The 144,179-nt window shown below is 39.2% G+C and overlaps 2 protein-coding genes and 1 pseudogene across 9 annotated transcripts; all 3 read left to right on the top strand.

Annotated features, from left to right (window-relative positions):
* Positions 1–3,527, top strand: part of LOC103813697 (hyaluronidase-4-like) — a 4,805-nt pseudogene extending 1,278 nt beyond the window's left edge.
* Positions 3,528–28,013: 24,486 nt separating this feature from the next.
* Positions 28,014–52,433, top strand: SPAM1 (sperm adhesion molecule 1). Of its 8 annotated transcripts, none has more exons than XR_007780838.1 (6): positions 28,014–28,321; positions 43,153–43,498; positions 44,060–45,244; positions 46,713–46,802; positions 48,598–49,377; positions 50,687–52,433. XR_007780838.1 is itself a non-coding variant. In XM_050988021.1 (6 exons), the coding sequence occupies exons 3-6, from the start codon at positions 44,282–44,284 to the stop codon at positions 50,717–50,719; spliced, it is 1,530 nt and encodes a 509-aa protein (XP_050843978.1). In that variant the 5' UTR covers positions 28,171–28,321; positions 43,153–43,498; positions 44,060–44,281; the 3' UTR covers positions 50,720–52,433. The 8 variants fall into 8 exon arrangements, 7 of the variants coding, with proteins under 7 accessions (XP_050843977.1, XP_050843975.1, XP_018765745.2 ...); XM_050988021.1 differs by having other exon boundaries at positions 28,171–28,321; positions 48,598–49,041; XM_050988022.1 differs by having other exon boundaries at positions 28,172–28,321; positions 48,598–49,036.
* Positions 52,434–57,722: 5,289 nt separating this feature from the next.
* On the top strand, positions 57,723–80,864 carry LOC103813481 (ADP-ribosylation factor-like protein 8B). Its single transcript, XM_030238115.2, has 7 exons — positions 57,723–57,962; positions 62,409–62,489; positions 71,038–71,111; positions 71,507–71,600; positions 74,046–74,113; positions 77,418–77,488; positions 80,210–80,864. Exons 1-7 carry the CDS (start codon positions 57,774–57,776, stop codon positions 80,257–80,259), a joined length of 627 nt encoding a protein of 208 aa, XP_030093975.1. The 5' UTR covers positions 57,723–57,773; the 3' UTR covers positions 80,260–80,864.
* Positions 80,865–144,179: the final 63,315 nt, after the last annotated feature.

Raw genomic sequence — 144,179 nt, 5'->3', positions numbered from 1 at the left:
AAGAGGAGCCTTTATTATTTCTCTCTATTGGAAGTTTTTGCTGGAACAATGTAGGCTGCATTTATCCTTTAACCATTCTTGCAGATGGTGCATCAGGATGGAAAACCTCCTACTTGGGCCAGCTCTGCTGGTTCATGCTAATTATCCACATGCTTAAAGAGCACAATGTTCTGAAGAAAAAACACAGCCTCGAATATTTTTTTTTTTTTAAATTTAATTCCTTGCTAGGCTGTACTCAAGCAAGGCTGTACTCAGTCATTTGAATGGATTAAAAGGAGCTCAGAAATTTGATGAAGTACATAGGAGGCTGTTAATACATTAATCCTCCCTCAGGTACTTCTGTTCAGGTATGCAATCACTAATCCCCAGATTCCTGCCCTTTTTTTAAGAAGGGAAACTGAAGCAGAAATGTTAGCAACTTGTTCTGTATACATAAGAATGGAAAATCGGAACCAACAGCCTTTCTGTGTGCCTCCACCTTAAAACCATACAATTTAGTCCTGTAATACCTATGTTGGTTCAGGCCCCAGAACAGAGGAGTACTGCTCACATCAGCTGAACACATACAAACACACACATAACAGTATTTTTGAGATAATTCCATTACCCTAGGCCTTTTTTAATGTGGTTCTGGACATCCTCCCAGAATCTGGATAAGGGCAGTAGAATTCCTGTGGAAAAGCAGCATGATTAGTCCATCACTGCCCTGGTTTTGTTCTCACCTGTAGACAGTGACTGCACTACCAACAGACCCTAGTTTCTCTGTTCCAGAGTTTAGCAAGTGAGCTGTATTTGCTTTTGAAGGCTATGTGTTTGAATTTTCATCCCAGGTACTGAATCTGAAGTTGGGACCCTGTCTGACAAGGAACATTAGCTCCCTCTTCCATTAGGTTTCACTACTCCCTTATCACTGCCATTACTCACTCACTACTCTGCCCAGCAAGGAGCCTCACTTCTCTTGGTCCTGAAGACATTAAAGGAGATGGAGACACCTGCCTTGGTGTTTTACCCAGCTTGCTCTTCCTCAGCTTTGCAAGGACAGGATAGACAGACATCAATAACTGCTGCACTCTCTTTGCCATTTTACGTCCAGTTTCTGCCTCTTTTCCCCTTCAGACAACATATCTCTGTGAAGTTTTTTCCCATCATTTCTTGATGTACTGTGGCCCTCAAACTCCCCATAATCACTGATGTTGTCTAGGGAGTCACTTGCTTATCAATGGCCTTCCAAATTCTGCGCTTATGGCATAATAATTTACTTGTTGCTGATCCTTGGTCATGGTTCAAATTAAGGATAAATATCCAAGGACCAAATACCTTCTCCTTACAGCCTGCTCTGTGAGCAGGACAGTGAAAGATATCTCCCGGGAACAAAATAAGAAACAATGTAAACTTGAAAGAATATTGTAACTGAAATTCTTAAAATTTGCAAAGTGTTGCATTTTCTTTTTCATTTAAGGTTGCACAGTGCTGGTATTTCCCTCCTATAGTGTGGGCCTATTTACAGTTGCTTTTCGAGGTTTTTAGAAGAATCTGAGTGAGCTCCTAGGGAAAGCAGCAAGAACAATGCCTGCCTTTGGAATCACAGCTCTCAAATTGGGGAAGGACTGGAAAACAACTGATTGACATAGCAAAATGGCTCTCTCCATCCCCTTATCAACAAAAAGAGAACTGAGGAAAAGTTTTGGGAAATTCTTTTGTAAAAAATCACACTTTAATGAAAGGATTTAAGTTGCTTCTAGTAATTGATGAATTATCAAATAACTGCGATTAAATTTTTGCATCAAAGTGGATTATAATGCCTTTTTTTCCTCCCAATTTATTCACTTCTTTATTACCAACATCTCAGGCAGTACCTAAGTTTGCAACTTCAGTTTAATACTCACTGTAGTCTCGACAGAAAACCTTTAGCCAGAATAAAATATAGTTCATAGGGACCAGAATGAAGCCCTAGTCTGGGAGACAGCCTTATAACTTACTACTGGATTACTTTAGAAAGGCTGTGAGATGCTAAAGTAACCTGACAGTGATATCTTTACTCTTTCACTGTAGAAAGTTCTTTTTAACACTATTGGAGAGAATGCTCTGGGACCTACAGGCGTTATTATTTGGTGAGATATGAATTTAACTTCTTTAGAGGTAAACCTTAGCCTGACTTAAATGCATTTTTGTGTAAGATCCTCATTTTACCCTGTTAATAGAGAGTATCTGACTGCACCAGACCTGGGTACTCAGCACCAGCAGAGCTGAGTGCTTAACCAGCCTTTGCTGTCCTCCAGCCACGACAACATGGAATGTGGTCAGCTCTTCCTGGCCTAACAAGCCTCCTGTGAGGCAACCAGTAGTAGGAAGCCAATGGCTAATACCAGGCATTTTGGAAGGATGTTCTTCAGTAGTTATCATCCTGGTCAAATTCTCTTCCAGCTGGGTAAAACACTAGGAAATTATCTAGAGCATGATTAGCACACCAGACACAGTCTAATGGTGGTGCTCGGCAATTTGTCAGGTTTTGAGAACTGTCCTTGTGTGTGGGCAAGAAAGTAAAAGCAGGCTGTTCAGATCAGATGGAGAGGTTTTGTACTACATATCAGACCTAGCCATGGTAAAATCAAAGATTGATTTTTGTGGCACTGCCATGTCCTGGAGTTTTCAGAAAGCCACATATCAAACTTTGTCATAAAAAAAGAGTTTTTCCTTAAAGCTATGTGAAATGGGTGTTATGGGCTGTTTTTCTCCTGGCAGATAGTATAGAAAACCCAGCCAGCATGAGAAGGAATGGCTGAAAATAAATGTTCAGTTGTCCTCAGCAAATTCAATTACTTCAGCCAATTTTTTAAACATTTGGATGTGGTCTCTGTCAGAATCAGTATGAATAGCAGGGTGAATTTCCTTCTGCCCCAGTCAAGTGACAAAGGCAGGCTTCTGGAGCTTCTCCATCAGCTCCAGACACCCAGTCTTGCCACATAGCCACACTGACATCACCTGCATTTCTAGCATATATCATGGCTTCTTGAAAGATCTACACACTGGTGTTTCCTCGGGAATACAAGTTGCTGAAGTAATTTGCCTCTCAATAAGATTGTATTTTCAGTATAAAAATTCATAATAATCCTTTAAATTAGTGAAGTTTATGTTATCCCGTATAAATTAATTAATTCAGGCTCCTTACATATTGCATACTGTTTAGAATGCAAAAAGAAAAAATAAAGTAGTCACTCTCATATTAGCTAAAATTTCTACCATTTACAGAGGAACTGCAGAGAAGTGCAAAAATTCATTGTTTCTGAATCTGAGCCCTACATTATCAATGTCACAGCAGCAGCTGGGGTGTGCAGGAGGTATCTTTGTCAGGACAATATATCGTGTGTGCAGAGAACCTGGAGAACCTCAACATATCTACACTTAAATTTTAAGACCCTCCAGACAGATGCCTTGGAGAACTAAGGATTTATTTGAGAGGAGAAACATCAAATGAAGATCTGGAAATAATGGCAGAGACATTGTCTGCCACTGTGTCAGGGCTATGAAGGAACTGACTGTGATGAAGTGAGAGTTGTTGAGGACCATCCAGGCAGCTCTGTAGACTCTGCGCTCCCCAGATTTGCAGTTACCTTCTCTAAGTACTGCTTAGGCTAAGGGCTGGCTTCAGTCAGTCAAGAGGAAAGGTAGAATGTATCCAAGGAGAAGTTTCACATGCTCTGCAGCTGGGGACTGAATGTGTCATTGTCCCAGACAAAATCCAAACCCTGCAGCTGTGCCCTGAGGTTCAGTGCCCATAAAGCACAGAGAGAGAGTGGAGCCCTGTCACCGACATGTTTTATGAAAAATCCTTTCCTTAGGATTTTTCCCCTCCTGAGAAGCTGAGAGGCCTCAGGAACAAATGGTAAACAATTCTTATCTGCTGCTGTGGAATGCAACAGGGGGAATCTGTGATTGGCCTCATCTGGCTGTTTCCAATTAAGGGCCAATCACAGATGACCTGTCTGGACGGTCTTGGTCAGAGACAAACCTTTGTTATTCATTCCTTTTCTATTCTTAGCTTAGCCTTCTAGTGAAATCCTTTCTTCTATTCTTTTAGTGTAGTTTTAATATATTATCTATCATAAAATAATAAATCAAGCTTCTGATACATGGAGTCAACTTTCTCGTCTCTTCCCTCATCCTGGGACCTTTCTGGACAATACCACAGAGCCCCTTGGAGGCTGAGTCAAAAATGTACAGATCTCAGGAACATGTCTGCCTCTCGATCCCATTTTCTGAGATTGGGCTGTATAGCAGTATAGAAACCTGGTTTCTCATCAGCTGACAGGTATCAACAGGACAGCAGAAAACTGCTGCTTCTGAATAAAACAGCACGAGGTCACTCCTTTTTCTCCTTTGTAAAGAAAGGAAGAGTCTACCCATATCATACTGGAGGTCATACTAGATAGACCATCCTCTCAGAAAATGAATGATGAAGGGAGATTCCTAGTTTCTTTTCCATTTGAGTGAATTCAAGTTCATGTTTTCCTCTTTCATGGTCAGTGTGATAAAGGTGTACATGCTTTGAGCCCTCCACAAGATAAAAAAGGAATGAAACAGTTAGGAGAAAGAGAGAGAAAGAAAAAGTATTCTATATACTAATACTATATATACTATATATATAGTATTAGTACACATATGGTATATAGTATTAGTGCATATATATATACATATATATATATATACTATTTATATGCTATTTATACTAATATACTAATATATTAGTATATATACTGAAAGAAGAATGCATATATTCTAGTCCAAACCAAATTGTCTCACTGTGTTTTGTTAAAGCCATGACTATTTAAAATAAAATTAATAAGTAATGCTAGAGGCAGGAGTATTACAGACAACTTTGTATTAGAATATGTGTAGCTGGATAAAATACACAAATAGATATGGGAAAAACAGGGATCAGTGAGACCTGTGCTGAGCTCCCTGATTTTTCTTCTATTTGATCCAGGCAAACATTTGCAACATAAAATCCAGCTCCCACCTGCTCCTACTCTTTCTTTTTGTTTCAGAACCTTAAAGATCCCATCAGGCTTTGACCTTTGTGAATTTGCACCTCCCAGCAGCTTTTCCTTCTTTAAACATAGGTTATTATCCTCATATATCCTCAGAGAGTTATTGCTGTAATAACTATGTTAGAAAAGCAATTGTGCATTGAACAAACATTATGTTAATAGAGCTCTTGGAGGCAAGTGAGAAGAACTTTCATTATTTTTTTAGGAGGATTCCATTGTAGAGACAAATATTTAAGATTCCATTTAGGTTAGGAGAGACTGATTAAACCACAGCCAATCAATAAGAAATTAATCAACTTTACAATCCTTCTTTAAAAGAAAAAAAATTAAACTTAATTCAGGCTATTTATTTTCAAAAAATAAATGAAGGATATCCACCAAAATTTTTCTGGAGCATATCTTCATAGTGAAGAAAACTAGAGACTTTTTAAAAATTTTTTTCATGGAATGGCTTTCTCAGAGAAATGCAGTTTTTAAGAAATCAGAGTATGATTGTGGTGGATTTTTTAAAGGAAGGGTGTAAAAATGATTCATTTGACATTTTGCTTGTGCTGTAGGGCTGAAGTACATGTTAGTAGGAAACAAAATGTTTCGAGATTTTCTGAGTGGTATTGAATTAGATGTTAGTTTGACTCTTCTTGCTGTCTCCATTAAGGTCACATCTTACAGAAAGATAGTCACACTTGCAGTAACTGAACAATAGGGGAGTGAAACAGTATTCTATAAAATCTTCTGTGAATATGTTAAATTTGCAACTGTCTCTAATACATTAGTGCATCTGTATAAATGTCTATCCAGGTATCCAGGTAGGCAGGCCCAGATTTTTCCCACTGAATATATCCACTGAAGTGGGGCAGCTAAACTAGAAGTGCGCCTTTTAGGTGGGAGGGCACCCCCAGTGGGCTTTAGCTGGTTTATATCTCAACAGTCTTAGCAGGCCAGGTGATTTTGTGAGGGTCAGAAAGCTGGGATCTGCAGTGTGAGAGGATGAGAAGGATGGCACAGTGAAGAGATGCTTCCCAAACCCCACAGACATGGTCTGTTCTCATCGGGAAAGCTGTCCCAGGTGTCCCTCTGACTCCTCTGCTAACATCCCTCTCCTTTTGAGGCTGGACACAGGCTATGGGGGATACGTTTGCACACATATTTATCAGCTGCACTTCTAAGATCAAATCCTCTCTCTTCTGTTCTCCTGTGAAGAGCACCTCTGAGTTCTAATTTTATAACTTTTTGGACTTCTATTTTCTTCTCTTTGTGTTTCCTGTTGGCTATATTTTGCTATCTTTAACCAATGTGCTGGCATTTTCCCATTTCTTTCCTGGGATCAAATCATCACAGAACATCCTGTGAAGAATCAGATGCCTTAAACTTCACATCATGAATTTCTTTTGGTGCCTATATCCTCAAGATTTAGACATACCAAACATTACCATTACAGTGACTAAATTATTTTATAGCACAAGGTAGATACCTAAGCAGGCCTGAAAATCTGCCCCTGCGCTCTCAGCAGCTGCAGGGTTAAAACTGTTGCAATGTGGGATTTGGAACATAATGCAATGTGTTGTAATGAAACTGACAGTAGAAAAAAATTATTCTAGCTGTACACTTCTTTTCCTGCAGTGGACTGAAGTTCAATTTGTGGTATTATACCTTCTGAGTGGTAGTGATAAAATTAAGTTATCTCTGTATATCCATGAGAATGGATGCTTTTAAATATAATGAGCATACTTTCTCCTATTATAGTATAAATTGTGATTCTTTCTTTAATGTTTGTGAGACTTAAAAATTCTGAGCAATATCAAGTGGAAATAATGCATGAAAATAAAAGCCAGGGGGCAGATGATAAGCACAGGGCTCTCTTAGTGCTTTTGATGGTCTGACCCAAAGCCATAGGAAGCCAATGGTAAGCTCCCCTTGGTTTCAGTAGGCCCAGCATCGAGCTGGGGTGCCTCCCAGGGAGTTACACCACAAGGGTCTTGTGATCTTGATAGATGTCTCTTCCATGTTAGAACATTCATAAAATAAATCAGAAGGCATGCATTGCAAGCAAAAACATGTTTTAAAGAAGTATGTGTAGATGCCTAAACACAGAAATGTCTAAAAGTGCTTGTTATCCAGATTGGTTAAGATTTTGATAAGATACTGAGCATTTAGATAACAAAAAAAATCTCTATGTGATTTGGATTTTAACAGTACTTTTTGGTATAAGGTATGAGAATAACCTTAAATGTTCCTTGACCTAATAAAAAAATTAACAAGCAGATCCAAATCTGCTAGTATCTCACTAATAATTGAAGCCATGTAAAGTTTTCAGCACATCGAATCTTTTAGCAGAGGCAACCAAGGTAATTGAAATGGTTTTGCAGATGGGAAAGAGAAAAGGGCAGAAGGAAAGCTTCTCTGACATAATTACCTGCTGATCACCCTCCCAGGCTTTTCTATGAGTCACTTTGAAATGGGAAATCTGAGACTAATTCTGAATTTCAGGTTATTTGGAACATTCACTTTTAGTAATTCTCTGGCACTGTGTACCACATTTCACACCAGCTTTTGGCAACAAAGATATCTTCTTGTTTATCTTCTGTTTCCTCTCATCCCAGAAAAAGACAGATGTTTGATGATGGCACCTGGTTGCTGTTATACCATGAAGTGGCTGTAAAATTCATGGCCTTGTTTCTTCATGTAGATCCAATCAGGCAAACTCCATCTGTATGTTCAGCCAGTTAGGAGGTACAGATCCATGTGACAGCAAGGTTCAGTTAGTGTTACAAATTAAATCAGCAATTCTGATGCAGTGTAGGCAGCCCTCATCCCAACCATCCTGCCTTATTCAGTATTAAATTATTTTTCTCCATTAGCCTCGAGGCAGCTGAAGGGTAATGCTGCACCTTCTTGCCCATTTCTGCTCTTTGATATTACAGTCAGGATTTTTCTTTATCATTCAACCAGTTCCAGATGTCTGGATGTTGATCTTAATCCCAGGCTGGGGCTTTGCTGCAAATCAGTTTGACAGTCAAGTGCAAAGTAGATTTGCCTTGGCATAATTCAGGTGCATAACTCTCTGAAATGATGCTTAAACTCAGCAATAACACTAATAAATACAGCACTTTAAACTCTGTACAGATTGCATCTCACATTCATTTTTAATTGTGTTCTACATTGAAATTGATGGGAATAGGGCTCCTAAGTACACCTAATGACTCAGATTAATAGTCAGGAGTTTGTTTCTATTATTGCCATTTTTATATAGAGTGGATTAAAAAGTAACTACCGATCTGAGTCCTCATACCCTAAACCATGACCGATTATTTTATGCATATATTGTATAATTTAATCACCAGTGTCATTGTACTGAGAATAGTGGAACAAATTATGTACCTCTTGTATCTTTTTACAGATACTTCCACCTTGTGCTCCACTGGTGTAAAATACTGAGGAATGCCACATTCTGAAAATTACAGAATTATATCTAAATCTTAATATATCTTGAACCCTAACCTGTTGAATTGATACCTGAATTTTCTATTAGGCTTCAAATTTAATGCAGGATTTTCTAACTTGGGCAATGAGGCTGCTTACTCAGATCAGTTTTCACATTGTCCCTGCAAAACTACAAACTCCCCACAGTAAAATGAAGTCTCAACTAAATGTGACTTTCTGGGTATTTAGAAGTGTGGAAAATGTGGCTCTTTTTAAAACCCTCACTGGATGTGGCTAGTGAAGGCTTGAGCATTTATTCCCCGTAGATTTGTTTAGAGCTGGAACAGCTCTGCAGTTTCTTGCTGCACATAGAATTTGCAAAGTTAAGTCCAGACTTTTTCTAAATTTTCAGGCACAGGTCATCAAAATGGCCTCAGTACTTAAGGTGAAGGCTTTCCTAGCTTTTCACTCTCTCTGTCAGAGTTACACAAACTATGTTAAACAATCAGAACAATGGCAAGTTTCTCCCAGAGAGTGGGAGGAAGGATGGCAGCTAAGCATTTTGGACAAAAGTCCTTAATTTAAATGACTGCATTTCTGAAATAAAGACTAATACATGCCTCTGCTACCAAGAAAATCACTCTTTATTTGAGCACAACACAGATTTTAATATCATTCACTTATGGCAACATAAGCACAAAAGGTTTACAAGTAACTCCTAAAAGGGAAGAAGAGGGTGTTCCTATAGGTGGTAAAACTCTTTTCTCCACTTCTTGAGTATAGTGTTTTTATTTTAATAATATACATTTTCTTATATTGCTTTATCTTCTGCATTGTGATTTATTGTATAGTAAATACAAAAATTCTATTAAAGTCGTAAATGGTTTTGATGATATTTTAAATAAATAGAGGATTGAAGAAAATATGTAATTTACAGTCTGGTCTTGCATTTATCTAAATGATTATCAGAGCTGCTGGCCTGTAAAATGAAATATCACCACTCAGTATCACATATATAATTGTCTTATCTTGATATGCTATAGACTTCACTAGCAGTGACATGCTTGCCCAACAATGTAAAGCAGACAGAAAACAGTATGGCCTAACTTATGTCCAGAAATAAGATGCATGCACTGAAGAGCAGCAGCCCCAAACCAGTTCTGTTTTGTGAGGCAGTTGAAGAAAATATAGGAAGTGCCCTCAGCATTACCAAGATGACAAAATTTTCTAACATATATGGATGTTAGAGACAGATCTGCTATTAGGCTTCCCAGAAGATATGAACCAAGTTCAGGCAATGTTTATTAATCTCCTAAGACAAAGCCATAGTCTGTTACAGGAGAAAAGGCAGATTCTGGAGCTTTCCCCATCTTCCTTTGCCCCTCTCATTCTCCCAAGGCTGTTCAGCTCCTGGGCCTTCAGTTTCATTAGAACGTTTGTCTGGAACAGTGTGAGTTGAATGTTTTGAGAAGCAGAACTGAAAAGAGAAAGGAAACAAAATACAACAACTGCTGCACACACAGGCAGTATCCACACCTGTTGGGGAATTGGGCTTCACAAGGGATGCAGTCCACCCCCACCAAAAGCTAGCAAAATCCTTCCCAGTCACTTTGACAGGAGTGTTAAACTTCCACCCCAGAGACAGAAGAACTGTTAAAACTTGGTTTTGATTCATTATGATAACAAACACACATCTGTAAAAATGTAAAATTTGATACTGCATTTTGACTTTTATTCTTAAAACTTACGTTAATCAGATCCATGCTTTCTTTGGTTCTGCTCTTTTTTAAACCCCTGAATTTTCACTTTAGCTCTTGTATTGATTATATCTGGCCCATAAGGAGTACTTAATGTCAAAAAGCATTACAGAAAATGTGCTATCTTTCTGAATTTTATCCAGCTGTTGGATGGATAACATTATCAGCTTAAAGCTCCTTCTGAACTTTTTACCATTTAGAAAATAAATCAGAGACTTCAGTGGGATTTCTCTGATTTATACCAGTTGTGAGTCTGACCCTGAATCTTTCAAAACTGGCTAATTGCTAATCAATTAGAAAACCTATCAGCTGGTATGTGAAAAATAGCATTGAGCTGCCAGCTCATTCCTTGGCTTTTCTGGTGGAATTTCGGCAAAGAAAATTGTCTCAATCTTCTTAGTGGCTGCCCAGGCAGCAATTACAGGTTCTCCTCAAAGCAGCTGTATGGCCTCTTGTGCTTTTAGGGCAGTTAAGGAAGGAGTCAGAAAATAGGTGAGAGGGTGAGAAAGGGGACTACAGCCATATGGGACTTGTGTGCTGGGATGATTTATGAGATAGGTAAGAAAAGGCAAAGGGTTGGCTAGCAAAGTGGATCCAAAGGAAGAGCCCAGGTGACTGTGTCAAAATGAGATCCCACAGATCCCACACAAATCATCCTGAGAGCTGCTGTGAGTCCAAAGAGGATCTGCTTAGCATAACTGTGCCTAAATTTAGCACCAGCTCTCTGATGCTAACCAGATTCCTAATTATCACAGGGATAAGGGTCATGCCAGTAAAAGATGATCCATGTCAAGGCATTAGTGCGAACCAAGTATACAAAAAATAGCAAAAGTCAAATACCCAACCTGAACAAGAGCTCAGCACAAGTCTGGCCAACATCTGCTCCCATTGAACCACTCAAGTTCTGACTCTTTCTGGAGGTGCTGACTATCATCTTTTGGGTAACAGCTTCAATACATTTATAGCTATTGCCATCATTTACAGCTATAGCATGGCCCAGGGGCTGGGCCAGATCCCAGCAGCAAGCTGGAAAATTTAGCTTCCTTCTTGCGTCTGCTGTCTATATGCCTCGTATTTTATCTTGCCAACTTCATACATTAATTAGGGCTGCAAGGTATTTTGAGTAAAGCAGAATATTCAAGGCCAAACAGAAGACCTAAAATAGTCTTAGGCTTGGTTTTCTTTTTTTCAGTGTCTGTATGTCTGAGGTTGCTGATCAAGCTGCTTTCATCAGACACCCCTGATATTGTAGTCCAGTAATAGGGTCTATTTCATCTATTCTTACTATTAATTTTTTTAGTCATGTGTAGGATGGATGGAAAAGACTGTTTGAAAGATGTCATACTGGCATCCCCCATCTTGGATTCCTACCTCTTGTCAGCTTGGCTTACACAGCAGGTCTGCGGCTCTTGGCTGAGTCTGGAGCAGCAGGCACACAAATGGCCCAGGTGGAATTATCTATTTTTAAACTGATTTCTGCATCAGCAGGAACTGGAAGCTATTCTATAAATCTAAAAAGAGCTTTAAATCTCTCTCATATCCACTCCCACACCAAGCTCACATCCTATTTCCCTGAAGTTAAAGCTCTACTCAGAGAAATCTGCTTCAGGTGGATCAATTTCCTAGAACACACTCATTAGTTACTGCTGGCATAGCACAGTGAAGGTGGAGTGTTACACAAACAAGTAATAATGCCACTAATATGTGCTATTATTAAGGCTATTAAAATACCAGCTGGCGCTGCAAAAAAAAAAAAATTGGTGTCATTAAACATATAATAGGGCTTTATAATGAACAATCAGCATGACTGGTCCTGTGCAATCTTGGCAAACAGAGTTGGAGAGGAACAATTTTACTTGGCAGCTTTGTAGTGGCAGGACCGAGCTCGGTGGTGGGAAGTGAAGGCAGACAGTGAGGGCAGTGGGAGGCTCTGTGGAGCCAGGCCTGGGGCAGCACTGCAGGCAGGGTGTGCTGGCAGTTCTCTCTGCACCCCAGCCTGCCCCACCGCCCCTGCCCTGCCAGGCAGCTCCAGCAGGGGAGGCATGGAATGTCATGCACCTGAACCGTGCCCAGGCACAGTGCCCAAGCAGTGCAAAGCCTGGGGCACTGGGGAGGGTGAGTGGGAGATGAGACCTCTGGGGGAATGGGACCTGCTGCTCTGCAGAATCACTGCAAGGTGAGTTGCTGGGCTACTTGCTGGTTGCCATCAGTAAGCTCCTTGCCTGGTGTATTGGCAACCAGCTTTGCCAAGTCCTGCAGACTTGCCATTGCTTTTCAATACTTGGAGGATTTCCTACAGTGCTGTCTGGCAAAATATAGAGTGGAAATAATAATTTTCATTTGTGAAGGAACATATTTGGCTGGGATTAGCTTGTAGATGGATTTCTCCAAGCATGCCCATTTTTTTCTCACTGAAGGTTTAGTCTGGCATTTCTTTTCATGTTCGTGGCTACAGATGAGATCAGATAAGGGACATCTGAGCATTGAATATGAGGTTTTAAAAAAATGGCATGTCTATTCCCATCATGCTGCAGATCCAGTGTATCTCAGGCACAGTAGATTTTCTCTGCAGATCAGCTCTAAAACTTCTGTCCCAGATGCCAGCACTTCCCAAAGGTGCTGGACCACTGATCAAGGCATACTGTTTGACCTATGTGGTTGTGAAGAAAGGACTGAAAACTCATAAAGCCAAACATCAAAAAGAGCTTAATGCCTACTGTTTGTAATAGTTGGTGGCTTTTAAGTCACTCACATAATGTTCCCAGTAAATACCTGCTCTTCTGTAGCATGTCCAGCCATGAATCTTGAAATGCTTTACAAAGCCCTAAACAACCATTTTACAGGTAGTCAAACTGTAGTCCAGAGACAGTTTTGCTGGTGGCTGAGCCATGAGCAGGGTGAGAGCCCTCAGACCCCAGGCGAACAGGCTCTACCCAAATCCAAAGGATGAGCAGGGTCTTGCCTTACCACAAACCACTGCAATCATTCTGTAAAAGCAGACACCACCAAGAAGAGCACAGGGAGGGTCCAAAGGACAAAGGGTCTGTTCTTCACCTCAGATGTCTGCTATGTTTCCCCTGGGGTCCTTCCCACTTGTTTCAGTGCCTGTGCACTGGCAGAACCTTGTAAGATCAGTTATGGCACTGTTGCACTCCTGATCTCATTTGTTCTCAGGAAAAGCAGCTAAATGGGAGGAGTGGTACCAGAAATGATGTATGGTCCATCTCTACTGTGCACTTTCATTAATTCATTCAAAATAAAGGAGTCACAGGCTTGCACAAAAAAAACAAAAACCATGAATTCCAATTAGCAGGGGGTGCCAGAGCTTGCCAAGTGAGGCTATAAGCAGTTTATCTGTCTTAGCTGGATTATTAAACTCCATAATATCCTTTCTTGAATGCTTTCTAGCTGTTAAAAGTAGGTTTGATACACCTTTCCTCCCTGTACTCTTACAATGACTTAAAGCAACTCAAGCAAAGGCCCCTTACTTTTGAAGGAAAATGCCACACAAGGGTTTAAAATACTCATTCCCACTCCAAGCTCACACCTAGTTTATCTAGTTCACAGCCTCATTCTCAGCTCCCCCATCAGCCTGCTCCCAGTTTCAGCTGTTGAATAAAAAATTCCTAAGTTACTAACTCCTGAGACTGCTGATGTAAGCCTCAAAAAATTGCCCTCAGGCTCAAGACCTAGAAAGCAGGGAGGAACTCAGGTCAACCGAAAATGTCTCTAAAATGTCTATGAACAGCTCTGGTAACCTGTGGCACTGTCACAGGCTGTTCCTGGAGCAGCAGGGCTCCTGTGCTGCCCACGCTGCAGGGGTGGGAACAAAGCCTCCCTGGGCACACACCTTTGGGAGCACAGCACTGCAGGAGAGATATGAGCCTCCCCTGACTGGTGGTGCCTGGTTAGTGTCTGTTTAGGTCACAGCCTTAATACCCAACCTAAAGACATATAAGCACTGTGAGAACTGTCTTGTCTGCTTGTTTGAAACATTATTGCCTACACCTAATTCAACATAATGGAACTACAGTGCATGAAAAGCTATGTCTTCATGTTGTCACAAAACCTGTGAAATAAAAATTTGCTTTAGTTTTAGCAGACTACCTTTACTTACATGGTTTGCCTCTTTATCAAATAGAATGCAGCACCTGAATTTTACATTAAAATCTTTTTTTTTTTTTTATGTTCTGTCATTTTTAGGAATAGGTTACTTACCCACACATTTATTGTGCTTTCTGGGGCACTCAATCTTTCTGACCAGATCAATCAAACTCTTTCAATCAGTATTCAAGGCAAATGTTAATGGAGAAAAATGTAAAATGTATTCTTTTAGAATTTTTTTCGCTTTTCAAATAAATTTTGCTGTTTCCTCAAGAGGCTTGCTGAAGAAAACGTGCTCATTAAAATATTAATTGGAAGCAGACAGAAAAGTGTAATGAATAGAGTCTCACATCTACTGAAATCTACCTAGAGGAATGTGATTACCTGGTTTCTCAAACAGACTTTGTAGCACTGATAAACTCATTGTTTGGAAAAACATGATAATCTTTTGAATCTTCTCATTCCTCAGTGGAAGATTTGATGGTGTAGAAATGAACAAATATGGCTTATCCATATTATCTCAAATTTCATGGGAATGGACTGCTTCCAAAATAAGGTGAATTTGTCTGCTGATTGAAATGTAAGAGTGACATTGCCTTTTCTTATTCTAACCTTCTTTATTGACTATTTTTACACACTGCAGTCCAAACCTTCTTTCAGGACAACTCAAAAAAACCGCAGACGTTTTGCAACTCAGTTTGCCTTGGTAACTCTGTGTCCCGCACTGGCTTCCAGGGCTCTGCTTTCTGAACAGCCCCGCGTCCCTTCCTGTGCCATGGTGCTGCAGACAGGAGCCCACGCAGCTGGTGAAGCAGCACAGCAACAGGGTCAACAAACCAATCTCCTCTGGGTCATTAGCTGGGCCACACAGGGAGAGGGAATCAGAAATGCAGCCTGTGTACCCTGGCAGAGGTGGGCACCCCCTTGCTTTGCTCCTCCTCATGAGAAGCAGAATTTGTACAGTTCCTTGGCAGCTCTGCCCTTCAGACTTCCTGGGTCTGTCTTATGGGCAGAGGCTTCATAAATGTGCTGGGGCTGCCCCAGCACCCCCCAGGCACTGCTGTGCAGCGCTGATTGTCAGTGGGTTATGTCCAGCTCCACTAAGAAGCATGAAGTCAAGAGGAGTCAGTCAAAAGCACAAACATGCTCACTTCAAGCCTCCACCTGTCTGACACATTTCTGACTCTTGCCATTTCAGGAGCTTGCAGGTTTTCCAATGGCTGGTTTTCATTCTCTTCCTATCTATGATCAGGGACTTCAGTTTTTACAAAGCACCAAATGCTTCCGTCTGCATTCCAAGGGCCCTTACCCCTCCTGATCTCAAATGCTGGGAGGAGGTTGGGATTGCTTTGTTTACTGTGCCAAAGAGTACATGCTGTAACAAGTGAATGTGGGCATAAGTGGTGTGCCACAAACTTCACTCGGTGCCACTTAGGGAAGGACTGGACGAACTGAATGTCTGCCAGCCAGTATAAAGGTAAGGTAGCCAGGGAACAGACAGTTCTGGTAGCTCCGTCCTGCAAAGACTTGTAAGCAGCAGACCTCATCAGAGCCAGGTAAAAAAACCTCTGTATGAATTTCCTTATTTTGGTTTAAGCCTGCTACTGTCTGAGATGGGTCATTCCTAAGTGAAGGGTGGGATTCAGGTATATCTCACTTGGCCTTCTGTGAGATGGCCAAGTGAGATATACCTGTCCCAAATGGACATGGAACTCCTGTGCACCCTGTGTCACACCTGCCAACCCTATGGAGATACCTGGGACAGAACACTATATTTATAATATATTGTATATAGACTAGTAGATCATCACCAAGTGTTTTTAAAACCGCTTGCACTGGGATTTTGTGGTTTTAGTCTGCAGAAATTCGTGTTTATAAAAGAAATGCCTGTGTCCCAGTTTATGGGAACATTCACAAAGATAGTTTGTTTCTCTGTGTTTGCTAATAAATGCAGAGTGGTGGCAACTACAATGGTAGAACCAAGATTCTTACACCTAGCCTGTAGGTGTTACCAAAGCCCTAAAATCTTCTGCTCAGGTACTTCCTAGCACTCGAAACTGTAACATTCCTTCAACACAGCCAGTTTTCCTAGCAATGTCTTGTCACCACTTGACCCTCTTGCCATCTGGCTACCTGGAGACCTATTTCACATTTATGAGTTGGTGCCATTCTCTGGAATTCTCAGCTATTTGACCAGCAGAGAGTAATTTGCTAAGTGTCCTTATTTCTGAATATCTGAGGAGGAACCAGATGATGCTGATAAACCCCAGTTCTATCCCATTTTATTCATCAGCCTAGTACTGTAGTTTCAGGTTTGGAAACCAGTAAATGGTCTAATAAAGTTGGAAAAGTATTTGGTCTGAATTCAGGACACTGACTGGAATAATATGCTGAATAGGAAGGAATGACTTGAGTTTTGTTATACCTTTGATTTCCTAGAGGCAGCCAGTGTTATACAGTAGAATTTTTACTGAATGTTGCTCTCCTGTGCTGCAGCCTGACCCCTGAAGCCTGGTTGAGGGAGATAAGTGTGCTGCTCTGGGACATGAGTATTTGTTCAGCTGACAACATGGGTCCAAGGCATCCACACAGAGACAGGGCTGGAGACTGGCATCTCTGCAACATCTCTGGGGCAGGGACCAACAGCCCCAGGCTGGATCAAACTGGGGCTCCTAGGATGGGCTGGAGGGAGGGACAGAAAGGCCATGAACGCCCTCAGGGCCACAGCAGGGAAGTGTTTGATCCTCTTCTGACAGTCACCAAGAACACATTGAAGATATGACCTCCAGGCATGAGAGGATCTACATCCAGGAGAAACTCTGGATGCTGTGACATAGGTACGTCTCCTAACACCTAGGTGGGCAGGAAGAAGCCTCAAGTTCCCTAAACCATCAGCAGGTGCCCTATCTGGGTGTTTATCCTGAGAAAGGTAGGGCAGAAGAGTCTTCTGAAGCCTACAAATGAAACATTTAGAACCAGATCCCTCCCTGTCAGGTGAGAACTTTGCAGGCTGTGGGCAAAGTGCTGAGTCAAGACCTGTCAGAACTGCTCTGCCTTCTGTCCTTGACATACTTTGCGACTGTATGTGTTTTTCACCTTCAAAAGCTTCTTAATTCATCATTTTAATGGGATCTGATGTGGAAATACCCAGCACTAATTACTCTTAATACAATTTTTTTTCCCCTGACTGGAATTTACATATTTTTTAAAGCATTGTCTGTCTCATTTAATCTTAGAATTGAATAGAGACAGGTTAGTAATGTGGAGAACTAGAAGTACAAGGAAAACTAAGACAGACATTAGGGAACCTCTTTTAGTAACAAGCTAAGAGTAACAAAAGAATAGCTCTACCACACAGATTCTCTGATTACAACTTTGGAAACTTCTCCAAATCACCGAACATCTTAAGTGCACAGTCCCCTCATTTTGAACACAAAGCTTCTAATATCCTAATGATCCAGAAAAAAAAAGAAATAAAAAAAAGAGCTTTACACACAGAATAACAAATGACTTAAAATATGCATTGCTTCCTTTGGGAAAAAACCAGCTGAACTCTGTGAGTAGTATCTGCTAAAAGCTGCTTTTTGAGGATACTGGGCATCATTTCATTAATATATTGCACAATCTGTCAAATTTATTTGCACGTACACAGACAGACCTGTTATAAACATTACAGCATTGGTTGTTGCTCTTAACAGTGTTAGTGTTGACAACAAGACTGTGCTTTTGATTTTCACTGTGTACATTAATTCCCACCAGTCTGGCAATGTAAAAAGTAAAATATCTCCTAACAGGCAGAAGCCAGGGCTACAATATTAAAAATAACTCACATACTCAAGATGTCTTCATAGTACTTTAATGGCAATAACAATGATAGTGAGATTTCAAAAATCACCTTCTCTTAGACAGACCCACTTAGTGAAAAAAAGTGATGCTGGCAGGTGGACAAACTTCATCAGTCCAAAATGGTTAATCTTTGCCAGCTCATTGTGTTTGCACATGGTAATGGCAATGAAAAAAGACCTGTTACTTGGAATTATTTCTATCAAGGTACTATAATTAGCTTTTAGGCAGATGAGCAATATACTAACTAGAATAATTTTTGGACTGTTATTCCACCACCCATTTTTTATGTAAGAGAACACCCTACAGTCTAGACAGGGCCTGCTGTATCCCTTTTTATCTCCACATTGAGAGGTCATACATTATGATAAATTTATTTTAACCATTGGTTCACCTACTAAGGAGCATAAAACAGCCTGTAAGCCTAATCAACAAAGGAAGATTTTAGAAGTGAGCATGCAAAGGATTTATTTTTGTTGAAGTTCCACCTGTTAAAATATACCTCTTCCTTTTCCTTCTCCTAAAGAGCAGCAAAAGGCCAAAAGTGAAACAGGTAAGACAGAAATTGGGCAATGGCTTAGGAACTTAGCTGCTTTTTCCCTGGATTAATGTTCTACAGGGAAGGGCTCCAGCCACAGCAGGACCCCAGCCCAGGGCACCCGCCAGTTGGAGGAGATGACCCTGCTCCTCCTGAAGGGGAGGTGTCGGTGCCCTGGGCCAGGTTTGACCTTCAGGGCAATGCCAGGGCTTTTGAAAGAAACCTGCAGGCAGAAGGCAAGGCTTGGGGGAAAAAAACCCAAAGAAATAACAACTTGGAACGACTGTCAGAGATCTTTATTTTCTACTGCATTTTCCAGCACTTATGTCCTCCTACTTCCAAGGGATACAGATAATGCAATCCAGATGCTTCTCTGGCTATCACTTTAAAGACTCCTTTTTTTTTCAGTCAGGAAATGACAAAATCCTTTTATAGCTGTTTCGTTGCAGCAAATGATTTTGCCTTCAGCTTTTTAACTTTTAACTAAATACAAAATGAAAATGAAACGTAAGTTCAACTAACAGACAAACTTTTATTCCCAGAACATTTTGATATTGTTGCAACTTTCTCTCCCCTTTTCATTGAGGTTTTTTGTTAGAGAAAAAAGAAACAATTTCATTTTTATCAGAAATAAGTTTACTGAAAAAGCTCCCCATTTTAATGTGATACAGCTTTGCTAGCAGCTTTACCTCCTGTGCTTAAAATACTAAAGTCAAAATACTCTTTGAAACATTTGTTTCTGCACCCCCCCAGAAAGTGTTTAACATTTTGAACCCTGAGATATTTACAATATAAATAAACAGGGATATATTTTTTCTAACATTACACTGCAGGCTTTATGTTCTGTGTTCAAGAATGTATTTTACCAACCAGCTCCAACTGATTTAAATAGAATTCAGGCTTTGAAAATCTTTAAACACTTAAGTGGCTCTATGGGCCTAAACCTTACTCCCTCTGGTCTAATGTATAGTGATAATGGTAATTCAGGGATTACAGCACTGAAAATAGGAACAAAAAATACCACTCAAATTTGAGTAAAAACTGAGGCTAGAGAAGAAGGTTCAGTAACAGTCACCTGCACCTTTCAGCATTCCTTGCCCAAAGCAAACTAAGGTTGAACTCTCAGGGGAAAAAGTGGACTGTTTTCTTCCAACCTGCAACAGTCTATGCTTCTTGCAAATTTTTTTTAAAATTAAAAATATAAATGGCACAAAAATGCCACTTATATTCTATTCTGATGGTCTTACAAATATTAAGAACAGAGAAATTACTGGAAATTGCATTCAAAAACCTCACCTAGGAAATGTGTCTGGTTCAGGAAACCTAGGTGAGTTTTCAGTTACAGCTGGACAGCTTTTTGCAAGCTGAATAAAGCTTCTGAATAGTCAGGTCTATGAATTTCCTCTTATTGATGAAAACTTGGGTTTCAATGTTTATACTTCTGCATATAAAATCAGACTTTTATACTTTAACCAGCACTTTAGGCCAAACAGAAAGTTTAGCATGTTAAAAGGTCACAAAACAAGACACTGAATTTACTGGCTTTGGGCAGAATTGAAGGTTCTTCCCTTTGGGGCTTGAATGCTAGTTTTCCACACTGCAAAGAACAAATACCTCAAAAAACTTCTCTAAGGGTCACAAAGCTGCTCCTTTCTACCCCAAATAAACTGCAAAACTCACCAGCATATTGTTTTTCCCCACTATTATTACACTTTCTACTGCTTCCACAAAAGTATACTTCCCTCTCAATCTTCTGCTTTCTTTCTGCCAGAATTCTCTATATCCCCTATTAAAAGCCAAGTTCAGTGATAGACATTCACCCACTGGCAAACAAAGCTGCTCTGAAATTCTTCTTGGCTGAAATATATCCCTGTGAGGTGGGTGAGATAATAAGGTTTTGGTTGCTGTAGTGAACCCTTTGTGTGGGGCTGCTGCTCACTGTTCTGCAGAATTAAACCAGTCAAGAATACCAGTGACAGCCACAATAGCTAATGGGCTTGTAAGGAGATTTGCATAATGAAAAATCTGTATTAATGCTAACTAATTAACTTGGAAAAATGACTTTTGAAAGAAAATAAATTCTTCCCTTTGAAAAATAGTAAAATATGTAGAGACTTCATATGATTGCTTTATTGCCAAAAAGACTGAGTATCAGGCTGGGGTGGGGGAAAAATTACTGTGTTAGAAAATATGGTGATCTAAAAGAAAAATATAGGTCAAATTGGAAAATTTTACATAGGATCTAACAGGATTGTGAATTATTTCCCAGAAATGTTTGAACTGTTATTTCCCATTCAGACACATCAGAGACTTCGTTATCAGCTCTGCAGGGAATTCAGTTTACCCAAGCTCCCAGGCTGGTACAGGCAGATTTCCAAAGATGGGGATGGCAGAGAGTGAGCGCTGGGGACAGCCCAGCTGGATGAACCCCTCACACCAGGACACACACCAGCCACTCAGTACCAGTATCCAGGGGATTCTATACCCCAGTGCCCCATCCCTCCCCTCCATAAATGTAAATCACACACTGGATTATTAACCCATACCTCTGGTTGAACAGTTGCTATGATTCTTGCAATTGTCTGCAAGGAACCAGAGAGAAGGAGTTCAAACAGGTTTGGGATGATTCCCCTCAAAATGTCTTTTTGGACTGTTGATGAGTAGGAAAACAGAGATTTTTGTCTCTAGCCATTTTGTATGTGAACATGAGAAGAGGTGAGGGTTTACCCCCTCTGCCTGCCAGTTCCTCTGGAGGGGTGTGAAGGAGTGAAATTGCAGGCTGGGTCACACTACATACCCTGGTTATCTGACCTGAGCATCTGGGTCTTTAAAATCTGGCCCCTCAAAAGAGGGGCTCTTTGCCTTCTGCCTACACTAGTTGTCTCAGAAATTGAGATTTTTGAGTCCTGGGTAGCCTCCTCATTGTAGTAAGGGAACTTCAGAAATCATCCTGTCTGCCCACCCAGGGTCAGCTTACCAGGGCTCTGAAAAATGCCTGAGTGTTTGTGGCTTTAGGCATTTTGCTGCCTGACACATCTCATCTTTTACTGCCCTAAACTCACTTTTGTTGCTATCACTTCAGGTCATTCACAGAAGGCCAACTGCACTCTGAAGATGGAAATGTTGTAAATGCCAAACAATCTTGTGGTTATTTACATGCAAATTTACATTGTATCAGTCATTTACATTATAGCAATCTAAATGATTAGGTCAGAATTAAGCAAAAGGTCAGGAGTCAACATTTTCTGCCTGAAACTAATGTGCCATTGAAAAATATTCAACTAAGCTGAGTTCAGGTAGCAAAATTATTATTTATCATACTTTCCTTAGATATTGGGCATGTAGCCTTCAAAACTACAATGAAGTTGCTACACACTGCCTTCCTGTGGCTCCTGGAAACATTTTCAGTCAGAGTTTCAACATAAAAATCCACTACAGCAGAGAAATAATTCCTGTGTTCAATTTACAAAATAATCCTCTCTCACAGCTCTTCAGAGCATTCCACTGATTTCTTCACATTCTAAATCTTTGGGTGTCTCTAGAGGCTGGTGCTACTCATACCACAATCAATAAAAACAAAGTGCTTTGATTTTGATGACACAGGGTCAGATCCTAAGGCAAGACATTTTATAAGCAATTTTCAAAAACTGGTGATGAAAGCAATAAATAAATAAATAAATAAATTTACTTGTATTTCTCCTCCCTCTGCTTCCTGACAATATACATTTATTCTCTTTTCTTTGTTTCTTTGTATTAGCAACCTGTAATATTTTTTAATCTGGTTACCTTTTTTATCCTCCTGTCCTATTTCTGAATTGTTCCTAAGCACCCCTATGCAAGGCCAAGTTCTTCTTCCTCCCAGTTATCAAAAAAAACTGTTAAAAGAGGGTCCTGATTATTTTCAACCTGTATTTCCATTCTGCAGTATTTTAGTTTTACCTTGCATGAACAAATTCAGATTTATTCACAAGTAAAAGCAAGATCTGTGTTTGCTTGATTTTCCCTCAGAGACAAGAAGAGCCAGTGAATAAGTAAATTGTATTCACTGGGAATCAGAGTACATTTTCTGAGTTAGTGGCAGTTCTCAGGGAATTAGTTGTAGTAAGTTCTTCAAGTTTCACAGGCCACTGGACATGGGGAAAATTAAGTAGCAACAGTTAATGAATGCAAGATTTTTCTCCCTCAAGGAAAGGGAGACAAATAACAAAAGGGAAAAAGATTTTTCTCCCTCAAGGAAAGGGAGAAAAATAACAAAACACATTTGCCCAGAGAAAGAATTGTATCTAGGAAAAGAAATGCTGAAAGAGCATAACAAATATCAGTGGCTAACGAACAAGTAGCTTCATCTAACTGCAAAAAAGCCCCAAACAATTGAATTTGGTGCAGCAGTGGGACATCAGAAGGCAGAGTCCCTACACTTGCAATATTGCACACTGATCTGAATAGAACTCTTCCTCAAAAACGTGTTCAACTTTATAAGCAATTTAGGGGAAAAGAACATGAACAGAAATGAAAGAGACCACTACATAGATTATATATATATTTAGATATGTGTATATATATATATATATATATATATATATATATATATATATATATAAGTAAAATGACTGATTATACTATGATTCCTGGTAAAAGGACAAAATCATAGGCTACAATAAAAATTGCTGTAGGCCCCAGAAAAAGGATGATCTATCTTATATAATGTCAAAGGTTGTGAATGGTCTGGTGACTATTAGAGTAAAATAAAAGTTGTACGTTTATTTTACTCTGTGGGAAGTATTCGAAAAGAATAAGTGAATTTTGGGGATATACATACATTTTCAAATAAGGGACCAAATGACTTATTAATATTTATCTCACTTGGAAGATTCTGACAAATATATCCAGGGAATTAAATGTCATTAACTTCAATATCAATGATACTTTTCAATAGAAGAAGTTAATCTGGCACCTTGTTCCTGTACTTGAAAAATTGAATACTTAATAGGTATATTTTCATTGCCTGAATTATTTTGGATTAAAACAATTGCTTATATAATGGGCATCTTTTGGAGCTAACTTGGTACAGGCAATGCTTTGACTTAACTGTCTAACACAGTACATTCTTTGGAAAAGTTATCAATATATATGTTTTTGTTTTACTTTTTTTCCTTTATTTTCCTTTTAAGTAGGTCATTATTAGAATCTATAGAAGTTTATTGACTATTAGGCTAACCATCAAGTATTCAGTTATGCAGTCTCTTGGAGAAGAAATAGATGAGCACTACATCAGAGAGTCACTGCCCCAGTGGGGCCCCAGCATATCTTCAGACTGTGCACTGACTCTCAAATTGAGCAATTTTGTGTGATGGTATTCACATTGTCCCTTATCACATCTTGAGTAGAGCAATACAGTGCAGAAAGCACTTCTACCTCCTTGGGAGAGAAATTACTTTTCATTTTCTGTGTGAATAACTGACTATTTAGGCCTTGAATACACCTACCTTACTTTTCATTGCTAGAGGCCTGCTGTCCTTAGGTACCATCTGCAGGCAACTTAGAGAGTCAGGCACTTCTGCAGGGTGATTGCTCCCCTCTCACACACTGCTGAGGATTGAGAAGGACCTGAGAGGTTCCTGCAGAGATAGTCTTTGAGGACTGCATTCCTAAGACAAGCATCTCAGCTAAATGCCTGAAATTACCTGGAAGGGGCTCTATGGCATCCAGTTTGTACAACTTCAACCATTTATGTCTGTGGACCCAGTTATGTGTCCATGTCATTATTAGGAGGAGAAAGTATCTCCTGGCAAGGCTAAATCTACTAGAGAGGTGCTGTACAAAGATGGGATGGGTCATGCTTTAGGGGTTTCTGTCTTTTTGTGTCAGTGATAGAGTGTCTGGAATAACTACCTCAGAGCAGGGACATAACTTTTAGATGGGTGAGAGAAATCCAATCCTAAATGATAAAGGAAAGTATCAATTTGGCAGCTTAACAGTCATCTTTTTGCCCAGAAGGATAAAATAGGCAGCAGGATGAAAACTTCACTGTAATGTTATATGAGTGTCATTTGAAGTTATTAGGCTCCAATTTGCCTGAAGAGTGGGAAAATAGCTCAGTCTTCATTGCCATTAACTCAATTACTTCCAGCTGCACCACAGATTTTATGCCAGAGCACTGAACATTCACTATACAAATTTTATGTGATGAAACAGGTAGATTAGATACTAACTGGATAGATTGGAGCTAAAATTTCAACTTAATTGTGATGCCATGATAAACAAAAAAAATATATTTAACTGTGGATACTTTGAGCCCATTAAAAGAAGAGATGGGAAAAGGACCAGTATTGTTTAACTCTGGGATAAAGATGACAGGTTAAGGAAGATTTTAATGTCCTCAAGTCTTGATCATCTGAAAGGGTCTGCAGATCATCTGATTATCCCTTGCTTTCTTAGTCCTTGTCTAAACTCTAGTGGACAAGGAGAATGTAAATGTTCCTTCATCCCTTTTAATATTTTTTCCATTTCATCACAAAAAAAATTATTACCATATTCTCCTAATAATCTCCTTCAAAGTATCCTTCCTTCCTTCCTATCCTTTTTCTCCTAGATTTCCATTGATTTCCATCTGTGTCTTTGTTGAGCTGCTTAGCTGATTACTTCTACCTCAATATAAATTTTTGCATATGTCTCTAGTCAGCAGAATCCAACTTTTTTCTGGTCATTTCTTACATGTGAGAATTAATTTTTTTTGCACCCTAGGCCAGAGCCCTGGGAAGGAAAGGGAAGGAAGGCTATAGAAGATGGTTTACTAAATATGGTTGCAAAATGGTTGTGTATCCTGTGGTAATCAGAAGTGATTTACTTATTTGAAAGTTAATTATTACTTCCATAAGCTTTTCTTAAAAATTTAGTATGCAAAAATTCCTCTTTATGAAATAGGAAACTCTAACTATTGTCTAATCCATTATTAAATTCTTCTCTTATCTGGGAGCATGTGGGTTCAGAAGTAATATAACAGCAGAGAAAAACTTGCTTCTTGACATTTTTTCTTGGCTGATGATGTTTAGAATGGGGTTCCTACATTTGCATGTTTCACCAGTTGCAAGATCTTTCATTTTGCCTCAGTAAAGTGATAATTTCCTTTATGTTCAGAGAAACACCTGTCCCAGATGGTTTGTTCAACAAAGAAGCAAGAATTAGCAAAAACCCACTACCTAAAACAATCCTACATAAAGCTTTTGAATTTTTTAATCTCTGTCTCACACTCATGTTCTCTTTGTTTCATAATGATCTGATTATAGGTGTTTTTGTTACTAGTTCAAATATCTGTATGGTTTGAAAAGTGAAATTGGAAATAAGTAATTCCCTCTGTTTTATAGAGGCATTCCAGAAGATGGCATATCATTTTTATATAGACAGTTTGCAAGTAAAGTCAAGCTTAGAAGAAACTGTAATGGCTCTCAAATGACTAGTTGAAGAGTATAAAAAATACCCTCCAGAAATTCTGCTTCTATACTGCAAAAAATTAAGCTATTTGAAATCAAATGTAGTCTAGACATGAAATTCTCATGGAAATTGCCATTTCCTAAAGCTCTTCCTTTAGGGTCTAAAATTATTGGATACTGCTGTCTTGCAGTGTAGTGCAATTTCTACAGCATACAACAACATTTTAAGACAGTGCAAGATAAATAACCCATGAACGCTGTCACTGCTGCCTAGAATCACCATTTCACTTACCATGGGTCTTCCTGAATGTATTTTGGCACTAGTCTTTATGACTCCAAGTAGCTCTTTTCATGTCTTTAACATGTAGATTGCTAGCCTGGGAAAACACTTACCTTTTCTACACTGCTTTGCAATCCAAATGAACTGCTGCTTCTGTAGCTTTCAGAAGTCATTTAAATTAGTTCCCCAAGCAGGTGAAGCAGTTCCAAGGCAGTTTATAATGCAGATTTTCTTTAAGGCTGCATTCCAGCTGTGTCAGATGTGGAAACTTGCTGGTATGGGAGCTAGCAGGTAAGCAACCTCCTAACCCAGTCCCTCTGAAAAGTCTTGTTTTTTTCATATTTAATTCAAATTCAGGTAGACATTTTCACACAGAACAATTATGGCTTACTTTAATGGGCACTTTTCTCAGCAGGCTTAGTAAATTGGACACTTAGTTTTTAAAGGAAACAGACAGTAGTGTCTGTTGCTTCGAGCATTCATTTAAACTGAGATTCTTATTTATTTAAATAATGCATAAAGTGCATAAAGGCTTCGTCAGACTGGACTTAAAATGACTTGTATTATTGTTCTCAATATGGAAATCACAAGCAACTCTGGGTCTGATGTCTCACTCCAGCAAAAAGAAGTAAAAAGAATCTTCTAGTAGTTTTTGCATCAGGGACAAACCACTTCTAAATAGATCTAAGCAGAAATGGGTACTGATCTATTCCTGATTTCTTCAGAAGTGATATGTAAGCCAGTAACAGGGAAAGAAAATAAACAAAAAAGGCTTCTGGAACCCTTGAATTTTTTGCAATACAGGGCAAATATTGGTCATAACCTTTTAGTATCTACATCCTAAAACTTTCTTCCAGTGTACTAATAGTTATAGCAAAGCTGTAAGGAGTTTTAACTCTCCTTGGCTTTACAAGCAGGCTGTGGGGGGAAAGAAGACTCACCAGACAAGTTTTGAATGCTCATGAGAAAGAACAGATTTTACTCCAAGAAGGTCTTGGAGGAAAATCCTTGAAATCAATCTGAATCAATTGGTACATGCAAAGGTGAGGAGGACAAAAAACCTGTCAATCAACTGCACTGTGGAGGACTACTGGATGGGAACAGTTGGATCAAACTATTTTTTAAGAGAAAACGCCAATCTGTTTAAAAAAGTAAAAATACCAATTAGAAACTAGTAGGGAATAGCAGTCCTTAAGAAATTAATCTTGTGCACATTGATGAATCAAATACTGTTTCTCAGAGTTGGAAATAGAAGAGGCACTGATTTCCCTGCTCCTGCTTGCTGTGCTCCAGTAAAAGACAGCTGAAGGTGATTGTGGCTGCCCGCATCTGTGCTACCTGTCTCACTTGTAGAGATCTTCCAGGTGAGAGGTGTGAGGGGGCTGTAACTCCTCCAGTCACCCCAGACACAGAGGGCAGAGTTTATTCCCTGGTACTCTCCTTCCTCCTTCCTCCTTTTGCACAACATGTTGTGAAGGAATAACCAGGAAACGAAGTCTCCTCCCCTGTGAGCCTTGTGTGTATCTTTGCCTGGGGCAGTGGCATGTTTCCATGTTTGGGGTGAAGGCCAAGACTCTGAACCAAAGATAGCTTTTGCTAGTCAGTATCATCTGTCATATTCTCTACCCTGTATTATTCCCTGTAATGGCTAATTAAAACATCAGTATTTTAGAAAAAAAGTGGGTGGAGAACATTAGCATGGATTTTGCATGTCTATCACATGAGTAACACCCAGGTGGATTATATTTCCTTAAGAGAAAATAAATGTTCTGGCCTGTAAGACACGTTCTGGTACAAAAAAAGTAAAGTCTGTCATCTGAGAACAAGAAGCCAGATTTTCTGAGATCCAGTGCTCCTGGTATCCTAAATGAAAAAAGAATTAAGGAGTCCATGGAATGCTGGTAAGTGCCTCTTATACTCTCCAGTATTTATAGTGGCAAAGTTGGTTAAGTTCCTGTTCTCTGCTGTTGTGGTGAGGATGTGTGCTTCTCTCTCTTCTTCCCAAGTGTGCTTTGAACCTGTCCACATGGAAAGGATCCTTTCCCAGATGACCACATCAGTGCACATGACTAGGACAGTTTACTTACCCTTGCTAAAGGCATGATTCCAAATATCCACTGTATAAAGGAATGTGGGTTCATTGGAATAAATCTGCAGGCATTCCCCAGTTAATAACCTGTATTGTTTGGGTTTTCACCAGTGACACTTCGGGATGAGATAAGCTTCAAAAGCATCCTGTGCTACTGCTGTTGGTTTAAACTGGTGTTTGTGTTCCCAAATCTTTTTCACTTGGGCTCTGTGAGGAAGGATGTCTTTCTCTCTGCTCATTTGTTGAAGCTGCTGTTTTCATTATGTACATGTGATAAACAGGAATATATCTTTCTTAACATAAACCTATTTCACTCAGATTGATTTTAGCTTTCACATTGGAAGATAAAATTTTAAAGTGCATTGGCATAGAATGACACAAAAGACAACGAAACATGAATGGCAATCAGGTAATTAGGAAAATTGTTATTTACTGATTTTTTTCAATGCCTATTGTCATGGTAGCTTGGCAAGGGATTAGAAAGATTTAAATATAAATTAGATCTGTCAGTCTCGAAATGAAAACAAGTTAGTTATTTAAAATTGTAGAGAAAAAAAAAAAAAGAAAAGGCATAAGAGCCTTCTGTGTTGCCTTCAAAAGATTAGATGTGAGCCCTGGAAAGCACTCAGTGCAAGCCACATTGTAGGAGGCCTCCCAGGGGAGAGTTATGCTGCTCCTCTTAGTATTTTCTTTGCTTGCACAGAGAAGCACAAGTCAAAAGTAGTCTTGCATATGCAAAAATGCCAGAAGAGGGAAAAACTGTAACTGCAGGAATGTGATGCTGTGTCCAAACTAAAAGCTTTGAAGAGACAGCAACAGCAGAGCTGCTCTGCAAATGAGTTGTGGGACTGAGACCTGCCAGTCTGGTCAAAGGCAGCTTTAGAGCTTAGAAGGTACAATGCAGAACTATTCCGCACTAAGACCATCTTAGGTCCCAAAAGTAGGCCAGGCAAACTATAAACGTCCTATACTGAACAAATATACTGCAATTTTTCATGCTTTACCACTTAAAAATCCAGGGTGGTATCTCTGTATTTCATTGTACTCTGCAGGCAAAGTGCTTTATTTGGAAAGAAGGTAAACACTTATTTGGTCTCCACTGCATAATATAGACTTGCCCACAGAGCATCAGATGTCCCAGTGGACAGTGGGAGCTGTCAGTGGCTTGAACTGCTGTAATACAGAAGAGGACTCCAGTGCATTCAGCACATACTTCCACCTGGAAAGTTTATGCACACATAGGAAGGAAAATACTCTCTCAGGTTAAACAACAGAATGCTCCCAAGCTCCCTGGTTTTCTTGTATGCTTAATGTACATCCTCAGGAGGAGCTCTCTGCCTTCCATGCCTCTTCCCCAGGGCCCTGGTTTCCATAGAACAGAAACCTGGTGACCAAGGCCAGAATGAGACAAAGGCCAGAATGAGAACACCTGTATTCACGTCAGTTACCAGACACAGATGCTCAGACAATAAGATTTGAGGATGTCTATGGTATGTGCTTGTTGGTCTGATCTCATGCAGACTCCAGTCCTAGAAAAAGATTTACAACCTCACTAGCACCTAAAGTGACTCTCTCAAACAAAAGTGGACAGAAGTGAGAGTTGCTTATGATGTGCCACCTCTATAGGTAGCTGAACCCCAGAGTTTAGTCATAGTTCTCCAAAAGCAGTTTGAATTCTTTAGGCTGAAGCTGGCAAAGAACTATGGAAAATATTATAAAAAAACTTGACTAAAGAGAATTAAGTGGCAAATCAAGACAAAGGCAACTGACAAAGTAATTCCTAAATGAGGAAAGAAAACCTTAGATGTGCACAGGGCATGCCAAATGCAAGTGGTGCTAACCAGAACTACCAGTGCAACCTGAGCTCCCATAATTTACCTGCAAGAGACACAACACTGCCCAGGTCTGACTGTGTGGGAGGGCAATGCTCACCAGTGGCAAGAATCCTGGGAGCAAGTTAGGGAAATCAGCCCCATCTTCTGAAGGGCTGAAGGAAAAGAGTGCCCAGAGTGATGTAAATTGGAGGATGGGTTCTGTCCCATGGCCATGGTGGGTGAGCATGACACAGAGAAAATCCTTCTGCCTGGGGTTTGTGGAGATTAGGGTGGTACTTTGGAGAAATGAGGGTTGGAGGTGGTGATGTGCTGGAAGAGAGAAAGAGAAGAGGACCTGAGTGAAGGGTGGGCTTAGGAAAAGGGGATAGATATGGTGTGTGCAGGGGAGGATCTGACACGTGTGACTGAGGCTCAGGGGACAGCTGCTGAGAAACAGGTTACAGGTGCCTTAATGACCTGCTCTGCTGAGAGATGAAGTGGCTGGTGCCAAGGAGGTGGGATTCATCTCAGTGGAATCAGACTGGCAGAAGAGCAGGTAATGTGTGGTGAGAAGGGAAGTGAGATGCCTCATCCTCAGATAAGTCCCCTGCCTCCCATCACTCCACTCTATGTACCCTCAGACTTGCAATCCATTCTGCCAAAATCACAATGTTGATTTTTGCCACTCATTAATAATGGGATTAGGTCCTCTATGTTTCATTCTTGGATCAGCTGAGTTCAACCTTTGCTTACACTGCTTGGAAGCTTTCCACCAGCTCTGCCTTTGCACATTATGCATCCTACTTTTTATTTATAGTCTATTGTGGTATTTGAAGATCTTTACCAGCTTCTCTTAACTGCCAGCTGTGGCTGTTTTATTATTTCATCTTTCCTGCTGCCTCACAGCCAGCAGGAACACTTAATTTGTGTTATATCAACACAACAGCCACCCAACAGCCATACTCTTATGATTTGAAGGAGCACAAAAACGTTTAACACCAGGTTATTGGGTTGAATCCAGCTCATTCAGCAGCAACTGGAAATTGTTAATGCCTGCTGACAGGCTGGCAGCTGTGGGGCGTGATACTGGTGGCTCTTCTCCAGTTGCTCATGGACAGATGTCCACCTCATAAAACCCCAACCAAAAACTAACACTGGCAGCCTCAGCAGGGACACATTGAGTGGGCAGTGAGGTTGTTCTTACACTGAGCAGTATCCACAAAGAAAAGCCCAAGAGTACTGGAGTGAACAATTTGCAGGCCACCCTTCTATGAGGCTTATTGTGGGGATGGAAACCTTCTCTACCAGTAACTCTAAGTCTTGTTTTGAAAGAAGTATATTTAATGTATTGAATATTTTGATGATAGAAGCCAGGGGGATGTTGGTAGACACTGGAGAAAAACTGGTAGGTTTTAACAAGGTGTTAAGAGTGGATTGACTGTTGTTCTCTGCAGACCCATTTTTGGAGCTCCTTGGGCTCCTTGGCTTTATTTTATTCTGCACCATCACTTCCACCAAGTACAGATTCAATGGTTCATTCAAAAGTTGAGAATTATTTCCCTTTATTATTTCATACTGCACCAGGCAAGAGATAGCTTATTCTGTGAGGAAATTCCTATTTGACTAGGGAAGTGAATGCTAGAACAGCAGAGGAGTGGTGAAGATGCTGGATGGGATTGCTGACTGTAAGAATTCTGTACAGTGGATGCTGCATCACAAAGATGCAACATTACAGGAGACAAAACCACTGCTACCTGAAAAGTGGTAAAGCCTCGTAGTCCACAGCTTGGGCTGAAACAGCAACTGCTACCATGAGTGTCTCTGCAGTACTTTGACCTACATAGTTTAATTATTGTTTATCTTATTTCCTTGTTTTTCTGACACATTAAGATGGCTGCCTATATTGCATGAAAAAATAGCAGGTGGAAGAATTCAATACAGACTAAAACATATTTTAGCACTGAATTTGAAAATTCCTAAACTTCATTTTCATTGCTTTCCTTAACTTTAACCAAACAATATTGATTTAAAGTTCTTATGCAAAATAAGAGTAATGGATATACTAGCATGTCACTGAAGAATGATAATGTGAAAATGTATAAGTTTACATGTTCCACTCTTTTTTCTTCATCACAGCAAAGTGCTTTAGAATATATTTTCTCATAATTTTAGAATAGTTTTATAAATTAATGTTTTAAACATTTTTTTTACAAAATAATTATTTAAAATTGTTGTTCTAGAGTTGACCTTTAAAAAAAGTAGATAGCTGAATATTTTGATTATTTTCTGATTTGGATGATTTATCATTATATACACTTATATAGTAAAAATATTACACAAAGAAAACAATGTATGACCATCTAAAATGACAAAAACCTTTCAATATAGAAATGACTGTCTTGAAACTGAAATTGATTCCAAGGAAAAAATTGGTTTTATGCCAGGGAAGATGAAAAACAGTTTTTAAATTGTAATATTGAAAGTATAGCAGAGGGTTCACAGCTCAAAACAACTCTAACGCGTGGCACTGCCGGCCATCCCTTTGGTGTGGGAATCCCTCAACCAACCCAAAGTGCTGTGTGAGCACAATCAGAGCTGGGAGTTTAAGGACAGTGGGGGGTTTGCTGTTTAATTATACAGCTCCAAGGGTTCTGCCTGAATCCCTGTGAGAGCAATCAGAGGGTCCAACTCTGCAGTCAGTTCAGTGATCTCCAAGCATGGCAATCTTGGTATCTGTTCTCCAGCACAGGATCTCTTCTTGACCTTGTTTCACACTCTGTGTGAATGCATCACCTGGGGGTACTCTAGATTATGGCAAAGCAGAACATAGTTTTGCTCTCCCCACCCCATTTTTTTAAACCTCCATTGGACAAATCCCTGCCACATTAAAAAGCAAAATTAAGTCAAACTGTATTTCTTTATTTTGGAATAAAGGAACTATATAAAAGAATTTGTGCAGTAAACTACAGAACATGGTGCAAGTCCTCTGACAAGTAATGTGTTTTTGTACTACTCAACTGCAATCAGCTGTGTCAGGAGACACCTTTCATCAACTACCCTATAATTATGCTAAGGCTTTCACCAAATGCAAATCCCAATTGGCTGGGCCAGAGCCCTGCCTTTCTAGAGAAGGGTAATAATTTTGTCCACTCACTGCTTCATTCATTTCAGCAAGTCCTGACCTGTGGACTCATTGAGGTGAGTATTTACTGCTTTTTTTAATGCTGTTTAAATTGTAACTATTTTTAAATTAATATCTCACAGATGGAAGGTAAAATTTGATAGAACTGTCTAGAAAGATTGTCAGGAGTTGTAAGGTGGAACAACGACTTACCTGTGTTACACACACTGAAGTGTATCTATCAGCTGTTTTTCTCTCAGTGTATTTTAACTTCCTTTTTTCAATGCCAGTGATTCATTGAACTATTACACACACACAAAATTAATTATTAACTGCCCATACATATAGCTGTCAGAAGTATTGAGTAAAATCTATGTCTCCAGACAAACAAAATCGCTAAAATAACTTTATTTTAAGTAAGTCTTGTTTCAAACTTTTTAGACTAAGTCCTTAGTTTAGGCAATTTTTCTCAGGAGGTGGGAATATGTTTCCTTTACAGGTGTGAGTATGCCAAGAGAGATTTCTGCTTCTTTAGGAATCTAAAGTTTATTTGTATAAACTTACACCTGGGAAAATTCAATACGAAGTTACTTCTCCCTAGTGAATGCTTCTAATTAGGGGTGAAAGAAAAGACACCTGCAAGTTTTCAGCCTTTTAACTCAGGTAAATGATATGGTGCAGAGTAATAGTTATTTTTTACAAGAAGCCACAGGCAGGCAAGACAATCCACAAAATATCTGTGGCAAGAGCTTTGAGTCAGAGTTGCATGTAAGCAATGGAGCACGTGCTGGGTAATCTCACACAGATGAGGGCTGGCATGGGTATCCATTAAAGCCTCCCAGGAGGGAAAGCCTGAGAGGGAGTGAGGATGTGGGCAGTGAGAGCCAGGCCTCACTGCTACACGCTGTCCAAGTCCCAGTTCCCATGGCAAGTGGTCCAAACTGACTCTCTCAACATGGTAGATGTTAAGGTCTCTTAAAACCAGCAGACACCATTGCATTTCTCAGCTTTGCTGTTTAGTCAGAGTTTGTGAGGGTTTGCAGGCTGTCTCAGAAGAAGATGAGATCATGGGGTCAGTGTCCCAGCTGTATGTCGGTAGAGACAGCACCAACTTTGCCACCCTAACCAGTGGCAGGCCCAAACAAAAAGAACTCATTTCCTCAGCTCAGAGCCACTAAAAATCCTTTTCCTTAGGCTTTCTCCAAGGGTTATGCTAATGTTCTTGCTCAGGCAGGCCCAACTGCGCTCCTTTCTTCTCTTCAGTTGTACTGTTAATTCTCTGCATACCCGTTTCCCAAAACAATGCTCGATAAATGCTAATGCCTCCTTAATAAATCACCAGTTTTCTGCATAGCTTTGTACTCACTTTTGTTTTGAGACTTTGACATCTGTTTACCCATCTCTCCCACTTCTCTCCAGGGACGGGTGGCAATTAGACAGGCTTCTCGGTATTAGGAGGTTTATCAAAATAACAAAAGGCTATGTGAGGTCTGTGAAGGAACAGCAGGTGAAAGAGAACACAGTAGGAAAGAGAAATTACTCTTGAGGCGAGGTTTATTTCTTTGCTGCAGTTTCATATTTTTGTCAGATTGTATTTATTTATATACAATCGTGGAAGAAAGGAATACGGAATGAATTACAGTCCCAGGAGAGGAAGATTAAAAAGAGAGAGCATTCAGGTATTGCAGAAGAGAACTTGAAATGTCACACTGTGAAGACATATGTTAATGTACAAACTGGTTAATAAGGTTAATAATACATATTTATTTCCATGAATAATTTGCTTTGAGGACCCCTCTCCCTGCTACCCCCACCTCCTGTTGCTCTAGCAACACACTCTATAGAATGTGGCTACTGAATATCCAAGAACAATTTCATCCATGCAGGTTTCATTTCCCCCAGGTGTGTTTCTGCTCCCTTATGTTTGAAAGGGAACACCATTATCATCTTTCTCGAAGATTCTATTTTTTCTAAAAAGGACAGCACAATTTTGTGACTCAGATACAGGATTGACTGCTGTGTTGATTTTAATACTGCAATACTTCCCAGGATTACGCAAAAGTCTGTTCTGGTCTCTTCTTCAGAGCAATCTCACCTTTTCCAAAGGCAAAGTTACTTTTGTACAGTGTAGATTTTTTTTCCTTTCATAAATCCTAGATTAGGGTAATAGTTTCTCAAAGGGGAAATATACTTTTAACACAGATGTGAAATGATATCAGCTTTGTAAAGAAATGTACTGCAGTTATATCTGTGTTGCATGTTGGCTTAGGAGGCAAGAATATATATTTTTATGTTCACTTCAGGCTTCTGATTTTCAAAATAGTACTCATAAGGGAGATGATGATCATTAAGTGCTTACTAATAGTGGATTATAATCTCCATATTATGGGCCACCTTTGATACTGTCTATACACTGTCTATAACATTGTCTTGTTTGGAAGAGCTCCCTGAGAAGATCTAGGGAAGGGCTTAGGAAGCCTGTTCTTGTACTGCAGCGTGCACAGAGATCTACACTAGAGCCCTTTGTAAATACTGCTGTCCAAAAGAATTTAAAATAATGCTGGAACACATGATGCTGCAGAAAATATGACACTGGGCATCTTAATTAATATCCCTAGTGGGTGTTGGACCAGGTGACCTCGAGAGGTCCCTTCTAACTCAAACTCTTCTATGACTATGAAAATTTGACTTCCTTCTTTGAGAAGTAGTCAGAACAAAGAATAGGCTGAATATAAAAGCCCAAAGAAAATTGGGTTTGGGCCTTGTTTTTGTGTTTATTTTTTTGAAGGCTTCCAATTAAAATTATTCAAAATGTTTTAGTGTAATATAGTGAAAATAAATTTGACTAAAAAACCCAAAGACAACCACTAGATGCTTTTAAAAACTGGCCTGTGATTTGCCCAGTATTCTAAGTTAGGATAGCAGTGATGTAGTACAGTGATCCACATATGCTTCCAGGTTATTCTTGCCTTTAATTAGCTACATATTAATAATCTACATTAATAGTAAATATACAGTTATATTTTTAAATTCTGTATTGAAGGCTAATGAATTTTTCTTGCTATAGAGAATATGTTTGGGCTTGTTTTGCCACAAAATACTAGAGGTTCTGCAGACAATGATTGTTTTGCAGAGTAATCTTAGTGAGATAGAAAACTTCACAGTCACATGACTGACTCTTTGTTTTGTCCCTGATTCCTCTGCAATGGAAACTGTCATTATAAAATCTGAGTTCTGCCAAATCTATTTATACAGAATACAGCACAGGAAATTTTTCCAAGTACTTTTGGAAATGTGTTCAGATAGTTTATTTGGCTAACTTGCTAAAAAACAAATCAGAGAACATCAATTAACAGGCTCTTATGGTATTAAGAATTTTTATAAAATTAAGAATTAGAACTTGCAAAGGAAAAAAAAGAGAATGAAAGGTACAGAGATTTTACTGAATACACGAAAGTAATCCTGGAACACTGCAGCAGTCATTGTAAGAGTATGAAAATAATTGGGTAAGTTTAGTAAAAAATGTATATTTTAACTTATTTAAATAAAATTAGTAAAATCTTATAGTTATCTCATTTATATAATTAAAAAGTTTTTGACTACTTTTGCTTAGGTATTTTTAAGGAGGGTTGTCCACAATGTGGATGCTCAGTTCCTGACATTTACATCATGGGAATATTTTGATTTTTTTTTTCTACAGGCTGGATTGCTGGCAAAAAATTTGAGGAGGTTTTTTCAGGTCCTCGTTTACTCATTGCCCTGTACTCAGGAATGGGAGTAACCAATGATGAAAGAGATGATTTGGCAGTTCTTGATGATAAGGACAGCCACAGCACTGGGGTGTAGTTTGACAAGCATCTCTTAAATCAGCCATGCTGAGTAAACTAGCCAGTTTTGCTGGTTCATGTACCTAATTATAAAAACCCCTTCCTCTCCTCTATATCAGCTGAGGCATTTTCAACCTCAGCAATTCATTACGTGGCCTCATTAACAGTTGCCTTAGCCCAGCTGAGAAGAATCTACTGAACTGAGGGTGGAGTTTTAAAACCACTGTTACAGAGATGTCAAGCTTAATGAACTTGTAACAATGAGGTAACATCCTCTATGCAAATATTACCTTTCACAGGTTAAACCTGCCATCAGCTGTGTAGCAGAGATGGTTCACACTTCCAGAGGTGGACCTTCTTTCTGTGGAGCTTTCTATTCCTCAAAAATGTTCATGTTATCATCACAACACCCATGTGTGTTTATGTTAACTGAATGTCATGGCCTCTTCTTTAAAAAATGCCAAAATGACACAAATGGGCAATGCAATACAACTACAATGTTATACTTCCCTTTCTTCTGTGGCTGTTTCATGACCCTGATACCTGTTTTTAATGAACAAACAGCCTCTAGCCAGAGAAGTGCATCTCTAAAAAGAGCAGGAGGGTTTAATTTGAAGTTGCCACAGTGACACTGTCCCCTTCATCCAGAAGAAAGACCCCTCCAGAACAGAATGGAAGGAAACAGGGCCATTTCCCACAGTAGCACCACCGGGGCACCCAAGGACAGCAGGATGGATACCAGACACATTGACTGTTTCCCACTGATCTATAAAAATTACATGTGTTGACCTCAGAGAGCCCTTTCCCTTTCCTATTAGGAGAGACTGTGTATGGCTGTATCAGTATTGCTGGTAACTTTAAAAAAATGCTTTGGACTCTCCTTCAGGTTTCTTCCAAGTTTAAATACCTTAACATTTAATATATACTTAGTCTGCTCCTCAGAAGTGTATTCCATCTCTCCTTAGGACTTAATCAATGTTGACATCTTCACAGAAGCTAGAATTGAATCCTTAGACATCTGTACAACTTTGCATTTTTGTAACCCTCAGATAAAGGAAAATACAAAGCAACTTTTCCCAAGAACTTAAGTTACACTGTTTAACACCTTATTTTGTCTGTAACATTAAGAGTTATTTCTACACTGAAGTAACTAGTGTTTATATGAAAACAGAAGAATAAGGAATAAATCCTTAAATATTCTGGTCCTATCTGCATTCTTGACCATATACCTTACATCACAGCCTCAGGCATTTAAAAACTTAAATGCAAAGATTTAAAGAGCTAGATTCTTCTGTCCCATAAAAAACTGCAGTTCTACATGCCAACTTCTATATCCATATTTTCTTTGGCATAGGGAAAAGACCAGCCAATTTTCATATCTGTATTTTTTTTGTTACTATGCCATTAATTAATAGCCAATCTCATACTGTTGATGATGAAAGAAACAGTTAATAAACACACGAGAAGTGTGTAATCTGTAATCTAAAACAACTACACTGATGATCTTGGCACTACAAATGTTCTTACATGCTATTGTTTAATTAGATAGCACAGTTCAGTGACACACCTTCTGCCTTAGAAGTCATGAAGAGCACGCCTGCTTTTGTGTGCTCCAACTAAAACAGTGGAGGTGCAAGATTTTACAGACTTCTGCTTGACACTCAGTGAGTGTAATTAACACTATTAGCATAACAGATAACATCAGATACTCTTTTTGTTTATTGGCTTAAGTTTAATGTTAGCAGATCTGACTGGACTAAGCAATGTCTAATTACATCAAGGCTGAATATGGTCTCTCATGTCTAATTTTCATAAAAAGCCTCAAAGCTGAATTCCTCTAATGTTTAGTGGCAAGCTTTGAGCATAAACCAAATGGTATGACCAGTGTTTTTTGATGCAGTACCCCATCCCCTTGTGGGGCAACAAACATTGATTTGAGCGAAGTTCAAGGGTATGTATAATACTTTCCCTTTTTGTTTTCAGACTCTCTTTGGTCCTGTAGAACCTTTTTGGAGTCCACCTTTTCAGAGATATGGAGTATAGACCGAGTCTATGACTGTATAGTTACCAAAACACAGGAGCACACTTGCATTTTCAACCATGTGTGTTTCTGCAGTCCAGTTTATGCTTTGAAAAATGATGCAATAATTAAGCCAAGAAAATTAATATGATTTCCTGTTATACTTAACCTTTACAAATGCCAATTTTGGGAAAATCTAAAGTTGAAACTTTTTTCCCTAGACAAAAGGCACTTAGCTCCATCAATCTGTGCTTCCAGTCAGGTATCCCATGAACAATTAGTGTTAATGTATTGTAAAGTACTTGGCTTTTTGACAGGGAGAAGGGCAGCTTTCTGACTCAGCTCACTTAGACCACCATCAAGGAGACTGAAGAGAGTAACATTCATCAGAGCTGTCATTGCAAGGCTGGGATGAAGGCAATCCTTTTAACTGGAAACTATCACATAAAACAATCTTTAACTCATACCCAGTAGAGTACATCACAGCAAGATTTGGGGGGAAACCGTTTACTATAAATTTAACTTTGCAAGATTAGCCAATAATAAATGAGTTCTAGCAAAACCAGTAAATGTAACATTCCAAAAAGTGGAATGTTTGGAATGGAATTCCTCTTTTCCTTCACATCAAATCAGCCTATTACTGAAATCCACTCACTAAAAAAAACACCTTACAGGAACAAATAATAAAATTTGTGTTCTGTAGTGTTCTGACTTCAGTGGGGGCAAGAAATATCTTATAATCAAAGCCAGAGGAACAGTAAAAGCCAAACTACTCCTACAGCTTCTTTCTGAGGCCTTTCCACTTTCTTATGCTCAAACCAATCACATAAAAGATCACCATCCTGGCAAATGCTGGTGTTTATCAGCTGGTTATGTGTGAAAATTTATTTAATTTGAAAAACTGTATTTGCACAAGTGGAAAAAGTATTTCTGCAGAATTTCAGTACGGAATTCTTTAAGTTTGTCCTGGAAGTCTCCATCTGTATTCTCTCAGGAAGTGACACTTCGGATAATGCAGGGGCCAGGAAGAGAGATGCTCTGGTATACCTGATAGTTACAGGAAATGTGAAGGCTGGGTCTTGGCTGTAGTGATTATGAGATGATGGAGTTCAGGATCATGAAAAGAGGCAACAAAGGAAATGGCAAGATCATAACCACTGCCTTCAGGAAAGCACATTTTGGCATCTAGAGGCATCAGCTTGGAAGAATTCCTTGGGAGACAGCCCTGGAGAGAAGGGTCCAGGAGCTGACTGATTTTTAAGGATCACCTTTTCCAAGCTCAAAAATCTCCACATTCAGGAAATCAAGACATGGCAGGATGAGCTCCTGGCAAAGTTCAGACATAAAAAAGAAAGCACACATGAGGTACTAGCAGGGACAAGTGAACAAGAAACACTATCTGAGCTGTTGGGATGTGGTTAAAAAACCCAGAACCAACCTGGAGTTGAATCTGGGCAAGATGTGTGAAAGGCTTCTAGAGGTATAGCAGGATCAGAAGACAAGAAAAATATGGGCCTAGTGCTGGCCAGAGATCCAGTAGCAAATGACAAGCAAGGTCAGGAGCATTTATGCAGATTGGACACACGCAAGTTTATGGGACATAATGGCATGTGCCTGCAAGGAGGGTATGTGCTGAAGAAGCTGCTGATGTCCTTGTAAAGTCACTCTTGATAATCTTTGATTAGTCACAGTGACTGGGGGAGGTTCCAAGGACTAGAAGAAAACAAATGTAACTCCTTTCTTAAAAAGGTTAAAAAAAGAAGATCCAAAGAACTAGAAGCTCAGACCAACTTCACCCTAAACCCCGGATGCTGAGAGAGAAATAATCCTGGAATTTACATTAGGAACAAGAATGTGATTGCAAGTAGTCAGCATAGATTAACAAAGAGAAAATTAGGCCTGCCCAACCTGGCAGCCTTCTCTAAAGAGATGACTGACTTGGGGGATAAGGGGAGACATTGGATACTGTCATTCTTGATATTAACAAAGCTTTCAACAGAGTCTCCTGTAATGTTCTCACTGATTAAGTACAAGATAGATAAATGGGCAGTGAAACTGAAAACTGGCTGAACTGTCAGGCTCAAAGGATTGAGATCAGTCCAGAATGTACAGCTGGAGACCCATCAAAGTCCAGCTGGAAGCCTGTTTCTAGTAATGTACATGAAGGCTTCATACTAGGTCCAATACTATATAACATCCTGATTAATTATCTGAACAATGGGGAAGAGTGTTCCTGTGGCAAATTTACAGATAATCCACACTTGGGAGTGGTTGATATGCCACAGGATCATGCTGCTAGTTAGAGGGACCTCCACAGACTGGAGAAAGAGGCTGACAAGAGCCCCATGAAGTCCAGCGTATGAAAACATCAAGCCCTACACCTGGAGAGGTGTAAACCCATGCACCAGTACAGGCTTGTGAGCTGAATGGCTGGAATGAAGTTGTAGAGTAGGCTCTACAAAGTTGACTGGATTGAGTAATGAATCTTTGAGGCAATGAAAACCAACAGCCTTTTGGGTGGCATTAACAAGAGTATACACCACCAACAGGTCAAGCAATGTGTTTATTCCTTATATTTAGCACTGATGATGCCACTTCTGGAGTGTTGTGTCCACTTCTGAGCTTCCCAGTACAACAAAGCAATGGGAACACTGGAGCAAATCTAGCAAATTGCAACAAAGATGAATAAGGGATTATAGCATTTGTCATATGAGGAGACATGAGAGAGCCAAAACTGGTTAGCTCGGAGGACAGATGGCTTTTTCCCGCTGTCACCTCTGGGCAGCTGTGGGAAATGCATGCTGACAGCTTTTCTACAAGTTTCATCAAGCAGATGTCATGCAAATGAGGTACTGCTCTTGAAGCAATTTAAATGAATAGAGCCACACCTTCTTTCCTGGTAATTGGATCTATGATCTAAGTCTGATTGATAAAACTGATTATTGGCAGGGTTTCTTTAGTTTTCACATCAGCAGCTGTGGAATGATGAAATATCTGCATGAATGTTTAGATTTCAGTCCATCCACTGATTCTATACAAAAATTTGTAGATTCCACTCCTGGCTGAATTCAATAAATACAACCTAAAATATTATTTGCTTTTTTTCTTGAATCTATCCTTAGAGATTTTACATTGCCAGCCACTCCTTGGCTCACTTCATGGTGACCCCTATATTTTTGTGTATACACTCTTACATAATCCTTGCATACTCTATTTCCTCATCACAAGGCCTCTACAGAAAGTGACAGATTGAGGTTTGAACCATTTCAAAATCAGAAGGAATGTAGATTTAGGAGTTACTGCACAGAGAATGCTTTAGCTAGTGGGATTCAGTGTAAAAGCTGATGCCTGTACTGGGGCTATCACCACTAAATGTGACTGCTCACTGTGGGTGTATGGACAGCCTCAGCTTTCCTAATGAACTGCACCCCTGGGCAGACTTTGACTTGGGGCCACTTAATCTGTACATCTCAAATGGCCTGAAATAACATATAGCCAGCCATAAACCAAACTGATTCACAGGTGTTTGAAGCTGTTTAAAAGAGGCCTGAACAGAAGATAGAGTGCCTACAATATTTCAGATACCTCATTGAGTTAAATGAGCATCCATCTATTGGTTTTTTGCAAGTATAAAACAGCCCAGGTTTGTTTTATATTATCTGGTATCTTCCCTTAAAGGCTCTGTAAAGTTAACAAATGAAGGCTCAGAACTTTATTTTGATATAGGTGAGAAATATGATTGTTCCAGATTGCAAGGCAAGATGTATTCTATTACCATCTGTATGGCAGTTGTCTGGTGTCAAGTGGGCAATTCCCCTTATCTCTCTCCCTGAGTGGTCATAATCACTCCTCCCTCTGCAGGGGACATCTGCTGATAACAGGCTATTGAATGTCACTGCATGACTGATAAGAACTATAACATCCCATTGTGAGATGCTCTGCCCAGAGGGAGGAGCCAAGCACTGCTACCCAGATATAATCTGGAGGTTCTGAAACACCAGCACAACTTTCTCCACTGGATTCCCCAGAGGAGCAGCAGCTGCTTCTACTTACATGGATCTGCAGAGGAAGAATACACCCTTTTTCTACAGGACCCTCCTGCTCCAACAAAACCACACCTAATACTTCAGGAGGACTGCAGACATTTTTCCAACTGGACTGCTACCAACACCCTGACCAACAGGGTGGCAGGTTGAGTTCTGACTCTGTCAGTGTTCTAGTATATTGCATTGTTTTATTTTATCCTTTTATTTTTTTTCCCTTCCCTATTAAAGAACTGTTATTTCCTGCTCCCATATTTTTTGCCTGAGAGCCCCTTAATTTAAAATTCATAGCAATTCAGAGGGGTGGGGAGGGTTTGCATTCTCCATTTCAGGGGAGGCTCCTGCCTTCTTTCCAAACCAAGACAATTATATATACATTGTTGTTGATTAAGAGAAGTCATGTGAAACTGCTCATTTTTACAGACATCAGTAACTGACAGAGTCTGGAGTACTTCTGAGCACACTTACTCTGATCTATAAGCCACTGAATACTGTTCCACTGCCTGTTTTAAATATAGGTATTTTAAATCTAAGTTTTAGGCATAAAACTGACAGTGGAACAGTACAGTTTATTTCTCTATGGTTGTACATTGTTGTTTTCCTTCAAAGGGTAATTGAATTCAAGCATTACAATATGTTCAATATCAGAAATGGTACTTGTTTCAAGGTTAGAAATTAAACAGTTATAATTTCTTACTTCAGATTTGCTTCTTTTTCTGCATTAGGTCTGAGAAGTTGTTGGAAAGTTTTCTGCAGCCTGAATTGACAGAGAGCCTTGTAAAAAGGACACCCCTATTTTACACCCAAGGAATATTGCCTAATAGGTATTAATCTGAAGAAATATATTTTACGATAAAGTTTTTGACAGACTACCAACCTTCTGAACACCCAGAGAACATTTAATTTTTGTCTGATCAGAAGCACCTAATGACACTGCACATGCTACAATGGAAACTGCAAGGCAAAGTTTTGGCATCTGTGTTACCTGTATACATCCTGTAGCATCTGGTGTGGTGTTTGCCACTCTTCTAGTTTCTTGCTGCTCATCTCTGAACATAAGAGCTCGTCCACTTGTTTCTAATTCACCTTTCCTTTCTATCTGGAATGCTCCTACAGAACTTTGTACTGAAAGGACCGGAGTGCAGCTGGACATGAATATTTTTCCTCTAATTGGAAGTACACTAAAGACATCCATTGGGCAAAACATCACTCTCTTCTATCCAGACAGGCTTGGATACTACCCTTACAAAAATGAAGTCACAGGAGAGGCATTCAATGGAGGACTCCCTCAACTCTCGCTATTGGAGAATCATTTAAAAAAAGCCAAAGAGGACATCCAGTTCTACATTCCTTCAGATGAACAGCTTGGATTGGCTGTCATTGACTGGGAAAACTGGAGACCTGTGTGGATAAGGAACTGGGGATCAAAAGATATTTACAGACAGGAATCCATTGAGCTAGTTCAGCAGAGAGATCTCAGTCTATCCGAAGCCGAAGCCAGAACTATAGCTAAAATGGAATTTGAATTTGCAGCAAAATCCTTTATGTTGGAAACTTTGAAGCTGGGCATAGAAACGAAACCAAATCGTCTGTGGGGATATTACCTTTATCCAGACTGTTATAACTATGATTACAAACAAAACCCACAGAATTATACAGGATCCTGTTTAGATATTGAAATAGAAAGAAATAATGAGCTTAACTGGTTGTGGGAGAAAAGCACAGCACTTTATCCATCTATCTATCTAGAGACAGCCTTAAAATCTTCCAGAAATGCTCAGCTCTTTGTTCGCAACAGAGTTCAGGAAGCCATTAGAACTTCCTATGTCTCTAACTCTAGCCATCCCCTTCCAGTTTTTGTATATACACGTCCAGTATTCACAGATGCCTATGAGGAATATCTCTCTGAGGTGAGTGAAGCTAGACCTTATATAGTTCAAATTTATAAGGCAAGAAATTACCAGGTGACACTTATTTAGCAAATATACTAACTTGCATCAGAAAAAAGTGTGCAATTTTGTCGAAAAAATTAAATTAATCCATCAAAGAAATTTGACGAAATGAAACATTAAGAGGTCTATTTTCAAAACTTTCTCATTATATTTATCAAATAGTGTTTTATTCTCTGAGTTGTCCTCACATGTAACAAAATATTACAAAACTAGAAAACATATTTAGCCCACCTGGTCAGAGGAAAGAAATACGAGTAAAGTTTTGCAAAGAGAATTAGTAATACTGGGCTCACCTACTGCCTGCTTTTTAGGTTATAAGAAAAAAATACAAAACAATGGAGTCTTTCTTTCCTTAAAAAGTGTTAAAAAGCTAGTGAAAAAAAATCTATCCTTAGTTGTACTCAAGTACAAAACCAGTATTTCAGCATGTCATGGGTTAAGATTAGGCTCTGATTAAAATCCAGTCATCTTATTGCAGTTCTGGCTATGCTTTTCCCTTCACATTTTTATAGACACCCACCTTATCAGAGATGCTACCACTCAGGGGAACCTCTTGTTGTTGCTCCAGCCCATGAGCAAGGGGACGTCCTAATGATGGCATTCTATCTGGTGTCCTCCCACAGTCTGGACAGAGCAATAGCAAGTGTTGTCCCCAGCTCTGTGGATACTTTCAGGGAGCAAGGGGTGCTGTCAGGGGCCCTGCTGGGATCCTAATTAATAATTGAAATCCTATAATCTTTACATTAATTCTTTTTTTGTGTGTAGGGCCCTAGAGTAACTTGCTTTTTTATTGTTTTTTCATTATCATAGTCCTCTCCCACCCCATATAGGCCTTAACATTTTGCTAGGACTGATCTAATAGCTTACCCTAAAAGGAGAATTGAACAGAAACAAATTTCCCAAATCAATCTCTATAAAAGACCAGAGACATTCTATGGAAAAGGGAGAAACCTACTATTGAAAGCTCTTTCTCGTGCTACTTTTCTTCTGTTTTAGCACTTTCTGGTAACAGTTTAAAAAAAAAAAAAGCTGTGTTTTGTGCTTTTCAGTATTTTTATCCCACAGCATTACTGAAATCAGTAGCTACAAACTCTGAGCAGCCAGGAGGCAATGCAGCAAAATAAGCTGTAACATGGCTGGAGGAGTGTATGTCATATGCCTAAGCACTGGCTCAGTTTTACAGCCTTGTTTTTTTAAGCAGATGACATATATAAATTGGATATTGTTGGCAACATTTTCTGGTATCACCTGTGCAATCAAATTCCAGAATAAAATGGTGCAATTGAGAGCAGGTTATTGGCATTGTGTATCATTGCTTGCTGTCTTCAAAGTAGTTATTTTGGAAATGTAATTTACTATATGCATTTTTTCATTTGCCCTTATAAGTTACTGACATTTGTATGATTCTTTGCATATTTTCTTTCAGGATGACCTGGTAAATACCATCGGAGAATCTGCTGCGCTGGGTGCTTCCGGAATTGTGATCTGGGGTGATATGAATTTAACACAAAATAAGGTATGCTAGATCAATTATTATGATTTTTTTAAGGAGAAATACAGTGAAAAGGATGTGAAGCATTATGATCACTTACATCTTCTACTTTTAAAATTATGACTCCATATTGCCAGCAGTTTCTTGTAGTCAAAACCCAAGTACATCTGAGGCTTATTAAGGTGATTGGCTACGCAGCACAAGAGTTCAGTCTTTCAATGTCTCAGTTCTGTTGACTCTGGGCAACTGGACAAGTTACTATGATAACCATAGGCAAGTTAGCACTTGTTTAATTAGTATACCAAAGAATCCCTATATCTTCATTTCATTTTGGTCATGAGGTAAAGAAAAAATTACGTGGGCTTGCCCAGAACAATTTTTAGAAGACCCTCCTGCTTTTTGGGGTGGTGAACTTGGCAACAATAGAAGTCAGTCTGTAAAAGTTCAGCCTTAGCCTGTTCTGTGTGCTGCAAATACTAATTTGATTAATTTCATTGTATGAAACATCTGAATCAGAAGAAAAAAACTCTAGTTTGTGTTAGGAAGGGGAAATACATAGTTTGAGAACTGTTACAAGGATGTCCTCATAATTCTATCCGGTTAATTCATTCATAACCAGGCAAGTTAGATTTAACAAACTATTGTATGGGAAGACTCTTGTGAAGTCTTCTGAGTGCAATGAACCAAAATGTTTCATCTCTGCCAGACTTCCTGTCACAGAAAGCATGGCCAACTACACCTCCACAGCTCTGTAAGGTTGTTATTTCCCAAAGCATCCCACCCTGATTTTTTTGTATGTGCCTGCCTTTGAAAAAGGGTATCAGTTGCACTTGGAACTTTTATGCCCATTATCTCAATATCAGAATATAGATGAGCAGCAACTTTTATGGTCTTAATTTTGAGATTCCTGTGAGAAAAAAAGAACTCTCCACAGCGCAGTCAGTCTATGTATTTGTACACTAATTGCACCTCATTTTTAACAGCTTTAACAGTCACTAGAATTTCAGCAATTAAATATTTCTGAAAGACACACTTCTGCATCAATGCTAATTTTTTGGAAGTATTTTTATATATACCTAAAAGAAAACCAAAAAAACCTACATACATCTTAGATTCACCAAAGTGATCTCTATGGGTATAAATATTAAGGACATCTACATGCAGAATTGGGCAAATGCCCATAATGTCAGAAACAAAGAGAGAGCTCTCAAACCTTCTGGTTATTAAACTGTGCCAAGAATGCACAGAACACGTGCCAATTTCACGATCAGTTAAAATGATCAATTGTCTTTGCATACTTTCAACTTGACCATCCAACCACAATTCTTTTCATTTGAAAATGCCATGAAAGGTTTCTACCCTGTAGCCAAGATATTCAGGTCAGGAGAAAGTTGGAAAGTCTCAGAGACTACTTGACAGAAAAAGTATTTGTTTAGACTGAAGAAGTGTGAGTTTTTTTGCCAGACCTATTAAAACTATTTAAGACTTAAAAAGGAATTTCAAGTCTTCATGAAACTTCTTTAAATACATCTGATTCAAAAAGCTACATGAAATATAGAGATAAAATGAAAGATTAAAGACAATTGATTTCTGATCCAGTTGCTTTTTGTAACATCTCCAGCAACTACACAACATAAATTTGCTAACATTCTTTAATTTTATAACAGCTTCTCAGATAAATATGCTTCCAACCACTTATAACTATTATCAAATCCTCAGGGGAAACATTCATAGATATGTACTGTGATACTGTTATTAGAATGACAACTTTTTAATGGTTTCCATACTAAACTGTGGAGGTATAATGTTCTTTTCACAGAACACTTGTAGAACTCTGGACAACTACCTTAGGAGGACTTTGACCCCATACCTCATCAACGTCACAATGGCAGCCAGAATATGTAGCCAAGTGCTATGCCAAGACTCTGGTGCTTGTGCACGGAAAAAATGGAATTCCAGTGACTATCTTCACTTGAACCCTGAGAATATTGCAATTCAAATGACAAAGGATGGAAAATACACTTTGCAAGGGCAGCCATCATATCAGGATCTGCAAACATTCATAGAAAAATTTGAATGCCATTGTTATGCAGGGCACAGCTGTGAACCTCGAGCTGATATAAATGACATCCATTACCTCCATGCTTGCATTTCAGAAGATATTTGCATTCAGATATCCTCAAATTCACTTTCTAACATAGAAGCCTCTGAAGAAAAGATCCTGTCTAACAGAACTGCATTTTCATTTACCTCTGAGAGTAAGGTGACATTATCTACACATCCTGAAGTAGAAGATTTCCAATCTACCTTTGGAAATAATATACTTAATATAACAACTGCAGAATATAACATTGTTACAGCTGCCAGTAGCTATGATTTAAAAGAAAATGATACTCGTACTGTCAGTAGTTCTTCATCCTATAAGATTAGGATGTTTAGTCTGTTTCACTTAATTCTCCTTTTGAGAACCTTAATACAAATGATCGATGAAAGTGAGAATATCCTTTTCCTTGACTATATTTGAAATTCTCAAGGTTTTTTTTTACAAAATCAACAAACGAAATAATTCCTGAAAGGCTTATGGTCTTATCTGTGTCAGGTAACCTTTTCAAACCCACTTCAGCTTGAATGTATTTCCTCAGTTTAGTTCTATAAACTACTATCTATGCCAAAGAGATATTGGTCTATATATACTGACTAGGCTGAGAGGATAATCCAGAATAAGAAACATTTTTTTACAGTTTACATTTTTAACCATTATATTTGGAAAAAAGTAATGGTTGACAATGCACTTTTGTGTACTTCAAGTTGAGACAGTTATATATATAATACATAAAATAAGTCATCAGGCTTGATGGTCTATGCAAGAATTAATTTAATTCTATATGAATGGAATTATCTCTTAAAATATTTGGCTTAACTTTAAATCTGTGGATCTTTGCAGCATAAAATTTATCTGATTAATGTAAAGTTCCTCCACTTTTCACCAAACCTTTAGGGATATTGTAGCTTTTATTTTAGTTAAATATATTTGTAACTCTTCAAAAGGTTCTTATTTCAGTGTCAATGTTGACTTTGAATATTACAGCTTCGTTATTTAAAAATTTAGCTGCAGCAGTTTATCCTTTCTTCTCACAAACCCTCCCCCTTATTTCAGAAGTCCCCTTCTTGGTTTCCAGTTGTTTTGTCTTGCCAATACTCACAACTCATCTGCTCTGCCTGTGCATTCCCTGCAGGACAGGTCACCAGTCTTAGTTTCTCCATCCAGCCATTCCTAGGAACAGGATAGTGCTGTATGTGCCATTTGGACAAAAGTCTGTGCATAGGACTGTATGCCTTGTTATTCCTGAGGAGTCTCTTTGGTGAAAACCATTTTGCTCCTTAGGAAAACCCAGCAGTGGAGGCAGAAAGATAAGTGTCACTGGAGTCCTGAGACAATCTCAGGACCACCCTTCTGATTCAGTTTGCTGACAAAACTGAAAGTATTTTCTTAATACTATTCCATTGCCAAAAGCAGTGTGAAAGTAGCAGAGATACCTCAGAAGAAAACTACTTCCAGTATTGTATCAGGAGTCTAGTTATGATTAGCGTATAGTCAGTTTAAGCATTTAGAAGCAATTAGCTGAAGTTTATTTGATAAAATAACTTTTTCAAATTATTATGTCAGATGCTTAATAGACAGTTGGCCTTGCGATGAGTGAAGAGTGGCTGCTGGCATGGATAAATTAAAAATCTCCTAGAGCCAGGCATGATCTGCATAAATAATTCACCACCTCTCATAGATATATCCTGCCTCACTAATGAAAATAACCAGGACTTCAATACAGTGGCCATTTACTTATAAAAAGTTCATTCTTTTTTCTAGCAGAAAACACATATTATTATATCCATTTTCTTTGAATTTTCAGGTTGTTGGTCATAACAGAGATGCAGAAAAATAGATGAAGCCTTTAGAATTAACATGGAGGAATAATGTTTATGGCTTTTGAGCAGCAAGTTATCAAGAGGAAGTAGCAATTTTCTCATCCCAGTTACAGTGATAAGTCCACGAGTCAAAGCTGTTTCTGCCATTAATATTCCAAGTGGAATCATGAATAAAAATATATATTCAGAAGACTGTTCAGCACAAAAGAATCAATCTGGTTTTGATCACCTGTGCAAAAGCACGCTTTTTTCCACTGCAGCTTTGATATTGGTTATTTCATCCTGGGCAAAGAAAAGGCATGGTATCATAACTCCTGTGTCTGAACTCCCTTTACACTGCGCTTGTGGTAACTTTCAAACAGTTTCTAAAATTGGAAACATCACTGGTAATGCCTTAGCAAAACTTGTATGACTTATATGAAATTCTATTTTTTTCACAACACTTTGTGACATGGCCAAACTGAAAGATACTGGATCTGTAGCACTTTATGGTAAGACAGCTTGCAGGTTCAAAAAATCTGCAGGTCTTGCCATGAATACTTTTGACTATCAGCCAGGTAATAGCAAGCAGAATATTTGTGATGATTCAAGCAGGAAATCACCAAAAAAGGAGGAATGAGAAGACAAAATCACAGAAGAGTTGAAACAGAGCACCCAGGACCTCCCAATGGATGCAGAGGAAGTGAACTGCAGAAATGAAAGAGTGAAGCAGTAGGGAATGTGGACAGACCAGTCTCTTCCCATTCAGTATTTTTATCCACCTTACTAAATATTGACAACCTTTCCCCAAGGCTCACTGTAAAGATAAAGGAACACACTAACTGATATATTAGACCTATTCATCCAATCCCATACCTTTTTTTTCTTGAGAACAGCCAGGACCAGGAAAGTAAAAGGAAGATGAGAGGAAAGCACTCTATTGCAATGAACTGTGCCTTCCTAAGCTGCATGCGTAAGTAGCTATCTACCTTGTGCTGTGATGCACAATGCTTTGCCAACCACCTTTCAAATGTTCATTCAGGACGATTTATGTTACCTACATGTATCTGCAATTCATGCTTTAAATCATACAGACTTCAGGATTTAGGCCTGCTATGTGTTAAATGACAGTATTTTTTAAGTATATTATTTTTTTCTTACTGTATTTGTCTTACCTATATTCTGTGATAAAGAGCCATCATGGAGTCAGTAAATGGAGTAAAATGAAAAAAGAAGGAAAGGGGTGTTATCTATGGCTTGCATTGCTGGTGACTGTCATATGTTCAAAGCCAAATTTATTTTCTCCTAAAGTGGACCCTTTTCCAAAGAGATTTTTTTCTTTTCACTGTATTGCCTGTAATCATAAGTTAGCCTTATAGTTTTAATTTCTCGCATTCTTGTAATTTTGAAAAGATTAAACACAAGAGGAACAGTTCACTTTGATTGCCATTCATTATTTTGTATTTCTCCTTTCTAGAGAAACCTCAGGCTGGCAATGCTTAGGGACAGGGAAATACAAAGTGGGTTTGATGAAAGGGTCTGTTTAAGTGAAATCTGTTAATAATACCCTCCTTTGATGTTTTGACATTATGTTAGAATTTTAATTGAAATTCTGCTTCTCTATCTGAATAATCTGGATCTAGTTTCTTGTGTTGCTTATTCTGGGACATACCAAGATATTTGTACTTCAAAGGGAGATGGCAACTGGCACTTAAAGAATCTGAACAGAATAAAAACGTAGTCTAATCATTACATTACAGGGTTTTTTTTGGTTTTTTTTGGTAAAAATGACAACATGAAGAGATGTTTTGAGAGGCCAGTAAGATCACTTTGTAGACAGCCTAGGATGTGACTAGAATACTGAAGAGTTCAGCAAAATTTGCTTTATTCCCTGCATCACACTGGGATATCCTGCTGTAAATATATATATCAGCAAAGAATTGTACAAAAGATTTCAGACCTGTGCAATATGTTCTAAACAACTTCCAGACAGATTAGATTTCTACATGTACCTATCCATCACTTTTCAGTACAAACAACAAGACAGCAGAGACGGATACATAATTTTAAAACACATTCAGTTATGGAGCACTGATGACCTTTTTAAGATGAAAACTAAATTCCATCCTTTAAGCATATGCACCTAAAACTTACTTGAAAGATTTTTTCATACTGTGCTTGTGCCAGCTCTTTTGCACTGGCAGACAACCAGGAAAATAAGGGCCTGAGACTTCACACTGAAGTAATGAATTTCATTTAAAAAAAAACTATTCATACAAAACCTGTTTATTGTGTGTCTTAAAAAATACTGCTTTGTTTAATGATTTCATCTTTCCTAAAGACTTTTTTTGTTAGTTCTTGTAATTTTTTTCTCCTGTACTACTGAAAGCCATTGTATAGATGACTGGAAACAGATTCAAAAAGCTTACTAGTCTAACTTTAACTTTATCCCTTACCACTTCTAAATGATTCCCAAAGTGATGATATCCCAGACCTTCCTGTCTGTTTTTCTGGAAGTGCTTCATGGAATATTAATCCTGCTCCACAATATTTTTCATCATGATGATGATGATGATGTAAACATGCTGTATTCAAGATAAATTCTAAGCTTTTGTGTATACCAATCAAGGATCAGTGTCTCAGAACAGTTCTTTCATGTAGTTGTTTCAAAAGTCTTGCAGCTCTTCACTGTCATCCTCTCTTCACTGTCACTGACACTCAGAACTGCAAAAGCTTCCCACATTTGTTGTCCCCTTGTTATATATAAGAAAGTAAAGGGCAAGAATGTAAAGGGCACCTATCTATATTAACATCCTTAAGGGAATAAATCTGGATTTAATTATATTCACTAATGTGTTACCACCATCATGGTATATTGATTACAGCTCTCCTTGGTCCGTAGTAATTAGATGACACTTTTCAGTATATACTTGCATAAGCCTTAGTTTATAACTGATAAGGTATTTTACTGATTAGTAATTAGACACAAACAGACAGCATGAAAGTTAATGTGGATCATTACTTTATATATTCAACTGACATTTTGGCTTTGTGCACACAATTCCAGAGGGTGGTGTTCAGCACAATATTTATGTGGGCTCTAGACAATATGCAATCACCTGGTTCTGCCTTTGTTTTCATATCAGGAAATATATTTATTCAACAGAACTCTTCAGGATCTTGCAGAAGAAATATACCATATGTTAGTAGTCTCATGGACCACACTACTCCCTCAGGCTACTAGCAGGTAGAGACAAGAGACAGCTTGCCTGTGTCAAGTGATGATTTCCTGAGGCAGGGACAAAACAACCACCCATTTAAAGGGCGGCTAAGGGCACCTGCAGTCCCACAACAACAATATGGTTAATGTCACAACAGGGTACAAAGTACCTTGTTGCTGGGGCAGCCAGTAATTAAGGGCAATGGGCTCATAAGAGACTTAGGCTGCCTGTAAATCCTACGTACTATTTCAGCACGAACTGCATATACCAAGTTTAGGCATCCAAATCACAGCATTTTTGAGTTAAGCCTTAATCTGCCACTTTACAGTCCTGACAGAAATCCTTCTTCACCTTTTCCCTCACCAGAGCATGACAAGAATTTAGGGCACATACTAGAGTCTCAAGGGCTGCAGCCAGCAGAGGGCACAGATGACACATGCAGACACTGGTGGGTATCAAAGTTCAACACGGTTTTCTGTTCCCTTCAGCAATGCAGCTGCTTGACTCTGGCCTACAAACAGAAAAGATGACTAGTCATTCCCTAATGTACTGCCTCACTAGCAGAAATGACTGATTCTACAGGTTTTTTTCCCCAAACATCTGGTAAATCAGGACAAACCTGAATATATTAGTGAGATATTACTACTTCTCATGCTCATGCTCTCTTCTCTGGAGACTTCATTCAGCTGAAAGCTTCTTCTCCCTAAGATCTGCCCAGTGAGGCGGCTGAATCACCATCCCTGGAAGCATTCAAGAAACAACTAAATGTGGCACTTAGTGATCAGTCAAAGGTTGGACTTGATGATCTTGGATATCTTTTCCAATCATAATAATTCTAAGATCTTCAGCTGTTTAGTGAATTTTCATGCATTTTAGTGAATGCATGCTTAAAATACAGACAATGGGGTTCAATCTCTTTGGTAGTGCTCTGAACCACAAATCTGAGTCTCAAATACCTTGTTTCTCCCCAAATATGAAAGATCTGGTTATGCAGTGTTGGTTGAAGCAATTTTGCTGACCACGTGTTTATTGCATCCCCACCATTGTTACCTGAAATGTAGGATACACTTTTATAAAACTTTATAGCACAAATAAGTCTCTGCAAGAAGTAAGCTGCTTTGCTATCCCTTCAGAGCACTTGGAAGACTCAACAAGCTGGGTGCTGCATGGTCCCATAACACTGCTAAACTGGTCCTACAGTGTGTAAAACTCAGAAGAAAAGTGAAATACTTTATCAGTGGTTAAATGTTTCCCAGAAAGATTAAGTGGCATGTCCGTCGACAGCCACACAGGATAACAGGATGGCTTTTAGCTATGAAAACAAATGTCCTCTGAGTTGCTAATTGTAGCAAGGCAGCAATATGTTTACATACAATATTCTATTACCATAGAGTCTGTAAAATAAAGAATGACTTTTATAATCATGCAGCTTTGCAAAAGATAGAACAGATTTAAAGCAATATACCAGAACTTTAAACTTGGACAAACCCTTGAGACACTATAAAAGACTTCAGTCATTGTACAACTGAATCAATGTTGTAGAATTTATCTGTGCATCTTCTGCCAGCCTCTTACGAGGATATGCCTAAAATATATTTTTTCCAAATATTACTATATCTACAATCAATTGCTAAGTAAACTTCCAGCACTATGAGACTCAAGCACTACTTAAAATTTTAATATTTCTTGCAAAAATAGGGACTGCTCAATTTTATGTGAGTTGACCCCCATGCCATAATCAGAACTACTTAATTCCCAGAAATCACTCTCACAAATGGACTGTCTTTACTTTACACATCATCATGAGGGGAGATGGGGGAAACTCTTATATTTATCAGTTTTAAGGCAGCCAGAAACATTTCACCTATTCACCCAAAATTCAGTAACTGCTTTGGCCAAAACAAGTTTATAAAAATTGTAAGATACATAGCAGAAAAATGAAAGTTTAGTGATTTGCCTAAACGAGATTTAGTTATTTCCCAGTCCTTTTACACATCCAACGAGAATAAATCACTTCATCAACTTTTCCACTCATTTCCCCAGTGATTTCCCCACTTAGTTGTAGCATAAATAGTAAACTGGCTGAAGCATTTGTGACTGCTTGTGAGGATGCACCTACGTATTGAGCAGCCATCAGGCTGCTGCTCAGAGACAAGTAAACCAGCAGAGTTCTGCCACGCTCTCCCTCTGTGCAGGATCTGACCTGGTTCCTTTTTCTCTGCCACCAATTTTCAAGCAACTTCAAGAGCTATACCATGTTTTGAAACTGACAAAGACACGATCAGTGTCACAGTTTTAAGAGTGGCACTGAAAACACTGACTCCCACAAAAATACTAATGGTAGGGAACAGCATTAGGAGAAATGGACTACCTGTAGCCAGAACAAAACCTGATGCTACTGGGGAAGGAAAAAAAAAACACAACAAAAAAACAAGTGGCCTCTTTTGTTTGTTTGAGACTCGCTACTGAATATAAAATCTGGGCTAAAGCAATCAGATTTAAGAGAAGCAATGAAAAATTATTCCCCAACATTACCATTGGGTGGCAGGGCCAGCTCCAGTGCCCAATTTAATTTTGGAAATGTGCAATTACATTTACAAGAATAATAACTCAGTACTTTAGAATTACACGATGAGTAATTTTGACTGTATCTAAAACCAAGGCATGAAAAAACCATTAAGTTTTTCACCTCAACAGCTAGCCCACAACCAACTGCTCTTGAGAGCTTCATGATTTTGTGGTCCAACTGACATAACCAGTGAAGTTTTGTCACAAACTGCATCCTCTAGATTGCTGAATTATGTCTCTAAAAAAGACCAAGAAAACAAAATTTCAAAATGCTTTGATGATTGTGCCATGTTTCAATAGAAAAGGTATCCACAGTAAAGGTGTATGTGCCTTTATACTTGTATGAATGTCCTTCATCAACCAGTATCACCAGCACTGTAACCCTTCCAGAGCATCACATTTCAGTTGCAAGTTCTGAGACTGGCAGATGGATCCCTAAGTGATAGCCCTGTGTGTTTGGGAAAACAAGCACTTCTCTAACGCTCTATGGCAAGACTGTACTGAATGTCGCTTACTCAGTGCAGGCAGAAGATTCTTGGTGAAGTGGCATATCTCATAATTGCTCACAAAAAAACACCATCACAAGCATCTCTTGAGGCAAGGAGTCATACTGCAGGTGATTTTCCAAAAATTCTATCACAGGAGGAACCAAATAAAACCATGGTAGTAGGTCCTGGATCTGGAAGCCTGTCACTACACAATGAAGAATTCAAGCAGAGTTTCCTGGGAACACTGGAGGTCCTAACCTAGGGGTGTGAGAACTGCCACCACTAGATGTGAGGAACCTACAAAATCGATGCTGCCATGCAGCCCAAGCCCAGCAACTCTCGTAAGGCATCCCTGCCAGCGCGGGCTCGGCCCCGCTTCGCTGGGAGGGGATGCTGTAAAGCCCGCCCACGGCAGCAGGACTGTGCCGGGCCGCGCCATCCTCCCACACCCCGCGGACCAGCTGTTTCCGCACAGGATCCCCGCGGTGTCCGGAGCCGCCCTGCCCCTCCCGCTCCCGCCCAGCGGCTGCAGCTCCTCGCTGGGCACTCAGGGCCGCCCAGCCCAGGACAGCGCCAGCCGCTAGCAAGGGGCTGCCGCCGCTGCCCGGCCCGGCCCGGCCAAGCCCGGCCCAGCCCAACCCGGCCCGGCCCCTCCCCTGACTGCAGCGGGTGGCGGCGGAGAAGGGCGGCGGCGCCGTCACGTGAGGCCCTGCCTGGCGCTCGGCTCCCCGCGCGGCCCCCCTGCCGCCAGCCCGGCCCGAGCCCCGCCGCCGCCTCGCCTCGCCTCAGCTCGCCTCGGCTCATCCGGCGCTTCCATGCCCAGCAGCGAAGCGGTGCCGCTGGGGCTGGGCGCCTGCCGCAGGTCGGGGGCGCTGGGCGGGATGCTGTCGCTGGTGGCGCGGTTGCTGGAGTGGCTGCGCTCGCTGTTCTGGAAGGAGGAGATGGAGCTCACGCTGGTGGGGCTGCAGTACTCGGGCAAGACCACGCTGCTCACCGTGCTGGCGGTACGCGGCCCCCGGCCCGGGGCAGGGCGGTGCGGAGCCCACCGGCGGGGCAGGGCCGCGGGGGTGCGGCGGGCGCGGCCGCCCGGCGGGGCTGGAGGGGCCGCCCGCCCGCCCGGGGCCGCCGCCCCGCGGCCTTTCCCCGGCAACAAGTGCGGGCTTTGCTGCTGCGGTGATGGCACCGACTGCCATGAGGTTCCGCGGCGATGCGGTGGGGTGTGGGGAGATGCGGAGGGAGGGAGGAAGGGGGTCGGGGGGAAGAGAGCATGAGGCAGATTTTGCGTCGTTGCAACCTCGAGAATTTCACAGCAGGAGGCTAAAGGTGTGTGTGAAAGTGTTTTCAGAGGGAGGAGGAAGATGCCTCCTATGTCTGGCTGCAAATCTCTGCGCATCTTGGAGCAGATTCATGGGCACGGGCTCTTGCCGTGGTTCAGGTTGGCTTTCATGTCGAGTGTATCCCAGAATAATACACTGTGCATCCCTCAAGGCCGCGAATTGTCCATTACTGAATTCTCTCCTCCCAGCAGTTGCAGCAATACTAATGCCTCCCACAAATCCTCCATAGCACTTCCCCAGCATTCAAGTCTGATTCCAGCATTCTGTTCCCCCTCTGGTGATGGTCTTGCAGCCTCTCTAATGTTGACACCTACCATGACATTTTCTCTTCTGTCACTATGCTGAAATACATTTCTCATCTTTGTTTGCTGTGCCCTCCAAAATGCATTTAGGTCCATCCCAAAGATTTGCTTTGCATCAGAGTATGGAAATAAATATATATATGTATATATGTTATATTTGCTTACTACTAATCAGGAAGCATTTCTGCAAGTTGGCATCTCTTGTGAGTGTATTGCAGCTTCAGCTACTATGAGATGAAAATTTCTAGATGTTCTTCAGTCCTTGTTGTGAAAAGCTAAAAACTAGACGGGGAGGTGTATGGGTTAAAGTCAGAGATTGAGGCAATGAAAACCTGAGTATATGCTATTTGGTACTTGCTTTTGTATATGATTATGGAATAAGGGAAAAATAAGAGAGTATGCATTAATGTGAATGAAGAAGTGGAGAGAGAGCAGGAAAAAAAGGGATGGCAAGTGTCCAGTGAAAGTATGTTTTGGGTGACATCAGCAATCAATGGAATACACCTGTGGCTGGTATTTTAGTTGGTTTGTCAGGCACTCAGGTAATCTTGCTGAGATAGGCCTCGGTGCATTTTATGCCCATTGGAAGTGTTCATTTCCCAGGGGAGGGCCTTGCTGAGGAATGGGGAAAAGGCATGACAAATTACATTGCTTCTTGGGTTGCTCTCATAAACACAGCGAAGAAGAGCACAGCAGCTCAGAGACCTCAGTAGTGTGTGGTGCCAGACTTTGTGTGTGTGTTTGTCCACTCCCTTGTACTGTTCCACCAATGGAATGGCACTGTAGGTGTTTGTCCATGGGATGTTATCTTCAACACCAGAGCACTCCTGTTACTGCAGGTCTGATTTTCCCTGCAAATGTTATTTCTTAAGTGTTTTCCACAAGGCATTCATGTTTTGTGACTTAGGGAGGGTCACAAATTGCAGGTTTTATGGATTTTGGATCTTCCAGTCTGGAGATGACGTGCCATGATAATCACCTAAAAAAAGTAGTTGGAGATTTTTGAAAAAAAATTAGGATAAGTCTAACTAATATTATACACATTAACTATATATTTAATTACAATAAAATAATATTCATATTAGAATATTAATAATAGTTTTCTCTTGAATACCGTTGATATGTGAAGGGCAAACAGATTGGGAACTCCATGTATGTTTCTGAATACATATCTAGAGTGTGACGATGAAAACAGCTATTGCAAAATAGTGGCTCTTAAAATGCAAGCTGCAGTGGATCAAGAAAAAACATTGGAAATTACAATTTTTTTCACTTTGCAAGAGCACTCCTATCGTGCTAAGACTGAATATATACCCTTTGAGACAGTCTCTGCTCTTCAGAGTTTGAGCCATATTTAGTCCTTAGTTACCAATGGAAACCTTGGATAAAGTCACTGCCTTGTACTGTGGATATGCATTGATATAATAGAGTCTGGTCCATCATTGTTGATATGGTAGGTGGTAATGACACTGTTCATTATCAGTTCAATATCCAGAAACTTTTAAAGGACATTACAAACTTCATAAAATCAGTTATTTTTAATTTGTGTTGGGAAGTAATCTGTTTTTTTTTTGAAATATGACAATAAATTTTTTTGCGTTCCTTAAATATTCACAAAAAAAGCCAATTTTAGGTCATGTGACCTTCCTTAGCAAGCACAGTAGTACAGACTTTTTATGGTGGTCAGGTCATTACAATGCAATAAACAGCTCTTGGACTAACATGAGCAAACAATTGAACCTATTTCTTTCTTCACTGTGTGGGAAAATAAAAAACTGTAGACATAAGACTTTCTTTGTAGCTGATTCCATTCAACCAGAATGGGGAATTTTTAGAGGAAAGGACTGAAGACCAATGAAGAGGATGCTAACTCTTTATGTTCTATCCCCAATACTAGAGGAGTTATAGTGGTTTGGTTTTTTATTTATTTTTTGTCTTCCCATTTAGCATATTACATGTGATGCATAATTTGTTGACAAAAGTAGAATTTTGTCTTTCTACAACCTCTTGAGTCAACTGCCTGGTTTTCCAGGCATTCTTGTCCTTGAGTAATGGTGCTACATTTTCAATGTTTGTGTGTTCATATGTGTTTATACATCAGTCCTCCACAAATATAGGTACTACATATTTTTAAAAAGTCATATAAGTATAGAATCATTAAGACTGGAAAAGAACTCAAGCATCATCAAGTCCAACATTTGACCAAACACCACCCTGTCAACTAAGCCATAGCACAAAGTGCCACATCCAGTCCATTCTTGAACGCTTCCAGGGATGGTGACTCCACCATTTTCCTGGGCAGACCAGTACCTGATACACAAGAGGCTTTACTGGTTGGCTTTGTCATACCACATCCAGCTAAAAACTTCTGTCAGTGCTGGCTATGTGTATCTGTATGAAGCTGCAGGGGCTTTTGTTTTCACTTTTTTTTTTCCTACTGCTGTTGACAAGTTACTGAAGCAGGGAAGAAAAGACAAAAGATGGTGAAGATGTATAGTACAGAATTTAGCGGGAAGATTCCAATAAGTAAAGTTGAACAAACAACTGATGGAAGTTATTTCTTTCCTGAAGGATCTAATTCCAAAATCTTGTGAGTTAATCATGTAACTGTCAAATGTTATACAGCTTTTAAAGCCCCAGATTAAAAATTGTTAAACCTTTAATTGTAAATGCAAACTGGAGGCAGAGTGTATTCTCACTCCACCACAAAAACAGGAAAGAGAAAAGTTTCAGAAATTGTACAGATCCCAGGAATAGCCCTGGAGGGGTAGACTGAGAGACACATTGCTGTTCCAGTGCACCTTCAAGCTCTGATCCTTCATTTCTCAGATGAGAGGGAGCTGATGGAACATGACTGCATCCTGCCTTGTCCATATACCCATGTTTTCTTTCAAACCACCCAGAAGTTGCTGCTTTCCTTGCTGGATGATTGGAAAACCAGGATTGCTGTGTCTGTTGTATAGAGCACCTGGGGCTCTGTATGGACATAAGTAACAAACTGCCTATGTTACTGTGTCATGTCTAGGAGACACAATAGCTTGCTGAGGATTCATTTTGAAAAGGAAGAATGAGTGATGAGTTTCCTACTCAGATCTGAGTTCTGTCTTAATCCTCAAAAGGTATCTTCTGTTGTGTGTAGAAGTCTGTAAGATTCCCATTGGTTTGATGAGAAGTGTCTCTGTTGTGAAAATATTTCTCTGAACTGGGGAGGAGGCAGCATGTTTGTGCTGGGGGTTTGTGTTTGGGGTTTATGGTACACTGAGTTGGTGCCTTGTACTTTTCTGTATTAATGGCATTCTCTTAGCTCTTCAGCAGGATTCCTCTGCTGTCACCTATGTAGAAGGAACAAGTCTGCGCATAGCACTCACTGTTTTTATATTTGGAGTTAAACTACTGGTAACAGTAGTGAGAAACTACAGGAAAAATCATGGTGTAGCCAGTTTTGTAATATTTTATCATATTGGGGGTAGGACTAGGTGACCTTTGAAGGTTTCTTTCAACTCAAATCATCCTACAATTCTGTATTTTGGCTGTGCTGCTAAAGGATCAGATAAAGAATTATCTGAAGTCTCGTGGTTTCTGGGGTGATCTTTGCTGCTGAAGAGAATAAAAGATCATTTAAAGGGACTGAAATGAGCAGTCTTCCATGATGTGACAATGCAGTAATTGAAGTGCTGGCCACTGCTCCTGCTGAAAATGAATGTGATAATTTTCAGTATTGTAAAATTACATTTTTTAGATTGCAAATGAGAACCTTTCTAGTACGTATCAACTGTTTTATAATAAATATAATTTTGGTTTTATGTTCTAGTCGGGGCAGTTCACAGAAGATATGATTCCTACAGTGGGCTTCAATATGAGAAAAATAACAAAAGGCAATGTTACCATAAAGGTAGGTGTGCATGTTTGAATTGATACAGAGTGAATAAATAATAGAGTAATTTCAACTGGAAATACGAAAGACAGGAAATTTCTTTTAAGATTATAAGGTCCCTTATCTATTTTTCTAGCTCCAGACTAACTTTTTTTTAAAGCAATAGTAATATATTTCTCTGTTATATTAATCTGTTTGATTTCATTGTATTCCATGCCAGGCAGAAGCTTTGTTGCACTTTTTTGACTTAGGAAGGTCATAAAATGTGGAGATACTGAGGTAGCTGAGTTGGCTCCTGGGGGTGTATCTATCTTCTCTATTCCCCTTCCCCCCTCCTCCTAACTGTAAGTGAAATCTGGAGCGACTTGACTCCTAACTAGGGTATCTCAGTGGAGAGTGTGGTTTAGCTCACATGGTAGTTATGCTGAAATAGAACATCGAGCTTAAATCAGTTATCAGAGAACAATCTCTGACAGCTAGAGAGACACATAGGCATCAAAATAGAGATAAATCACTTTGGTAGCATTAAGGCACTGTCTGTTGTTTGTGTATGAAGGGAGCCTGGCTGATTAGTCTTGATGAAATTCACAACTTCTAGCTAAAATTAGATCAAGGGGATCTGGATTTTTGTCTTTACCTTGACTTTTCCCTCCTTTTCCATAATATGCAAGTTCTTTTCTCCCTCAGTTCTATCGTTACTCTTCCTCTGGTCTGCTGTGACTCCTAAACCACTGATCAAATTCCAGAGGTGCCACAGTCAATAAAAAAGTTACTGCATTCAGCCATAGCTGATAAATAATCCACAGGAATAGGAATTTCCTTTGCTTTTTTTTTTTCTTTTGCACAAAAGCAATGAGGCCAGGATTGATAGAAAACATAGGTGTAGTTGGAGGGGTGTACCAATGCTGCTGCAGAATTGTCAGATATAGAAGAAAACAGAAAAATTGTTGATGGTTCATTAAACTAGGCAAAAATCTTTTACAAGTAAGCGGTTGTCAAGATAAAGTATTTTTTGAGTCAGGATAGTTCAAGAAGGAACTGTCTAATAGTTTATACCAGGGTTATCTGAGCAAATGATGTTGCAAGATTAAGTTGTGCAGAGAGGGTGTGGGTGAGTTTCTGTGGAACTGTGCCTTGTTTTACTCTTTGATCTCAAAAGTAATTTTATATGTAGTTGCTATAATAGAATTTTTAAGAATAAGGAGATAATGCTTACATAATAAATATGTTTATTAGTTTCAAAAACCATACTTAATTTGGAAGCCAGTCTGCATAGGAAGATATCTTGACTCATTCTTACAGTCTCTCTGCTACAACAGCATTCAGTGCAAGGAAAAGGTGTAGGGGAATATGACTCTTAGGCATAGATGCTTTTTTCCTTAAGAGTCTGTCAGGATAAACTACTTGTATGTCACTATTCCTGTATCTAGGTTAAAATCTTACAGGTTATTGTTAGATAAGGTTTCCAAAGTTACTTTACTTAGAAAAAAAATGACATAATCTTTTGATGAGTTGATGACTCAAGAATGATGAAGCAGTGCCTCTTGCTAGAATCCTTTTATGAACTCTTTGCAGCCCAGTAACAAGAATTCACAGTAAAATTTTCTTTAGCCTTTTTATCCCAACAAAACAGATAATCCTTCTCATATAAATATTATGATATTCAACTGTCAGCTATTAAAATTAATGGATAAAGTGTTATTTTACTAAACCCATGGAGTTCTTTAAACATGACAGGAATGATGTTCATTCTAAGCAAAGATCTGAAATTGTGCCTGACCTTTTTTGAAGGTTTCAGGGGACACTGCAAAACAGAATCAATTAAACTTACTATAATGTTCAGGCTGAGAAGTCAGCTGGGTCAAAAAGTCATCAGGTGAAAAATTGACATTCTAGAAGTATTAAGATTGATCACTTTCGGAAAAGTAATTTGCAAACCCAGCAATTCGGTGATCCTAATCCTTTACCTGTTTTTTGCTCTATTTTGGGGTAGGCCACTAAGAAGGAAGTACTATGCTAGTTCAGTGTCACTGGATGGTTTCTTTACTTCAGTTCCATCTGCAAATTCCATACAATTCCAGAAGGCAGAAAGAACCGAAACCCATGGTCTTCTTTCCTTTCTTCTGATTTTGGCAGTCATTTCCAAAAGCCGGTTGATTTATTCTTTTTTTTAGTCTCTAATCTTAATATATACAAGTATGGTCCCTGGCATGCATGTGTGTATGAGTATTTATCTGAAACACATTAAAAGAAAAATGCTGATTATTTACTCAGGCCAAAGCATTTCATAGGAAGATGCCAGTTTCACATGTTCTCGAACTGAAGCTAAACCTGTTTAGAAATGTAAGGCTTTCAGCTTTAACAATGAATTGTCAAATTTTTACTAATCAACATGTTTAATAACCTGTCACCAGTTATTTCCAAGAAGAGATGGCAATAAAGGAAGGATTTTACCACACAGTGTTTGAAATTCAAGCAAGGAGCTTTATATTTTGAGGTTGTGGTTGAGGTATTGAAGTACAGGATGATTTCTAGCATCAAAGTATTTTATGTACTACAATGTAGGGATCTGCTAGAACTATTCTATTGCAGTTCATTACAAAACTGATGGCTATCTTTTTTTTTTCCCCCTGACAAAAATATCTGACTGAATTGCTTTGAGATTTTAATTCCAAACAAGTTTTGCTGTTTGGTGAGTGATTTGATTTTGATGGTTTTTCTGGATCTGCTTGGTATTAGCAGTCCTTTTGCTTAGGTGAGATTACCTGTTCAACAAGCTAGACAGAAATTAATAAAATTTACTTTCACAAGTAAAGAACCGAGTTTGAAGAACCTCAGAAGACTTGAATCGTGAACTGCTATTTAAAGAGATTGGGACCCTCCAGCTAAGGAACCTTTGGTCGTTGCAGAGATGGTCTTAGAACAGTCTCAGTTAAAAGGAAATAGAGCACCACAGACATGTATGCACAGATAATGCCCCAGATTCATTTCCCTCACTCTTGCATTTGTTTTTCTTGAAATAGCATGGCCAGACACTTCCTGGCCATTGTGGTCTGGAGGGAGTGGAGAGCAGGTGCTCAGGGGGCTGGAGCTGGCGCGGTGCGCTGTGGTCACCCCGGCTGTCACCACTAGATGCCGGTGTCCCTCCACCACACCCTGCGCAGCCTGGCTGCGGGAGAGCAAGGCTGAGCTCCGTGCTGCTTGCACTTTGCTCTGATGTGGCAGAGAGGCAGGAGAAGGATACCAGCTCTGTGCATTCCTCTGCCAGCTTCCTTTGTTGCAGCACTCCTGCTCTGGACAGCAGTGTTTTCAGGTCTCTATGCATCCTCATAAAAGCAGAATCCTCCTGCTTTGTAATGCTTCCTCCTACTCTTCATATTATCTTACCTGTCATATTGTCATTTCAAATGTCATGCAGTAATACAAGCTTATGTGTGTACTCTTGGTGTAGCTCCAGCAGTGTTTCAGCACATTCTGGCTATTCTGTGTGACTTGGGATCACTCTGAAGAACCTGTGCTGTGTCTGGCCCGATTTCAAGTCAAAGCTGTTATTTCTGCTAAAAAAGAATTTTTGCTGAATGTCCCAGTGTTTAATGTTAGTTGTAAGGAAGAGCTGTACTGGTGGTTTTGAAAGGGCTGTGATCCACAGCAGGAAGCCCAATTACTAGTGCTAAATCCCAGGGATTGTTTAGTGTGTTCATTAGTGACCTGGGTGGTGGGACAGGGTGCACCTTCAACAAGTTTGCTGGTAATACAAAACTGGGAAGAGTGGCTGGTGCAGCAGAGGGTTCCAGAAGTACCTGGAGAAATGGACTGGTTGGACCCTTAGGAAGTTAAGGAAGTATAAGGACTTTGCTTTTGTGTCCTGTTTAAAATCCACCTGTTGATCCTTCTAGCATTGTATTTTGTGTCTCTGATAAAATGGCAAATAGCCTCTGATCATTTAGAAATACTCCCATTAAAATGCCTCGGTGCTTGTTGTCAAGAGTTGAAGATACTTTGTGAACATTTTCTGTTGCAATTCTTATTTCCAGTTCTTCAGTGGAAATTTTATTATTAAGTTATTAACATTGAAATGTGCATATAGCTTTTTTCTTTTATTTGATGTGATTAAAATGCCTAAATGCTGTGTTTAAAAGTTAGACTTTATCACAGCTGAGGAAGGAGAACAGAGTTCTTTAAAGGGCCAAGACTGATTTCAAAGAACATACTGTTCTGAGAAATATTGCCTTCAGAAAATGTAACCACGTTGCACATTTTTTTTTTACTCTTAAGGGCGACTATGAAGGCATTTCCAATATATAGGATAATAATTATTAAGTATTCTAAAGTAGTAAGATATTCTAACTTCCATATTAAGTTACATGGCTGGTAGGTACTACAGGTCAGGCTGTGTAGATTTGTATATACAGGGCAATTTATTAAAAAATTTAAGGTTATCAGGTTTTTTATTATTCTGTTTATTAGGCAAAAAAATGGATATTTTTGGTTGAAGATTCCAGTCTAGAATAGGTGAGTGTGTAGGGTTTGTCCCTCATGAGCTTAGCCAGGTGGTAAGTAACCCAGCCTGAGCCAGTTGTCTGAACTTGCTGGTGGGGAGCAGTGGGTGCTTTGCAAGAATGCTTCACTAGGTAGCTAAGGTGAGTGAAACAAACAGGAAAATTTCCTGCAGTTGGTGCCCTCTGAGCACTTCAGTAGCCAAAGAGAAATTTTTGTTACCTGGATTAGGTGACTAAATTAAATTTTAGGTGATTGAGGATGTCCCATGCTTTCCAGTTGCTCCCCTTCACACACTGAGTTGGCTATGAGTGCAATGACTGCTGTGTACGTGTGAGCTCATAGGTCACATCTTAGGCTTCTCTGTGTACATTGTGGTGGTGGATGTTACTGGTGCTGCCTTATTCTGTCCAAATACCTTTCTCTGCTTTACAAATTCCTCACCCTGTTTAGGTTAGCTTTAATGGGTGATACTTTCTGCATACTTCCAAGAGGAAAGATACATTTCCAAGTTCAAATATTTGTAGTGTTGGATTCATCTTGCATGTAAACAGCTATATGTCTGCAGTGAGGCTTAAACTCTTTTAATAATAGTCAGAGGAGCTGTAGTCAGTGCTGTCAAGCCTACAGCATGATTCTGTCATCCTAAACAAGATGTTATGTCTGATCAGCTGAAAGGCTGTCTAGACTTTGCTGACTACTGTGAGATTGTAGGTACTGAACCCACACACTGACATCAAGATAGGAATTTGTCACTGTAATCTCTGTCCACAAGAAATCTCCTACGCAGCATATCTGAAAAAAGCCATGTAACATGACATCTAGAAAATGCTTTTCCTGCAACTTTCTCATGAACCATGTAGCCTTCCCACAATATGAGCTAAGTTGAAGAAGCACAGCTAGAGTGTTAATGAGCCTTTCTGTAACTGAAAACTTTCAAAAATCTTTGAACCTATTCATGTGCATTTTTGCCCAACTGTCATGGTAGAGCTCTGTGCAAAAGAAAAGGATCTGCTCCTTAAACACAGCTAATAGCTATGGTCTTAAGATGGAGCCTCAGATCCTCCTGAAAAATTGGAAAGACATAAATCTAAAGTTTCCTCTTTTAGAAGAATTCAGTATATCTCAGGTAAGTACATGGTAAGCAGTGGTTTCATCTTGGTGATCTAGTTTACAGATGAAAACATTGCACTAATTAACAACAGTGTAGACCTGCAAGCACAATAAGGATTACTACATTACAGAAGTAGATAGGAATGAATAAAACAGATCAAAATGCAGTACCAACAAGATATGTGCCTTTGAGATTGAGCCTGAGCATCAAATCCTTGAGATTTTAATCTGTGAGGCAATGGTACCGTGTATCAAAGAAACTTTCTCTCATTGGTCATTCTGTAATCGTTTGCTGATTTTTAAAATCACAATTTTATCAATCAAGGTAAAATTACTCTTTAAATATTATGAAGCTTTTGTTCCTGAGGGGCCAGTAAAAGCCATGGGAGGAATTTGAAGACCAGTCTCTTTTAAAAAACAGCCAGACAAAATAAACTTCTTTTTATAGCTAGCTGTATGTTCAGCTGTTAAGGTTTGGTCTCCTGCCTATCCCCATTCATACCCAGAGCATACTTTTTACCAGTGTATTAAATACTGAGATGCAAAAACAGTTGATATCCAAAACATGCAAGGCTCATGCAAGGCTCATGCGAGAAAACTTCCTTAAGACTAAGACCTCTCCCCTTTCCTTCCTGGGTACCTCTTGTATTCTCGCATTTCTGTTTGTTCAGTCGTGTACTATGAAAATGGTTTGGTGCAGCAATTTATGTTTTGAATTAAGTAGTTAACTCTTTCATTGGCTATTCAGTATAATAAAGAGTATTAGAAAGTTACTATTAAAACCATTTTGATTTCAAAGGGAAAGAGGTAAGAATTTTTTCTTAATTTAATTTTTTTTTTCATATATCACATAATTATTACTATATTGATGTAAATTTGGTTCTAAAGCTCTGTTAAAAATACCTAGTCTATATTGTGTCCTTCATGTTGTACTTTAATGAATAGCTGTAAGCCTGATTAGGGAAACTGACTGGAAATGACTTATCTTTCCATTGTTTCAAGGTGACTTTTTCTCCTAATGAGAGTAATCTTGTTCTGCAGAGCAATTTAATACTGTAAGATATAGTATATCATCAAGCAAGGACAAATGCGGGATCTTTTATCTTGTATTATTTATTTTGTGATTAGTTCATGCTACATCATCTTGTAGATTTTCATGGCTATCAGCATTCCAGAAATCTAATCTGACTACTAGCCTGCCCTATCATCTTTCCCTTTTTTTTTTCCTCTGGTCTACCAAGAAAATAATTTAGTTTCTTTTTCAAGACGCGCAGATGTGCACCAGATGGCTTTGGATAGTTTCAAGGTCTTGATGAGTTATTGGAGTAATTAGTGTTGGTGTAAGTTTTGTCACCTAACCATAATGCTGAATACGCATTACGTTCAAGCTTTTAAAGTATAAAGGTTTATTTTACTAAGACCTTTGACATAGTGCTTCAAATGTCAGTACAGATATTATTTGGTATCCACTTCATGGTCAGAAGCTCTTTCATGTGTAAAATTTTTTGATCTTATTCAGGGGATCAAAAAGCACTCTACATTTAGGTGATACAATAATTTTATGTTGGAAGGACTGTTAAGATAGCAATCAGGGAATGATTTTTAATGGTGAATTGGGAAATACGTCTTTCTTATATTCTTATATGAATATAAGATATTAAAAATGATACAGAAATTGATACATAAAAATTATTTGCAGGCTGGGAAATTAAAAAATAGTGGACATTAATTGAAAAAGGACTTTTCCCATGGGTCTGGGAACCATTGCTCTTTTGTAAAAAGCTTTGTTGCCACAGAAGGCTTAATTTGGATTTATAGTGTAAATGCGAGGACAACTCTTAAAAAAAATTGTTTCTGTATATATTACTTTCAAGTTTAGTTTCTTCTGTAATATATATGCCTCCTAGATCTGGTATACAGTATATATTGTTTGGATAGCTAAATCTGCTTAAAATAAAAAATAATTACTTCTCTTTGTCCTTGGCAGAGGAACAAATCCATTACTTTTATTTTTCAGTGTTCATCACTGTCTTAATCTGTGTGTCACTTGTAACACAGCTGTCTTTGGTTGTAGCTGTAACAGATACATTATCATGTAGCCCTGACCTGCATGATGTATATATGTTACCTGGTACTTTGATCTGAGAAACAGTTTTGAAACAACACACTGTCATCCACCAAAAATACCAATTTTTTTGCAAGTAAAGCAGATTACATAACTCCTGTACAGAAAAATAGTGTTAATGTATTAACAAATTAAGGAATTCCCTGGGGTTGCTGAGCACTAATAGCACGTGTCTTTATAGGATTTGAGCTTTTATAACATAAGCAGAATTTGAGCTTGCTTTCTTCAAGAAACGTTGATTAATCACTTCAGGCCTACCTATACTACTGTTTCCTTTCTGGTTCTTATTAATTAATCCATGTGTCTTTTAAAGCACATTTGTTCAACCAGTGGGAGAACTGTGGAGCTCCTTGGAGTGAGGAGTATCATCCCTTATGTGGATTCAGTTTGCTTTCTGACCAGCTCTTTGTTTATTTACTATCTGTCTTTATACTGTTGAAAATCTGATACCTTCTTAACTCAGGTCTCCCTAGCCACATTAAATATTAACCTGCAGAACTGTTTCATACAATGATGATACTCTTTTTTGTTTTGAGACTGTGCATTTGCAGTAATTCACTTCAGTCTCTGAATAAGACTTTTCTTTCAGAAATGGGAAAGGGTAACATTCTCCAAAAAAACCTTTGGAGCTTTTAGTGTCCTGGGCCTGACATACTCTGTGAATGTGCATGTCCCCCTCCATTAGCTAGAAGAGGCCAAGAAGACCTTTTAATAAAATTTTGGAATTGGCAATACAACCAGCATGCTGCATGTAAGAGTTAATTTATTCTGTTGGGTTAGGGCTATGTAGTTAAAAATTATTTTGAGGCTGGAGTGTTCATACCTTTTCAGGTGTGGGACATTGGAGGACAGCCAAGGTTTCGAAGCATGTGGGAGCGTTATTGCAGAGGAGTCAATGCAGTTGTGTAAGTTTTCTTTTGTATGTCCATAGAAAATGTACTTTGTAATATATATTGTTATATAATTAGGTACTACATTATATTATACATAAAGAAAATAGAATTTTTTTCTGCCCACCTCCATCACATAAAAAGACCCAATACAATAAAAGTAGTGTGTTTTTCACATGCAGCAACCCAGACATGTAAATAATTGCATATTCCAGGCCATTTTCCCCCCACAGGCTGTATTTAACAGCTTAAATCTATTATCTTCCTATATCAATATCTTCCTATGTCAATAAATGCAGGGCTTATTCAACTTCGGATTTTTCTAATGCTCATGTCAATATCAACACATTTGTCACATTTCAGATGTTTTAATGCAAATTTCTGCAGGTAATAACTATTCTTTGTTGCAGTTACATGGTGGATGCAGCAGACTTAGAAAAAGTAGAAGCTTCAAAGAATGAGCTTCATAGTTTGATAGATAAACCACAATTGCATGGAATTCCAGTAAGTATTTTCATTATTATTCTTAACCGAATGTTGACAGTGTGGCCTAAATCCTCCTGAGTTGGTTTGTCTGGTCTGTTAAAAATACTTGGTTATGTATGATGCAGCCTTGATACATTGAGCAGTCTTAGAAAAATGACTGTGGTTTTTTTTCATAGTACTCAACAACTTGGGAGCGCTGCTTTGTGTTTGTACATTTTCTTGTCTAAAGGTCAGAATAGATTTCAAAGAACTGTGTTTTCACATGTGGCATTATCAGACAGTAATTACTTCCAGTCAGTCCCTGGTTGGCTGGGTTTCAGCCAGTGACCCAGGTATGTTTCTGGCAGTTATCTTACGGCATGTGAGATCAGTATTTCTGCAGGTTGGCAGACAGTAACATCAACTAGTGTACTCTTCCTACGGAGATTGTGTAGGAGCTTTTTTATTTGTCCTGACTTTTTCTTGACTTAGTATTTCAAACTAAATGCAAATGCAGAAAAAATGCAAATATGCATCTGTTCTCCAGTTGGAAGTGTCAAAGAGTAGTGTATTTAGCTGAAATTCTAGTGAGGAATTACGAAGGTGGAGACTAATGTTGTTTATTTAAATGTGATCTGCCAATTTAGGAATCCATCAGGTTGTCATTGGTCTTTATGTTGACATCACCAAACAAGAGTTCATACCTCGATTAAAAGAAAGAAAACAGTACTACATACAAATGAGGAAGAAGTTACTCACAACTTAATGGCTCTTCCTTGGCTCCTTTTTTGTAAGCAGTAATTTGGACACTTGGCCACTACAAGTAATCAGAGTTACCTGAGGGTTAGTGGACAGTCTAAGGACTTAAAGAATGTACTTGAAGTGTGTCAAAACACTGTCAAAGCCACAGAAGGAACTTCCCATAAGATAAGCCACCACAGCAGGAAATTGAGATAGGCACATATGCCACAGCAGGCAGGAGCTAATTCCACTAATGGAGCTGAAGGTTTAGTTAGCATCTGAACATGCTACCTATCCTGATGTTGCCACCATGGCAGACTGTGGGAAAGGAAGTGTTTGTACCCATGCCATCAGTTATGGGAATGACATCTATACCCCATGGATACCTGGGACTTGGTCTGTGTAAAAATGGTGCCTCCAGCATGCAGTCAGTTTCCCTCTCTCTCTCCCTCCTTTCCTCCCACTGTTCTCAAAGGAGAGTTTTTCAAGTGATTCACCATCTTTTTTATAAGGCTTGCTCTTTTTGTTGTGATTTTCTATTTTAGTTATCTATTGAACAAATCGTACAGAAACTGGCAGTTATCCTGTTCATGGGAAATGAGATTGCCTGTCCTTTGCACTCTCTTTGCATGCTCTTTTGCTTCTCACTTTTCCTTTCTGAAATGATTGGTCCCTTATATCTTCAGTAGTATTTAATTAAGTTCCTTGCCCCTTCTGTGTTTTAATATCACATTCCAAATACCCAGGCTGACCCACACAGTAATTTCCAAGGTGCAGTGACGTATTTTTTACTTGAAATAAAAATACGTCACTGCACTACTTCATATGTAGTAATTAGTATTGAACTTCCTTCAATTTATTGTGCTCAGGATTTCACATTATAGATTTTAGAGCAACTTTATTATTCTGGACTCTAAATTACTGCAAGTAATGAATTCTATATGTTCCAGATTCATGGGATATAATGGGACAGTCTTAGAATTGTAGCACATCTGGAAAATAATATTGCAATCATAACTAGAAAAACTTTCCATTGCTTATTTTATCTTAGAATGTGCTCAGCCCCTTTATCTGACCTTAATTTATACTTGAAGCCTTAAATAGGAACCCTGAAGTTCCAGCATCTATTCAGTAAATTTTCTGCGTTTCTTAGACTTGGCTTCCTAATGGCTGACTTTTTAGATTTCTACCATGGATGCTCAAATTGGACAGAGGGGTGGCTGGTCTTAGGTGATACTTGGTTCAGAGGCTGAGCTGTTCAGTGCATCAGTGTTAAGAAACAAGGGAGCAAAAAAATGTAGAGAGAACTTTGTTTGGGTCTTTAGGGCCAGCCTCTGCTGCTGGGGCTCTACTTTTGATTAACATCAGTCTGGTCCTCTGAATTGAATATGCTTTGGTGGCTTGAGTGCACCTGATGCGTGCTCTCTTCCACATTTCTTTGCATTTAATTTGACTCTATCCTGTAATGCCACCCAGAATGGAGGGATTCACTTCCAGAGGAGACTTGATACTAACACACCCAGAAATAATTTGATCCAGTTTCAGAGGGTATACATCCAGCATCTGGTCCTGACTAGGAGCAGGATTTCCATGATGTTCCCACAGTCACTGGTAATTTTGAATATGTCCTCTGTTACATTCTAAATAGCTGCAAGATCCAAAATAATGTCAACAAAAAGTTACAGACAAAAATAAGCTTTCATTGCTCCTGGATTTAATATGCATATGAATTATTTTTTTCAGGTGTTAGTTCTTGGAAATAAACGAGACCTCCCAGGTGCACTGGATGAGAAGCAGTTAATTGAGAAATTGTAAGTAGTTGGCTTTTTAAAAAATTGAGACACTGTGAAGTTTGATGTGTAAATCAAAATTATTGACAGTCTATGACAATAACTGGCTATAAAAGATGCTATTTTGTATGCTCAGATATTCCACTTTGAGCTCTGCTGGCGCCTGATGTAGTGATCTAGGCTGATAACTGAGCGCAGTAGATTTGAATCTCTCTTGATTGTTGTTTGGTTGTGTGAAGTTATTTCAGATAATCCTGTTTTCCCATCACTGAGGGAAGAACTGCTATGGATAGTGAAAGGGTCGTTTTGACTTCTTGCAGTACAATGCAGTGTCAGTTTAATCCTTGAATGGTGTTAGAACAGAACCATATCAATCTAGTGTTGGTAAATTTGAGCAAGCCAGGCATTTTTGTCATATATCCAAAGCATAACTTAGGGATTACTGAAACTAACAAATTGATGGATAGTAAATGTAATTGTAAAGAAAATACACAATTTTGTAAAAATGACCAGTATAGCACTAATTTTGTAAAATAGGATTCCCAAGTCACATAATTAAAATTAGCAGAAATTGAAATGAAGTTTTGCTATAGTAAGGGTGGTCCAAAGACTGGGCTACTAAACTGGGGCTCATAGAATGGCTGAGGGAATGAACCTTGAGGTCGTCTACGTGCTTGAGCAGAGACTTTTTCCCCTTGGAGCTGATTGTTCTGGACTATATCCAGACAGCTTTTGAACATCTGGAAGGATTGAGTCTTTGCAGCCTCATTGGGCAGCCTTTGCTAGTGCTTGGTCACTCTTAGAGGTAAAAGGTGTTTCTGTGTGTTCACAGAGAGCTTCCTGTGTTTCAATTCATGGCCATTGCCTCTTGTCCCATCACTGGGCTCCATCTTCTTTACAGGCTCCCTTCAGATTTTTGTACACATTAATAAGAAGTTCCCTAAGCCTTTTCTTCTCTAGGCTAAACAGTCCCAGCTCTTCAGCCTTTCTTAGTATGTGAGTTGCTCATTATTTTAGTTGTCCTTTATTGGGCCCTATTCCATAGATTCATATCCCTCTTGTACTGATGGTCCACAGCTGGTCAGGTACAGCCTTACTGGTGCTGAGTAAAAGGGAAGGGTCACTTCCTTCAGCCTGCTGGCAGCACTCCTAATGCACTCCAGAATACCATTAGCATTTTTGCTACACTGCTTGATCGTATTCAACCTGGTGACCCACCAAGACTCCCAGGTCCTTTCCTGCAAAGCTGCTTTTCCAGACAGTTGGCATCTGACCTGTCCTGGTGCCTGGGGTTGTTTCTCCCCAGGTGCAGGACTTTGCGCTTTCCTTTGTTGAACTGCATGAGGTCCCCTGCCAGCTCTTTTCTCCAGCTTGTGGGGTCCCTCTGGGTGGCAGCACGACCCTCTGGTGTATCAGCCACTCCTCCCAGTTATCTGTCATCAGCAAATTTGTGCTTTGCCCCATCATTTGCAACAAATGAAGATGTAAAATAGGATTGGACCAGTATTGGTTCTGGTGTACATGGGTAGTCACTGGGTTCCAGCTTGCCTTCATGCCACTGATCACCCAGTGTTCAGCCAGTCTTCAGTCCACCTCACCATCTGTGCATCCAACCCATACTTCCTCACCTTGTCTGTGGGGATATTATGGAAGGCACTGTCAAAGCCTTAATCAAGTCAAGGTGCACAATATCTATTGCTCTCCTGTCATCTACCAAACTGTAGATTTCATTGTAGAAGGTGATTGAGTTGGTGAAACATTATTTCCCTTGTACAAATCCATGCTGACTACTCCTGGTCACTTTCTTGTCTGTTGCATGCCTGGGAATAGTTTCTAGGATTAGTTGTATCATCACCTTCCCAGAATCAAGGTGGGGCTGACTGTCATGTACATCCCTGGGTCCTCCTTTTTCTGAAGAGTGGCATTTGCCTTCCTGTGCTCTTAGGCACCTCTCCCATTTGACAAGGTTGTTCAAAGTGGCCTCACAATGAGATCAGCCAGTTCCTTTATCACTTGTAGGTGCTTTCCACCAGGGCTGATGGACTTTTCCATGTCAAGTCTGCTTATTTATTCCCTGGTCAGATCCTTTTCCATCAAGGGTACAACTTGTTTGCTCATGATCTTGTCTTACTCATGATCTCGGGGGCCTGGGGTTTCTGAAGGCTAATCTTGCTAGCAAAGGCAGCATTTTCATGTCCTGTGTAACCAGGTCCCCTGTCTCACTGAGCAATGGGTGCACATTCTCTTCTGTCTACCACTTTTTACTTTCTAGTTTTCTTTGACATCCCTCATGAGATCCAACTTCAGCTGGGCTTTGGCTGACCTGCTGGTGTCTCTGCATTCTTGGACAGTGTTTCTTTATTCCTCTCAGGTTACCTGTCTCTGCTCTCACCTTCTGTATGCTTCCTTTTAATTACTGGGTTTTGCCAAGAGCTTATTGTTCTTCCACTTAACGTATTTTAGCATTTTTTTCCAGGCTAGTTAGGATAGGTTATTCTTAAATTTGGAGATGAACTTTGAATATTAGCAGGCTTTCTTTAGCCTTTTAGCTACAGGGCCTAAGTACATGGGACTTTTCCAACCAGATCCCTGAAGAGGCTGGGTCTGCTCTCCTGAAGTCCAGGGAGGTCCCTGTGTAGTTCACTTCTTTACTACTCTTGTATGGTCTTCAGACTTCTCAGTGCTGTCACTTCCCACCTGCTTCAGGAAAATTTTTTGTGCATGTCTGTGTCACTTGTCTGAGGATAAATAAATGAAAAAAACCCACAGTGTTCAGAAGCTCTGAGGGGGGTTGGAAGGAAACTTCTTTCAACCAGAAAGAAGTTGATTAAGAATCAGTTTCTTCCTAAATGGAGAGGCATCCTTTCAGTAGGAGTCAGATGTGATATATTAAGTATGATATAGTAAACATCCTGAAGATAAATGGTGTGATCATTTCAACAATGATATTTTATTATGATTTCCTGGAGGAAAGAACTCAGAATTCTAAGTGAAAAGAGTAAAAGGTGAATGATAAGACATGAGTAATACTTGGTTGTGACCACAAAACATTGTTTTTAGCTTATGGATTTCTGTGGTTTATTTCTCGCTATTACACTGACCTAATTAGAAATTCAAATTTTTGTGAGATTACTTTATAACCTTTTAATCTTATTGTTTGAGAAATGTGTGGTTTTCTGTGTGCAGTGGCATATTTAAAGAATTTAACGTCTGAGAACAGAATTGAACCCACTGAGTAAAAAGCAGAAAATATATAATCAAATGGAAATTTCTGTTCTCAGTGTTTGTGGAGTTATAACAGTACTTATCATTTTTGTTTCTGTAGAAACCTTTCAGCTATTCAAGACAGAGAAATCTGTTGCTATTCTATTTCCTGTAAAGAGAAGGATAACATAGGTAAGCTTCTTCTAGTGTCATCAGTGAATGGTTTGTACTTTGGATCAGGTTTGAACATCTACCTCCACTATGTTATTGAAGATCTCAATAGATCTCAATTTACATTGAAAGATACTTTGAAAATATTGTATGCCACTCTATTTGTTTCAACATAGAATTATGTTTAATTAAGAAAAAAACTTGTAGAAATATTTAGTTCCATGAGAAGTTAATTTGACAGGGACCATGTAAAAGTGTATTTAAAGCCTGGAGTAATTGAATCCTTTACAAGAAACCTGTGTTACTTTTGAAGAAACAGTAGCTGCATATGAAGGCCTTCCAGTTATTAGGTGATCTTAAAAAAATGTTGGTGATTTACTCCACACATGGTTTTATTTGGTCAGCAGGTTTTATGAGCATGTGGCTGTTCCCCGAACCGAGGGATGGGTGCTTTTTCCAAGTGGAAATGCAATGACTGTGTCTTGTAGTCAGTGAAGATCTATCCCCATGAACTTGTCTTCCATCTCCTTTGCTTTTTGCCTTTTCCTGTCTCTCCTATCTTCCACTTTTTTCTCTCTTTCTTCTGTCATTTTCTCCCATTCCCTTCCCTCCACAGGGCAGGAGGAAGGGATGAAACTAGCAGCAGCAGCAATTGTCTGGGGGCATGCTACCTCTGTGCCACTCTTCTCTGCATGCTGGTGGAACAGGTGGTGCTGGATGGGATGGGATCTAGCCTGGCTAGATATTTATAGTTGCTACATGAGGAAACCAGACTTGATAGAAGAGCTGGGCTCAGCTCGGCTCAGCTGTAGGGCTCAGCTGAGTGAGGAACTGTGGGAGTGGGAATAGGGAGAAAGCCACTTTCTCTCAGCTGCAGGAGAAAATTCCATCCTACACAGAGAGAACCAGGTAGTGGAGATAGTGAGGAGATTGTACTGTGGCACCTGGACTTTAGTGAGCTGGGGGAGAATTCAGCTGGGTGCAGAGATGTGTTAGGCAGTGAGGGCTTCTCCTGCAAGTGGTGTAGATGACTTGGGTATGTTAGAAGGAGACCAGACACATATTTGCTGCAGCTTGGGGTCCAGCTGTTATCTCTGAATGAGGGAGATGCACAGAAGGTGCTGCTACACTGGGGAAGATTAGACTTCAGGAGATAAGGACTGTAGAAGACAACACAGGATAATTGAAGGGCAGTGAATGTGCTCGAGGTTTTTGAAATGCTGTGCTTGATCCTCATCAAATTGGCAAGGCTGCAGTGGAGATTCAGTGGAGATCCTTAAAAGTGGGATTGTGACTGGAAACTAGTAAAAACAGCTTAATTTCTGAAAGACTAATGGAGAAAATAGATTTTGATCCCAGTCTGTTTATCTGGATGCCCTGGAGGTGAAAAGCGTGCAACAAAAAGCATGCTAAAATTTGCATGAAAGAATGATCATTAATGCAGAACAGTATAGATCCCTTACTTGTGGAAGTTCTGGGAGTAGTGATGAAAAAGACTCAAATCCTAACTAAGACTTGGTCAGGTATCTTCCACTGTAATACTGTGCCCAGAAAAACTTGCCAGGTTCTTGAATATTTGCCAAAAACAAAATAAAGAATGGGAGCATACTCTGTATACCATTTTGGACTGTGGCATTGTTGGAGCACCATGTGCTCGTTATTTGAGAAAGACCTTGAGAAAAAAGGTTGGGTGAGAGGCTAAGGAGACCAAAGAGCTGGAAAGTACCATTTATAGAGAAAGCCTGTTACGCTAGCTTATTAAAGTGATGAAACTACTAGTCTGTTAAGGAGACACCTGGCAGCTGTCTTCTTCCTCTGTGTTTTTGGCTGATGTCAGTGTAGTTGAATGAGATGATAGTGGTTTTTCCGTGTGAACTGCAGCCTAGCTAACTGGTCTCATCAGGAGGTGTAGGTGTAAGGCTGCCAGTTACTGTGTCCTGAGAGACTGTGGAAGATAATTATATAGTTATTAGCTTTGATATAAATGCAGTGGGTTGCTTTTTTCTGCAGTCTCAGAGCCTGAGCTGGTCTGCAAGGATATTCATGGAGTGCTGTCTTGAACTTAAGACAAATATGGCAACAAATTTCAATTTGAGGGCTAGAGCTGCTGCTGCCCCCTGACATCCTTCCTGCCTTCCTGACAGATGTTACTGCCTTGAGGCAAAAAAATCTAATCTGCTCATAATTCAGTTTGTGAACTGCTGCAGTTTTCAGCTCAATGCCTCGGATTGCATCAGGAGGGGTGCCAATTTCAGCTATCAAATTTTAGTCCAATGTTGCATGTCTTTCAGAGACCTTGGACTCCTACAACCTACCTAAATAGCTTCTTAATATATTGTCAGATGTTTGCCCTTCTCATTCCTTCTGTTTGTATATTTGCCTTTGTTCTCACTCAGCATTTCATTCTAGTCTGGATTTTACAGTTTGTTTTATGGTCATCTTAAATCTTTGCTTTTTCAACAGTTCCTTATCTATCTATGGCTTAGAGAACTTGATGTAAGACATTGCATTTCAAAAATACAAAATGGACATGATTTAAAAACATACAAAAATGACTAGAAAAGGGCCACCTGGAGGTTGACGTTCTGAACTTCAGTTATGCGTGAATGAGAACCTGTGGGCTTCTGGGTTTTGTTTGGTTGGGGTTTTTGTATTTGTATTAACCTGCTGGTGTTCTGTTGTGCTCCTACAGTCTGCAAACAGGCTGTTGAGTTTTTAATTTTGTTTCATCTGTCCTGGCAGACATAACATTACAATGGCTTATTCAGCACTCCAAATCAAGAAACTGTTGAAGAAAATTTTGCTGAAGATAACTTTTCCCAATCACTTTGACTCCTATCAGCTATACACACTGAAAAGATAAGGAATGCAGCTGTCTACTACCAGGACTCACTGTGCTCATATTTGTTAATGGAAGTAAATCTGACTTGTAACTTGTCTGTCTGTTTTGATTTTTATTTTTTTTTTTTTGAATCCAGATATTTGTCTGCTTAGGTGAAATTCCTGAACGCCTTAATACAAGACTGGAAGAAATCAATAATTTTTTGAGCTGAAATGTTTTGAGTTTATGCATGCAAATTGTCAAATACATAGTACTTTTTTTTCTAATTTGAAACTGAATAAATTGTGCAGTGGAAACAAATGACTGGTTTTTTTGAATGTAGCATAGAATTATTCCCTCTGAATTATTATTATTATTATTATTATGACACAGAATTTCTTCCCTCTTTACACATGTAGTTAAGTACATTCAATCAATTAAATCAATTAGTCAATTAAAACTATAATTAAGAGCTTGTTATTTGAACAAAATGCTGATATTCAGAACACTTTCACTACTCTGGAGAAAAGTTATTTACAAAATTATATATCTGTAGTTACTTAGTTTTCCCAGTCACTGATGTGAATTATTCATACAAATATTCTTTTGGAATTGAAAAATAAAATATTCTAGATAATCTTGTCCTTCTTTATTGGGAAAGGAAATAGTCTGGAATTGTAGTGGGTATTTTTCTTTCTTAAACAGAGAGTGAAATAGAGAGCTGGTGAGATCATGTGCATCTTCTCTAACGTTATTAACAGCAAAATTCATGGATTACCTAAGCATCATTACTATAAATGAAATGGTTTTTGTGGACTACTCTGTCCATTCCTGAATCTTTAGAATCTTCAAGTATACAACATAAAATAGCTGGAATCTGAAGTAGGATTAGTCCTTTGGAAACAGATTAAAGAAGAAATTCTCTTTTTAATTTTAATGCTTTGATACCTTCTTCAAAGTACTTAACTTAAAATGCACTCTGATGGGAACTTTTCTGTGAGTATGGAAATTCTGTTACATATGGGTAGTTAATGTCAAGAAACAGTAGACACACTGAGTGGCCAAGTGTTTCAAGGACACTTGCAGATCTAAGAGGGAGAAGTACAGGCATGGTGTTCTAAAGATGCTGTAATTGATCAATTGCTATGGTATTGAAAGGGCTATAAGTCATGTATGCAGTGCTTGCATCTAAGAACATGAACTGTAGAAATAGCAACTTTTTTGTCACTTCTAGTTTAGAATGCTTTTAGGCTACTGTCTCTGATAAGCTGCTAAGAACGTGCGGCACAGACTTGATAAAATCTCCTTTGAGTGTTATAGGAATGCTACTACAGACATGGTAAAAGTTACAGCACTTGCTGATAATATCTGCAGTCTCACCTGCAGAAGTGTGGCTACAGGGGCTTATTGTTTTGTGGTAACATGAAAATAATTTGGCTAAGTGCTGAGTGCTCAGTACATAAGTGGTAGATCCTTTTGAAGGGGGATGGTGCATATGACCTTGCAAAACCTGACATGTAATCCATCTAGTGACAATTTGTATGATGAAAAAGCAGCACTCAGTGGCAAAGGTAGTGAATTTCAAATGCTCTTGTTGCTCGTAAGCTTTTGAAGGAGTAGAGTCATTGTGAAATACTCTGGAGTTGTACTCACTGTGCACACAACACATGAGAAGAGCTACTTCTGCCCCGGTGGTCTCAATATCCTCCCTGTTGTCATGCTTTTTGGCAGTAGTGCCTTATCCTTCAGAGCCATCATCCTGCCATGAAAAGTCATGCTTCTGACATACGAGCTCCTCCTCACCGAATCACTCTTTAATCTTAACCCCCTCTCTCACCGCTGCAGAAGGTTGTGGGAGTGGACATAACTTCTTTGCAGTTTTATTGCAGTTGGTATAAAAGCAGTGCTGGCTCCTATCCTTCCCTTGCTTTGCTCAGTGCAGAAATTCCTTGGGAGGTGAACAATGACGTACCTTCCTGTGTGTGTTATCAGAAAGTACCACTGCAACCTAAGAGAACAACCCCTGGAGGGAGAAGGTCAGGATCCAGATTGGCCAAATGAATCTTTGGGAATAAGAGGTGAAAATTAGCAATTTTGTTATTAAAATTATCACATTATGTACCATATGCTGATTTTTTTCCTAATTTGTCCTACTATGTGACCTTGTATCCATACCTTAGGCAAATCAGCTCAGGCACTGGTCTCCACTGTTCCCATTTGCAACAGCTTGTCTGTTTTTCAACAATTTGCCTTCAAGTAATTTTTCAGAATGGGCTTAGCTGAAGGTGAGTGTTCACTGTCACATCCAATAGCTTTGTGGGAAAGATGAACTGTCAATGACTGACAGCTGTGGCATCTTATTTCTGAGACTGTATTGCTAGGAAGGGTTACAGAGATAGACACCACTGGAGACATCCTTGCACCAAAATTGTTTGGAGAGGTCACAAACATGCCAGCCAGGGAGCCTCTGTGCAGGGAGTGCCCACTTGCTCTGGCAGCAATACATAATGCAGTGCCTTGCATGGATCCACACTCAGAGTTTCAGAAGCAGGGAGGGTGCAGAGACAAGGAGTGAGCACACTGCTTCCTGCTTCTCAGCACTCGGAGAAGGTGACTGCAAGACAGAGCTGCAGAGGCTGCTGTTGTGCTCTGGCTCTGCTTGGGAGGTGGTGTGCCCACCTACTGTGCCCACCCAGCATGTGTGGTGCTGGTAGTCTGATCTACATGCACAACGTCCTCCAGGCTCTGGGAAAAGAGCAGCGTTTGGCGATGTGGACAGCTGAGGAGCTAGGACTGACCTTCAGTTTAGGCCCAGCTAGAAATCCTACACCCTACAATGTCAAGAACCCTAAAGAAGCACAAGTGTAACAGCGATACAAGTTTCACTTCCTTTTTTTTTTCCTTCTCCAAGGGTAGGAACAGTTCTAACTGTCACCCAGGGTTATAAAGGACCACCAGGTGCCAACCATCTGTTCTACTTCCAGCACTTTTTATTTATGAATTTTTTTCCTGCTAGCAATATAATTCCCCCCATATTTCTTCTCCATTTGCATTGTGTATTGTAGGAGGCAATCATGAACATAAAATTTTAGTTAAATGATATTAAAAAAACCTCAAAGCCAAGTTTTTTTTAAAAAATGCCCTATAAAACCTCTACATTTATTGCAGAGAGCAGTGACACATTCATAATTTGTTCCTGAATAAGCTATTTTGCAATATGCTGTTTTCTCAGTCACCTGAGCAGCATGTTGAATGCCTCTGTTCTGTGCTTTAGAACAGGGTGTACGTAGCAGCTGTCACAAGACTTTCGAGCAGGTGATGGAACATATACAAGAATTGTGCACAGTGACCCCAAAATTTTCAAGTTTGTGAAAGAGAACAGACTGTACTTTTGGCTCATGTCTCCAGCAGGCCTCTTCTGCCTCTGGCTGTGCCCCAGCCTGGACAGTGTCACACACACTGTGATCCTGCAAGGGCCAGTATAGCAAACCCTGCCTGAGACCACAATATCATCACTTGGAAGCCTTTAAGGGAGTGAGGTTTGGGAGAAGGGCTGGCTTCTGGCTGTTTCCTGCCCTATGGTTTCCAGGACAGTTCATGCCTTGGAGTCAATAAGTATCCATCTATACAGTACACCTGTGGAGCATTTGTTCCTATGGATTTGTCTTACCCAAATGCCCTCAAAGAGCAGGACACATTTGTACATTTCCCTTCAAAGATCCCAGGGTACCCTGACCAGAGCCTTAGTATGTCTTCATTATATGTTTATGCTTGGGACCTAAGAAACAGACATACTGTTTTATGGGGAGTGCTTGTGAATCCAGTCTAGAGCCAGAGGTCTACAGCACAGAGCGGTTGGTGGAGGACAAGGTATTGAAATCAAGTAAGTGTGAGGTGTCCTTACATCCTCCTTACTTCTGGAGAAGGATGGTTTTGAGATCTGTGGGGCAATGAATAAGAACAAACATCACATGGCATCAAATGGGATATGATCAAATTTTATCCCTGGCAAGAGATGGTGTTGCGCTGTGCAAATCAAATTATTCATGTCAACATGGACTACCCATCACTAGTAAACTAAAAGAACACAGTATTCCAGGCTCCCAGAAGATACAGTCATCAAAAACCTCAGGGCATGGGACAGGGTAAACTACTTTTGGTTTCCTCCACTGCAGAAGAAATGGGAGATCTCTGAGGAGTCATACTCTGTTCCAGTCATATTCAGCAGATACAAGGACTCCACGACAGACTGCAGACTGGATGCTTTAAGCAGAAGCCTTTCCAGATTACTTGTAACACACTGGCAGTGGTGTTACTCTCAAAAGCATCGAGCTCTGCCTTTCTTGGTTGGCCCCCTGCCAAGACAGGCATTTTCTCCTGCAACTCAGATGAGTGACCTGACAGTTGTCCATCCTGGCTTTAACCCTTTTCAGGAGCTGCTGCTTATTTCCTTTCTCTCTACACTTTGCTTCCTGGTAAAATGGACTCCAAAGAGTTTTCCCAGTGCTAAAACCATCTTGAAAGAAAGCATCATATCCGGTTTCTTGAGGACACTGTCTTCATTGCAGCATCACATACAGGACCCCCAGAAGAAAAGAGAATCTGGAACTGGGCTAACAAGAAAGTCCAAGTTGAATGGGCAATGTGAGAAAACATGGGTTTGTGGTGTGCTGCCATCAGGGATAGTCCCTTCACCAGGCCCAGTTCTGCAAAGAGCTGCGGCAGAGCCAAGCGGCAGACAGTGGCAGCCTTTGAGTGCTGCATGCGGTGTCCAAGCCCCTCACTTACCCCAACCTTGTCTCCACCTGTGTGGTTGTAGTTTTCTGCCCCTGGCAATACTGCCTCTCTTGCCTTTTCAGGTGTGGCTGCTGATTAGGTCTTCACCAGCTCCTGGGGAAGGGCAGAAAGCTGATGCTGCCATAGTCCTATGGCAACTGAGGGGGTTGGCCAGTGTCCTCCTCAAGGCTTAGTGCTTCCTGAGCCTTGCAGGCCTGATGGCTTGGAAAGGAAAAAAGACAGGAGATGTGCAGCTCGTGGCAGCCCTCTGTGAGTCTCTGCTCTCCACTTGGAAAGGAGAGAGCAGGATAAGGAAGACAACTGCCATGCTGTACAGTTTCTCCATGATCAGTTGGGTGCCCGACTCTTTGTGACATGATTAGGTAATCCTCCTTGCAGGCACCTGTAAGTGCACTCATTCTAAAGAAGGATGGGATCATTTATTGTGTCTGAGAAATTTTGAGGAAGCACAGGTTTTAATAGAGTAGAGAGGCAGTCCTGTGACCTCCCAAGGAACAGACTGTCCAGCTGCTGCTGGGATGTGCTGGTGGCCGTGGTCCCTCTGGAGGTGGCTGTCAGCCAGCAGAAGTGTTACAATTTGCACTGAAATAAAATATTGAGAAAGGTTAGCCATCTCTTTATAGATTTTCCCAATATCTCTCCAAGGCCATGATGGTGTGGACAAGGTGTGCAGCCTTTTAATATTTTGGTTTGAGAGCTGCTGCACTGGGTGGGTCTATTTTTCATGGGCTTTTCATGTTTCCAGCACATCCTGTGATGGAGTCAAAGCTCTACTGAGTTGAAGAAATAGGCAAGTGATTTCTCTGTAATCTTTGAACACCTAATCCTTGCAAATAGAGGCAATTTGTTCCTGGGACTCAAAGGTAGTCATTTAGAAAATGCTTTTGTTTTTTGTCTGAGTTGGACCAGATTGCACCTAGTGCATATAATTTTGCAAAATGGTCCCCAAGGAGGGTAGCTTGTCTGCCTTTGAGTTTCAAAAACTGAAGCACTATGATGCATCTATGTAGGCTGTATACTTTCTCAGGGTAAGTTATTTACAGATAAGTGCACTTGAAGTAAGTAGATTTGTTAAGCAGCATTGCCTGACTCTTTGCTTATTGTTATCTATAGATTTCAGGGAAAGTATTTTTACTCTAGTGGAAAGCAAATCAATATATTTCCTTAATCCATCCCTCAGTGTAAAGCCAGGCATGTGCACTGCTGGTATTTAAAGTTATTTACCAGTTAAAGGACAAGAAATCCAAGTTTGCAGCATCTCACTGGATTTGGAGATAACATGGTATAGCCATATTGAACCAAGAGCTGTGTTGCAAAGATCCAAGAATAAAAGATCTCCCATGTTTTTGAGCAGCCTATTCCTTGTGATGTTGATAACATTACCTAAGCAAGGTTATTCTCCTTACATGCTATGGAGAAGTTATCCTTTAGTCTTTTGAAACAGAGATTGGAGTAGATCCTAAGGCAGTCAAGACCATTTATGCAGCATCTTGTACCTTCCCTCATCTTTTTTTTTTTCCTACCCAAAGTGTACAGCAGTAGGATTTGAATAGAATATTTTAAAGCAGATATCAGTCACAAGGAAGAAAGAGCCCTACATGGCCTCTCTTCTGTGGAAATTAATGTGGATTATCTGTAATCATTTTTGGTATAATTATGGTGCATGGAGGTCTTTAAGTGCTCCAGAAAGAATCTATCAAGATATTCCATGTTAATTTTGATATTTATTATACAGTGTGCCACTTAATTCAGCCTTCAGATCAGATGAATTAAGAGCCTGTAATACCACTCCACATCTGACAGCCTTCGGTACGTGCCATCTTGGAGCATTCCTCAGCACCCTGGAGTTCACCTCCCAAACTATCACTCTGCCCATTTTCTTGGTATGCAGCAGCTGGAAAATGCCCTGAGCACTCTGGCTCTGACTGTTAATCTGACGACTGCCGCATTAAGACAATTTTCATGTTTCTACAACCTCAGCTTCCATGCTGAGTGAAGGAAACCATTTTTATCATGCACCGATTTATCAGATGATTTATCCCCTTGTGCTATACAGAAAACTCCACTGGTTTTCTTGAGGACCTCCTGAAGAGTGGAGAAATGGGTTGGTCAAAAAGTAACTTTCGTTTGCCTTGAAAAATTGCATCATCTTTGAGAAAGATGAATTACTGCCACTGTAAAGCAAGTCTCCCATGAAATGAAATGGAAGAGAATATATGCTCCTCATATAAAATTCTCTGGAGGGCTGTCCTCTATTTCCAGGACTTGAGAGTTTGATTTTGTTAGTTTTGCTTGTGAGGAAGCCAGATATTCCAGGCAGTGAGCCTTTTAATGTTTTTGTCACCTCAGACCCTCTTTCTTTGGCTTTGCACAGTCTTCTCTGCACTCTGAGATTTTTTCATTGTTTATGACCCAACCTGTATTGAACTTCTGAAATGTTATTAGTTGTGAGTTTAACCCTTTTGGGTTAGCAGCTATGTCTTCTGTAAATGCACTGAGTGACAAAAAAAAAAAGTATAGAACATAAAATACTTCCGTACGAAGATACTATTTTAGTTAATGTAGTGACAATTTAAGTGCCTAACATCCAGAAGTGTTTTATGTTTTGCCCATGACCATCAGCAAATGCACATGACTTATTCTACATACTATTCATATTGCTGCTAATCTCCTTGATCTGTTTGCTGCATGATCTTGAAAGTAGGGGTATTTTATCTGTGAAAAGTTAAGTTAGCATATCCCACAGCATGGCTCAGGTTGGAAGGAACCTCAGTGGATCATCTGGTCCAGCAGGGTCCCTGCTCAAGCAGGGTCATTCCAGACCACATTGCATGAGATTGTGTTCGGACACTTCTTGAATATCTCCAGTGAAAGAGACTCCACAGCCCCTCTGGGCAACCTGTTCTGGTGTTTGGTCACCCACACAGTAAAGAAGTTCTTCTTCATATTCAAGTGGGGCTTCCTATGCATCAGTTTCTGCTGTTGCCTCTTGTCCTGTTGCTCAGCACTACTAAGAAGAGCCTGGCTCTGTTCTCTTGGCACCCTCCCTTCAGATATTTATAGGCATTTGATGAGGCCACCTCTCAGCTGTCTCTTCTAGAGGCTGAACAAGCCCAGCTCCCTCAGCCTTTCCTCTTAATAGACATGCTCCAGTCCCTTAATTATCTTTGTTTCTCTCTGCTGGACCCACTCCAGGGGCTCCATTTCTCTCGTCCTGGAAAGCCCAGGCTTGAGCACTGTGGCCTCCCCAGGGCAGAGTAAGGAGGCAGGATCACCTCCCTTGATGCCTGTCAATGCTCTTTCTAAGGCACCCTGGGATTCCATTGGCCACCTTGGCTACAAGGACACATTGCTGTGGCATTGACAGTTTGCTGTCCAGCAGAACCTCCCGATCCCTCTCTGCAGAGCTGCTTTCCAGCAGGTTGTTCCCCAGCCAGTACTGGTAACCTGGGTTTATTCTTTCCCAGGTCAGGACCCATTCAGGCTTGGAGGCAGAAGAGGAATTGGAAGGCATTTTGATCAGTGAAAGAATGAAATCATCTAATGTGTTCTTAACATTCTTTAAATTATCAAATTCTCTTCATTCTCGTTTCTCCATTAACTAGGAAGTCCTAAAGCTGTTTTTCATGCATTTGACAAAACACTGTTACATGCTTCATTTGCATCAATTACACAAAAATCAGAGCTGAATGGCCTGTAAGTGGGGGTAGAATGATACCTTTAGCTCTTCAAGAAAGCAATATTTAACAAAGACTACTCAGAAAGATCTATCATGCTAGCACCAACCATTGTCTCTGAAAATACTATGCTTTGGAAATGTAGGAATCCAGAAAGAGAAAGGAATACACTTATGACTTATATTTTAAAGATAATGCTAGAGAGATTAGCAATTAATCCCATACAAATTTGCAATTTCATTTGCAAATGAGTATTTCTTTGAAATCACATTATAGTAAGGTCATTGAAGCCCTTTTTTCCTTTATGTTTATATGATCATCTGGAAATATTTTATGAGTAGGTTTATAGACTTCTATAAACAAAACCCAACAAATTGAAAGAATTGAGAAACAAGGCAGGTTTTATTGAAGGGAGTGATTAACATTCACAAGAACTTTGTTTTTCTACTAATTTTCTGACTGGTGGGTATGAATTGATTTTCATTGAAAGGAATGTCAAGCTGCCACACTGCCTTACCAAAACAAAGTTCAAAGCTGTAGTTCAGTCTCTGTTGAACTAAGCATAAAAGAGGAAAACACAAACAAAATAATGCTGCAGTCGTCAAACTGTTTGGAAACTGATTGCTAATTAAATCTGGCATAACTGTCAAAATAACTGTGCAATATATTTGAGAAATGAGACTCCAAAGTCACATGTAAGAAGTCTGAGCATCAGAATTTCTCAATTTACTTGAGCTGTAAACTAATAAATCAATGTCTTTAAAATGAGATGAAATATAAGGGAACACTAAGAGAAATTTTCACACTGCACAGAACAAAAAGTATTAATAATTTTTGTGGATATTTTAAATGATATTTAATTGCAATTCAAGTCTTAAACAGAGGATTTTAATGGGCTCTGTAAAATTTTTGCCATTAGTTTTCAGTGCAATAAAATTTAATGCCTGATGCTGAGCTGGTATAAATCAGTGAAATCAGTGGAGTCACAGATACACTGCAGCTCAAGTCCCTTATTTTACATCAAGTGCAGCCAATCTGCACTATCAAACTTTGCAAAAAGGAAAACATGCTGTGTGAAACCTGGAGTGGGAATGGCATCTTCTGGAGAGGAGAGTTGGAGGTCATCATTGCTGACTGAGGCTTGCTGGTCCAGGGGCTAATGAAAACTGACAGATTATTCCTCAGGAAAAAAAAAATCTCCTCACAAAAATAACAACCATGCAAATTAATATGATACACAAAGGGGGCGAAGATTTATGTGGCTCTTTCCCACATCCTTTTCATCTGGCTTCCTTTTTTTGTGCTAATGATGCTCATTTGTCTGCTTCACTTAGTGCTGCCTCCCCTTCCTCCCGTGCCACTCTATTACTGCTGCAGTACATGGGGCTGCACCCTCCTGGCCTCTCAGCCACTGAGGTGGTTTTGATGGCAGGGGAGCTGTTGCAGCTGAGGAAGCTCCCTAGCTCATCTCTTCATGTCACTTCTCTGCTAGAGTTGATCTCCTCACAGCACAGGTGCTGGGATGGGCTGCAGCCCTGCACTGCAGCTGCAGCAGGTCACAGCCCTGGTGGTGTGTTAGTTAGCAATCCGTGAGTTGCTGAGCTAGGAGTGAGCTGGTTTATTGCCTCCTTGGTTAACCTCTGCCTGCCAGGCTTCACTGACAGAAGCAGTGAGACAGAGCTGTGGGCTGCTGAGGTGGCAGCCCAAGTCCATGCAGATCAGCAGGAAGATTCCTGCTACTTTCAATGAAAATAGTAGACTGGCTTTAGATTCAATTTTGCTGGGACTTTTACAAAAAGGTATGAGATCCACTCGAGCAAAACATGAGTAAAGCTCTCATTTCTGTCCTACCATACTGCACCTAAACTCAGCTGAGAAATAGTGCAGTTACCTTTCTTCCATCTTCCTCCTTACAGTCCCCTCCCCCGCCCCCCACTGTCTCTGCTCTGGTGCATCTGAAATTAAATTCTGGCTTCTTAGAACAAAGTTCCTAGCTTTCCATTTAAAGTGCAAGATATTAGACTTTTTGGAATGTTCTGATATGAAAAATGTGTAATGGAAAATGTGCTTTCTGCACTTAGCTAGAGAGTAATTAATCCTAGGCCTTTTTCCTTCCTTCTGGGAATGGAACTATCAGCTACCTCCTGAGAGGGAGGCAGTTGGCAAGAGGCAACTTTCCTGTTGAAGTGAGCTGCATGGTGGATTTCTCTGAAGATATTGAGCAGGGTCTGTATCTGAACACAATGAAGGGAAAAGGAGGAGAACTGAGGAAAACTACTTCATTGCCTCCTTGTCCCTCAAAGCCAGGAACAGCTCACATTGAAGGTTGTTGTAAAGTAGTAGTTGGTTCACTGTTGTATCTTCTCTCAATCGGAAATAGCAGAATATATGTACAAGATACATGTGTAAGTAACACACACACACACAGGTGCACACATGCTATATAGCATGATAGCTGATGCACTTTTTATTTAAATATATGATATAACGTGTTAATGAGCTTTGGTCTGAAGTTTAAGCTTTCCACAGCAAAATGTGAAGGGCCATTTTGGTAAAAACCCATCAGCATTGAGATAACTTGCTAAATTCCTTACCCAGGTATGGGAAACCTATTACAGATAAATGCTCATTTACTTGTATTTCTGCACATTCGTGGCTTTGTATTCTGCAAATGTGTATTCTGCCTTGTGTTCAGCAAATAAGCTTTTTTTTTTTTTGCTTTCACATTAAGAGATATGAGATCATAATATGAAAAAAACCCAATTTTTAAAGATTTCATCTTATGATATAAAGCTATTTTTAAAGTCACTTTCTGATGTCGAGGCATCCCTTTCCTGCCTACACTGTCATATTTTGAAACAAGACGTTGGGAAACCTAACAGCTTCTTGATTCCCTAGAGCATTGTTCTTGATTGGGAGGGCTTTAAGAGTGATGGACTGGTTTTTATATTAGCTGCACAGGTTGCTAATCTTGATTCAATCTCTTTTGCAACAAGTGATGATCCTTTGAACATACATATGACCTGGAGTTGGTTCAGCCAAGAACTCCTTTCTGTCTCTGGGAGAAATTTCTTTTCTTTGCCACCTGGAGACATTTGTGTCTTGCTGTGATTATTAAACTCCTGGCCTAGATATTGCTGAAATAGGTTGCTTTAGGGTGACAGGGGAATATGTACGTACCAAAAATAATTTTTTGCCACTAGTTTACTTTTGCTGAGGTTACATGAGAAACAGTGAATTAAAGAAAACTCAGTGTATATTCTTTTGCAGTTACAGAAAAATGAAGCACACTGCTAGTTTTATTGCTTGTTTTTCTTTTCTAATCTCTTTTACAAGCTGAATATTTAAGAATTACAATGTAAAATTTAATTTGAAAAAATTCTCCTCAGAAATGCACTATGCCAAAACCAGTAAGCAATGTGCTCCACATTCTCCTTTCTGGAGAAGAAAAATAAACTAAGGTATTTTGAGATATAGACATATTGGTGTCAGAATACAGTAGTTGCTCAAAGCAAACTTCATCCTGCTTTTGATAATCGAGCAAGCATTCAGGATGGATACTACAGCTATATACTTGCAGGCTAGGAGGGTGAAGTGGCAGAAAGATATATTGGTTATCCAGAATCATTCACATGTTCTGCTTGCCACCAGCTGATGTACCTTCATCATTCTCCCCTGAGAGTAATAGTGATATTTTCCATTGTCTTTGTGCTTGTGACAGACCCTGAGCTCAATTCAAGGGATTGCAACAAGATAAATCTATTTAAGCCAACATAAATCACTGGTAAGATTTGGGGCTGCTTTCTTTATTTCTTCTTTCTTTTCCTGTAGGCTTTCCTGGAACATGCTTGGACATGTGTTAGAGTGAATATTGGTCAGAGCAGTAAGTTTGCTGACATGCTGCCTCTTCACTGAAAAGAACAGCAACCATCACTCCATAGTTTGGGAGCTACTGAGAAATAGTTGAATGCTGTTTACTCCATGGAAAGTCTGTTTCTATCTTAACTGAACTGGATAAATGCAGGGAAAGAAGGGACTTTCTTAGTTCTTCACTGTTCCTTGAAAACAGTAGATTTTTTTTTTTTTTTTAAATACATAATCTTAGAATGGTGGCTTTTAGGTAATATCTTTATAAAATGAAACTATGCCTTGCAAGATGAGCTAGGATCATGCAATACCCAAAGAAAGGGAACAGCTTTCAATAGAGTGACTTTGCAGTGTGACAGAGACACACAAGTTTGGTGTAGTATGTCACTGATTGTGAGACAGACTTCATTGAGTAAGTACCAGGCAGACCCTGCTGGCACTTCAGGTGCAACAGGATGAAAGACCCCACAGGTTTGGGAAGGATCAGTACTGTCCCTGCTCATGTTGTTTCAGACAAAGCTGCAATTTAGAATATCTCTAGCACATATTGAGTTGCAAATAAAAGTGTTGGGTATCTTCTTTATTGCGATTTTGCAGACTACAATCACTGATGTATTCAAGCTACGACCTTCCTTCTGCTTTATGTATCATGATAAAACTACGTAAGAAGTTGAACAAAGATCCTTTTTCTCTTAAATTCCATTGTTTTTTTAAAAATTCAGCTTTCTACCCCAGAAAGCTGCAAATTCTCTGAATAGACTACAATCAGGATCTTGGAGGACATGGGAGCAATACTTCTGGAGATATCTCCATCATCCCAGAGAGGTACTGTATGTGCACAGGCTGGTTAGATGACATGCACAGTAAAATCCAGCCAGAGTCTTTGAACATATGGCACAGCAACAACTGTCTGCCTGCACAGATGGGGTGATTTATCTGTTCATGTGCAGCAGCAGCTTCTGAGACACAGCACAATCACTGTGGCCATGGAACATGTAAGATGCTCGCTGGGCTGAACAGCCGTTCCAGTACTGATTAATGCATCCTGTGACCATTCCAAGCAGGCTTTTGTCCTTATACTGAAAGATGACATCAGCACTCTGTTATCTGCCTGTATGAGGTTGAGCATAATAGGCACCTGAGCCAAGGTCACAGGTATTAACAAGATAGAGGGAAGTACTAACTTGTACTCAGCCTTGAAAGTTACCTGGTTATGAGAGCCTGGCCTCAGTGTCTCAGCAAGTTTTTCCTAAGATCCTTGCTGGAGATATTCAGTCTCCATTAAGAGACTGAAGAATCACAAAATAACAGAATATGTTGAGTTGAAAGGGTCCCACAAGGATCATCCAGTCCAGCTCCTGCCCTGCACAGCACCATCCCCAAGAGTCACCATGTGCTGAGAGCATTGTCCAAACACTTCTCGGGCTCTGTGAGGTTGGTGCTGTGACCACTGGGGAGCCTGTTCAGTGCCCAGAGACCCTCTGGGTGAAGAACCTTTTTCTAACATCCAACCTAAATCTCCCTGACAGGACTTCAGGCCATTCCCTTGGGTCCTGCAACTGACCACCACAGAGAAGAGATCAGTGCCTGCTCCTTCTCTTCCTCTCACAAGGAACTTATAAACTCTGATGAGATCCCAGCTATCTTTGGAGCAATTTCTTGTGTTGCTTCAGCCAACCATTTTCCAACTACCTCTATTTGATGATTTCCCTACAGGCCAAGAGCTTTTCTATCTCCTTATGCTTTTATCAGAGTAGGAGTCAAAAATATATTTTTAGGAATAATAATGGGAACCATATCGTAATCATAGCATTATACTGTGATCAAATAACACTTGAAAAATACTCTTTGTAATCCACAGACTGAAAACTCAGAATCTTCCTACTTTTTCACCTTTAAGTGAAATTATTATGTTTTAGCTAACTCTTTAATTTTTCAGTGATTTCCTTAAGTTCAGCAAAGCCTCATAAGGTTAAATTCCACAAACTAATGGTGTGTTGTGTGAGGGCCCTTAAAAACCTGTATGTCTCTCTCCTGTCATGGGAGGCTTTATCTCAAAAGCTACTGTATGGTTCAAAGGCCTGTACTGTTGAGTGGGGCAGCAGATTTATCTCTAGTGGGAGAAATGAACAACTTTAGTTTTACTGTAAAGCTCCAGGCATTATAGACAGCCAGGTAATATCCTGACCCTGCTTAAATCACTGGCAAAATGTCTGCTGACTTCAATAAAGCCAGGATTTCATCCACGACATCTTTAATAATCTGTGTCAAAATGAGATCAGTTCTTTGCTGTGAGTGGGAAGACATGAAATTGTTCTAAAATGGAAAATGGACAAGTTGCCAGTAACTAAGAGACATCAGGGAATTTGAGAAGCTTCCATCTGGGAAACATCTTCAGTTAGTCTTCCATGTATATAAAAATATGTTTCCTGTCTTTCACAGCTAATTAACTAGGAAGAAAAAACAATTCTCCTGGTGGGTATATCTAGTACTCAGACTGTGATATAAAATCAGCCAGTCTGTCCAAGATACTGCTGGAATTTTGACTTTTATTAAAGTATCATCATGCCCTCTTTTTCTTTAATCTGAACATCAGTCTGTAGCTGTTGAGCTAAGCTGCTCTTTATAATTAATTAATATAACATAATACTTTATAGAACAATTGAGATTAGAAGATAGGTCTTGAACCTTCCAGGTTTCAAAAAACTTGAGCTCCAATACAGAAAATACCATATATTTTCCAGTGTTAATTATGGCTGAGATTAACTGGCAATGCCAGTAACAACAGACATGATATTATATTTTAAAATTCTGTGAGTAAGTAACTTTTCTGCCTTCTTTGAGGAATCAGCAACAGTAAGTTAATGTTATAAAAAGGGAGAAATCTGATTTCAAAAATGTATACACCAAAGTTCACAGGTTTTCCATTAATTATGTAAACTAATACCATTATAAAACTACAAGGATAAATGAAGTTCTCCAGTCCTGTTATAATAATAAAGTACTAATTCAAGTTTTAAATGCATTTTTATATTATTAGATAAGTCAGTAAGGTTCTCTGGTTAGTTTTTGCCATTCTAAGCATCCATCTATCAATTGATCAACTGATAGATAGAGATATAATCCTCCCAAATTAAAATACACCCATTTTCCTGTGAAAAGCAACCAGACTCTTTTTCACCTGATGCTGAAGAATTGCCCAGAAAATTTTATTTTGTATCTTTGCTTTTTAAGCAGTAGCTAGTTATCCATCTGTGCTCCTCTGTGATAATCACAGCTGGATTTATTTTTCTCTCTTTAACAGCAGTAATCTTATGAAAAAAACTGTTGGCTTAATCAAAGTGGCTTTCTTTTCAATTCCATATCCAGTGGAGCTTCTAAAATGCCAAGTTAAATGCTCTGTTGCATTCAGGAAATATTTCCAGAGAAATATTACAGCTACAAGTTAAACAGAGAGCATCTTCTGCTTAAACTTGACCTTTTTCTGTGGCAGTGTGAAAAAAGAAAACCAAGCCAATATAGCCTCTGAAAGAGCTGAATTGCTTTCTACTCTATGGTAAAGGGAAGAACTCAATGCTGTGGAAGTCTGGGGAATAGTATTGGTTTCCTGTTTTGTGCCCATTTATTGGGATAATTGCATTAGTGGTAGAACCACAATTTTAGGAATAGGAAAAGCATGTCTCCACTCACTAGTTTTTTAATAGCTGCTGATACAGTAAAATCTAGAGCCCTGCAAGAGGGGGCCTTGACTTCACCTACTGTTCATTGTAAAGCCAAGCTTCTCAATTGTCCTCAGATTTGTTTGCCCTTATTGGTCTTGCTGTACCACAGCAGAGACAAAGAAAGAACTTATTTAGACACAGAGTTCCAGATACTGCAGGTGTACACCTAATGGATTCATGTTGCATGTTGAGAAATATTATCAAACTGTCAGGCAGAAACAAGGAGATGTGAAAGGGTTCTTGATGCTTCTGCTTGCCAGTCAGTCCTACCCACCCACAGGATTGTTTATGCATCTGATGCCTGTATGACAAAAGTAGAAATAACCCAAAGATCTCACATGGCTCTGCCATCTTCTAATAGGAGCATAATCCTCTAGGTAAAAATCAGATTTTCTCAAGCTCCCGTTCTCCCAGTGCAAATCTTATGTTCCCCAGGTTATCAGTGGTCTGGACTGAGCAGGGAAATGGAGGAATGTTCCCACATGAATCTTTCTCTTCTGACACGTGGTTACGCTCCCTGGACCAGGGAGCTGGAGAGCAGCAACCATTCCAGGCTGTGTACAGCCCAGATTCAGGGCTTGCTCTTGCTTGGCAGAGATCCCTGGAGAGTAGAGTGCTGTGCAGGAAGACAGGCAGCAGCACTGCTGTGTTTCAGATGGCAGGAGCAGGGCTGGGAGCCTGTGCTAAGTGCTGGCTATTGATCAGCTCAGGCTGGCTGCCTGCTCAGCTGTGCAGGCACAAGTGGCCCTTTGAGTCTCTGCATACACTGAGAAGTTGAGAGATGCAAACTCCTCATTTAGGCTCTCTAAATTGCTCTCTGGAGGTGCTCAGAGCAGTCTTGTCCTGTCTGTTGTGCATTTAAAGCAGTTGGGCATGTTTCCTGCACAGCTTGCACTACATATAAAAGGACAGTTGCCTGACTTTAAGATGAGCTTGTTTGGACACACGCTCGGGGTGGGGTGGAATCCAGCTAAGGCTCACTGTGAGGGTGTTCTCCATCTCTGACATGCAAATGACAACTCTCTGCATGGAAGTTGTGTAGTTTTGTAAACATTAAGAAACTGATGTGCCTCTGATTATGCTGATGCCATCATTGGACTGAACCCCTTCAAACCCCTCAGCTTGTCTGTGCTGCACCCTTCTGTTAATGCCCAAAGAAAGTTTTGTTCCACTACATCTTTTTTGTGCCTTTAATGAAATACAAAAGAAATATATGATTGCAAATCTGTGGCTTCTGGTGGAATGTAAAATCTGTGGAAAGGAACCACTCTGTTCAGGCTGTGTTTGCTGCAATCTTTTCTGTGAGAAACATCACATATGCCACTTAGCAATTGCTAATAGGAACCAGAAGCTTAATTGGCAGCTCACCAGATGAACAAAGGATATAAAAAATACCATTTCCCCAAGGATATGCCTAGATATCTAGGAATAAGAATGCATTCTGCAGCTGAGTTTTCATAAATACTGGATTTGTAGCTGAGTTCAGCATTTCATGTGGTCAGTAGCTCTGCAAGGCAGGGCCTAAGCAGTGATGCATATCAAAGTTACAGCACATACTCTTGCATTTTACTCTAGCATTAAGTTGCACTGTGCCAGACTTCAAGGATGGAGACAACATAAGCACACACAACCACTCTCATGTGCTCCTAGTGTTCTCAGTGTTCCCAGTTTTGCTTTTTTTCTGGTTCTTTTTGTTTAAGAATATGTTCTAAGACAGAGAAGCTGAAATTATTTAAGAAACAAGGTAATGTTACAAGTAATTAGCACTCCAGGTGGATAACAAAAGACTAACAAAGGACTAGGAGTCAAGCATTATAAGTGCTAAAAACTGCTCTTCATTAAAATACATGCCAGTCTTAGGGATTATGTTTCATCTCTCCTGACACTGACAACAGAAAGGGATCTCCCATCCCTTCTCTGTGTATTTGGCTTTGGCTTTTATTAGTCTGTTTTCAAAAGCATATGGCAATCTTTTCAAGGTCTGGATGTTTGAGTTTACAAAAATTAATTTTTGTTATTGCTTTTTTTTTTTTGTTAAGAAACAAATTCCAAAAAGCTGGGCAGCTAAATAAAATCTGAAAGGGTTTAGGACAGCAACCATTTTTGAGAAGAGATGAGCACTGATAATAAGTAAACTCACTGTCTTGGGAAGAAAGGAACTGCTGACAATTAGTCAGATTCCAAAAAGGGCCTTGTATTTTCTTAATGCAGGAGTGCAATACTGAGTCTAGACAACTTCCTCTCAGATTTAGTATAACATGAAACAGTTAGTGTGCCTAGATGTCTCCTGGAAAATATATACCTATTCCTTGTGTCACCTTGTGCTATTTAAGTACACCTACCAAAAGCTGCAGATGTTTTATCACAAAGTAAGCCCTGAAACCCTTAAGTTACTAGTGGTTTCTTAGTATCTGTGACAAAACCCTGCCAGATTCCAGCTGGATCCAGGTTTATGCTTTTCTTCCCTTCTCCCATGCTCATGCATCTGTGTGAGCTATTATTGCAGGGCAGTAGGGTTCAGAGACCTCAGTTTGCAAGACTTGTATTGATAATGAGCACTTTTGATCACACCAGGCACTGAGGTGAGTATCTACAGTCATTGTGGACTGACTTTGTCTCACACATGTAACCTAAGGAAAAATCTCACTGAAGTATTTGTGCTTCAGAATTAATGACCCTCAGTGCTTGGTTCCACATTTTGGAGATAATTTAAAGCAGTCAGTAAAAGGAAATTATTGCATGAAAGAATATTGAAAAAATATTGGAAACAAGTTGCTTTTGGCACAGCTTAAAACAACCCCATCATACATGGCAGGTGGCTGTGTGTGCACAGTATGGCAGTCACTGATGGTACTGGCACACAGCCTGTCCTTCTTTTGTACCACCCTTTCATTTGTTCAAATTTGTTATTCAAAATTATCCTGGGCTTTAACAGGTGCCCATGATGTTAAAATGCAAGTAGGCCCACAACAATTGTTTTTTTTTTTTTTTTTTTTTTTTTGTTGGCATAGATCTGCATCTTCTTTTACTTGCCATGAAGATATTTCTAGTGAGCAATAATAGGCTTCCTTCCTCTGCTGTTGGATGCTTTTAGATGGACAGTTCCTGGAGCAGTTTTTGACATGGGGTGAGTATCATAAATATGTTACTGGAAACAGTGAGGGTGGCTCTCTGATCAGAGATCAATCCTGCATTGTAACTCTGAGAAATAAGGGTCCATGGGGATCATTTTCAGAGAACAGAGGTGGGCTCAGACTTCCTTTATTTGCTTTAGCTGACAGAGCACCATCTCTTCCAGATGCTGTTTGCTGACAGATTGTATTGGCAACAAAATGTGTCACCTCAGTATTCTATTTATAAATACATTTAATTAAAATCCATTCATGCAGATGTAAAAACATTTACCATTTAAGGATACTATGGAAAGGACATAGAGAGGACTTCTATTCCTGTAACTTTTTTGCCCTGTACTTCAGGCTTTTCAGTGCCTATCTGAATTTTCCAGTATATTCTTAGATTACCTGTTTGACTAAAGTGGCTTTCAAATATAGATGCTCCAAAGCAAAATGCTTACAGAGAAACCATTCAATAATCAAAGTCCTTCATTTTCCATCTCTCAGCTATCTGCAGTTTTTGAAATGCAGCCTCATGACTCTGACAAGGGCTCCATGCTCCAGTTGCCGAGATTGAAAATGGTGCACCTGCTACAAATAGATAAGCCACATAAGATTTAAAGATTTTAAATAACCACAACACCTCATAATAAAAACACCTCAAGAGTCTTATCTACATTAGATCTAATCATACACGACAAAGAAATATTCCCATAGTGTTAAGCTACAAAACTAAGCACTCCAGAGTGGCTAATGTCAAGAGCACCCATACACCCCTGCTTGCTCAGGGATATCATGGTTCAGTCTTTGAATTACAGGATGAGATCCTATTTTTAGAGGATCTGTATGCATGCTGCACTGGGAGTCTGTGCATTATCTGCAGATGGACAGCAGATTTGTGATGCATAGGAACAATTCCCTAACATCCATCAGAATTTAAGCAAATTAGGAAGAAGTCTAAAACGGCTAAATATTTTAAGGACTTTAATAATTAATGCACTGGTTACCACTCCAGCTAGCTTCCCTCTTGGTGGGGTATGGCTTCTGTGGATGACTATAGAGAACATTTTTTTAATTAATAGTAATACAGCTAAAGAGGTCTGATCTGTAAGTAAACAGAGATTTAACAAAAAACCCAACCCACTTAGGTAATTCTGACTCATTTGAAAATGCCCAGATGTGCCAAGCAAGTCATTAGATTGTTGAATATATAACCACCTGTCTCTGAATGCCTACCAGTGAGAGTGTGTGTAGGCACACACTGGGGAAAATGGTGTAGCCATTTAAACTGCAAGGAAGGGATGGCATCTGACTTTCCTGATGCCACTGTTGCAAAACCAACAACAAAAAAAGAAGTCAAAAGAAGGCCAAAGAAGTTCTTGGAACCAAAATAAAAAAACCCATTTGGGATTCTGGAAGCAAAAGAAATAATGGCATTAAAGGAATGTAAAATTGCCCAGAATAATAGCTATTTGCTCCCACTGCTGTTGAGTAAACACAACAGATTCTTCTGCCTGTGACAGTTCTGCCATTAGCACAAGAGAATCATTCATACCATAGCACTGAAGAAAACAAACAGAGATCTGTAGTTAATTTGCAGTGGAATCCTGAGACAGCAGCCTCAAGAAGATGAGGACAAAAGACCTTGACAATACCCTCCACAAGCTGCACCTATAATATGAGTGAAAACATTGTGTGTGTGATCAGAAAACCAATGAAACTGCCTGCAGGTCTGCAAGAAAGAAACCAAGGAACTGCCAACCAGAAGCAGAGGAGGTGGAGTATGTGTGTAGGGTGGACTTACAGCCCACCCAGGGTAAAGTGGGTAATGCACTCCTACAACTGAGGAAAAGTTGAAAGAGACAGGGTATGACACAGAGGATGGAGGTAGAATAATCTGAGGAATCATCAGAGAAAATCAGACTGAAGGGGACCTAGAGATGTCCCACTAAATTCACCCACTAGCCCAAGGCACACCAAACTTTCGCCCCATCATCATCCAAAAAAAGCAATGAAGTCCTCGTTGTAATGGGGGTGAGGGTGCTGAAATACCCAGGAAATCCCAACTCCACTCACCCAAGTGTGATCATTCTGCATTGCTGTGGTGGAGGCTAGTTGGTATTTTAAAATGTCAAACAGCCATTGCAGTCCCTCTCTTCATTAAGACCTTTCACTTTGTGAATTATCAATTCACCAGCAGCCCTGAGGTCAGACAAAAATAACTGCTCATCAGACAACTGCTCATCATTCCTAATGCGGGCAAGCCCACGTGTACAGCCCCTCTGTGAGTTACACCAGCTGAGTCCTTCTGTCAGAGGACTTTGCAAATGGTCAGAGGCCAAACCATTCATCTCAGGTGAGCTCTCTACCGACCCATAAAGCAGGCTGAAAGGGCAGAGCAGGAAACATAGCTTGTGTCACATCTTTGTCTGGTCAAATGAGCCCAAACTCACTAAAGCTGGCGCTTCTGACAACTGCTTGAATTCATGAAACTGGGAGATATCAGTGACATAACTGATGTCAGCAGTGCTGGGGCTGTCTTATGGACCAGCTAGTTGCTGACCAGCAGTGGATAATTTGCATCTTTTCTGGGGTTGGTTGCTGCATCTACAGTTACTTTGGCATATAAGGATATGCTGTGTAATAGAAACAGCTCCAAAATTCTGAGGCTTTGAGATGGAAGATGATGAAAACTCGATCAGTGACTCTCTCATCTTTCAATAAAAGTCCTTTTTATACTGGAAGTGAATAAAGGTCGGCTTTTTTTTAGCTGAGTTATGCTGGATGGAGACTAATTGTGCTTTAATAAGTCAGGTTTTGATCAATTTTTTCCCAGCTATGAGCACATAATGGAAATCAATAAATTAACCACTTCACTCTAAACAAAATCTAAGAATCACAATGAAAATTCAATTGCAGAAAAATTCCTTTGGCAGTAAATAAAATTTTATAACACATGTAAATAACAGTTTAAGTGGCTCAATTTAGCAGTGACAAAAGCTGTTTTCCATGCAGAGTAATTGTTCCAATTGCCCCCTTATACAAAAAAAATCAGTTAAAATGAGCCAATTTATGTAAGCATTGACAAGAAATGTTTTCAACTGTAGGCATTCTGTTAAAGCTGTTTAAAATTAAGTAGATGGTTGCCAAATTGATGCAATTACTTAGACATCATAAAAGGGGTTTAAAAACTATAAATGCATCTGCTAAGAGTATTAAATTGAGGCAATTAGCCAACAGGAGTTTTAACCTTCATCTAGCCACCAAGAATCTATTTGGACATGAGAAGTACTTTCATATATCTCGCTGTACTTTATACTGATAATTAAGGAGGGGAATTACCTGGAGATAGATCAGCAGCAACATGACTTTTCAGAGGTGCTCCTGTCTTCAGCCGGTGTTAAGCCGGGCGTTGTGGATGCTGTGTTCACATTAATTGGTGCTCCACGAACTGTGCTGATATTATATTCACCTTTATGTTTCACATATGCACCTTTTGTTATTTAGTTAATTAGTCTTATATTTGAAAGCATCTGGAAGCAAACCAACCCCATTAACAGAGAGCAATCTTATTAAATGAGACCTGTGAAATTCCTCCTACTCTCCATCTCTGGTGCACAGCTTGGTGCCACACAGCCCAGGACCCTGCCTGTTTCAGTGCTGACGTGGCAGGTGCTGGATGTGTCACTGCTCTTACAATCTACCCAGAAAAAGCTGTCTGGTATAACAGACCTTAGTCAGGGTGGTGGGCTCTTGCTGGCCTTACAACACTCACTTCAATCCATTCTGGTTGTGCTGTGTAGCATTGGGCCACTCACATACATCCAGAAACACCAAGTCACATCAGTGCCACTGACACTTGCACAAGGTTCTTTTATCCTCAATATTAGTCCAAGAATGTGAGCCACAAAACTTTTAGGTAAGCCCTCAGAAGTTCAGATTTCAGTTGCTAAGTTTCCCAAGCTACTGCAGTCCAGTCCTGCTCTGTCAGGCACTCATCCCAAACCACTGAGGTCCCTTTGTTGAGGAGGATGTAAAGTCCATGTCCCCCTTTTCTTATCTGCGAGAATGTCTCTTGGAGCTCCAGAAGCAAAATGCTTTTCTGACATAGATACTTTATTTTGGAGGGGTTTTGTGTCCTTACCATGAGCATGGAGAAAGAAAGTTGGAGTTTATCTGAAGCATCATTTTAGCATTTCCTACTAGCTGTCTTAGGTAGCTCCTAAGATTATTGTCAATCCTGTTTGGAGATGTTTGACTTCCCCACACGATGGGAAAGTCAAACATCAGGCATTTCCGGGCAACAAATTCCTGTCTGAGATTCAGGCACCTTGCAAGAGCCTTGAAACTTTCAGCACTGCAACACCTAAGCCCATTTCCAGATAGTTATCTCAGTTCCCATCTGTTAGTGGGAGCAACAGTACTTGTCTGGGACAGTAGTGTCAGACAGATATCCTTAAAAAAGGATATCTGGTTGTCAGATGCTGCAGCAAAGGAAGCCATATGAAGGAAAGGAAGGAGCAGTTGGTTAGGACTTGTAATAGATTTACCTGAATCCTGATCAATTTTTTTTTATCCATACTCTCTCCTGGGGAGAACAAAAACCTCACAGAAGAGGTGTAATACATGCTCAAAACCCCCACATTTGTCTGAGTTGCATTTCCCTGTGGGCCTCTTCTGAGCATAAAGTTTTGAGGTTCAAAGTTCTGGTGCTCTGAGTGGGCTATTACACTGGGAAGGAGAGGGGTACTGAGCACTCCACTTTGGAACCTGAGGAAAGCAGGACCTTCTGGGCTGAATGTTCTCAGCTGACACTGCAAGACTTTCACTCATGCTTTTTTATACCCACCATTTTTGGGTCCATTCATTTTGCATACTTCGCTTTCAAACTGTAACAAGGCAGAGAGGAGTTAGAGAGCTGGGTAAGGACTGGGGCTATGTAAAAATCACTCTCCACAAAACATTGCATTCCTACTGCATAAACTTATTGCAGCCTTCCAAATGAGTGGTCAGAGCTGCAGTCTGGGGTGCAGGGACCACCTGTGACAGAGGAGAGTAACAGGAGAGCCACTGGCTGTGGTTCTCAGCAAATTTGCGTCCTCCAAAAAAAAAAGGCACAGAGTCAAAAATATCTGGTTATCATATATACCATGCACAAATGCATAAAAATTAAGGTTACTTAATTTTTCAGACATTGTATTTCAAAATGCTATGTATTAACTGTAATGCAAATAATACAACTTATGCTGGTAAAATGAGGATTACAGAACATTATAAGTAAAATCTTGTGTTCCTTGCTAAAACTTTCTTCCCATATCTTTAAAAATTTTGGCTAGTATCTTCCTTAATGCTTTTGCTTAATAATTCTTCCTATAATGGCCAGACTCTCACAATTTGTCTAAAATAAAATTATTTAGGTCATCAGAGAGCAGCTATCAATACTTAACTGTCAGACTTGCAAGTTTCACTCTGAGTAGAGTTCCTTGAAGCTTTGTCATGAGTCCATTCAATATTTGAATTTAAGTCCTGGAAGTGGGAATTTGAGCTTTCTGTTAAATCTGCACATGAATTCAGGCTGGGAAGGTCCCTACTTTTGAGTAGAGATCTAGAATTCCACATGATATCAATAAATTCAGAATATGTTCTTGAAAAATAGGAGACTGCTAAGCAGGAAGAAGTGGAAAATATTATTTGTGCATAGGAATAATGGATGGCACAAAATCAAGCCAGGAATAGAATCAGAGACCTCTAAGGAAAAAGAGATTTTTAGCAAGATACATAAATAAGAAGCAGGGTAGATCCTATTTAACATTTCTTTCATTATAGCCAGTAGTAAATAGCACTTCTAAGGAAATATTTTGTCCATGTGAGGTATTGCATATCAAGACAACCATGGACAAGGTAGATCAAGTTTTAGAGACAAACATCAGAAAAATGAGGAAAACAGAATTTGTGGGCAAAGAATGAAGGAGGTAGATTTGTTTAATATGGAGCAGTGACTAACTCAGTAGACATAGCTATAATCTCAAATATTTAAAAAGATTTTTGCAGAAGGCTAGAAAATAAACTGTCCTCATACATATTTCAGATGGAATAAAATCTGAGAAACTTGAACTGGACCAAAGTAAATTTAGGACTGACACTTAACAAAATCTTCTAACTGTCAGGAGAGTTAAGAACTCAATAGGATGTGTAAGGAGGTTGTGAAATCACTGTTTTTGGAGGGTTTTAAAGAAGAGATTAAACCAATGTCTAGGAAGAACAAGATACTGTGAAACCTGCCATTGAGCATGACACAGGGAAAATTAAAGGATGACCCAAGGTCCCTTCTGCTGTTGTTCTTTTTGTAATTTTTCACCCAAGAGCATCGTCAGCAAAATATTCAGTAAGAAATCCTTCAGCCTCAGATGGCACTGCTCAAATTCTAGACTGTTCAGACTCTGTTCAGACTCTACTGACTGACTTCTTCCATTTTCAGAAGAAACTCAAATTTACAAACAACTTAATTACTTTGCTGCATTTATTCTGTTGGTCAGTTATTACTGTCTGATTCAGCATAAGGCGTACATGATTCTGCAGGAAAAACATATTTGGAATTCATAGACTTTCAATTTACCACTGTATGTTTTCATCACTGAATAGCAGCCAAGAAAACTTTTTGTTATTGGCCTCTGCTTTTTAATCTTTTTCCACTTTCACCTCGTGTAGTATCAGAGTCCAATGCATTTCTTGGGAAGGTTATTTCAGAGCCTGGTCCTCCACTTCTCAGCAAGCTGAGCCACAAGAATTTCATAGCATAATGTGTGCCTATTCCTTTTCTTCTGGAGAAACAACTTGCTGCCTTCCTGCCTTCCCAGTCTTCTCTTATATTCATTTATTTCATTGTACTCTCTCAGTCTGAGTAGGTCACTATATAAGGCATGGTACGTTGCCCTGTGTGTAATTCACAAAGGAATTTCCTGTGTCTTGACAGTACAAATGATTATCAGTGTAAATTCAAACAAATCAGCTTACCTAAAATATTTTCTAGACACTTTTTTCATGTTGACTCCTCTCAGCTGGACTCTCAGTTTTCTGGGGCATCATTGTGCCAGTGATAGAGTATCCACCTTTCTACATTTCTTATTGCAAAAAAGACCACATTGTGGCCTGTAGTATAGTTTAGTCACAATTTTGGAGGTTTTTTATTTATTTATTTGTTTGGGTTTTTTGATTAAAATTTCTAAAATTTCTATGCATTAGAGTTTTAAGATTCTTAGTAGAGGACTATCTGACTACTGAAAGTTTGTTTTGTTTAATATGGGACATCAAAATCTATTGGTATACAGCAGAACACAGAACTCAAAACTTGATGTCTGCATGATTTTATGCTGTCTGAGCTGCTAAGAGTTTTTGTTATTTCATTTTGCCAAGCCTGACTGTGTCATACTTTGTAGAGGATTTCTTTTACAATTACATTCCTTTCTATATTGTAAGCTCTACAGTGGAACAATTGTCTTCTGTTTCTGTGCTATGCCTTGCTCCCTGGCACCATGCTCTATTCCAAACCTTGAGAACTTACTGTACTACAGATAAAGAATGAGAACAGATCATGCTGGTTGCATGACCCACATGCAGTGTAACAAATAACCATTAAAATGACAATAACTTCATCTTGAGTTCTTTGTTTTCTCATACAGTGGATGAAAACCACTTTTAAATGACATGTTTGAAGGAAGAAGAATGATTTTCTCTTACTGCTATTTTCATTCATACTATTCACTGGTCTGAAAAGATTCGAAAGGTAGCAGTGGCCAAGAAGACTAACACTCCCTAAATATGTCTAAAAACATACTTTTCCTAAGAAGCAGTTGAGACTGCAGTTTTCCAATAATATGAGGTGCTGCCCTAAGTTTCTGGCTTTTTGTGGGGACCATGTGGTCCTTTATGCATAAATAGCACTGTGAACAGAGTCGATTGTGTGCAAATGGCTGAGAATCCCTCAAATATTTCAGTGTTATTTTTCTGCTAGTGATTAAAATCTTGGACTTGTGCCTGTCATTCATTATTCATTATTCAACATGAAAAAAATTTGGTCAGAGGCAGAAAACAAGAACAATACCAAAGGTTTGGTTAGCATAATGTATAATTAAAATGAATCATTTAAGTAAAAAAATTCAAAATCTAGTCCCTTACTAATGCTTCCAAAAAGCCATAGGTATTGAGAAGAGATTGCATTGCTAATTTTAAGGTTGAAAAACAAATAAAAGAAGAGTGAAATCAAACCCATTGATCTTTAGAAAGGATTAACCATTTGGTTGTCCATTAGCCCCTGGTTTTAAGTGTTTGTATTGCTGAAGCTATTTCAGGCTTTAGGAACAGATTCATTGGCTGGGAAATTTCCTTTTCAAACATCCACATGAGTTTACAGTAGTGAATATTGAGCTACTCAATAACTGCCCAACAATTGTACTTCTGACAGTTTTTGCAGAGATATTTAAACTTGCCTTTTTCAGCTCTTGGATATTGTAGGCAGAGCATGACAATGCCAATGTGCAAGAACTTTGCTTAAGAGGAAAGAAGGAATAAGACAATTCAGTGACTCTGCTAACTTTGACTTTTTAGGAAAGATATTACCTAGAACTGAATTTTCCATGTACAGATTTCAATGAATAAAACCAAATGCAAAAGGACCAATATATTAACTTCATATCTTTACTTGAAAATTCAGTGTTAGAATTCAAAACAAAAGTAGTCTAGGATGCTCTACTGCTTTAAGACATAGAACAGTCACTGAGAGGATGCCTTTGTATACTGACCTACTTTTATACCCTGTTACACAGATACATCCCTTACTTTTGGCATACTAATGTCTTAAGCAAAATGCAGCTGTAGACATGATCTGAACAAGTTTGATAAAAATGGACTGACAGCTAGCTTCTCTGAACCTCTCATGAATGCACTTAAAAAAAAAAAAGATAAAAAACCAGGTTTTCTGAGATGCATCAAATGTGTTTTGGAGCTCTGATGACCTCAATTATGTGCAGCAGTTCACAAATTAAACATTCAGAGCACATCATGTAAAAGTCAGGCAGTTACAGTGAAGTCCAAAACTTTCATGGTTAACTGGAAAAGATCTGAATAGTAATTATATTAACAGGGAAACACTCTCTGCTCCTCAGTACAGATTAACAGAGAAGAAAATTGTATTATAAGCTTTCTTACTCACTTCACAAGCAGAATGTTGTGAAGATTTTTTTCTGTAACTGTTTCTATTCAAACTCATTTTTAGATTGTTAAAAGCCAATAGTTTATCCCTTATCCCAAAACCCACACGCAAAAAAGACCAAGTTAACCAGATGGCAACCCTAGCCATCAAAACCACCTTGTCAGTTGAATTTATAAATTAATTATTTATTTGTTTATATGGGATTTATGAGGTGTGTTGTGACTTAACTCCTCAGCTAGACTTACTGCTTGTGGAATGTACAAACTCACTGGTGCATCTCCGGGAAGAGATGCTGCCTTTCTGAATAGTCTCTGCCCTGTCTCAGACAGCCACTGTCATGTCTGAGATAATGAAAGGATTCACTGGCCCCAAAGTAGCCATCTAGCAGTTAGACTTGCATCTCTGAATTTTTTGCCCTTAAATATTTTTACATTCAGTGTAGAGAAATATTACCCTCCAGAAAGTAATTTTATCCAACTCTCATAAGGAAGACAGGACACAGGAATCACCTCCTGAAGCTCTTTCACCCATATGTGCTACACAGAGCAAAGGGTGGGGAGCAAGGCTTCAATCCACAACTGTTAAAGGACTTTGGACAGTATGCATGAATCCCACAGAACAATCAGAATTGTTTCTGATTAATTACTAAACTTAAAATTAGAGACTTCAACTCTGCAGGAGATTTACTAGTGGGAGTTTTCTTGGCAGACTGTCAATGTGTATGTGCAATGGGTCACTAAGTTTTGCTTTGAATCATATTTCTGGGTATTTTATTCTAAGTTATACCTCTCTGAAGTTAATTATTCAAGAAGTAAAATGCCACACAATTTGCATAAGGAGAAAAAGCTATGATGTGATAGGAGCATTTTTAGACACCATTCCTAAAAGTGGCTTAGAAGGGAAAATCTTCATGTTCCTTCAGCTCCTATGTTAGTCAACTAGTTCCTTTCAACTTTCATGTAGAAATATGTACATGGAAATATAAAATCTCTTATGAGTCTTTCTAGTTCTGCCACCTTTCTCTAAGCAGCCTTCTTCAATTGCAGTATTCAAGAGAAATCGTTAATTTTTAATTCACACAAACAAAACTGCAGAATACCTGTTTGGAGGCACCAAAAGAAGTCTAGAGGCTCACATGAAAGGAAGAAAGTGAGAAACAGGAGGAGTTGTGTAGTTACAGCTCTGGATTGCATTTTGGCCCTGAGATTAAAGGGAAAATCTGGAAAAGTGACAGGGAGATAACAAGGTTTCAGCTTTTGGCTTTATTTTTTTTTAAAGGAATCCAACTGTGACACATGTTGGTGTAAAGATGTTTAACTCAGGAATTCTTAAAAAGGAGTATTTCAACTCTCTTTCCTCATTTTTAAAAACAAAATAATTTGCATAATTCAATGTTAACCTACTCAGTTTCTCTGAATTCAATTTTTTGCAAAAACTTAGCAGTTCAAGAAAGGTTGGTCAGTCTTTCTTCAGAACATCTGTATTAAGTTACCTATTTCCAGGCATGATTTTACATTTCACCTTTTCAAGAGTTAAATCTTTTGAACTTGGGACCAGGTCCTCTGTGTTTCATTGCCCAATTGGAAGTGTGAACCAAATAAATGTTATGTATGTGACTTACCAAAATGTTAAAGCTGCAGCAAGCACATCCAAGGAAGGAGAATTGCAGGGTCACAGCTTTATTCATTAAATGAATCCCAGAAGACATTTTCTGTGACTGTGTTAGTCACCTGTTGTGTTCAGGTTCCGGAATAAAACACAGCACAGCCCTGTGAATAGGGAAGTTAAATCTCTTGTGCTTTTGGTCTCCTTTGGGTGTTTACCCTCTGTGAGGTAATTGGAGCAAGCCCTAGCTAATCAGAACAGCAACAGTTTGCATTCATTTGCATCAGCTCCTTCATCTGCAGGGATGAAAGATGATGGGGGATCCAAATAGGACCTGAAAAGATTATTTAGGAAGAAGCAAGAGAACATTGGATAATTCATCCTAATGTTACAGTGGCAAGTTTCAGGAGCCTTCATATTGCTTATAAGGGCACCCATGAACAGTTTTAAAGGGTTTATCTAGAACTTTCTTGTCTTTTTTATTAACACATGAAAAGATAAGACAAGCTGCATCAGGATAGTGTTTAGAATAGCTAAGGTGATACTTTTCTCATGTCACTTAATTGAAATATGATTGCCAAGTAGAAATGGATTCAGGAATTGACCAGCCAAAATATACCTACTTGTTCAAGCACAAAGTCTTCTTTTTTTAAATACATATTGTGACGATTTTTTTCTTGTTGAATTAATTTTTTTAACCCTCTAGAAGATTTGTCTGCTTTCAGATGGATTCTCCTTTAGCTTAGAGACTCTATTCACAATATTCAAATTTCTCTAAATGTGCAGTCTGGTAAACAGGGATTTTTTTCTCCATTTTTATAAATTAGCATGACTATCCTCTTGCAGTATTTCAAATTTTAAGCAAATATATATCTTTATAAGCTCAGTGACTTCCTTGGCCATGGCTAGAATAAGAGCCTTTCAGAGCATGCCCTTTGAATTTGGCTTGACAGTTATGCTGAAGGGCATTACTTGTCAGTATGTCCTTTCACACACCCAAACAAAAACATATTCTACTTTGCAATATTCCTAATATCAGCAGTACTGTCTTAGGTAATGATTGAAAGTCAGGTCCAATATTAACACACAGCTGTAGAGCACAAACACCTGACAGAATTTAATGAATATGTTATGGCTCTGAATCTTTTACCTGACTTTGTGAGTCTTCTCATGACTTGGTGTCTCTTGAAGGACAGAAAGTGATAGGATGTTTTTTCCTGTAATACTTAAGGTGCTATTTATTTTGATGTTATTTTACTGCAGAGAGTACGTGTGACAATCAAAGACAAGCTGGTAGCTCCTGGGAGCATGTTGAGTTGCTACCTTTTAACACTAGGGGGAAGTGTACGTAAAGGCACTAAGGACCGTGCAGCCTGCACTTCGGTAATTTGTTAGATAAACAGCATTTTTTAAAAAAAGGTTGAAGATTTGGGAGCATTAATGTTGAAAGGCAAAACAGTACAATGTATTGGTGTAGGATTGAGACAACCTGAATCCTGTCACCAGCCTTCTGGGGATTTCTGGCCAGGCACTTTACCTCCCTTCTATCTGTTTGCACTGCCCATTCTTTAGGGGCAGCAAGTCAGTTTTAGAATTCGCAGAGAGCATCATGCACTCCCAGCAGCAACAGCATACAACTCTCTTGAGAATAAGGAACCATTTGGAAACAAGAAAGAAGAGAAACCTTTATGGCTTATCAGATGCCGTTCCTGTAGCTGCCAGCCTTCAGCCTCTTTTATGCACAGGTCCTGTGTGCAGCCCACCAGTCAGTCCCAGAGCCTTCCCAGTACCATTCAGCACTTTGGGTATTTTCCATCTCCACTTTGCTCTAGGGGCATACAGCAAACCTTTGCAGCAGAGGGGAAGAACAGTGAACTGGGTGTTGTAAGTACGTTTGCTCCATGTTATCTGTGCTGGATTAGATGTGCCATATCCATTAAAAATAAAGCCTCAGCAGATTTGCAGATTCACAGACTATTTTGAGATGGAAGGGACCCACAAGAATCATCCAGCTCTTAAGTAAATGGCTCAGAGAGGGACTGAGTGCACAACCTTGGTGTTATTAGCACCACATTCTATAGGAGTATTAATCTCCTTTGCAGGGAAAACTTTACCCCATAAGTGCTATTCTTCATTTCTCTTGGCAGACCACGAGGAAGAAGTCTCCATATAAGAAAATAATCCCTTGGTGATGTTATGCTGACCCATGTGAATCCTGATCCAAGGCCCACTTCAGCTAGAGGAGAGTCTCATGACTTCACTGAGCTCTAAAATTGTCCATCAATATACATAATCATACTGCTTGAGTGTCAGGTAAAGCTGGGCACTGAAAGGAAATCAGAAGAGACTTAAATAGAGAAATTGCATTCAGGGTAAAATTTAACTTAGAATTATTTTCCAACTCCAGTCATCTGTGTGGTCCTCTGTCTGGTACCAGTACCTCAGCAGAGGAATTGTTCCTTCTGAAAATTTCACATGGGTGTACTATGAGTCAATAGGCAGGTATGGCTTTTGGGATACCCAATTAAACAGTATTACTGCAGAAAAGGTTTTTACAGTTTGTGATAAATAATAAAATAAATTAGTTATATGGAATGCCTTTTAAAATATTAAAGAACCTGCCTTTTGTTTTGTATTAGCAGATAGCAATGTATAATGTGAGGAAAGTAGCTATTTGTCACAGCTAAATTCTAACAAAGTTATATCTTCACACACATTGAAAATATTGAAATGGGTGGCCAGGTTATTCTAACAAAACACAAATTAGAGTCTGTAATAAGATCACCAACCCATTGAAAACACTGATGTCTTTGTCTTGGTTTTCCTTATATCTGTACAGCTTTAGGTAACTGCTCCTTCTTCAGATATCATGAAATTTCTGTTCTTTCTCAGACTGTTTACAAAATGCTCAGGAATTTATAGACTCCCACAACACCTCACTTCAGTCTTATGCTACACATGGCTTCTTCAAATCCTCACATACTGCGTTTCTTCCCCCTGATGTGCTTGTACTGGACTTCACTCCACTTATGCCTGACTAATGTTTTTTATCCCTTGGTAATTTAAAAAAAAATCCTATGTTTTTAAAGTTATAATCACATTAAATATTACCTTCTACGTGATTTTTTTTTCATTTAATGGCGATGAGAAACTGATTAATTCAATTCTAATTGAATGGAAAAAACAAATTATTTTTTTCCTTGCAAAAAACCTAAAAAATTACATTAATCTACTAATTCATGCTGGATGAGATACTCTGTTCAGTCAGCTTTCCCCCTCAATGTTTTGTTTCCAAGTACTTCTTACATCAGCAATAGAGACAAAGCTGGATTTATCATTACTGAGGGAGCATAAGTATTTTATTCAGCTACTGTCAAACTGGTTTTGTTCAACTATTGATTTAGCTAGCACTGTTTGGAATACTTGTTTCCAATGAATAAGCTGAAATTCAACTCTTTACTTGAAGCAGCTGAAAAGTTCATCTTCTAGAACCCAATAGATACAAACTGCTTGATACCTCAAATATCTCACCCGCTCATATTATTCAGTGAAGAAAAGTCACCCAAATCTCATAAGAATACTTACTGTATGATATTAATGAAATAGCATGATTAAAAAATCTGGGGGTTTATTAAAACATATTCTGATTAACAGATAAGAGAATGAAGCATGATGTTATATTCACAGAATCATTGGATTTGGGTTATGGTAGTAAAGCTATAATCTAAGTGGCAGAAAAAACCTTTATGAGGCCCCTTCATCATCATATTAAAGAAGCAAGAAAAGGTGATGGCATTTTGCTGGATTTGGTTTGCCAGGAGAGGAACTTTTCCACCATCTGTAGTAGAAAGGCAAAGCAGATCTCATAACCTTCTCAGAAGAAGACCACATCATCTAAGGGACACGTTTTTTCACAACATCCAAGAGCTGAATATGCATGGGACTGAAGAGTTTGGTGAAGTTTGGATGAGCATTTCAAATCTGGAAGTTCTTGAAACATCTTTGTTGCTTGATTTTTTGTTTCATTTCACTTGAAACCAATGTGCATCCACATAAGCCTTTGCTGTCTTCAGACCTGAATTTTAATGTATTCTGTGCAATTTTGATTAATTGGCTTCACTTTATGTGGGATTCATGATTTCCATAGGGAAAAAAATGGACATTGTTCCATAAAACCACTGTGATTCATTTTCATACCCCTTAAGTTTTCTTCTTTTCATCTGCCAGCCTAGCTGTATAATTCCACCCTCTCCTCCCTCCACCCCTAAGTACCCACCCTCTGAGGAGAAAGCAGAGGACAGGGGAAGAAACTGCTCCAGTGCAGTATGGAGCATTTCAGGCCTATAGATGATGAATCAGAAATCATTAAGGCACAAGTGATTGAACTGACATTTTTAACCCTACTGGCATAAGACTACCTCATTTTACATGTTAGCAGGGCCAAGGGCTGGAATCCAACATCAACTGAAACTTACAGTTCCCAATTGTCTTGTCATGCTGAATGAAAGCAGCTCAAAAGTTTCTCCTCTCATAAATACTTTGTAGTTCTTTTGAAGGCCATTTAGACTCTTTTCTCCCTATTTTGTCCCACAAAGAGAAGTCTTTTTCTCAGTTTCAATTGGCCTGCAGGTCTCCCTTGACATTGCAAGGTGAGTAGCTGTGGTGAACACCAGGATTTTTATTTATCTGAATATGAAAGCTAAGTGGGTGATAATTTCAGCTAACCAAAGGAGAGAGGAAATTGAATATCATATTAATGGAGAGAGTTTTCAGTTGTGTAGTGTGTACATTTGATTTTTACACTTTTTAAAAAGATTATTACTTTTTCATTCATTGTAGTTTGGCCAGAAATTGTGAAGTGCTGCCATTTCCTGCTCTGTGAGTTATAAAAGATTTTAGTTGTCAGAGAATATTTTGCTTCCAGGAGTTATGACAACCATAAAGATATTTGTTTCAAATAATTAGTCAAGAGGCCTAGAATGAAAAATGCAAAGGAATTGAAACATGACCATCCATTTATAACCAAACAAAGTTAAAAAATAAAAAAGTGAAAAGATAGGTAACCTGCTAAAAAAGTGAAAAGCCTTACAAAAGTGAAAATATAGGTAACCTGCTAAAAAAAAAGGCACCTCTTCAGCTCTGTTTTGGCCAGAGGTGTCAGCACTAGTGTGAAGCAAACCATTAACAACTTCTTTTCTCTCAGATGTACCACAGGTACTCTTCTAGTTTCCTAAAGTTTGTCTCTAGGTGTTTCTGCCAGGCAGATTTTACAGGCTGAAGTTCTTTTCTCCTACACTTTATACATTTCTCTCATCCTTTAACGAATACTGAAAAGCATGGCAATGCCAGGGAGGCCAGGTAAGAGTTAAAATGATGCTGGTTTAAGACTCACTTGGAGAGGGATGGGGAAGTTGAAAGGACCATTTTCCTTCCTTTATAAAGATTAATCTTTCTTTAAAAAAAAAGGTGGTTTTAATTTTTTTTTCTAAAAATCATATGAAGGTTTTTGTAACCATATACACTTTCCCTCGAACCGAGTTTGACTCCCCTCTCTCTGGAATTTTGCTGTCATGGCATGGGATCCTCCCTCTCTAGTGGTGCCTCCTGAGGGATACAGGGAGTGATTGCTGAGTATCTCATGCCTCAGAGGTGAGGGCCACGTGGAACTGGAGACACATGAACACGACTTTCCTCAGCCTTACCAAAGGTATTCTTTCCTTGGGGAGGCTTCAAGCAATGGGTCTTTTAAGTGCTACCATCATCCCCTTTGATCTTTTCCAGTTATCTTTGTAAGAGAGCCCTTCAAATGGGATGCTGGGCAGATGAAGGACTAGTATTTCCATTTGAATTACTTGTACTCTTAGTGAGAGTGGTAGCTTGCAAATCTAAGCAAGAGGACTTGTTCTGTTCTGTTGTGTAACTCATTGGAGGAGAGAGATCCTTTTCACAGAATCACAGAATCATTTAGGTTGGAAATGATCTTTAAGATAATCAAGTCCAACCATAAACCTAACAATCATAACTCCACCACAAAATCGTGTCCCTAAGCACCATGTCAGCAAGGCAGATTGGCTAATTTTTTTCTACATTAACTAGACAAGAATTTGGGCAGTTACATGAGGAGGGTTGGAAAGCAGCTTCTGTGCTTCCCCTCATCCAGGCTAACATTTTGAAAGTCATGACTTGAACTACTCAAATAGAATCCTATCCCTAATTTTCTCTTCTTGACTTAAAGATCTGAAACAGAAATGTCACTGCAGACAATAGGCCATCCTCTGCTGGCTCCCACCCTGCAGAGGATGCCAGCTGGTGCTGAGTTCAGTGTACCCACTGGGTCACAGAAGTATGGAGAGATGGATGTGCTGTATGAACTCTGACATGGTTTCATGGCATAGAGTATTTTCATGGAACACAAGGAAAATACTACATTATGGAATCAATCCAGTTATTTGTTGTTCTAGTGTCAAGGAAAGCTCTTTAATACAGGAAGATGTAAGAAATTTATTTTGGCTGGACTTCTATTAAAAAAAATCATAAAAAGGAAAAACCAATTCCTGTTTTCTTCTACTACTTGGTATTCAGTTGCAGTCTTATTCAGCACAGCTGGTAGCATTTTCTTCCAGCCAGAATGACATGACAGCCTATGGCTGAGCACTCAGATTTCAATACACAGCTTTCAATACAGCCCTGTTTAAGTCATAAGAAGGCTCCTGGGAAATGCATGCAAGTTTTGTATCAGAGGGAACATCTGTAGATAATCCCTTCAAGTAAAAACTTGGGGTTTAGCTACTTTAGCAAACAAATAAATGATATGAGCAGTCTTCTGGATGTGATGAATTGGTGACACAGCTGATTCTGCTGTAGGACATAACCTAGCACTTGCTACACTTGAGATTTTTCAAGAAGAAAATCTCTCAGAGACAAAGCAAAAATTGATTATATGAAGCACATAGTACCAACAAAAGTTTATTTTTGTCATAATTTCTGTTCTTTAGGTATGTTGTTCCACTCTTTTTTTTCCTAGTCTCCTGTAGTGATTCGTAGCAATACTGAATTCTGATAAATGTTTATGTCTATCTATAAGTTGCATTATTTTAAGAGATTAATTCCTTACCTACAAATTATGGATGCAAGTAGACAAAATGTTTGGATCATCCCCATTTTTCACTGTGTAGTAGCATGCTTGATCAGAAATTATTCTAGGGTACAGCAGCTGACGGAGGACAGACTGGCATATTGCTTATTCATGATTTAAATGTTGAAATAACTTAAGAAAACTAAAAGTAGTAAATTTAAAAAGTAAATCTTTCAGATGACATTTCTCCACTCTGCAGTTTGGAGTGCAATAATCAGTTGAGATTCCTTTATGTCAAAGCTCTGACATATCATTCTAACATAAATGCTACAACCGACCAAACAAAAATTTGCATTAGGAAATATTCCATCAGTCAAGCTATTCTATATTCTTGTGCTGTGCTTAGAGCAGGTCTGAACTTTGCTATTGTTTTTCCATAAAACTGGTTTGGGTTTTATCTGTAGAGCAGATCTGCAATGTACTTACATTTGATTGGAATCTTTCTTTCTCTATCATCTTCCTTATTTACTAAAGTAGAATTAATTGGATAAAAATCAGAGAAATTAGATTTAAACCCCCAAGTCTCTGTTCAGCTCTGTGTTTAGTCTTGAGTGCATTTTGGTAGGTGAGAGTACATTTACTCAGAGCAAGGTGAGCATTTCAGGGTAAGCTTTCTGCAGAAATGGTGTCTGGGAAAGTGGTGTGGGGTTTGTGCATAAGCAGGGAAATCATCACCTGAGGCTGAGCTGAGCAGAGAGCCTCTAGTGACAGTGAGTGGTTAACTCAATCCACCTTCCTCTCTCAGGTGGATGGTGTTGAAGAACAAACTCGCCAGGACAGCCTGTGGGTAATGGAAAGGGGGAAAATATAAGAGCACAAAAGAGCAAGGCAAAATTTTGGATGGATGGAGCAAAAGGGTAAGAGCCCTGGAGGCAAAGTAAAATCAAAGTAAGTGATAGTGCTTGCTTCAAGACCACAGGCAAAAGGAGCCTTGATGAGTAGAAGATGAGAGAAAGGTCAGAAATATTAATCATGGTGACAGCTTGGATTATATTTTCAGATTATTTTCCTGCACTTTCTCACAGGCTAATTTCCTTCTACACTGTCTTTTCTCTTTTCTCCTCTTTTACTCTCAAATAAGCTCAGCTGCAAGAGCTTGAAATGAAAATCAGTGAGATGAAACTGGAAAAACTGTGATGTTACAGCCAGTAAAAGTACAAATGAAAAAGTGTATGCTAGTGCAGTATATAAAGTATCCTCTAAAAAGGTGCCCATTAATACAGAAAGGACAGCATCTGCAGAATAGTTTTCTGCATATGGATCTTATTCTTCATATTTTTTTTCTCTTCTGCTGCTGACAAGAAAGGAACATCAGTAACTGCATTTTTTTTCTATGGAAGGATTTTTAAGTAATCATTCCTTGGAAAGGCAAATAGTACAAACGAGGAATGAATCTTAGTGATTCCAAGACTAACTTTTGTAACACTTCAAAACTCCACAAAACTTTTAATAGGATTTTGCATTGTCCTGCTTGTCAAAGCATTCTCTATAATAAAATGAAGCCAGAAATGTGTTGATGGGACTCCTAAGCCAAAGTGGCCTTTGATCTATTTTTGCCTTTCAACAGATTTTATATGCTGATTTAATAAAAATAAAGGTGCAAGACATATACAATTGGCAATAGAGATTTCCCAGTATGGAAAATTAAACATCCTTGTGTTCGTTCTATACTTTATTCATTCATTACTGGAGAGAAAGTGTAAGTTATGGTCTTTGGAATTGTTTAAATTATTGCTATCCATAAAATCAAATGTTTTGTGCTGCATATCATTTAAAGGCAGTCATGCCAGGTATTAGTGAAATATTTTCATTAATACATATGAATGTAAAAATGGCCAAATCATGAAGTCTGAAGAAAGAGAAGCAAAATTTCTCAACTATAATTCTGATTAGAAATAGGCTTCATAAATTCAAATGTCATATGGAATTCAGCTCAACTAGTATTAGTTATTTAAAGGTCTAAGCAAATCAGCTAGATCCTCTTTATGATCATAGCCCGGAGAAAGTGTCCAGGTGAAAAGACTTTCACTGCTACTCTCCCTCATTAACTACAGTGGGAACAGGGAAACTTGCTCAGATTAAATGAATTGGTTGGTAGGTCTAAATGCTACATGATTTTACAAAAAATGAACATGTCAAATAACTACCAGGAATCAGCTTAGACGGAAGATTTGGATATGTTATTTCCAGGCAGTGAGATAGTACTGCAAAGGGAGTTAGTTGTATGATCTTTTGATCCTGGTTTAGCTGAGGATTACAAAAGAAGGGAATTTAGGCAAGTGTGGTCACAATGAATTGAGCCAGGCACTTATGAAAGTGGTTGCAGAATAGGGAGATGAAATATTAAGTGGCTACAAGGGTATGGGGTAGGGAAAGTTGGGTTATCTTGGGCTCTGGTTTCATTTACAGCAGAGTCACTTGAAGTAGAATTGAAAAAAAAATCAGACTGTCAGTTTACGTTTGCTTTACAGCCATACAGCACATATTACTTTTTCAGAGAGATTTATGATGACTTCCAGCCTTCCCATCCTTTTCCTGTTGACATCCTCAGCTGTAGATGACTAATTGGTAAAGGGGATAAGCTTTTCAGAATCTACAGCTGAAAAAACATTTATCTCTACCTCTCCCTGAGCAGCATCCTTTTGCTGTTAGATTATCTGGTTGCAAAAATCAGCTATGCAAGAAGTCATCCAGCCAGTGAACCTGCTTGCTCAAAACAAAGCTTTGAACAGGCAAACACAGAGCTATTGCCAAATGTTGTTCCTTAAATTGATATTGGATAATGCACTGCATTTAGGTACTCTTCTTGCTTATGTAAGGCAAACCAAAGTAAAACCCAAAATGAAATGTAGGTATTTTTACCACTAGAGAAAAAAATCCTGCTGGTCAATTTTCCTTTACCCAAAAAGAAAATGAGGCAAATGGGCACTAAATAGAAATTTGCACAGTTATAGCTGCAGGGAACATAGATTGATTGTCCTCTCAGTAATTAAAATCACTTAATATGTTTTCAGTCACCACCAAAGCAATTATTCAGACTTCAGTAAGTGCACATTAAAGGCTTATAAAGTTTTTGGGTGACAATTGAATCCAGTGCTAAGGATCTTACACCCTAAAATGAATCCAATTAAAGATCACTGAACATTTATTTTCTCTTCACCAGCTGAATAAAGTAATCAATGAAAATTCATTTAGTTCAAACAAATTTTCTATTTTGGTTTGTTTTGTCTACGACAAATTAGAAAACAAGTGAGAAATAGTCATGTGTTTACTGAAGCATTACATTGGACATACCAGAATATTTGATTTTCAGACACTTAAATGACAAGTAATAAAATGAGGAGCTAGAATTAATGATATTTTAGCCATTGATTTCTTTTATCCAATTTCCAAGGGCTAGAAAAATCCTCAGCAAGACCAAGGCTCACGTTCATTTCTCTGTTATACTTGGGCAGATTTGAACCAGTATATCTAGGAAGCTTCCTTAAATGCTTACCATGCTAGTATAAATAGCATCATTCTACTCTGAGATGTCCTTCCTCTGTCTTGTTGGTCATATGTTGCTTCATATTAATATTGAAAGACTCACTGGAGCAGGGACTGGAATGAAAATGTCCAACATCCTCTGAGGGTGCCCAGCAGATCAAGCTAGGTAGTGAAATAATTCACTCCTTCACATGATGGTTCACTGAATTTTAAATAGTTTACACCAAGCATAGCAGCACTAACAGACTGCTAGTATTTATTTGGTGTGTGGCAGATGTGAGTTCAGATCCCTTCAGGCAGAAAGGTTTGATCCCTGGTCTTTCAAGCAATGAACAAGTGCTAGTGGATGAAAAGGAATGGTAATAACATCATTCCCTCAAATGTTTACAAATATTTGGAGAAACTGGACTAAGTTAATGAGAAATTTCTATGGAAAGAAGACATCTTTTCAATCCAAAATTAGCTACATAAAAATTAAAAGCAAATGTGAAACCCTTGCATACAGGATCTCATTTTTTTTTCTCTGCCAAAAATGTTTGGTTTCAGGGCTACATCTTGATAAATGATTCACCTGACTGTATTTGAGTCTTCCTTTCTCCATCATCAAAGATCACTTCCCCACTGATGCTGTGCAGCCTCAGTGCTCTGTATCAGCAATTATTTCCTGTATGACTCCAGACCAGCAATGAAAATATTGAATGATGCAGAACCAATTACTGTCCTGTGCAGAACTCCTGAAATATATACTTCTCTGACAAAAAGCCCTTACCACAGCATCCTGTAGATTCCTGTGCCTAAATGCCATCTAAAATCTTTTGATGGCCTGAAAGCTGCCTTCTAAGTGCATGTTTTGGTGTAAGACAAGCCTTTCTAACCAGGACCTGACCAGCAGGGCTTTTGAGACATCTAAACATAGAGGAAAAATGATGGCATGGACTCAACTGTGCTAGAAAAGTGGTTGCTGCATTTCATCTCTGAACCATGTGGATGAAGCAGCAGGGGACAAGCTGTGCTGTTGTTAACCATGGCATGTCAGTTTTTCTCTTCCATCTCCATTATTGTCACTTTGGCTTCATTTATCATAATATCACGTGGAGAATGGGGGAAATCAAAATCTAAAACTTCATCTCCTTGTTACTGTAAGGGGTTAGTTCTATTGTTGTTGGTCTGCCAAAGGGCAGAAGTGAGACAGTAGAGACCATTTAAATTCCTTGCTCTAGTACATTTGTAGTGCCTCTCTAATATTCTCAAATTTCTTATAGAGGGATTTTTCTGGTATTGGGCAGAGGAAGGCTTATCCAAAGTCTGATGTGTTTGCATGGTGTCAGTGAAAATCCAAAAATCCTGTACAAGAGACATCACTGTACCTGTGTTGCAGACACAATGAAATTTCCCTGGTGTTTTTTGTTTGCTTGTTTGGGGTTTTTTGTGGCTTTTTTTTTTTGTGTTTTAGTTTTTAAATTTTATTTTTTCCTTCTGTTTACCTTCAGGCATGCAGTGTCAAATCCCAGAGACTCACAAGATCTGTGAGAATGTATCCAAACTGACAGGAGATATGGCTTTGCCCTCTGGGATTTCTAGCTTTTCACACATTGCAATGTAAATTCTGGGTAAACGAGAGAGTTTTTCAATTTTAAATTAATTTATGGTAGGCTCAGTGGGAACTCTCAGTGGGTTCTGAGGTGTGATAGAAAGCAAGTTATTTGGTTATTTTGAGAGTTTTACTATTTGATGAAGAAGCAGAAAAGCCAGCTTCCAAAACAGAATTACCCTGCAAAAAGGAAAAACTAATTTCCACTGACTTTCTGAATTGTATCTGCTGAACAACAGTGATGGAATGAGCAATGTCTTGGGTGTCTGTCCAAAGTACAGTGTCTGTCCAAAGTACACCTTCCATGTGTTTTTGCTAAAGTTGTCATGAGAACTTTTAATTTTTGATACTTTTACAGAACTGTAGTTACTAACAACCAAAGAAAAAGAAACTTATTCACAGCAGAGAGTTACTCCCATGGGCAGGTCAATATTTGCAATGTATTTCCTCAAAATGTAGACAATGGAAATTTTTGTTGTTTAAGGAATAGGAGTCAATATAAGAAATAGAAAAAGAAAATGCATTTCTGCTGATTTTAACCACCTTTGACATGCACACCTTCACTGGTTATATCCTGGGGGATGTATGCCCTTCCTTCACACTTTTCAGTCTCAGAACTGGCAGGTGAGAGATTCTGGATGTTACTGCCTCTTTTTGTATCTGGATTTCATCCTGTTTCTCTCACTCTGTGCAGCTACTTGATCCACAGGACAGCAGAAGGGAATGCTACCACCCTCCTCTCATGGCCCCCGTGCTGACTTGCTGCAGATGTTGTCCTTCTGTCCGTCCCACCAGCACAGCAGACGGGCAGGCTGCATCCCAAAGTGCCCTCAGGTGGGCAGGACTGCTGCCCTCAGCAGGGAGCTGCATGCAGATAGAAAATATGTGGTGTGGTGGCTTTAGTCTCCAAAATTGGTCCCCAAAGTACTTTGCACCAAATGGGTTGTCCAAAGTAAAGATGTGTTAAATTTCAGATTGGTGTCTCAGATGAAAACAAGAGAGGGTAAAGGACATATGTGGATCATACACCACTGCAGTGCAGTAGAGGCTCAAAATTTGCTTATAACAAAACCAAGAAAAAGCAGTTTCCACTTCTGGAGAAGTCACATATTACAAAAACCAGCCAGTCTGTGGTGCTAATACTTGCTGCTAGTTTTAAAAGATAGGAACAGACAGATTAATGAAATGCTTTCAAACACAAACACACTACTTCTAATGTAACACCTGAGAAGTATGTTGCCCAGTCACACAGCTTCCTGACTCTATTCCCTATCAATAGCAATGTTACAATTCTAAAAGTGAAAAAAAGAGAAAAAAAAAAAAAGAGAAAAAAAATCACAAAAATCAGACACTCACAGACTCATACAAATTATTGTTTCATGTGAGGTAAATTCTGTCTGTTCTGAACAACAAAATCCCATTTTCAATTGAATTATATTTTACAAATGCCATAAATGTGAATATGCTGAAAGTAGAGAAGTTTCAAGTACTGTTGTATATTTCAGTGATAAACAATTGTGGCAAACCTGCCAAGGCCCAGCTCTTCACAGTAGTTAGATAACAGTGAGCAAAGCCAAAGCAATAAAGCCAAATGTTCCATACTGATACTTCCAGCTTTATATGCATTTATGACAATACACACAGAGCAGCACCTCATCCATAGTAATGAATTTAGGCAAAGAAACTGTTGGGGAGCCTACACTGGATGCAAGTGATGCTCTAAAAACAATCATAAAAACAAGAACTTAACAAATCCTATCTGTCCAATGATTCAGAAAAGATGACAACTTTTATGGGTTTACTAAATTAATAGGCCATTTTGATTTTTTCATTGTTGTTTTATTTTCATTTACTTTCTTTCTTTCCCTTGCTATCAGCAGGGCAGTCAGGCCTGCAAGGCAAAGCATTCTTTACCAGGAATTGAGCTGGCAGTGAAAACACCATGTAAATCTGCATACTTGTTTCTTTCACGGGATCAGAGAATAGCTAGGTTTGGAAGGAGCTTCTAGAAATCATCCAGTCCAACCATTGATGAGGGTTCCTACTTCAGTTACCTTGAGAGAGCTCATAATTTTCCTTTCTTTCAGAGAGCTGGGATTTCTTCCCTCTGATTACCTTTACGGAGGAGAAAATAACTTCTTTTTTTTAGAGAGTTTGAGTGGAATATTTTGGGGTTTGGGTTTTGATTTTTTTTTTTATAATAAATTTACTCTTCCTGTGTCTCAGTGGGGTGAAGTCTCTGAAGCTATGCCTTAGCAGCAATACCAGGGCATAGGAGAACATCATCTTCCACACAAACCTGTCCAAGTCTCAGGCTGGTAATAGCCAGGGGAGTGAAAGCAATGTTGCTTGAGCCAAATAGCTGAAAACATTCAGCTGAGTTCAGCTGTTCAAATGTGGGCAGGCTGTACTCTTTGGAGCCCACTAATGCAATTGTGTCAGCTTTAACAGACCATGATTTGAGTGGACAGGTAAAATTTGGGTGTCACACTTGCCTAGGTTTGATCAACCCTGCTGGTAATGCACGTGTTTGTTTTTTCAGGAGAAAATAACAGGTTTGATGGATTAGCTGAAGGCAGACTTCAGGCAGTGTACCCTCTAAAGGATTTTGGATCAGCCTAAAGGCATTCCTAAACACTTTCCTCAACAAAGTCTGTTTTAAAAGGTGCTACAGGGATTGCTATGGAAGCTAAATAATATGAGAAATTCCAGTTGCAGCACAGGCAGAACCATTCATTGTCAGTGCTATTACAGCCTGGCTGCTAATTATCTATTTTATGGACTTGCTATGGGACACAATAGGGCACATAGGTCTTCAGGTCCTTAGCCTACACCCACTCTGTCTCTTGCCCATCCCATAGTCTTCAGCAAGAGGGGACTCAATTTCTCTCATCTGTCAAATGGCAATAGCTGTATTTGCCCTCTTGCCTGGTGGGTGTTATGAAGATTAACAGGTGTCTGTGCAGTGCTTCATCATACAAACCTGCCAGGAGTTGTTCTTGTTCCTCATTTTGGATACCCTATGTACAGTATACTGGTCCTAGCTAACAGGCACCTTTTTATCTTTATTTGTCAGGTTATTTTCTCCCTTCCAGATGTTCTGAAGTGTCAATCATGCAGCAATGTATAAAACCTTATGTGTTACTGGCTGTTCCATAAACCTGAAGGTGTTTTCTTTGTTTGCTAGTCAAAGAAATGCAAGGGATCTTCATACTGTAGCTAGAATTTTCTTTATTTGTTTCCTAATGGATTCAGGGACTCTTACTAAATTCTTATTAAGACTTTACATGAAGAACCAAATGTTGGAATGTCTTTTCTCCATTGTAATTCTGAATCAAGGACATTTTAATGTACAAAATGAAACCAATAATTTCCATGGAGAAATACTGGAAAATGACTGCCCTTAATACCATTTTTGGTCATCTTCCCAAAGAATATACAGAAAAAGAAAAAGGCATTAACCATAAAAATCATGTCACACAGAGAAGCAACTTTCAGTGAGACATGACCAGTCTAAGAACAGCTTTTAAGGAGGTTAATTTAGAAAGGCACAATGGAACAAGGAAATAAAAACATTAGCCTAGAAGGTTTTGATTTCCATTTGAGTAGCCATAAGCTATTGCATCTTTATAGTAATGGTTATGATTAGGACAAAATTTTTAAAAAAACAGATTTTGCCTTTTTTTTGGTTATGTGAATAATCATCTTTAGCATGGTGCTCAGCTGCTTACTTTAGCCTTTTTGCAAGGGCAAGTGCTGGATTCTGCACCTTGGACAGGGAAACTGTTGTTGTGTATATACACTGGAGAATGAGAGGCAGGAGAGCAACACTGTGGAAAGGCACCTGGGGGTCCTGGTCAATGGCAAGCTGAATCTGAGTCAGCAGTGCCCTGGCAGCCAGGAGGGCCAGCCCTGTCCTGGGCTGCATCAGGCACAGCATCACCAGCTGGGCAAGGGAGGGGATTGTCCTGCTCTGCTCTGAGCTGGGGCAGCCTCACCTCCTGTGCTGGGGGCTGGTTTGGGTGCCAAAATATAAAACAGATATGAAATGGTTGGAGAACATCCAGAAAAGGGCCATGAGGGTTCCTCTTTAGGGGAAGCCGTGTGAGGAGTGGCTGTGGTCACTTGGCTTGTTCAGCCTGGAGGAGACTGAGAGGAGACCTCATTGTTGTCCTCAACATCCTCACAAAGGGAAAAGGAGAGGCAGGCACTGATCTCTTCTCTCTGGTGACCACTGACAGGACCCAAGGAAATGACCTGAAGTTGTCTCAGGGAGGTTTAGGTTGGGTATTAAAAAGGCTTTTTCAGCCAGATGGTGTTTGGGCACTGGAACAGCTCCCCAGTCACAGCACCAGCCTGACAGAGCTCAAAAAGTGTTTGGATGATGCTTTCAGGCAGTTGCTGTGGTTCTTGGGGAGTTCTGTGCAGGGCCAGGAGTTGGACTGAATTGTCCTGGAGGGTCCCTTCCAGCTCAGTATATTCTATGAATCTATAAACCTTTAGTACCTAGAGCACAAGAGACATTAAAGCAGCTCCTAGATTTGCATTGTTGCTTGTGCTAGGTTGAGTTCTCTGTTTGACAAGGAACACCCTTGAAAGAGTCCTTGCCATTGAATCAGCCTTTCTTCACCCTCACAATCTTTGTCTTATGTAATATTTAATTTACTCACTTACTTTATAAAAGAGCTGTCTTGAAAACTTAGATCAAAGTCTGTATCACTAATTAAAAAATTCAGAAGCATTGGCCTTTTGTTCTGCATCCCCATATCTCTTTTGGATCCTCTGCCTCCATAAGACAGTAAAAATAGACATTCAGAAGTAAACAACAGAAGATTGTTGCTCTCTTCTATTTTGTATATTAATCTCTTGCAGGATTTGGTGCTGCTTCTGCTGCAGCAAACAAACAGGATTGGCCCCCTAAAGATGTCATCTACGTTTTCTTCCTTTATTTACTTTTGTGATCCAAGTACAATTTTGGAGATGGAACTCCTATAGAAAACAAATATTAGGTTTAAGATCAATTTATTCTCTTCTCAGTACATGTAAATCTAAACTGTCGAGAATAAGCAAATTGTAAATAATCTGAGTCCTTGGTAATGGACATAAAATGCTATTTATCAGTCTCTGTGGTGCCAAAATGAGGTGTAATGCCAAAAAGGCTGTAAATATTACCATTTGTAGTGCCATTAAAATGGAAATTAGGGAATCAATCATGGTTTGTTTTACAGTCCATAATTTAGGTGAAGCTTGTGGTTCTGTCTGATGCTGCTGATTCAGATTTGACAGCCCAAAGATGATAACACACCATTTTATTGAATACTGCTAGGCCATGATGCTGTATGTGGAATTTACAAGGCATATTTTAGAGTGCAATGAAATGTTGACGTGCTCAAGATAGTAACTAATCTCTTTTTTCAGCATTAAATAGCAGTCCTGGCCATTTCGGATAATTTTTCTTATAGTTCCCCCTTCATAATATCTCAAGACTCTGTAGTAGCTGATTAAGCAGCTTGACAACCGTCTGTTTCATGTGGTAAATTCTTCTCCTCATCCTCTCATGCATGCAGTAAAAGCACTGATATTTCATAGCAGGTTTTTTTTTCAAATATACTTCCAACTGCCAGCCAAAGCCCAGCTGAGGAATGTGCCTTGCCTTTGGAGGACCTGAACATGGGAATGTTCTGCTGATCAAGAATCTGAGAATGAAATAAGTGGCAAACTACAGGATTTTATAAGTGCAGTTGGCATACACCTGATACCTAATAGACTTGGTCATGGATAATGCTCTTATTAAAGCTAAAATACTTGGGAAAACAGCTAAGAGAGGCATGAAAATTTAACTGTATTTCTTTTCCAAAATATCATGTTCATTGCTATTATGGAGTCTTTTGTTTGCCATTTTTCTTCAATATTGCTGATATTTGGAAAATTATACTACTAAGCCAAGACATTTTTGCTTTCCTCAGACTTTCATGTAGATATAATTTAGCACCTGCTGCATAATTCCATGTTATCTCCCACAGTAAGACAGGGAAGATGTTGAAACCGTTAAAGAGAAGCCAAGTTACATTTTTTGCTCTGTTAGAAACCTTCTGATTTCTGTAAATGTGTTAGTTGGAACACTCTGGACATAACCCTCACTTCTGACTTGCTCTTATCCCTCTGCTAAATTTTTTTTTTAATGCTTATTTAGTTGACTCATGTTTTTATAGAAAGTAATAAATTGCCCTCTCAGGCTTCAATTTGCCATGCTGGCTTTGATTATTCTCACAAAGTACAGAAGCTCAGCCCTATATTTTTCCTCCTTATCTCTTGCTGTTTGACCTCATATTTTCTTTGCAAGGTCAGGTTGGATGGGGCATTGAGCAAGCTGGTCTAGTAGGAGATGTTCTTGCCTATGGCAGGGGGTTGGAACTAGATGATCTTTCAGGTCCTTTCCAACCCAGGCCACTCTTTGATTCTATGATTGTTTAATACAGATGATCAGACAAGTTCTCTCTATTGTTGGCAAGTGTGTAGTAATGCCTTGTACAATGAGACAGGAATCAGCAGTTTTACTGTTCTGCTAGAAACCACTCTTTAAAACATCGTGGAGTCACTTTTACATTTCTCTGGTTACATTCCATGTGTTGCTGAGTTAACCTTGAGTTCAAAATCAGATTAGCTTTCTCTGCTGTTTCAACATGAAGAGCTCCTAACTAAATGTGGTTTTTCCTACGTGTTCAGAACTGATATTGCTAATTAGTTTTATATTATTTTATTACTTTATATTTTATACTCCTTTAATTATGTCTTCCTCTGTGTTTAATACTTCAACCTCCCCCATGTTCAGTATGCTTTTTCTCCTTTGCATTAGTGACAATTTCTAGTTTTAAATATGCTTTTTCATTATCTAGTTTCATTTTGCATTAGTTTTCTACATAATCAGTCTTGGAAGCTAACCAAAGTACATTTAGCTTTGGATTACACCAACATTATATTGTTCTTTACCTTTTTAATATTCTTGTGTCCCTCTTCTATAATAACTTATTTATACGTCTGGAAAAATTTTCTCCTTGCTGTCCTTCAGAAGGCTGAATTCACCTTGATTATTTTTGGTTATTACCATAGCAAACTTTCCCTGGCTTGGCATCTAATATATAGATGTACATGCTCTTTCTTTGATTCTGTTCTTATTTTTAATATTCTTCTTATTCTCAGATTTCTTTTCCTTAATATTCCAGTGGATCAGGCAGATCTTTGTTCAACATTTTCATTCATTGAGAAATACACACTCTGGATCATGTTAGGTCCTTTGATATGAATAAAGACCACTTTCAAGGGTTTTTGTGTGCCTTCATCTGTTTGATTTTACTATGAAGTTTCTTTGACTTGTGAACACTTGGTTTTTCAAAAAATTTAGCTGCAAACCTATGTTTTTATTTTTTGATTTTACTTGAACAGAAAAAACACTTTACTGCAGAATCCAATATCGTTTTCTACAACAAGCTTCTGAAATGTCTAATTTCTTAATAAAATCAGGTCGAAATAGCATCCTTTTTCTTATTTCAGTGACCAAAATGAAGACATCTTCTATCACACCCAAGAAAATATTTTCCAAACTGTTCCTACCAACTTTTTATCTGGAATATTTCTGGGTAATAATTTTGTCTCTAATAACATTAAAGATTTCCTATCCATATGCCAAACACACCAAGAGATTCTCTGCCAGACTGCTGGCATCAGTCCAGGGGAAGCTGTTTTACTGTCTTTGTTTTATTTCCTTGTAAAATATATGCCTTAGGAGATAAATGTAAAATAATTTCATTCCCACTTAGGGAATTTTGCCTGAGTGGAATTTACCATTTGATTTTGGGGCTCTATGCAGAGCTTTGACTAACTCTGGGATCAGCATCTCAGGGCAAAATGATTAATTTTATGTGTATCTTAAGCACTTCATGTCTGAAATAGGCTGCTACAGGCAGAGCAGAGAATGCCTCTTGTATCTCATGAGTAATGGTGGTGAATACCTCTTTTCTCTCATGTTACTGGAGCAATAAGCCAACTTGGGAGTCAGTGCACTGATGATATTGATGATATGAGGGATACCCAATAATACTGGGATGGGCAAATCCTAAAATTTTAATAGGATCTTGTGTAAAGAATATAGGGAGAAATATCCTTTTAATTTTAATAAACCAAAACCAGTTCTGTAAGTGACTATTTAATGAGTGTGAAGACCAGAACAGCTTTTGGAGTGAGGGGGAGAGAAAACAAATGTAAATAACATTGAACTTTTTATTGCTGATTGCCTGGTGTTAAGCCCTAACAGCAATATTTGTCTTTCATCTAATTAAAGATAAATCAAAACAAAAAACCATTCTCTTAATCATCCAAACCCACCCATTTTACACCCAATTAATCTCATTTGGAGTGGAGTTTTGCCTTTTTTTTTCCTTATGGTTAAGTGTAGCAGAAGTTCAAGTTGATCCATGTTTGCTCTACTGCCACAGGGCTGATCTCTGTCCATACCTGCTAAAACCCAACCACACACTGACACCTCTTCCCTTATGGCCCCATTAGTGCCATGAATTCTGGGAGAACCTTACCCAACTGAAATATCATTTGCTCAGGAAGTTGTGATTAATTTTCAAGTCCTGACTGAGAAAACACTTTCATACCAGAGCCAGCAACTCCCAGCTGGCACCTGGGAAAGGTGTAGATTGGCTTAATTTGATATTGCAAATGACTTTCCAGAAAATTATTGCACCCCTGCTAGAGTCCTATGCCTAGCTATTAGGTCCAACCTAATATGCTATAAATATGTGTAAATACAGTGCATGGTTAAGATTATGTTTGCTTAACTGTGATTATGTTTCTTTAAAGGGAGATTCTTTATCACCCAAATTTGTGAGCACACATAGTTTGCATAATATAGTATCTAAGATGTATGAATATATTTCTAGGAGCTAGTTAACAAACAAACAAACAAAAAACACACAAAAAAAACCAACCCACCAGCCAAAACCAAACCAAAAAAACCAAAAATCCCTAACCAAAAAAAAAAAACCCCACCCACAATTTAACAGTTTAGAAAAAACCCTCTGGGTTTTTCTGGTCTTCATGCATCTTATGCCACCTTAGTGTATGTTCATAAGACAAAACAATCTGAGGTGTACAACCATCACTTTCTGCTAAAATCTATGTTTTGCAAGTTGTATACCCCATGCACCAGGAATGAAATCAAATAAAATATATGGGCAGTACTAGGTAAGAGTTTCTTTGAACTTTTTTGCCAAAGAAGGCGACTACAGACAGAAGTTTGTTTTCTGGCTCTTTTAGAGAGAATTACAAATTTAGGATATGGTTCTGGTACTGTGTGGATTCTCTGCTTGTATTTTTTTCCTCTGTCAAGGTTGGGACTGAAGGCACTTGAGATGGTAGTTCATGTTTGGACTCAGGTGTTTATTATTTCTCATCAGTAAAACAGCCTCACAACCATGAGTTCTGCAGTCTTTCATTAGCAAGGCACAAAATAGCTAACTATCTCTTGTTACAAGGTCTTTTAAGAAATGACACCTAGATTATTTTCCCTTTTAATCCAATGACTGATCCCTCGAGGCCTGCAATGCGGACTTTTCTGTCCAATTACAAAATACAACCCAAACCCACGAAGAAGGAAGAAGAACAACCTGCCTCTGCCCTAAAACCTCCATCTTGCTTCATATTTATTACTATATTCTAAAACCCCAAACTTTAAGTTTTCCCCCCTGTGATATTACACACTTCTAACCAACAACACACCCATAATCCCAGTCCTGTTAATCAATTTTGGAAGTCTTCTCCCCAGCCTCAGGTCAAATGCAGCGCTCTCTTGCGAGTCTGCGCCTTTCAGCACAGAAAGTTTAAATCCAGGATTCCAGCTGTACTGCTGTTGGCTGCTCCTTTCCTTGAACTCTTCATGTCTTTTCATATCAGTTGTTCTCTCTGTCAGATGCTAGGAAGAAGAATGTCTCCAGGGAAAGGGACAGTTTTCCTTCTTGACTATTTCTGTTTGGAAAAGTTTTTCTATGGCAGAGAAAAGAAGAGATTTAGGAGCCAGGCTTTTAGTTTACTGCTTGCCATAGTCCTGCTACCTTGAAGTACAGCTGTACTCTGCTGGGGGTGTTTGCTCTCTGTTTCAAAGTCCATTTTGAAGGGAAAACTTTTGCAGCCTCTAGAGGAGGTCACACCCAGTGCTTAGAATAAATGAGGGCACTCATATGCAAGGACTTTCCTCCAATGAAAGGTTCTTCTATGACTAGCAGTCGTGCTTGAATGACTTCCTGCATATCCTTTAAGTGACCTGGTGAAGCATATTCATTCCTAAAGAAGATTTACAAGTTCTCTGTCAAGCAGCACAGTTACCATTGATGCAGCATGGAGAGCTGTGCTAAAAGTGTGCAGCCAGTTGTTACCCTGGGATTTGTGCAGTAAAGGTGTGTGCCCACTATAACACAGTGCAGATGGCACTCAGTAACTGCTGTTTCATAAACAGCCACCCCAGATAGAAAATGAACTTTCTCTTCTTGCTCTCTACATTTCTTCAGGTGAGTGTAGTTCGCACCGATAATTTCTTTTTGACTGGAATATTGACGGGATAGATGAGGGATATATGATTTAGAGAAGGATACCTGTGTGTAAATGTCATTTTCATGAATGCCTTGGGACAGAACAGAACAGAAATCAACCTGAGTGGAGATGCCCTGGCTTGAATAGGAGGGCCCCAGTGCTGTGACAACTGGGGCAAATCTGAAAAGACAGTCTAGCTTTGAGTAATTTTTGATTTACATTGGATATAAGGAATTTAGTGTTTCAAATGTCATTCCCTATAATACACTGGGAGATCTTTTACACGCACATAAATACCTCCTTGTTGTTCTGGAACTGTTGCTGCTTGAAATGCGGGGAAAGATATGCCTTCCTGCTACTGAAAAAAATTAACAGACTTAATTATAGGAATTGGAGGTATTTCATACTCAATTACTGTCAAGAACGTCCCCAGATCAATAAAGATGTCTCTTTTTAGAGCAATCTATTTTTTTTCACCTGAATGAATAAGCCAGGAGTCTTATTGGTGTCCTGGCTGATCCAGTTATAATATAACACCTGAGTGTGTGGGAAGGTTCATGCCTTGGGCATTTGTCATTTTGAGAGTAGTTTCTGTTTGGTGGGGCTGGAGGTTCCCTCTGTCTGACCCTGCAAGCAACAAGGGGATGTGGAAAGAAATGAACTAAAGATTTACTGTTGCTCTAGCGAGTCAAAACTCCAGTGAAAAATAATGCAGAAGGGGGAGCTGGAGTTGCCTGATAATTCATACAGATTCATGGGGAAACCAAAGCCAGTGAATTTAATTTCTTGGTTTGTGGATGGTGAGGAGCAGAGCCAGGACAGCATGCAATGACATGCACTGTAGAAAGAGAAGAAGGAAGAGAAAGAATATTAATCTGGTAGCTGTCTTTGTTTCTGGAAATAGGCTGTTTAGTTTTGAGTAGGTTTTTTTGTTTTGGTTTTTTTGGTTTTTACTGAGGATTTGCATCTTATGAGTGTCCAGACAGGCTGTGAGGATAGGTTATGTTATTATGTACCATCTGCCAGATGCACAAATTTAGTTTGGATGGGTTAAAATAATTTTATAAGCCATGTTGCCAGCTCTTCCTCTGTGTAGCTCTGTATTTGTGTGTGTTTTTGGAAGCAGTTGTCAATTTCATACACACACGTTCACACACGCACACCCTGATACACACACACACAGACACACAAACACTGCGTGAGAGAGAAAGAGAGGAGAAAAGAAAGTGCTACCAGCTTTAAATTTGCTGCATTGCCCCTTCTTTCCAGGATGAAGGTCAGGTGAAAGCTATACTCCAGGCACAAGGGAAGGTGCAAAACTCCAGGCTGCCAAGATTCAAATGTGTGGTGTCATCGTGAGTATATATATAGATGCTCAGAAAAGGCATATCCCCTTAGTCTTCTCTGCTAGATTTCAAGAATTCAACTCCAATCCATCACTTTCATTGCACCCAGAAGCCCAAAGTAGTTGACCCCAGGGGCAAGATTTATGTCAAAGACTCTAGGAGACCTAAAGTGGATTAACAATTTAAAGAGAGAAAGACAGAGAGGTGAGTTGTGTGAGCAAAGCTGTCTTATTGACCTTTCTGCATTGACAAAGAGCAATAATTTTTGTACGTAGGAAAGAGGAATGTTGTAAAGCACCTAAGCAGGTAGTCCAGAAAAGGCCATAGGTGCTGTGGGTCTGACCTTAGAGTAGAAGGAGAGATTGTGATGTTTCAGAGGATGATCAACATGCACCCCCCTGCAATTCCTTCAAAAATTGGAGTGGAGTAAGCCACGGAGGGAAGTCAGGAAAGAACATTTGGATTTTGCCTTCTCAGCCTGAACTTGGCTGCACAGATGTGCCCATAATACTGACACACTGGTAATTCTCAGAGGTGAACACTGCTGAAACCAAAGCGCGTCTCAGTCTTGATAGGCTCCCTTCAGAGGTACAGAGAAGAGTAGTTTGAAGACAGCAACTCATCCATGATGATTTTGTACATCTCCTTTAGACACAAAATTCCCATGTGAGGCTCTTGCTCTTTTTCTCTTTGAATATAATTCTGGATGGCGGTCTTGAGAGCTGAGACTAGAGATGCTTGGAAAAAAGCAGAACCAATTTTGCTCCGCAGCATTTCAATGACAAGTGACTCTGGGGAATGGAACAGAACATTTTGCCACAAAGGCATCCTTGTAATCTAAGCACTTGCGACTTAAAAAATTGGAAATTCTTGAAATAAAATGTATTTTGAATTTTAAAGAAGATTTTATTCTAAATTAAAATATTCCTCACTAAAATTAAATAGGCATTGATGGAAACATAAAGCCGATTTTCTATATGTTTTTTTCCCAGGAAATGCATCTACTTTCCAAACTTCCCATCATGGGATAGATTTTATTCTTATCTACACCCACCCAGATCTGTTGGTTCATCACTACAGGGACAGCTGCAGATACAGTTTAGCCCTCAGATTTAGAGTTTAGTCAGAGTCTGTTTCAAAGACATGGTCAAAATCTCCCTTCAATTACCTTCACACAAGTCTCCCCCTTTACAGAAGAAATGATTTTTACTGCTTTGTGGGTTTTACCAAGCCCTGAGCACTATCGGGCTGTAGGTTTTAGGCTTTGAAATAGGTTACAGGATAAGAAACCATAAATATTCATTCTTAAGCACCAGCCTCTGAACAGCTTCCTCACTGCTGCTGGCTGGGGCCAGCTCATAATCACATGCTGTCAGGCTCCCTGCCCTTTGCCCTTCTCACTCAATCAGGACAGGAAATAAGGCAAAATAATGAAGCAGGGACTTTTAAATATTGATTTCTGTTTATGGGCTACATCATGCAGTATTGCTTTCAGGAAAAATAGCTCTGAAAGAGGCATTTTCAATGAAAAAATGTCACAGGTAAACTATGTTTCAAAAGTTGTTGCTTGTTGTGGGTTCCTAGACCAAGGGACGTGCTGAAGCACACCATGGCACACTGTTGGGAAACACAGAATATACAATTGCTCTATACTAATAGACTTTTCTCAGGAAGCATTTAAACATTATTTGCTGATAGACTGCAGCAATTAATCTCTGGCCATGCTGTATTCAAACATGGATAGAATGGTCTGAAGGGCAAGGGAACAGTATTTGAGTGTACAGAGAAGATTTTCATTGATCTTTTAATCTCTTGGGGATATTTAGCATACATAAGCTCAGAGAAAGTTGCTTTTGAAAGGGAATTGGAAATTATTGGCTGTAATGAAAGGCTTTTATAACTGCTTTGCTGAAGCTACCTCTTCTCCTGTTTGGTTGGGGATTAACTGTCCATCCGTTGTGCTCAAAAGCAGGGTGGCAAAGCACATTTACAGCACATGGAAACATCCCTGTGAAGTAGTGCATAGTAAAAGCAAGCCCCACCACAGCAGTCCTTTCTGCTGCTTGCAGTATTTTTGGGGGCTGGGCTGCTTAAGGCATTTTGCTTTAGAAATAATCATTATTGAGTTGCTGTGGAGGTACAGAAAGAAAAGGGGAAAAGTAGGAGCTAATGAAAAACTCAGAAATAGCTAAAGTTTCTTTGAAACCAGAGAACTCAGGGGCATTTCCCCCTGCACTTTGAAATGTTACTTTTGCTGTGTCACAGGCAGAAAGGGAAACCCAGAGGGCTTTTCTGTACAGAACTAGATGGAACTGCCTTCAAAAGAGAGGAGTGCATAGAGCTACTTCCTCCTCTTGACATGCTGTGAGCTACAGGCAGATTTTCTTTGTCTTTTCCAGCTTTTGTAAATTCAGACTGACCTCCAAATCTTTTACTTTTATTTTGAATTTTGGAAATATCTCCTAACACTGAGTTCTTCAACACAGTGAGTACATTATTATAATCCTGACAAGTCACATTTAGTTCAAGTGTAAGAGCACTCTCTCTGCCTCTGTGTCTCTGTGTTCGTTATTTATTTTCAAGGATTTTTGCAATTTAAAACTGTATCAAAACATACCCAAAGAGTTCCCACCTTCAAGAGTACTCTTGACTGCAGTGGTTTCAGACCTAATAGCAGAACAAATTTCTTCTGAATTCATGTTTTTATCATTTGAAGTTTCACACTTTCCTTTGCAGTCTCCAAACTCAACTCACACACCAGCACACTCTATGGCTACATGCCTGGTGCCAGTGGAATGTACGAAGTGTTCATTTCGAAGAAGTTACCAGTTTCTAAAAACCCATACTGAGTCATGATGACTGCTGTTCTGAATAAATCAACACTTAAATAAATAGTAAAGTGGTAACAGAGAAGCCACGTGGCTGTTAAAGAAAGCACCGAGTAACGAGTTTGCTGCAGAGACTGAAGCACAGTTACAACAAATTCTGAAACCACGCAATTATAAGAATAGTCTTTATGAGAGCTGTCTCCTTGGATTCAGTGCGGTGATTCACATGAGGAGGAGTTTGCAGAACAAGGCAGCTGCTCGAGTTGTTGCTAGATACAGAATTCCTAAGCATTCTGCATGCAAAATCCCATTGCAGAGGCTCTGTAAACTAACTATAGAAACTAGGAAATAGAAATACATATTCAATTAAGAATGTGACAGGATGTTGCTCCTTTAGGTTGTCTTTTGCTTGGAAAGCTAACAGAATACATGAGCTTTCTGAAGTTGTTAGTAGGTCTACAATCTAGAGGTTTACAATCCTCACTCCCCAGGTATAATTGTGTGGACCCCAAATGACAAATTTAGTTTGCTATATTAGTAGGTATATGGCCTCACAGAATTACCTAGTTGCTTAAATTGGTAATTGTACAAAAAAAGTAGGAAGTACTGGTAGATTGAGTAGTATCTCAGTCTGCAGTGCTTTGCTGTAAAGTTCTTCCTCTGAGGAAAAGAGATGTTCCCTGTACTTTTTATCTTTATTTTTTTTTTAAATTACAATGCATGGGTGTTAATGAGGCCCTGCTTCCTGTGATTTCAAGCCAGTCATCAAAAGCAAATGCTAGCAATAAGACTATACTCTGAAAAAGTTTCAAAAGCAAATACTTTCATTTGGTCTCAGTTTCCAACAGGCTTAACATGACTTGTTTTCCCCTCCTGTGGGCTGAACTCACAGAATTTTAACTTCTAAGATATAAGGCAGTTTGGCTGGGTAATATCCCAAGCTCCTGTAGAGTGCTGTATGCTGCTACAGGCATTGACACTTTCTCTGCAGCTCACCCACATAATTTGCCCTGCACTGATTGTGTCAGGAGTGCATATTCTCTAATTATCCTGTCTTGTGTCTTTCTTTCTGTCTATAGCCTCAGGGAATTGCATGGTTTCAGAGTAATGCATTGCAGAATTTCTCATTTCACTACACCTAGGATCACCTTTCTTAACTAAAACTAAAACTAAACTAAAACTAAAACTAAAACTAAAACTAAAACTAAAACTAAAACTAAAACTAAACAACTAAAACTACTACTACTACTAATAATAACAACAATAATAATATAAAACTGTGATAATATTATAATCTATTATAAATGATAGATTATTTATGACTATTACTTAATTGAGTGAAGGACTAACATCCTAGCAATCCTTCAGAATAGTTTTTGAGAAGGAAACAAAACAGTAATACGTCTCCAAAACTGTATTTTTGTTTCCAAAAAAATGAAGTATGAAAGTAGTTGCTCTCAGTGCTGAGATGAATTAACAAAAAAGGTCACACACCAGAATCAGAAATCAGTGCACTGCTCTAAATTTTAAGAAATGCTTATTTTTACATACACTTAAGGTTGTGTCAGATCACTGTCGTAAGTGCAGTAAAACAAGTTAATGATACTCTGCTTTTGCACAAAGCTAATTTCAGAGTATTTGGGGTTTATTATTCTTAATCTAGACTGATTAAAGGTGGGCATTGAACTTCAAAGCCTGTCTATAGGAATATTTGGTTGTAAAATATGTGTAATTCATACTTTAAAGATTTTAGTTTTACACTGATCATTGTAGAAAGTAAGAAAATGTCTTTCTGCCTTAAATTATTGTTGTTCTACTAATATGAATATGATGGGGAAAATGAAAAAAAAAAATCTGAAAAAAAATCAGAAAGGGATCATGTAGGTCCAGTCTCTGCATTACTGTTATCATTAAAGCTGAGGCAGTGCTGTAAAAAAACTTCAGCACTGCTACTACTAAAGTACACACATGGTGATAGAATAAATGGGTCTCTATTTAGCAAAAATGATCAGAAAAAGTCATAGTTAAATGGTTTTCATAAGGAAGGTTAACTTGGGAGTGCTTATTCTCTGCTCTTTTGTACCAGTTTGGTGCACCCGGTCTTTACTGAATTCTTAATTCTCTTTTTGCTGTGTGAATTTGTAGTAAATCAGTACAGATTTAACAAAGAGAACCTGAATTTTTCTTTATTGATACTTCTTGTGTGCATCAAATGAGTGTAGCTAGTGTCAATACCACTGACAAAGGGAAGTCTTAGAGATAAGAAAGAAAAAATTTCCTGATATTTTTAAAATAAATCCCTTTGTTACTTTTTTTTTAATACTGGTAATCATGGTGATCCCTATGTTGAAGGGAAATCAAGGTTGCTCAGCATGAAAAATTGACATAGATGGCAAAAAGAGGTACAAGCCAGTTTGTTTGGGGTTTTTTTTTGATGAAGACACTGTGTGCTACTGAATGTGAAGTAATTATATGAGGTATCTCAGTTATTTTATTTCCTGATGCCTTTTTGTCTCCACATTTTTATCTTGTAGACAAGTCCTCATTGATTACTATAAATATTTCCTAAAGTGGGTCCATAGCTAGCTCACAAACTGCAGATTAGAGTATGATCATTAGCACTATATTTAAATAAACACTTATGTCAGTGTTTATATTTTGTTTATCGTGTTTACCACCAGCTAATGAGGGAATTGCATCCTCTGTTCTTGGTAGAGGTCACTGAATTGCAGGCAATGCTGGATTATTACAAACTTGGAAACCACAGACACAAATAAACTCAGTCTTTCTAAATAAACTCAGTCCTTCTAAATGGTTACTGCAGTGGTTATCAGTCACTCCAGTTTACCTCAGGCATAATTTGGAGTCTATAGGCTGTTTCAGTTCCACTTCTCCATTTGAACACAGAAAGTAATAGTGAAGGTTTTCAGAATGTTGTGCCAGGTTTAGTTTGGATATTAGAAAAAAGTTCTTCACTCAAGGGGTAGTTGGGCACTGAACAGGCTCCCCAGGGCAGTGGTCACAGCACCAGCCTGACAGAGCTCAAGGAGTGTTTGGACAATGCTCTCAGACACAGGGTGTGACTCCTGGGGCTGTCCAGTGCAGGGTCAGGAGCTGGACCGGATGATCAATGTGGAGCCCTTCCAACTCATCGTATTCTTAGATTCTGTGATTCTGTGATCACTTTCTTTCCAAGAACAGTTTTTGTTTTCCTGAGTTTCAGCACTGAAACTTTATTATGAGGACCAGAGAGGTTAATTATTCCGTTCCAATCTACCAAACTTTCACCTCAAACTCTGTCACTGATGCCATTCTAGAAAAACATTAGTTTCTCTCTCTAAATGGTTCAGATCATTTCAAAAGGTGCAAAAAGCCATCCAAATACTTATGCTGTGGTTGGGTAGCAAGTGCTGGATTTGTCCTGAAGGAAATCTTGTGTTCCATGGGCTCTAGCTAGTCCTGCTTCTGGTGGATCTTTCCTGTGAAAAGTGAACACCTGTGATAGGATGTTCACATGGAGAGAAAGACTTCTTGCCCTATTTGTGTTGAATTTGCTCCTGAGAATTCAGGCCACAAACAGTGGCATGTAAGAGCAGAAAGGTTTAAAATAAAACTCTGCCTGAAGATGAATGTCCTCAAGGGTAGGAGAGGGGAAATGAACTACATTTGGCAAGTGTCCATCCCTTAGTCAATGCGCTGCAGAGAGGCACTCACAGCTGGCGTGGCAATGAGTGCAGAGCAAAGAAAGAGAGTGATGGTGGGTATTTATCACTGGCTTTTGGGAAAAAAGGCTTCTTTGAAATCTCCACAATCCTTGACATTTTTATTATGGTTTCAAAGAGGTTGTTAAGCTAAACAGATTATAGGTTTTTGAAGATATTTTTCTTCCCTTATATGCTATCAAATCTTGTTCTGTTTCTTTGTTTTAGATAAGCTTGTGCTCTGCCAGGCTGTTGAAGGAGTCCCCTCAGTCCTCCCTTCTCCAAGCCCAGATATTCTTAATGATGTTTAACATCTTTACATCAGGAGGCTATTCAAGAATCTAATAGCAGCAGGCTTCATTTTCTTTAATTTTCAATATGTCTCAGATTCCCTTTCAAGACATCACACTATTTCAGAATTATCTCTCTCGCTGTTTTTCTATGTTATAAGAGAAACAAAGAATTAAAAGTGGACTCAGAATAATTCTATTACTTAAGTAAATGCAAATCGTAAAACTTGCACTTAAATTCTGCTTCTCTGACAGCTTTTCTGTCTTCTAAAATACAGGAGACAATGGGGTCAATAGAGTACTCATAAATATCTAAATGCTTACTTCTTGCAGTGATTTGCAAAACCTTCAGCTAGAAAATTGTCTTAGCTGTCACTTGGTAGTCTTCCCATATCAATTACAAGCTTCATTCTCAATGAAGGACTACCTACGTACTACTCTGATTTTTCTCATTAATAGCAAGCTCAAGTTCAGAGTGGAAAAAGCACTGATTGTCTTTGAGCACCCAAGGTTGGAGTGAGGATGATGTAACCTTGGAGTAAGAACAGTTATGGGAATGATCAGATGAGGATAATGAGCATCCAGGAGCTGTAACTGAGGACTATAAAAAGACAAAGGAGTTAGCTAGCCTAGAGGAAGAGACCAAAAGCAGGAACATGGCTTATGTGGTGTGGGGAGATGACATGACACACACTCTCCATGCTCCTGAAAAGAATGTTCTTTGGAGAAAAGAAAATAAAATATTAAAACAAACAAACAAAAACAAAAAACAACAAAAACCCCAAACAAACAAACAAACAAACAAACAAACAAACCCAAAGAAAAACCTGTTAAAAAATGTCTGTATTCCATTCCATTCTAGAATCTTCTCACTTTGTTCAAAATAGACCATATAGACACTTGCTGTATTTAGTTCTTTACATATTGTGTCATTCCTGTATTATTCACTCCATATAGTTCTAAAATGAATGTCTATTTGTGTCAGAACTTCTGAGGTCTTATATGACCTTTTCCTTCAGCTCCTTCTCTTCCCAAGCCATGGCAAATAAGCATGTCTGGAAGATGGCATTTTTGGAAGGGGAATTGTTTAAGCAGCAGGAGAGCTGGACCTGGTGAGTATGGTCTTGTGGTTTCTGCTCCCAAATGAGAATGAGAATAAGAAAGTGCTGTATTGATTATTATTTACTGTGCAAAACCAAGTCCCAGACAAACAAAAGGCAATACAGCTTCATGCTGGGTAATTGTGGAATGACTTTCCAACTGATGTGGATAAAGCAATTAGACAAATTCGTGTAGAGAAAATGCACATAGGGAACAATTACAAAGGTAACATTTTGGCTCAGAAATTTCCTAAAGTAAATCATGGGAAGGGGGAAAATACTCTGAAGAGGAGTTACTTTATTTGTATTTTGTTCCTGAATTCCTCTCCAGGCATCAACTATTTCCACTGGGGAGCTGAGGTAGGCTGATGAGCTATATGGCACAGCTCTTTTCATGTACTGGTGTGCATAAGAGTAGTGTCATGCCTTTGGGTGAAGTCACAGCTTCTGTTGAATTGGGAACTCTGTGGGAAATGTCAGTAATCCTGACATTTTGAGAGAAACATCACTTCCCATGTCACATGGCCCAGTGGGAGTTAGAAACTAGATTTCTACAAATATTTTCTTTCTCATTTTTGCCCTTCAGCAATAACCCTTGAAATATTTCCACATTTTTCCTGTGAAAGAATATTCTGTATTCTTCATTTTCATTGCTTCTGTGTTGCTTCAGATCAACTCCACAGCAAGTAGATGTTTTTATTGTGCTAAGACAGCTGGTGGCCCAGCCAGCCTTGTACACTGCCTCTCACTGCTCTTTGTCACAGAAGAATTTGAAAGGACCCCGTCAGTAGGCAGTGACAGAAGTACATACTGTGGAAAAGCATCTACCTAGGTTCTCCTCTTTGTTATAAATAAGGCCACCCTTGAAAGAGGAGGATTTAAGCCCCCTTCAGAATATTTAGAGGTATTTTATAACTTTCTATTGTAAGCTGTGCATCTTTGTTAACTGTTTATTCAGACCAGCTTTCAAATTTTACCAAGAGCTTAACTTTCTGTTGTTTTCACTTCCCTCCTTGTCTCTTTTAATCTTTTCTGGAATGTTTACTTCCTTTGAACAGCAATATCTATCTCTTTCTTTTTCCTTCTTATTTGCTTTATCCTGCCTAAGAAAGTGCTTGCATGAACAAAATAGAGACAGATGATATTAGAAGTGGTGGCTAAGGAAAGTCTTCCAAATGAGGAAGTATTTAACCCCAAAGTGTCCCCAAATAAAGAACCATAGGTACAGTTGAAAGCAGGCAATATTATTCAAACAAAATACTTTCCAGCATCTGTGGAATTATTATTTAAAACAAAAGTAAATTTATTTAATGCTTATATTAAAAGTTCTACATTATTTAGATATTTTACCTGTTGAACAAAAATACATTTAAATTTGTTATAAAATGGTTTTATGAATAAACAGCTTTCCTTTTATGCTGCATTTTTTCTCTTTAATAGTTAGACAGAGATCAGTGTTCTGAGCAGGGTCTCTGTCAGATACATTTTTGAATATTGACATCATTCCATACAATGTGTAACTCACATTAGAATTCATAAGTATTAGCCATGCAAACACTCATTGCAGGAGACAGATTGATACTGTTTCTATTTTTCTTTCCTGAAAAAAAAAAGTGCTAGAAGGAAAGGAACTAGAAAATCTTATTCATTGGTCAGTGCCAGTACATTTCACAGTATAAATGCTGGAGGGATATACTGGAGAGATAATAAATTTATTCGTAGTGCTGAAGCTTTTTAGAAAGTATCAAAAGGGTGGAAAATGAGGACAGAGATTGATTTGTTCAGAAAAATGATCAAAGTTAAATCTTATTAACTTAACACCCTCACTAAGAATG

Source organism: Serinus canaria, chromosome 1A, assembly GCF_022539315.1.
Source record: "Serinus canaria isolate serCan28SL12 chromosome 1A, serCan2020, whole genome shotgun sequence".
NCBI classification, from domain to species: Eukaryota; Metazoa; Chordata; class Aves; order Passeriformes; family Fringillidae; genus Serinus; species Serinus canaria.
Note: the sequence above shows the minus strand (reverse complement) of the source record. Positions and strands in the feature narration are given on the sequence as shown.

Coding starts and splice junctions, on each gene's coding strand:
- SPAM1 (XM_018910200.3), top strand. CDS start 44,282: ATGGAAACTGCAAGGCAAAGTTTTGGCATCTGTGTTACCTGTATACAT. Junction 45,245..46,712: donor ATGAGGAATATCTCTCTGAG/GTGAGTGAAGCT, acceptor ATTTTCTTTCAG/GATGACCTGGTAAATACCAT. Junction 46,803..48,597: donor TGAATTTAACACAAAATAAG/GTATGCTAGATC, acceptor TTCTTTTCACAG/AACACTTGTAGAACTCTGGA.
- LOC103813481 (XM_030238115.2), top strand. CDS start 57,774: ATGCCCAGCAGCGAAGCGGTGCCGCTGGGGCTGGGCGCCTGCCGCAGG. Junction 71,112..71,506: donor AGAGGAGTCAATGCAGTTGT/GTAAGTTTTCTT, acceptor TCTTTGTTGCAG/TTACATGGTGGATGCAGCAG. Junction 71,601..74,045: donor CACAATTGCATGGAATTCCA/GTAAGTATTTTC, acceptor TATTTTTTTCAG/GTGTTAGTTCTTGGAAATAA.